General features: G+C 42.4%; 2 protein-coding genes across 7 annotated transcripts; both read right to left on the reverse strand.

Annotated features, from left to right (window-relative positions):
- Positions 1-32139: 32139 nt before the first annotated feature.
- On the reverse strand, positions 32140-37663 carry tmem170a (transmembrane protein 170A). Its single transcript, XM_075470883.1, has 3 exons — positions 37300-37663; positions 34989-35159; positions 32140-33621 (listed from the first exon to the last, which is right to left on the reverse strand). Exons 1-3 carry the CDS (start codon positions 37409-37411, stop codon positions 33491-33493), a joined length of 414 nt encoding a protein of 137 aa, XP_075326998.1. The 5' UTR covers positions 37412-37663; the 3' UTR covers positions 32140-33490.
- Positions 37664-53577: 15914 nt separating this feature from the next.
- On the reverse strand, positions 53578-97375 carry ppp6r3 (protein phosphatase 6, regulatory subunit 3). 6 transcript variants are annotated; one of them, XM_075469284.1, is made up of 26 exons: positions 97168-97375; positions 95069-95193; positions 90118-90351; positions 82038-82224; positions 81729-81866; positions 80905-80970; positions 80490-80602; positions 75478-75591; positions 74510-74636; positions 74223-74375; positions 69661-69810; positions 69254-69318; positions 69052-69167; positions 68742-68827; positions 68401-68487; positions 66878-66924; positions 65278-65332; positions 64863-64993; positions 61233-61348; positions 60752-60959; positions 60528-60625; positions 59771-59966; positions 58191-58208; positions 55944-56042; positions 55246-55317; positions 53578-55099 (listed from the first exon to the last, which is right to left on the reverse strand). In XM_075469284.1, the coding sequence occupies exons 3-26, from the start codon at positions 90342-90344 to the stop codon at positions 55048-55050; spliced, it is 2721 nt and encodes a 906-aa protein (XP_075325399.1). In that variant the 5' UTR covers positions 90345-90351; positions 95069-95193; positions 97168-97375; the 3' UTR covers positions 53578-55047. The 6 variants fall into 6 exon arrangements, with proteins under 6 accessions (XP_075325399.1, XP_075325396.1, XP_075325397.1 ...); XM_075469281.1 differs by having other exon boundaries at positions 66878-66975; XM_075469282.1 differs by lacking the exon at positions 95069-95193 and having other exon boundaries at positions 66878-66975.
- Between the last annotated feature and the right edge of the window lie 46804 nt (positions 97376-144179).

Genomic DNA, 144179 nt, shown 5'->3' on the forward strand with positions numbered 1-144179 from the left:
CCCCTCAGCTGTACTCCATCACCTGTGTTTCTCCCCTCAGCTATACTCCATCACCTGTGTTTCTCCCCTCAGCTGCACTCCATCACCTGTGTTTCTCCCCTCAGCTGTTCACATCACCTGTGTTTCTCCCCTCAGCTGTACTCCATCACCTGTGTTTCTCCCCTCAGCTGTACTCCATCACCTGTGTTTCTCCCCTCAGCTGTACTCCATCACCTGTGTTTCTCCCCTCAGCTGTACTCCATCACCTGTGTTTCTCCCCTCAGCTGTACTCCATCACCTGTGTTTCTCCTCTCAGCTGTACTCCATCACCTGTGTTTCTCCTCTCAGCTGCACTCCATCACCTGTGTTTCTCCCCTCAGCTGTACTCCATCACCTGTGTTTCTCCCCTCGGCTGTACTCCATCACCTGTGTTTCTCCTCTCAGCTGTACTCCATCACCTGTGTTTCTCCCCTCAGCTGTACTCCATCACCTGTGTTTCTCCTCTCAGCTGTACTCCATCACCTGTGTTTCTCCCCTCAGCTGTACTCCATCACCTGTGTTTCTCCCCTCGGCTGTACTCCATCACCTGTGTTTCTCCCCTCGGCTGTACTCCATCACCTGTGTTTCTCCTCTCAGCTGTACTCCATCACCTGTGTTTCTCCCCTCAGCTGTTCACATCACCTGTGTTTCTCCCCTCAGCTGCACTCCATCACCTGTGTTTCTCCCCTCAGCTATACTCCATCACCTGTGTTTCTCCTCTCAGCTGTACTCCATCACCTGTGTTTCTCCCCTCAGCTGTACTCCATCACCTGTGTTTCTCCTCTCAGCTGTACTCCATCACCTGTGTTTCTCCCCTCAGCTGTACTCCATCACCTGTGTTTCTCCTCTCAGCTGTACTCCATCACCTGTGTTTCTCCCCTCAGCTGTACTCCATCACCTGTGTTTCTCCTCTCAGCTGTACTCCATCACCTGTGTTTCTCCTCTCAGCTGCACTCCATCACCTGTGTTTCTCCTCTCAGCTGCACTCCATCACCTGTGTTTCTCCTCTCAGCTGTACTCCATCACCTGTGTTTCTCCCCTCAGCTGTACTCCATCACCTGTGTTTCTCCCCTCAGCTGTACTCCATCACCTGTGTTTGTCCTCTCAGCTGTACTCCATCACCTGTGTTTCTCCCCTCAGCTTCACTCACTCAGTTTTTAGTTTCCAGGTTTTCTCATGCCCATTGCCAGATCCTCACCGTCACTGAAGTCACAGCATTCATGTCAAGTCAGGTTTGTCCATGTTTTCAGTTATAGTCAGGTTTTGTTTTGCCAAGTTTTTTCATAGTTTAGGTTTTGTATTCCGGCTCAGCCACGGTTTTTGTTGTACTTTGGAATAAATCAATTGTTTTCTTGGAAATATCTGCATTCGGGTCCTCCTTCCTCACGCCTTGACCACAAGCAGAAGTGACTTTAAGGACCACGTAATCTGATAGACTTCTATTTTCCTTGCAAACTTTTGTGTTCTAAAAGACAAAATAAGGCCAGTTACCAAACGTAAACCCTTATCCTTCATTAAAGCAGTGACAGATTATATTACAGCTGTAAACTTAGCATGGCTTGTAATAAGTATATATTTAACAGTCCTTGTACATTTTATAGTTTATATTTACAAGTACTGCTGTATTGTTTCAAATTTGACTTTGGAGATATAATCATTCCTCCGTTTAAACATGTCATCACAGGGTGGAATACAGAGTAAAGGTTGTTATAGGTACATATGAAGGTCATAGCTGGTCAACATGGTGACACTACAGACCTGTTCAGGAGGCAGCAGACACCAGGAAATGTTCCTATAAGTGGTGTACAAATGTGACCATGTGATCTTAACAATGAGCAAATGTGAAGGTTTGATTTTTTTTTCTTTTTATGTGATTACCATATTTATTTTTGAAAAAGTGTAAAATACTCTAATTGTAAAGTTTGAAAGAAAAAAAAGAAGGCTTTTCTTAACTATCATGACTCTGAGTCATTGAAATGTAGCAAGCTGACCTGAAAGTTGTGTCCGATAAGCCAAATGATAGATGTGCAACATTTCAAGCTATCTTTTGAACTCAGAAAGCATAATTTCGCCACACATTTGGATGTAACTCACCCTTTCATAAAACTGGTCGTAATTTGATCATTATCCCGGCATCACAGAGGTGGCTCTTTACTTTCTGTTCGCTTCACCAGAAACGAAATCATCTGCGCCACATAAATCTCGTTATTATATGAAAGCGGCGCGCGCGCGCTCCAAACCTTCTCAGAACAAACCGTGTCTGCAGCAGCAGCATTTCTTTGCAGTTCTCACCTCACGACATTTGACAGATGGGACTGCGCTTTGGTTGTGCGCGCGCACAACGGGCATTACGGTATTAACGTTTAAGAGCAGCTTTCAACGTAAAAGCTTGATTCCTCTGGATGATATTTCACTTGTATTTTCACATTGAAAATGTTCTAAATAGTAATAAATGAGGAATCAGTACGTTGTATCATTGCCACAGTACCCAATGCATCTGAAAATGGATAAGATGCATGTTATTATACCATATTAGTGTAACATCTGGTATTTGCTTCTTAATAGATTTGCACATTCTGTGCGTTGGAAACGTGCAGGATGTACCTCAGGGATGCCCAAAACCCAGTCTCGAGGTCCTGCAGGTTTTAGATGTTTCCGGAGGAGAGGGAAACGCGCCGGTGCGCTTGTGCGTCGCCAGCGCGGATTATGCACAGTCGCACACCGCTACCAGGAATATTCCTCTCTGTGCGTTCACTGTCCAACAAACTGGATGAAACAACTGCTGTTGGGAAAAAAAACCGGGACTTTTCTTCTGCTGCTGTTTTGTGCTTTACGGAGACGTGGCTGTGTGGATTAATACCGGACTCTGCTCTGCAGCTGGCAGGCTTCCAACTCCACAGAGCGGACAGAGACACAGAACTCTCCGGCAAAGCTACAGGTGGAGGAATCTGTTTTTACACCAACAGTGGTTGGTGCAACGACAGTGATCCAGCAGCACTGTTCTCCTGACCTGGAATCCCTCATCATAACCTGCAAGCCTTTTTATTCACCCCGTGAATTTGCTTCAATCATTCTGGTCGGTGTTCACATCCCGCCGCATGCCAACGTGCAGGACGCACGGTGCATGCTCACCGACCAGTTACTGTGTGTGGAGCGGACCAACCCGGACTCTTTAGTTGTTAGCCGCTTTCGGACAGACCGTTCTAAGAAAGTAGTTATCAGAACTACCCTCCTCGAATTTCGTTCTGATAACTATCCTTCCCCAGCGGAACTGTTTCAGTCTGCATTCGCACATGAGTCGGGACCTGATAGGGACTGATGCGCCGCGCGCAGCCATCTGCTTCAGTGACGTGTTAGCCGTTTAGCGCTACATTCAAACACAAAACAAAACGGTAAAAGTAAGGAGAGTAGAAAAAACACCACCAAGAAGTTAATATGGAGAGCGGGGAGGCCACTGTGTTTACGGTCTGCATGATATGTCCGAACACGGGAGAAAACGGCCCCGCGGATTAAAAGGTTATTAGAACTGCCAAAGGTTCCTACAGTCCGAAAGCGGCTATACAGGAACTCGGGGCTTTCTCCCTTAGTTCCTATAACTATTTAGCTCCTTCTCCGAGGTCGGGTCTTTTCATAGTTCTTATAGAACGAATCTAACGGAGGTGTGTGGTGGTCGGTAGCTACGCCCCATGTCATGCTATCACGGCTGAAATGTTTCCTCATACACAGACACAACCGGTGGGTGTTTAACAGTGTTGCCATAGTTACTTTGAAACAGTAATCCGACTACTGACTACTGACTACTTCTTTAAAAAGTAACTTAGTTAAGTTACTGACTACTTGCTTTCAAAAGTAACTAAGTTAGATTACTTTTAGTTACTTTCAGCAGAGGCTGATCCCCCGCCCCTATAACATGAAAATGACTACCAGTTCTGCCAATACTCACTTTATTGACATGCATTTTAACCGGAACATCAAAAATAACACTGGCATTTGCAAACTTTTTCTTGAAATAGGCTTACATGTTTTTTAAATAAAAAAAAAATAAGACAGTCTTTCTTGAATTTACTTAAAATATAAAAAACCTCTTACGAAAAAAAGTAATACATAATACCTATATTGAACATCCCTTGAACCTGTAGTTGTCTAACATTAGAGCAGCAAGAAGTGGTTTTATGAAACAAAAACAGTATAAAAAAAATCAAAATACTCTTTCTTCACTTCATTTAACTGAAATACTTATTACAAATTAAATGCTTTTTTGACTTCATTAAATCTAACTTAAATACTTCTTATAAAAAATAAAGTAGCGTTTCTTGACTCAATTTAACATAAACACTTCTTTAAAAAAAACTAAATACAATAGACATTCTTGCATCTATCCATATGAATTACGGTAACACTTAAGTTACATTGAACATTGTCTTAATCACACCCTTGATCTTGTGCTGACTTATGGCATTGAGAGTGAACAGTTAACAGTGTTCCCTCATAACCCTGTCTTATCTGACCATTTTCTGATAACCTTTGAGTTTACATTACTTGACTATACAGTTTCTGAGAAGAAATTTACGTATAGAAGGTGTCTATCAGAGGATGCTGTAACCAGATTTAAAGAATTAATTCCATCATCCTTTTCTTCACTGCCATGTGCAGATATGACAGAGGACGACTACATAAACTTTACTCCAGCAGCACTTGACTCTCTTGTTGACAGCACTATAGTTTCAATGCGTACAGCACTGGACAATGTTGCCCCTCTGAAAAGGAAGGTAATCAGTCAGAAGAGGTTGGCTCCTTGGTATAATTCACAGCTGCGTGCTTTAAAGCAGACCGCAAGAAAGCTGGAGAGACAGTGGCGTTCCTCTAATTTAGAAGAGTCTCAGTTAGTCTGGAAAGATAGTTTAACAATGTATAAGAAAGCCCTTCGTAAAGCTAGAACTGCTTATTATTCATCATTGATAGAAGAGAATAAGAATAATCCCAGGTTTCTTTTCAGCACTGTAGCCAGTCTGACTAAGAGTCCGAGCTCTGCTGAGCCAGTTATTCCTTTAACTCTCAGCAGTGATGATTTCATGAGCTTCTTTATTAATAAAATTGTTTCTATCAGAGAGAAGATTGATGGAGTCCTTCCCACTATTATCAGTGATGTATCATCAAGTACAGCAGCTTTAGAAGTATCTTTAGAACCTGATTTGTATTTAGACGGCTTCTGCCCAGTTGATCTCTCTGAACTAACAACAGCAATAGTCTCTTCTAAACCATCAACTTGTGTTTTAGACCCAATCCCAACCAGACTGTTCAAGGAGGTTTTCCCATTAATTGACACTTCCATATTGGATTTGATCAATCTGTCTTTGTTGACAGGATATGTACCTCAGACTTTTAAGGTTGCTGTAATTAAACCTTTACTTAAAAAACCTACTCTTGATTCAGAAGTGTTGGCTCATTATAGACCTATATCCAATCTCCCTTTTATGTCTAAAGTTCTTGAAAAAATAGTTGCAGCTCAGCTTTGTGATCATTTACACAGAAATAATTTGTTTGAAGAGTTTCAGTCAGGATTCAGAGTGCATCATAGCACAGAAACAGCACTGCTGAAAGTTACCAATGATCTCCTCTTAGCCTCTGATAGCGGACTTGTGTCTGTGCTTGTCCTGTTGGATCTCAGTGCTGCATTTGATACGGTCGATCACAGTATCTTATTACACAGACTTGAACATGTTATTGGGATTAAAGGAACTGCATTAGGCTGGTTTAAATCATATTTATCTGATAGATTTCAGTTTGTTCTTGTAAACGAAGAATCTTCCTCACACACCAGAGTAAGTCATGGAGTTCCCCAGGGTTCTGTGCTTGGACCGATTCTTTTTACTTTATACATGCTTCCATTAGGTAACATTATTAGACAGCATGGCATAAATTTCCATTGCTATGCTGATGATACTCAGCTGTACTTATCTATAAAACCAGATGAAACCAATAGGTTGGTCAGACTACAAGCATGTCTTAAAGACATAAAGACCTGGATGACTCAGAACTGTCTGCTGCTAAATTCAGACAAAACTGAAGTCGTTATCTTTGGACCTGAGCGTTTCAGGGAGAAATTGTCTAGCTATATAGTTACTCTAGATGGTATTTCCTTGGCTTCTAGTTCTACAGTGAGGAACCTTGGAGTTATTTTTGACCAGAACTTATCATTTGACTCGCATATAAAACAGGTTTCTAGGACTGCCTTCTTTCACCTTCGTAATATTGTTAAAATCAGGAACATCTTGTCTCAGAGTGATGCAGAAAAACTAATTCATGCATTTGTTACTTCAAGATTGGACTACTGTAATTCTTTATTATTGGGCTGTCCTACATATTCTCTGAAAAGCCTTCAGTTGATCCAAAATGCTGCAGCCAGAGTTTTGACGAGAACTAACAGCAGAGATCATATTTCTCCAGTTTTAGCTTCTCTTCATTGGCTCCCTGTTAAATTCAGAATAGAATTTAAGATTCTTCTCCTCACATATAAAGCTCTTAATGACCGAGCTCCATCATATCTTAAAGATCTCATTGTAAGATATTTTCCTAACAGAGCACTTCGTTCCCAAACTGCAGGTTTACTTGAGGTTCCCAGAGTTTCTAAAAGTAGAATGGGAGGCAGAGCCTTCAGTTATCAGGCCCCTCAATTGTGGAATAAGCTGCCAGTAAATGTCCGGGAAGCAGACACCCTTTCCACTTTTAAGACCAGGCTTAAAACTTTCCTTTTTGATAAAGCTTATAGTTAGGGATGGCTCAGGTGATCCTGAAACATCCCATAGTTAAGCTGCTATAGGCCTAGACTGCTGGGGGGCCTCATCTGACACACCTTTCCTCACTTTACTCTCTTTATGTATATGTGATATTATTGTGGTCATTAACTCGTGTTTCCCTGTTCCAACAGATATCCTTTGAATGGTGTTACAGTGCCGCCGTCGCGGTGGCCCCCTGCCCCCCTCCCCCCCCCTTTTTCTGTCTTCTCAAACCCCAGCTGGTCGAGGCGGATGGCCACCCTTCCTGAGTCTGGTTCTGCCAGAGGTTTCTTCCTGTTAAAAGGGAGTCGTTTCTCTCCACAGTCGCCTCAGGCACGCCGCTCAGGCCGGGAGATTGGACCGAAAAACAAAAAGTTTTCAGTGCAATCTGTTGGTTTTCTTAGCTAGGAAATTGTTTTTGAATTGGCTCTATATGAACGAATTGGATTATTTTATGAATTATGATTATTATTAATTAATTGAATTCCAATTGGCTTGAATTGGACTTACTATCTAAGTGCCTTGAGATGACATTTGTTGTATTTGGCGCTATATAAATAAAATTGAATTGAATTGAACATATTAATGAACCTGTAGTTGTCCCGCATCAGAGCAGCAAGGAGTGGTTTTACAAAACATCAGTCATTCACTCGCAGCGATGCAGACAAACGGACGGTCATAACACGTAACCTGCTGATAATTATGGGCCCAAGCCAGTATGACAGTCAAGTTTTTGACCGAAAAATGTCACGTTTATCTTGCTGTATCCACTCGTTGACCAATAAAAGTTTAAACAAACCTGATTGATCGTCAGACCCATCGCTTTGCAGAAATGTTTGTATGCTTGTCGCCAACAACTGCAGCTGTTACTGGATTACCCAAAGCTACAACTGACGAAGTATACATATAGATAAACATCCGTACACTCATTCAGATATCGTAGAAGATGTAATACAGTACAAAGACGTTAACAAGTCATCTTTGAGTCATCAATTGCGACCAGGTAAGATAAACAGCTAGCTAGCCCTCTCCATAGCACTGCCTGAAACGTAGGCTATATGTTATAAAGTTAGCACGAATAGCTAAACCTATCAACTAGCGTCTGTGACAGGCACTGATGAAAACTGTGGTTTAGATTGGTGTATTTATTTAAAATGATTAGGGAAAGTGAGTAAAATGTAACAAATGATATCGCTGGTGTTTAACATTTTAGTGGGACAGATCATGTAAAATAACGAGTGACTTCAGACGAACCCCGCTCCCGTCGCGGACACTGATATAACTCATAAGAAAACAAAATTATCCCAAATTATTTCAATACAAATGTATGGTTGTAATAATCGTGAATATATGTTGACAAAAGTCAAATATATGTTCCCCTGAAATGCAGAAATAGTAACGCACGATGTTTTAGATAAGTAACTTCAATCTGACTACTAGTTTTGAAATAGTAGTTGCGTTAGACTACTCGTTACTGAAAAAAGTAGTCCGACTACAGTAACGCGTTACTAATTAACGCGTTACCGGCATCACTGGTGTTTAATAAGTTAAACTTACACTGGTCTCATTTGTCTGCGGCGCTCTGCTCTCCTTTCTTCCTTCATGAAATGGAAAAAGTATCTCCTGACTCTCTCTGTGAGCTTTTCCAGCCTCGATATTAGACGCCTGATGTGATCGTCCATGATTAATATCACCATCATGCAGACCGTAAACACAGTGGCCTCCCCGCTCTCCATATTAGCTTCTTGGTGGTGTTTTTTCTACTCTCCTTACTTTTACCGTTTTGTTTTGTGTTTGAATGTAGCGCTAAATGGCTAACACGTCACTGAAGCAGACGTCTGCGCGCGGCGCATCAGTCCCTATCAGGTCCCGACTCATGTGCGAATGCAGACTGAAACAGTTCCGCTGGGGAAGGATAGTTATCAGAACGAAATTCGAGGAGGGTAGTTCTGATAACTACTTTCTTAGAACGGTCTGTCCGAAAGCGGCTATAGACTTTTATGTCACCACAACTTTCTTTAGCACACCGAGAAACAACAGAAAAATAGCCTCAGAGCAGCTAAAAAGACAAGTTTCTCACCGTTGCTCACTGTATTTCAAAGTACGCCGATATCGGAGCTTGCAGCGGCGAACATTCCACCTTCTCTTCTGTTTTTGCCGCAGCCGCTTAGCTCTGAGATACATATACAGTTCTACACCCAGAGTAAATTCATTCCGCATCAGATGTGCCAGCCTCTGCTGACGTGACACCACAGGTGGCATTGTGTATGCTTTCTTCGTATGCTTTCTTCGTCCGGTTCTTCAGCTTGTTTCCTCAACAGTGACGCCCGCTGGTCTGGAGAGAACTGCAAATGTGACGCATACTCGGCGCAAACTGCGCTTATGAGCTGAAGGAACTGTGAAGGGGCTGGCGCTTTCGATGACGTCATTAATGGTTCTCGAGCCAGAACAGTTGCGCGGTTGCGCCGAGTAAGAATCAGGCTTTAACAAGCCTTTATTTTGATAACTGACTCATCTTACCGACGTACTTGTCTCCGGACTTCCAATCGGTATGTGCTTTGACTTTCTTTCAGTGTAACTCGGGATTTTTCTCCTTTTTCTGTCCTTTTCACAAGTAGCTGCGCTTTACTTCTCTGGTTAAGGTCAGAAAATAACGTAAAAATCGCTCGCCTGTAGTTCACCTCCGAGCTGAGAGGCTGAACGTGGCCTGCGTAGCCCCTGATTGGCTGTTGAGGCACTCCCCACGTGGGGTCATAAGAACTGTGCGGTGCATTCAAATGCAACAGGAACATTAAACTTTACCGATGCAAACATAAAATAAATACTCTCCCGCTTCTTTTATTGGTCTCTATGTCAGTCCAGAGAGATTCGGGGCTGAACCCCGGAGATCCGGGGCTGAAGCCCCGAATGACCAGGTCTCTAGACGCCCCTGCTCACGAACTTCCTAAATATAGAAAATAATAGAAAAATACTTTATTTATCCCCCACTAGGGGAAATTCAAAATATATAAATATAGGCAGTTTATTAAATGCCCGACTAGACAGGAGAATATTCTGGATCACTGTTACACCACAGCTTATCACACCATCCCCCGTGCTGTACTGGTCCACCTGATTCCTGCTTACAGACAGAAATCACCATGGAGACGGCGCCGCGGATGGCTGCCTCGGTACTTCGCTCTCTCGTGTTTTTTTACGTTTTTGTGCATTTGTCGTGTTTTCTGTGCTCCTTCTCTGGTCACTTACTCCAGAGAAGAACTCCTAAACATTGGTATAACCACCAGCAAAGTTTTTTCTTCGGTTCTCATCGATCCGGAAAACTTAACAGAACTACTCATTGGAGGAGCAGCAGCTCTCTGTGGTCTCCGCTGGAGACGCCGGACACATCGGGGGAAGCGAGCCGGCGCACTTGTCAGATTGCGGCAGCGGGGGTTTCGCACTGCGCTCCCGTCTATTCACCTGGCCAACGTCCGCTCTCTGGCGAACAAGGTGGACGAACTGCAGCTCCTCAATACAACCAACACGGACTTCAACAGATCTGCTGCCTTGTGCTTCACCGAAACCTGGCTCGGTGAGCACATCCCGGACACTGCTCTCTACCTGCCTGGATTTCACCTGCACCGAGCGGACCGGATAACGGAGCTTACGGGAAAAACGAGGGGAGGCGGAATCTGCTTTTACATTAACGAAGGTTGGTGTACTGATGTCACGGTCCTAAACAAATCATGCAGTCCTCAACTAGAAACACTCTTCATCAACTGTAAACCGTTCTATTCGCCGCGGGAGTTTTCCTCGTTTGTTCTGGTCGGAGTCTACATCCCTCCTCAGGCCTGTGTTACTGAGGCGTTACAACACCTGGCCGACCAGATTAATAACGTGGAGAAAAAACACCCGGACTCTCTGCTCATTGTTTTGGGGGACTTTAACAGAGCAAACCTCAGCCACGAACTGCCAAAATATAAACAGCATATTAAGTGTCCCACCAGGGACACAAACACTCTGGACCACTGTTACACTGTTTTTAAGAACTCATATAACTCTGTCCCCCGTGCAGCCCTGGGACTCTCTGACCACTGCATGGTTCATCTTATCCCGACCTACAGGCAGAAGCTGAAATCTGCTAAGCCTGTGGTCAAGACGGTGAGGAGATGGACCAACAACGCCAAAGTGGAATTACAAGCCTGCTTTGACTGCACTGATTGGAGTGTTTTTGAGACTGCAGCCTCAGACCTGCATGAACTGACTGATACCGTGACATCTTACATCAGCTTTTGTGAGGACATGTGTGTGCCCACCAAAACCTTCCGCACATACAGCAACAACAAACCCTGGTTCACTGCAAAACTCAGGCAACTTCGTCAGCCAAGGAGGAGGCCTACAGAAGTGGGGACAGAGTCCTGTACAACCAGGCCAGAAACACGCTGACAATGGAGGTGAAAGCAGCCAAGAGGAGCTACGCTGAAAAGATTAAAAACAGCCTTTCAGCCAACGATCCAGCGTCAGTGTGGAGAGGCCTGCAGTCCATCACCAACTACAGGAGACCATCCCCAAACACTGCAGCGAATCATCAACTGGCTGACGAGCTGAATGTGTTCTACTGCAGGTTTGACACATTCACACCTCTCCACCTCCCCCCCCCCATTGACATCACCTGCCACTCTGCCACCTCTCCCCTCTGACCCCCCACCAGCACTCACGATCTGTGAAGAGGATGTTCTGTCAGTCTTTCACAGACAAAAGATCAGGAAGGCACCCGGCCCAGACGGTGTGTCACCTTCCTGCCTGAAGGTCTGCGCTGACCAACTGGCCCCCATCTTCACCCGGATCTTCAACAGATCCCTGGAGCTGTGCGAAGTCCCCTCATGCTTCAAACTCTCCACAATAATCCCGGTCCCCAAGAAACCCACCATCACAGGACTGAACGACTACAGGCCTGTTGCCCTCACATCTGTAGTCATGAAGTCCTTCGAGAGACTGGTGTTGGGGTACCTGAAGGACATTACAGACCCCCTGCTGGACCCCCTGCAGTTCGCCTACCGAGCGAACAGGTCAGCGGATGATGCCGTTAACATGGGACTGCACTACATCCTGCAACACCTCGACTCTGCAGGGACGTACGCCAGGATCCTGTTTGTCGACTTCAGTTCGGCGTTCAACACCATCGTCCCAGCCATCCTCCCCAACAAACTCACCCAGCTCACTGTGCCCTCCTCCACCTGTCAGTGGATTACAAACTTCCTGACTGACAGGAAGCAGCAGGTGAGGCTGAGGAGCATCACATCCAGCACCCAGACCATCAGCACAGGTGCCCCCCAGGGGTGTGTACTCTCCCCACTGCTCTTCTCCCTTTACACCAACGACTGCACCTCAAGAGACCCGTCTGTTAAACTCCTGAAGTTTGCAGATGACACAACAGTCATCGGCCTCATCCGGGACGGTGATGAGTCTGCATACAGACGGGAGGTTGAACGGCTGGTCTGCTGGTGTGGTCAGAACAATCTGGAGCTGAACACGCTAAAAACAGTGGAGATGACAGTGGACTTTAGGAGAAGCCCCCCCACTCTGCCACCCATCACCATCACCAACAACGCAGTGTCTGCTGTGGAATCCTTCAGGTTTCTGGGCCCCACAATCTCTCAGGACCTGAAGTGGGAGACCAACACAGTCACTACCATCAAAAAGGCCCAGCAGAGGTTGTACTTCCTGCGGCAGCTCAGGAAGCTCAACCTACCTAAGGAGCTGCTGATCCAGTTTTACACCGCCATTGTTCAGTCTGTTCTCTGTTCATCCATCACCGTTTGGTTCGGATCAACCACCAAACAGGAAAAAAACAGACTGCAACGGACAATAAGGTCTGCAGAGAAGATTATTGGTGTCAGCCTGCCCTCCATCCAGGATCTGTACCTGTCCAGAGTCAGGAAACGGGCAGGTTACATCTCTGCAGACCCATCACACCCTGAACACAAACTGTTTAAACTCCTCCCTTCTGCAAGGCGCTACAGAACTCTGTACGCCAAAACAACAAGACACAGGAACAGTTTCTTCCCTCAGGCTGTCTCTGTGTTAAACAGCTAAAACCGGACTTCAGTGTTTCATCCTTGCACCATGCACCAATTTGCACTTCTGATTTAATCTTGTTCTATGTCTATTTTTTTGTAATTGTTGCACTAAAGAGAGTGAGGTGTAACCGGAGTCAAATTCCTCGTGTGTGTCCACATACCTGGCAATAAAAAGCGATTCTGATTCTGATTCTGATTCTGAAACTAATGCCCCTTTTCCACCGCCAAGCTAGCCCTACTCTATTCGGTTCGATATAGCCCAACACTACACCATGTAACACCGCATTATGTAATAACGCCGCATTATGTAATAACGCCGCATTATGTAATAATGTAATAAATTTGCACGCCATTATGTAATAACTGCCGCATTTTGTAATAATCTGCCGCATTATGTAATAAACTTCTTGAACGCAATATGTAATACATTTTGCCGCATTATGTAATAAGTTATTACATATTGTGGTTGTTACTACATAATGCGGGTGTTGCGATTGTTTTCTTTAGCAAAATGTAACAATTGGTGCATTATGTAATAACCAACCGAAATTGACATTTTCATTGATTAAAAACAGCACGATAATGTGTGTTTTACTCAAAAATAATAATTAAGAGGACAGTATGTCAACTATTGCTCAGCTTACATTGTAGCAATCCACCTTTTAACTTTGGTTGTGCTCATTTAAACATACAAGGGGTTAATTCATATTTGCAGTTAGATTAGTCATGAGATCAAGTTTGGAGGTAAGTGCTTCTGATAGTTAACCAATTTAGAAAATTGTCAACTAAATCTCTGTCTATGCTCAAGCAGCAGTAAAGAAAAGACATACAACACCAAATAATTAAACATGGGCTGTGCACAACAACACCATGTAGTCTAGCCTATTCAATAAAGGTCATGTTCCATGTAACCTAAACCTTCCTTCATAATGCATATTTCCAATAACACCTACAGTAATAGTACCTGCATTAATGTAGCACTGGCAGTGTCACAAAATTATACTAAGTATTATTCTGACACAAAAATGTAGGATAGCCTATATCATGCAAACCCAGAGTAAGAGACAAAAAATAGTTGCAGAACAAATGACTGATGTCGAACAGTTAATTATTTCAAATTATTTATTCTCTAAAGCCCAATACTATACCATCCTGTAGAGGTACAGATGTCATGGATGAGCAATGTGTTATGAACAGCAAATATTATGGCAATCTTTGATAATAGGCCTAATATCTCAATCAACTAAATGAAAAACAATCCAGCCACAGCATAGAGCCTAACACACACACAATGGAACTGTAGTGGATAATAAAGTGGAAACGTAAAATTTAACAATGTTCTAGACCTATTACAGGCCATGGCACACATATAACCACACAACCAACCCATCTAAAAATCTACATTTGAACTCGGGAGACTCAAGAAAATCTACCTACAATGCAAAACAAAATATAGCCCTAAGGTTTCCAAAAAATGTCCTTGATTTTAAGAGGACCATGGCCAATGTGCTTTATCAGAAGCCAGGCCATCATCCACCTGCTATTTTGGCTGAATAGCTCCCTCAGTCTAATAGCAAGACCACTACTGTGTCCAGCGGATTTATAGAGCCTCATTATGCTTATGGAATTGTCATGATCATAATCAGCTAAAGTTTCTCTGATGTAGATTTGCGGATGGAACGGATCTGCAAGATCTCGAAAAAGTTTAGAAACTCTATTAAATGCCCAGAGCATTGAGGAGTCTGCATTAAGGGTCAACTGGATGATAAATGACAGCAATTCTGTAGGCAAGATGGGTGTGCCATGCATTCTGTTTTCTGCATCATTATCTGGAGGTCCACACAACTGGACATCATCTTGGTCTCGTTGAGCATCATCGTTGGACTGATCATCTAGATGGACATCATTTTGGGGTTCATCTAGTTGGGAATCATTGTGAGGTTCATTCAGTGTGGCATCATTGTGTGGTCCATCAGTAAAAGTTTCATTGTCTGTGTTGTCGTTTGGTGTGAGTTCTTCATTATCACTCTCTTGGTCTGATTCATTTTTATATTGAATTATCCTTTCTCTCTCTGCTTCTAAGATGTTTTCAATAAATGAAGAGACTGATCCTTCCAGACTTAAAGGTAGGGTAGGAGATCCTGGATTTTGAGTCCAGCGAAGCTGCATTTTGAAAATACTCAGGAAAAAGTCCCAACCCTTTTCTTCACTTTCCCCCCGAAGGCACGCCTCTAGAGTACATGAACGCGCACGAGCACGAAGGTGCATGAGCGCTGTTCTGACAGCACGCATCGATCGTTGCCGTATTTAGTATTTAGTATATGCTAACTATACGTTTAATAATGTTAGGTGCTAGCCAAGCTGGCTCTAGTTTAGCTTCCTGCCAAGCTTCTGGACGCGTAATTCGTTCACGGAGCAGGGTACGCGCACAGGGGGAAGGGGGGGGAGGGAGGAGCAGATTGCAGTTTGATAGACGGCATCAGTATTCAATCATTGTGAATGGTCCGTGTTTTTCCTAGATTGTACGTTCTAGAGGCCACTAAAACTTTTCATATTTGTGTCAAAACTTTTAATTAATTGGTTGCAATGGGGGTGTGAAGAGTATTTCATACAATATGTAAAAAAATGTTCCAGAAAAAGATCCCCTACCCAACCTTTAAGTAATGTTCTCCATGTCCCTCAGCAATGTGTCCAAGGGCTAACAAAGGACAACTGTCACAATATCTATTAGACTGAGATATAATGGAAGATGCATCAACACCTAGTGAGGAGACAACGAGAAACTGAACATTGAAAATCTCAGCAGCCCTTTGTAGAGTTATGTGGTCGCCATAGGTCCCACATTGTGACATACTAGGATCATTCATTTTGAGTAAAATACACATTATTTTGCTGTTTTAATGTCAATTTCAGGTTGGTTCTTACATAATGCACCAATTGTTACATTTTGCTAAAGAAAAAAATCGCAACACCCGCATTATGTAGTAACAACCGCAATGTGTAATAACTTTTTACATAATGCGGCAAAATGTATTACATATTGCGTTCAAGAAGTTTATTACATAATGCGGCAAATTATTACAAAATGCGGCAGTTATTACATAATGGCGTGCAAATTTATTACATTATTACATAATGCGGCGTTATTACATAATGCGGTGTTACACACCACACGACACGGCACCAGTAACATTTCCTTTTCCACCCAAACTGTGGCCTGGAAGTGGGCGGAGTCGGCCCGTTCACCACTAACGTGACGTCGGTTTCAGGTGACTACAAAGTGTTAGTCAAAAGTAAACACAACGATGGAGTGTAATGTGTTATGCAGTTGACAGTTCATATTGTTTAGTTAAACCAAGCTCTTTATTAAAAAAGACAGTACAAAAGTAAACAGCAGCTGTTGCCTCAGCTGCAGATTGCGATGCCAGTGTCGGTTCTGAAGCCTGCAGGATTGGAAGATCTTCGCTGACCTCAGCAACCGAACACTCATCGGTTGAACAAACCGAGTCTTGAGGGAAAAAAAATAAAAAGTGTGAACATACGAAACGCATACACGTAACCGCATAGGTGAGACACTGTGCTAGCCTACAAAAACAGCGTTGTTTGCTAGCTCACTCAGAACAACTTACATGAGACACCTGTGTAACTTTTTACACAAGTTAAAGACTGAACATGTATTTATTACGATATAAAACATGCATTTGTTAAGATATAAGCGATATAAGGGGATAAGAACAACACTTACCATTTTCCATCGCCTCCAACAAAGACGTCGCCGAATGGTCTTCCATCTTCGCAATTCTGTTTATTCTCTGTTGCTCTCGCAGGTGTGTTTTCATACGGCGGGTGATTATTAAGCTCCCTGAGCTTCGTTGCGTGTATGACGTAATTTCACCTGACCAATCAGTGGACAGCACTGATCACGTGACGTTTTAGCACCGACAAGTACCGACTAGGCCCACCTCTGAAGCAGGTACTAGTCGGGGCTAAAAATTGTAACGGGTCCCACCTTCAACCCGCGGTGGAAAAGCTCCCAATCAGGGTAGAGTGGGACCGTGTAGAGCTGTGTTGGTACAAAAATGTTCGGTGGAAAAGGGGCATAAAGCTCTGCAAACCTGTAGTGAGGACATCAAGGAAGTGGGGCTGTGGGGCTGTGGAGGATCTCCAGGCGTGTCTGGACTCTACAGTCTGGATGAGTACACAGAGGCTGTGACATCATACATCAGCTTCTGTGAGCAAGGTGGTGGAAGAGGCTAAATGACTACTCTGAGAGGCTCCAACACCAGTTCTCAACGACTCTGCGTCTGTCTGGAAACAGCTCAGCCAGATCACCAACTACAAGCCAAAAGCCCCCCCACTCCATAAAACACCAACGTTTAGCCAACGACCTGAACGAGTACTACTGTCGCTTCATCAGACAAAGGGACAGTCCTGAAACAATCCCCCACGACGCCTCTCAACAGCTCCAGCTTCAGTGTATCCCCTCCACCTCCCCCACCTCAGCAGGGGCCGGGGCCCCCTCCACCCTTCCACCCACCTCACTGACGACTCTTTCCATCCATGAGAGAGATGTCAAAAAACTCTTCAGGAGACAGAATCCCCGGATAGCTGCTGGACCAGATTCTGTCTCTCCATCCACCTTGAAGCACTGCGCTGATCAGCTGTCTCCAGTGTTCAGACATCTTCAACACCTCACTGGAGACATGTCATGTGCCAGCCTGCTTCAAGACCTCCACTATCATTCCTGTTCCTAAGAAGCCATGGTCCACAGGACTTAATAGCCCCTTTCACACTGACGAATAACCCGCGTTTAATCCGCGAATTTAGCGTGTCCGCTGTTGCGTTCACACTGCCGACCCAGGCTGCCGCGTCAACTCGACTCGCCTTTCGACCCGCGTCGGACCCTAGTCTTTTTGCCGAGCCGAGTTTGGTGTGAACGCAATCGACGCGGGTCGGACGTGGGCGTGGCGTGACGTGAGGAGTTTAAAAGACAGAATGGACAGCTGATTCAGAACAACAGCGACAGGTGAGGACAAGTTTCACTCTGTTTTAGCCTACATCAAGTTTGAGACATTTTTTAATATGGCCAACTGGGGAGACAAGGCGGTCCGCGAGCTCCTCAGCCTCCGAGCAGAGGACGTTATTTACCGCCACATGTCAGGGACGGTGAAAGATGGACCTCTGCTGGAAGGGCTAGCGAGAAAGATGGGTGAGCGCGGTTTCCCACGCAGCAAGACGCAGGTGACCAACAAACTAAAGGCCATGAGGAAAAAGTTCCATGCGGTTAATGACCACAACGGCAGGAGTGGCAAAGGGCGATTGGACTGGCCATATTTTGACATGTGCCACGCCATCTGGGGAGGAAGCCACTCTGTATTTAACCCTACCTCCGACGCATGGCTTGTGCCTACGTCATTGTACACGCCCAGCATTTTATGTGTTTCGTGTGACGCTCTGCCACTAGGCAACGCCCCCTGAACTCGGCTTCAGGCGACACGGGTCACCTAAAGGCGCTAGCATGGTTGACGCGTCTGTCACGGCGGTGGCAGACCGTGACGTCAAAATGACGTATCAGGCCTGGCGCTTCCCTTGAAAAGACGGCGCAGCGCGTTGTCGTGCACCAGTCGATTTTTGTAACTTGGCGGCGCCACCAACGAAAAACCGGATGGACCCATGTGAGACCAGGCTCAGTCAGGAGGTGCGTTTGTACAGGCAGCTGTACGAAACTGCAGTGAAACAGCACAGGGAGCACGTAAACTCCCAAAACTGGTGCACAGAGATGGGCAGAACTTTGGGGAAAAAGGGAGAGTTCTGTAAGAATGTGTGGAAGAAGCTACGGGACAGTTACGTAAAGGCAAAGAAGAGGGCAGAGACTCAAAAAGTGGTGATGCCGGGGGCTTCAGACCATCACCTCTTTTAAAGGAGAATTCCGGCATTTTTACAAACATATCCCATCTGTTGGAGACCCAGGGAAGTTGGCCAAAGGGAAAAACGCGAGAAATTTTCATGCCCGCTGCACAAAGTTATCCGATTGCGCTGATTTCCATGAAAGCGGGCTCTATCAGGCAAGCGTTTAACCTTTCCTGAGGCTCTTAACGTGTATCAAAATACTTTTTACCGAATTGGCCGTGGTGTCAGTAGCAATACAATTCAACCCAGGGGCTAACCATACCATTAGCTAGCACAGACATGATACATTTTGAGATTTCAAAAACAGCGCACTTACCTTTCTCAGCTTCCGTGTTCCACAGGCGTGCGCACAAATTAATCGCCGAAGTCATACACTATAGTATTCCAAAGTACTGTCTTCCTCTGTGGTCAGTGCAATACAATGTCCACATCTGCACCACCATGTCTCCCCAATGCGTGACCTAGCAGCAGCTCCCGTTTCTGGATCATCAGTTTGAGCCATCCTCGCTGCATCTTGTGCCAACAACTCTTCATCAGTGTATTCTGGTTCAAAAAGATAACCCCGACCATCAAACTCGTCAAGCTCTTCCATTCCAACATCAGAATCTGACGAACTATCCATCTCGAAATTGCTTCCAATAAAATCCCGAGGGTTCTTATCTCCCGCAGCTGAATAATGGGCGAAGGTGCGCTCTTTCAAGCAGTCATGTGACACGTCATGACATCACAGCGAAAATGAGTGTTGAAACGAGTCAGCTGTTCGATAGGAAACAATAACAAACATGGCAATGTGTAGTTCGGTTCTCGAGGGTCGTTTTTGGTGGACAAAAAGACAATTTTGGAATACTAGTGTATGACTTCGGCGATCGATTAATTTGTGCGCACGCCTGTGGAACACGGAAGCTGAGGTTGAATTGTATTGCTACTGACACCACGGCCAATTCGGTAAAAAGTATTTTGATACACGTTAAGAGCCTCGGGAAAGGTTAAAAGCTTGCCCGATAGAGCCTGCTTTCATGGAAATCAGCGCAATTGGACAACTTTGCGCAGCGGGCATGAAAATTTCTCGCGTTTTTCCCTTTGGCAAACTTTCCATGGTCTCCAACAGATGGGATATGTTTGTAAAAATGCCGGAATTCTCCTTTAACTGAATTAAAAAATTAAATTTATCCAAATACTGCAGCAGTATCATTAATGACAGTATTCCTGCTCTTCATTGTTTTCTTCTCCACTTTCGTGGTTGTAGAGTAGCGGTAACCTTCACGTAGCAGCGCCACCTCTGTGACGGAGAAAATTGCAACTACTGGCGCAACGACTTGCGCCACTATATATGGCGGGCACGAACTCGTGACGTCATCAACACCGCTCGCGCGAGCAGACGCAGCAACCATGCTAGAGCCTTAACACGCCAAGCGTTCACATTGCTCGACGCGGGTCGAAGGTGCAATTTGGACCCGCTAAGGTAGCGGGTCGCAGTGTGAAAGGGGCTAGTGACTTACGACCTGTCGCCCTGACCTCTGTGGTTATGAAGTCCTCTGAGTGCCTTGAGCTCTCACCTGAAAGAGATCACGGACCCCCTCCTGGACCCCCTACAGTTTGCCTACAGAGCCAACAGGTCTGTAGACGATGCAGTCAACGTGGCCCTCCACTACGTCCTCCAGCACCTGGACTCCGCAGGTACCTACGCCAGGATCCTGTTTGTGGATTTCAGCTCTGCTTTTACCACAATCATCCCGGCTCTGCTTCAGGAGCAGCTCTCCCAGCTGAGTGTGCCTGACTCCCCCTGCAGGTGGATCACAGACTTCCTGTCTGACAGGAAGCAGCATGTGAAGCTGGGAAAACACATCTCCGACTCACAGCTCATCAGCACTGGTTCCCCTCAGGGCTGTGTTCCTTCTCCTCTGCCCTGCTCCCTGTACACCAACAGCTGCCCCTCCACTCACCAGGAACACCACTCTCATCGGACTCGTCTCTGATGGCGACGAGTCCGCCTTCAAGTGGGAGGCTGACCATCTGGCCACCTGGTGCAGGGAGAACAACCTGGAGCTCAACGCTCTAAAGACAGTGGAGATGGTTGTAGACTTCAGGAGGAACTCAGCCTCACCTACCCCCATCACCCTCTGTGACTCCACAATTGACACTGTGGAGTCTTTCTGCTTCCTGGGAACCATCATCTCCCAGGACCTCAAGGTGGAGCTGAACATCAGCTTGTCTGCAACCTTCCGTCTCTCCAGGACCTGTACGCCTCCAGAACTCTGAGGCAGGGAAGATTGTGGCTGATCCCTCGCACCCCGGTCACAAACTCTTTGAGACACTCCCCTCTGGCAGGAGGCTGCGGTCCATCAGGACCAAAACCTCACGCCACAAGAACACTTTCTTCCCATCCGCTACTAGCCTTATCAACAAGGCCCGGAGCCCCCCCCCCCCAGCCACTGACAACCTCCACAAGGAGGTTAAGCCACAAAAGGTCATTGCTTAAGAAGCTGCTTGTTCACAGAGTGCTGTATCCAAGCATATTCATAGGAAGTGGAGTGGAAAGAAAAGGTGTGGTAGGAAAAGGTGCACCAGCAACAGGGATAACTGTGGCCATGTGAGGACTTCACAAGGACGGACAGAGGCAGGAGTCAGTGAGCCACGGCACACAGAAGTATCCTGGACATGGGTTACAACTGTCGCATTCCTCGTGTCAAGCCACTCCTGAACCAGAGACCATGTCAGAGGCGTCTTACCTGGGCTAAGGAGAAAAAGAACTGGGGCCTCATGTACAAAGCGTGTGTACGCACAAAATAGTTGCGTTTTCACTCACCTTTTCAGAGAGGGGAATCGCAGGTGCAGGGCTCATTTAAATATGATTTGCAAATTTAAGTAGGGGCATGGACAGGGAGGAGTTGGGTGCTCCGACATGTGCGCTCAATTCCACGTTGATTGGGATGTACAAACGAAATGTGCTTGGATTGATGCGTGCGCACAGATTCGTACATCCGACGTTGGAGGTAATTTGGGTTTGAGCGTACGCCATGTTTCAGTAGGAAATCCACGCAAGTCTTTGTACATGAGGCCCCAGGTCTGTTGCTCAGTGGTTCAAAGACCTCTTTTCAGATGAAAGTAAATTTTGCATATTGTTTGGAAATCAAGGTCCCAGAGTGGAAGAAGAGTAGCCTGGGTGCCAGCCGAACTTAGCCCCGCCCATAAAATGTTTGGTCGGGAAGTTCGGTCTGGCTCTGCTCAGTTGGGCAATCTCTATGCTCGACATCAAAACAGTCGACCCAATCAGATTGCCAAGGCGGGCTTTATACGATGATGGACAGATGATCAACAGGGACATTATCGACTACGTCACTAAAGTGCGCTTGGTTTGAATTCGTTTGAAACAAACATGGCTGCCGCTGGAGAGCTAGGGTGTGTAGATTCTGCCATCGAGTCTGTTCTACAGGATCTCCACATTGCATTAATTTTGAAAGATGAACAGAGGAACGCGATAAAGGCTTTTATCGATAGAAAAGATGTTTTTGCCGTCCTTCCTACAACAAGTGTGTGTTGCTTAATCTACGTCACATACTACGTTGCTCTGATTGGTTGTAGGTCTATCCAATTGAGCGAAGAGGCATTTTTTCTCTTTGTTCGGTTGAAACACGCCCCATACATGGGGTTACCATGGAGACGGCGCCGCGGATGGCTGCCTCGGTACTTCGCTCTCTCGTGTTTTTTATGTTTTTGTGCATTTGTCGTGTTTTCTGTGCTCCTTCTCTGGTCACTTACTCCAGAGAAGAACTCCTAAACATTGGTATAACCACCAGCAAAGTTTTTTCTTTGGTTCTCATCGATCCGGAAAACTTAACAGAACTACTCATTGGAGGAGCAGCAGCTCTCTGTGGTCAGACACATCGGGGGAAGCGAGCCGGCGCACTTGTCAGATTGCGGCAGCGGGGGTTTCGCACTGCGCTCCCGTCTATTCACCTGGCCAACGTCCGCTCTCTGGCGAACAAGGTGGACGAACTGCAGCTCCTCAATACAACCAACACGGACTTCAACAGATCTGCTGCCTTGTGCTTCACCGAAACCTGGCTCGGTGAGCACATCCCGGACACTGCTCTCTACCTGCCTGGATTTCACCTGCACCGAGCGGACCGGATAACGGAGCTTACGGGGAAAACGAGGGGAGGCGGAATCTGCTTTTACATTAACGAAGGTTGGTGTACTGATGTCACGGTCCTAAACAAATCATGCAGACCTCAACTAGAAACACTCTTCATCAACTGTAAACCGTTCTATTCGCCGCGGGAGTTTTCCTCGTTTGTTCTGGTCGGAGTCTACATCCCTCCTCAGGCCTGTGTTACTGAGGCGTTACAACACCTGGCCGACCAGATTAATAACGTGGAGAAAAAACACCCGGACTCTCTGCTCATTGTTTTGGGGGACTTTAACAGAGCAAACCTCAGCCACGAACTGCCAAAATATAAACAGCATATTAAGTGTCCCACCAGGGACACAAACACTCTGGACCACTGTTACACTGTTTTTAAGAACTCATATAACTCTGTCCCCCGTGCAGCCCTGGGACTCTCTGACCACTGCATGGTTCATCTTATCCCGACCTACAGGCAGAAGCTGAAATCTGCTAAGCCTGTGGTCAAGACGGTGAGGAGATGGACCAACAACGCCAAAGTGGAATTACAAGCCTGCTTTGACTGCACTGATTGGAGTGTTTTTGAGACTGCAGCCTCAGACCTGCATGAACTGACTGATACCGTGACATCTTACATCAGTTTTCGTGAGGACATGTGTGTGCCCACCAAAACCTTCCGCACATACAGCAACAACAAACCCTGGTTCACTGCAAAACTCAGGCAACTTCGTCAGGCCAAGGAGGAGGCCTACAGAAGTGGGGACAGAGTCCTGTACAACCAGGCCAGAAACACGCTGACAATGGAGGTGAAAGCAGCCAAGAGGAGCTACGCTGAAAAGATTAAAAACAGCCTTTCAGCCAACGATCCAGCGTCAGTGTGGAGAGGCCTGCAGTCCATCACCAACTACAGGAGACCATCCCCAAACACTGCAGCGAATCATCAACTGGCTGACGAGCTGAATGTGTTCTACTGCAGGTTTGACACATTCACACCTCTCCACCTCCCCCCCCATTGACATCACCTGCCACTCTGCCACCTCTCCCCTCTGACCCCCCACCAGCACTCACGATCTGTGAAGAGGATGTTCTGTCAGTCTTTCACAGACAAAAGATCAGGAAGGCACCCGGCCCAGACGGTGTGTCACCTTCCTGCCTGAAGGTCTGCGCTGACCAACTGGCCCCCATCTTCACCCGGATCTTCAACAGATCCCTGGAGCTGTGCGAAGTCCCCTCATGCTTCAAACTCTCCACAATAATCCCGGTCCCCAAGAAACCCACCATCACAGGACTGAACGACTACAGGGCTGTTGCCCTCACATCTGTAGTCATGAAGTCCTTCGAGAGACTGGTGTTGGGGTACCTGAAGGACATTACAGACCCCCTGCTGGACCCCCTGCAGTTCGCCTACCGAGCGAACAGGTCAGCGGATGATGCCGTTAACATGGGACTGCACTACATCCTGCAACACCTCGACTCTGCAGGGACGTACGCCAGGATCCTGTTTGTCGACTTCAGTTCGGCGTTCAACACCATCGTCCCAGCCATCCTCCGCAACAAACTCACCCAGCTCACTGTGCCCTCCTCCACCTGTCAGTGGATTACAAACTTCCTGACTGACAGGAAGCAGCAGGTGAGGCTGAGGAGCATCACATCCAGCACCCAGACCATCAGCACAGGTGCCCCCCAGGGGTGTGTACTCTCCCCACTGCTCTTCTCCCTTTACACCAACGACTGCACCTCAAGAGACCCGTCTGTTAAACTCCTGAAGTTTGCAGATGACACAACAGTCATCGGCCTCATCCGGGAAGGTGATGAGTCTGCATACAGACGGGAGGTTGAACGGCTGGTCTGCTGGTGTGGTCAGAACAATCTGGAGCTGAACACGCTAAAAACAGTGGAGATGACAGTGGACTTTAGGAGAAGCCCCCCCACTCTGCCACCCATCACCATCACCAACAACGCAGTGTCTGCTGTGGATCCTTCAGGTTTCTGGGCCCCACAATCTCTCAGGACCTGAAGTGGGAGACCAACACAGTCACTACCATCAAAAAGGCCCAGCAGAGGTTATACTTTCTGCGGCAGCTCAGGAAGCTCAACCTACCTAAGGAGCTGCTGATCCAGTTTTACACCGCCATTGTTCAGTCTGTTCTCTGTTCATCCATCACCGTTTGGTTCGGATCAACCACCAAACAGGAAAAAAACAGACTGCAACGGACAATAAGGTCTGCAGAGAAGATTATTGGTGTCAGCCTGCCCTCCATCCAGGATCTGTACCTGTCCAGAGTCAGGAAACGGGCAGGTTACATCTCTGCAGACCCATCACACCCTGAACACAAACTGTTTAAACTCCTCCCTTCTGCAAGGCGCTACAGAACTCTGTACGCCAAAACAACAAGACACAGGAACAGTTTCTTCCCTCAGGCTGTCTCTGTGTTAAACAGCTAAAACCGGACTTCAGTGTTTCATCCTTGCACCATGTACCAATTTGCACTTCTGATTTAATCTTGTTCTATGTCTATTTTTTTGTAATTGTTGCACTAAAGAGAGTGAGGTGTAACCGGAGTCAAATTCCTCGTGTGTGTCCACATACCTGGCAATAAAAAGCGATTCTGATTCTGATTCTGATTCTGATACTCAAAACTCTATGGAGCGGTATCAGACTCACATTCTGACTAGAATCGTGAGTATGACGTAGTCAGGCTAGAAGAAGAGTGGAGAGGCAGAGAATCCACGTTGCTGAGGTCCAGTGGGAAGGTTTCACAGTCAGTGATGATTTGGGGAACCAAGCAATCTGCTGGTGTTGGTCCACTGTGTGTTATCAAGTCCAAAGTCAGTTCAGCCGTCTATCAGGAACATTTGGAGCACTTCATGCTTCCTCCTGCTGACAAGTTTTATGGAGATGATGATTTCAAAGGGAGTCGTTTCTCTCCACTGTCGCCTCAGGCACGCTCAGGACGGGAGATTGGACGGAAGACAAGTTTCGGTGCAATCGGTTGGTTTCCTTTAGCTAGGAAAGTGTTTTTGAATTGGCTTATTTTGAAATTAATTAACTGGATTTGATTTGATTATGATTACAATGAATTGAACTCCAATTGGCTTGAATTGGGCTATATTATTATTTAAGTGCCCTGAGATGACATTTGTTGTAATTTGGTGCTCTATAAATAAAACTGAATTGAATCTTCCAGCAGGACTTGGTACCTGCCTACACTGACAAGGTACCCATACATGGTTCAATGACCATGGTATCACTGCTTGATTGGCCAGCAAACTCACCTGACCTGAAGCCCAAAGATAAGCTGTGGGGTAAGATCCAACAATGCTGAGGTCCGTTTCACGTAGCAGGTTTAGTGAAAACTCTGAGTAGGTTAACCCTGAAATGAGGGAAACCCTGAGTTTTCCGTTTCACAAAGGGAGGTAACTCAACCCCAAGAAAGAGGGGTAACTCTAGCTTGTTTCACAAAGAGAGGTAACTTAACCTCACGGTCAGTTACCGGAGAAACAGACTCTCTGAACCTAACCTGGTCGGGACCAGGTTTTATTCAAGAAACCTTGAGTTTCTTTCTGTCTCCGCCCTCTTTCAGCCACACACGCCATTTGATTTCCTCATTCATTCAGTCAGCAGAGCGAGTTCTTCTACTTCTATAAGTCCATCTGGCACAGTAGGAGGCGACTTTTTTCACGAACATGGCATGTCCTTTTGACAACGATCCCGTGGATGAAGGTGCAGCATTATTGCGCAGAGAAATAAATATTCGTCGGAGATGGTTATCAGACCGCGCATAGATTTTTGCTTTTACAGACAATTATCTTTTTGAGCGGCACCATCAGAATGTGTTGGGACAAAAGAAAAAAAAAGACATAAAAGACAAATAAATATTTGTATGAATAGGCTTAAAAAAGACATATATAGGCCTATTATATTTTATAAAGGCACTCGTGTCTTGGGGGTGGATTCCCTCAGCCACTGCCCTCCCGTTAGAGGTGGTGGCCACCACCCGTTTTACGGGCATCTGCCTTCTTTCTGTTGGCTCAGTAGAAGTCTGTGTTAGTTTAAATAGGCTTAATTATTTAACAGAACATGATATAGATGATGACTCTAAATTGTCCTTCGGAGTGACTGTGAGTGTGCATGGTTATTTGTCTCGTTTGTCTCTATGTGGCCCTGTGATGGACTGGCGGCCTGTCCAGGGTGTACCCCGCCTCTTGCCCATTGACCGCTGGGATAGGCTCCAGCCCCCCCGCGACCCAACTGACGGATTCAGCGGTATATAGATAATGGATGGATGGATGGTATAGATGAGAAGACATAGTTTATGTGTGTGAAAACAGCATTATGTTGGGAATAAAATAACTGCACAGTCAAATAGCCACTTAATATTTATTTTACAGTGTAAAACATGATCAAAATGAGGTACCTCCATGCCGAGGTCTCACCTGTTTGAACAATGTTTTTATATTTCATCTTAAACTGCTGCCAAGAGCGCTTCTCCTCCGCGGGATTGCACCTAAATGAAATAAATGAATGGGCTACCATTCAAGCAGCTTCCCCCTGTAATATTATTGTGATTGCAAAGGACTACATTTAAACTTACACTTTTGCTGCTGCAGCGGTGTTGCACTTATTTCTAAAAACATGTTGAAACTCGCCGTATGAGCGCATTAAGATTTCCAATTCGAGGATGGTGAAAAACGTAGCCCCTCCTCTTCCCCGTTGCCAAGGTGACTCGTCGAATCGGGGCTCCATTGATGCTGGCTTTTTAAAGTTGTGGTGCCTGCGCTAAACTCAAGGTGAACTTACTCAGAGTTGATTAACCTCACTCAAATCAGCGTTTCTGGAACCGAAAACTCAGGGTTTTCTACCCCAGAGTAGATCAACTCAGAGATCAGGAATAGACTCAGAGTTGGTTGAACCTGCTACGTGAAACGGACCCCTGGTGAGATGAAGCATGCTGGGCTTCCATCACACCTCAGCAGGCTGATCGCCTCCATGCTTCGCTGCATTGATGCAGTAACTGATGCAAAAGGAGTCTCAACCAAGTACATGGACATACTTTTCAGTAGACCAACATTTCTGGATTAACCCTTTAGGCGCCAAGATTTTTTTTTGAAAATACTGGATTTTGACATTAATATTTCAAAAGCTGGTGGCTGAAAGGGGGTTAAAGATAGATGCCTACTGTACATTAGAAAAATGTTGCCCATGGTCCATAGTTTATGTGGGGTATGAAATTATTGATCTAATTTGCATATTATGACGTCATCAGGTGGCAGCCATTTTGAATCTCATTATGTTCAGGAAATATTGGAATTGAGTGATTGTGAACTTGTTTTTTTAAAACTTTTTTTTTCTTTTTGTCTATTTATCATCATCTATAATGATTAGGGAACAGGAAAGCAACAATAAAACAGAATAATGTAGTAAAATATTACTATATCATCATTACCATATAGTAGGAAAACGCATGCGAAAAGTTGCCTATATTTTTTCAGGAAATGGTGGATATTGACTTGATATTTGAACTTATTTTCATTTTTCTGTCTTTTACCATCATTCATAAGGAGGAAACCAACAATAAAACAGGAGAAAGTGGTAAAATACTGTCATCATTAGGCTACCATAGGGTAGGAAAACACATGCAAGAAGTGGAAGACATTGAATTGATTTTTTTTTTTTAACCTGTTCAACCTTATTCATAATGATCAGGAATGAGGAATACAATAATAAAACAAGTGGTAAAATGTAAGGATCATTGCGCTGGCGGATAGGCGCGCCGCGGCACCGGGGGCTGGATGGAGAGAGCGCATGCTAAAGATACCAGACCCACTTCTCCCACCCCCGATTCCTCGACCAACACGGACACTGCGACCGCGTTCCCCACTACCACCCACTCCATTGAGGTTGGATAACGACACCGAATGAGTTGGAGTGTGTGTGTGTGCTTGGAGAACAGCCTCGCTTCGCATGCCGGCACCATTGCCTTCGGAAGTTTCACGGTGGGAAGCATGAGCGCTCGTCCGATCCTCCTCCTCACGAGGTAAAAACTCTCCTTCGGAGTCGGAATCGGCAAATAGCATGCTCAATACTTCCGCACGGTTCAACTTCTTACAAGCCATGGTGATAAAAACTCACTAATAGTTCGCTGAAAATAAAAATTCGACTCGCACGTCTCAACAGAACAGCTCTGAATAACTGCTTCCGTCTGAGCTCGCGCGGCTTTTTTGCACTGCCTTATAAAAACACTGTGAACTACAAAATGACTACAAAATGACTTGAGCTTGGTCTTGTTTGAAAGGGTAACATGTTTGCCAACTAGTGGTAGGAGGACTGAACACCTTAAAGCCCGTTTAGTTTATCTACAGACTGTTTTGTTTATGCTGACGTCATGTCGCAATTCTGCGACTTTGGCGGTTAGAGGGTTAAAAATATTTTTCTTTATTGGTCTTTTGAAATATTCTTATTTCCTGAGATACTGAATTGGGTTGTTTTTTTTGGCTGCAAGTCGTAATCATCTGAATGAAAGGAAATAAATGTTGAAATATGTCACTTGTGTTTAATGAATCTATATCATATGTAAGTTTCACTTTCTGACTTGCATTACAAAAATAAATTAACTTTTCAATGATATTCTATGTTTTTAGGTTCTATGTTTAAGGTATTTCTGGGATATTATAGATCAGGAATAAAAGCATGATGTGTAAATCATAAGGTCAGTGTACACCTTTCCAGTGATCATCATGAATGCCTGACATATGAAATGTAACAGTTTATTTACACAGAATGCACTGAGTAACAGTATGAATGAACTATCCATCCATCCATTTTCTATACCTGGGGTCATGGAGGGGCTGGAGCCAAACGCAGCCATCATTGGGGGAGAGGCGGGGTGATGGACTGGTGACACGTGGACAGGTCACCAGTCCATCAGTCCATCACAGGGCCACACAGAGAAGACAAACAACCATCCATGCTCACTCCTAGGGACAATTTAGAGTCACCAGTTAACCTGACATGCATGTTTTTTGGGTGACGGGAGGAAGCTGGAGTACCCGGATACACAGGGAGAACCCGCCCGGGATTTGAACCGGGAACCCTCTGCTGTGGGGTGACGGTGCTAACCACCACCGTGCAGTTCCATTAATGAACTAATATCTGGAAATGTGAATAAAAACAGAAGAAAAGCAGCCTGCACTGCACTGCAGTCGCTCCACCTTCCAAACCAATCCAGCAGTAACTCACTTCCTCTGTAATGCACATCGGAAATCAAGCGCTGTTTGTCTGAGAGAACATTGCAATCTGTATAAAGGCACGGGTGTCACGGTCTTCAGCTCGCCTCCTGTGCCGACCTTATTTGGTTCATCTCCCCTCAGTCTGAGCTTCCCTTGCCTCCCTTCTGGTAATCAATGCTGATGATGCTCACCTGTCCTCTCCCCTTCTTATGCAGGCCTACAGCTCGTGCCTCTTGCCAGATTGGGCCAACTTCATGGAAGTGCACTCTCCAGCCCTTCCCTGTTTTCTTGTCTACCCAGCGTTATCAGACCCTGGGCCGGTGTTTGGCCCTGATCGGTTCTGTAAGTTTTTGACCGGTCTGCCCTGTCTTGACCTTTTGCCTGCTTCCTGGATTTTTGTCTTTGGATTAAAACTTTTGGATTGGAACCCTTGGACCGGACCTGGATTTGATCTTGCTCACTCCCTGAACTTGTTTTGAACACTTTTCTCTACAGTGTGGATATGGACACCTGTGTCCCCTGCCAGGCTTTCTGAATACCGTCAATTCCGGACTATAGAGCGCACCTGAATATAAGCAGCACCCTTTAATTTTATAGGCCGCACCGGATTATAAGCCGCGGGTGGCCACATAGTAATATGAGATATTTACACGGAAAGATGTTACACGTGAGAATTTTTAAACTTTTAATTAAATGCATATGGTAACAGAAACAAATAGAAACTGCAAATGCTTTTTTTTTTTCGAACAGTGCCTGTAACACCGATGGTTTTAACTTAAATACCAATCGGTAACGCACAAATGCTTTTTTTTTTTTTTTTTTTTTTCCTAACAGTGCCTGTAACACGGCTGTTTTTTTAAAAAAAAAAAAAGCCTACCAGGAAAAGTCATTGATCGCCTTCAGTTTAAAAGCTGCATCATACGCATTTCTTCATTTGTTTTCCATGTTGAGAGCGTGTACAAATGACCGATTTACAATATTTAGTAGTGTAAGTGTTTTTGATTTATCATACAATTTCATTGGATCACTGAACTACTCCTTAATTGTATTGGTCCAATGTTACGGTGCAAATAAGGTTTTGGTGGCATGAAAACAAAAGAAAAAAGCATATATTAGCCGCACCGTATTATAAGCTGCGGTGCTCAAAGCCCAGGAAAAAGTAGCGGCTTATAATCTGGAATTTACGGTAATCTGTTTGGATAAGGAACTTTGGCTCCCAGAACTCAGACCCCCTCGCCTGCCACCTCCACCGCATCCATCCCACTCCTGTGTCTCCCTGGGGAGGACTGACGGGGTCAGCAGTCTGGTATCCCTCCAGAGCATTGATAAACCTTAACTCACCACCTCTGTCAGTAATTTGTGAGCCCAGTCACCACTCAACCATTACAATGAGTACAAGGTCCCATGACTGTATTAGTAAGAGTTTTATGTAGCTGTTTTCATCTGTTTTGTAATCCTGTTTCAGTGTTGTGGCTTAACATTTCTGCCAATTTGATCCTTAGGAGCTCCAACATTTGCACATGGACATTAAGCTCCTGCAGGTGTCTGAATAAAAGAGACTGTGGCACTTTCTGAAAGCCGAGTCTGCAGACGGTGTCTGGAGCTCCCAGCTAGTACAGAGACGAGTCGGCAGGGCACGATAACGATGAGCTTTGAATTTGGATTTCTAAGAAATGCTATAACGATAAAGGTTGTAGAAAATGCAATACAAAACTGGTTTCAGGCACTGGAAAGGATTTTAGACCCAAAATGGCCACCTGACAGGAACTTTATTTAGAGGGTGCAGCTGTAGAATCATCCTTTCTCAGACATACAGAGTACATATTAAGCATAAACTTATTGAAGGGTGTAGGAGCCACAGTCCCTGCCCTGTTTGGGCCCTCCTGCTCGTTTTTTCAGCCTCAGATGATGTTCAAAGTGAAGTGCTCACAGATTATCACACATTTAATTAAAAACCAAAAGGTCTTCACACCTGACAAAACAAACACAGTAGTTCTGAAAACCCTGAAATGGGTTGATGTTGCTTCACAAAATACATTTATTGAACAAGTTCACAAACAGCTTTGAGCTAGCAAAAGCAAAGTAAAAGCAGCCACTGAAGATCCATATAAGACAGGAAAATCACACCAAACAGCAATTCATTGGTCAGAATTCTACAAAGCTTCAAAAATAATTCTGAATATATACAAATCAGTTTCAGTTCCCAAAACCTGCTAAATATACCATTAATCAAATAAATTAAACCTCAAAAACGTCTGCATTAAAAGCAGAGAGAATCATTCTTGGAGCTGTAACCGCCGGCCGAGCCATCATCAGGACCCTGTTCCTGTGGAAAATGACCCGGAAACAAGTCGGACCCTCCAACTGCTGTAAGCAACAGACACTGACGGGCAGTCACACTGCAGGAACCGGAATGAAAGCACGAGGAAGACAAGCAGCCGTGTGCGGGACAGCCCCATCCAGCCGGAAAGCTGAGACTGGATCATCTCTCCAGAACCGGGGTTGGATTCGTCCCGTCTGAGTTACTGTGGAAACTTTGGGGGTCTGTCCAAACACTGAATGGAAACACATGGGTTCTTGTTGCTAAGTGACACTGCAGCGGGCTTACAGACCCCCGGGATGCTACACTCTGCACGCAAACACGTCCCTGAAGGTAAACGCAGCTTTGGAAGTTGGGAAATAGAAATTAAGGCCTCAGGAGATAAAGCACGAGTCTTGCATATAACGCTCATTTTCTGTTTAACAGTAATGCAGCCCGTCAGTCTGTCTGCTTCTCTTCATCACACACACACACTCATACACACACCCTGAGAGAGGTTAGTGTCATGCTGCTACCAAGCTGTAACCCCCGGCAACAGAGCAGCACCCTGCTGCCTTCACGCCCTGCACAGCTAACCACCAATGTCTTAAATAATCCTTCATAGCGTTATTCCCCCGTGGAATAAGCTGGGCACACGCTGCAGGGCACACGCTGCAGGGCACACGCTGCAGGGCACACGCTGCAGGGCACACGCTGCAGGGCACACGCTGCAGGGCACACGCTGCAGGGCACACGCTGCAGGGCACACGCTGCAGGGCACACGCTGCAGGGCACACGCTGCAGGGCACACGCTGCAGGGGGCACGGCTCACCCTGGGATGTGCACGCAGCATGAGGCTGTCCGAAATAATACTAACTTCTGGCTCCGCAGCCAATCACACGCCTCCAGAGTGGAGTAAAAGCTGATCTCGTGTATCACTACAAAATGACATCACGTGTTGGACTGCAGTGGTTTTGGTCCTTTGATTCACCAGGGATACCATGTTAACCTCCGGTTCTGTCCAGAGAGCGACCCAGCAGCATCAGGTCCAGCAAAGGTGGCCTCAGCACTGCTAAAGAGTGGCAAGTATCCTAAGGAAGGAGATGATGAGGACACAAAACGACTGTCCGACCCCAAAAACCAGAGCTTCCAGAGAGATCATCGTCTTCCCTGCTGCCTTGTACACTCCTGCTATGGCTGCACCTGAAGAGAGAAACAACACAAACATTTTACAGCTTTCATTAGTCTGCATGATGGAAGCTACTTTCACCACTTCAACCTAAACATTCCCCTTTCAAATGTTTTGGAGTTCATTATTAATTCACAGTAGTACAAGGAAAACAAGACATTTTACTGCTTTCTGCTAATTCTGATACGATAAAACTGCTCCATGCATTTGTTACTTCAGGATTGGACTACTGTAATTCTTTATTATTGGGCTGTCCCACATATTCTCTGAAAAGCCTTCAGTTGATCCAAAATGCTGCAGCCAGAGTTTTGATGAGAACTAACAGGAGAGATCATATTTCTCCAGTTTTAGCTTCTCTTCATTGGCTCCCTGTTAAATTCAGAATAGAATTTAAGATTCTTCTCCTTACATATAAAGCTCTTAATGACCGAGCTCCATCATATCTTAAAGATCTCAAGACTGCAGGTTTTCCCAGAGTTTCTAAAAGTAGAATGGGAGGCAGAGCCTTCAGTTATCAGGCCCCTCTCTGTGGAACCAGCTGCCAGTTTGGCTTCAGGAAGCAGACACCCTCTCTACCTTTAAGACCAGGCTTAAAACTTTCCTTTTTGATAAAGCTTATAGTTAGGGATGGCTCAGGTGATCCTGAAACATCCCATAGTTAAGCTGCTATAGGCCCAGACTGCTGGGGGAGCTCCCATGATGCACCTCTCCTCCCTCTGCTCTCTTTACTCTCCATGTACATGTGACATCATTGTCATCATTAACTTGTGTTTCTCTCAGGTATCCCTGGCCTGGTGTTATGGTGTTTATTGTCCCCTCTTTTCTTTCCTCTCAGCCCCCAGCTGGTCGCAGCACATGGCCGCCCTTCCTGTTTTTTTCACACAGAGAAGGTTCTGTTCCATCTCTGAACATTTGTAAATGGGCTTAGTGTCTGAATCTCTAAGAACTTCAGAGTCTGCAGAAACGTTCAGGTAGGTGTCAAAGTGAGTGCCAGGATGCAAAACAGAATACTGCACTGGATCAAGATGAGAAGTGTTGTCAGTGGTTTTAATGTTATGGCTGTGCAGATGCACATTTAGAATTCATAGCAATGTATGGCCTCCATTGTTTCAAGCCGATTTATTGAACCAGTCCAAAGTCTGCACACACCTACTCAGAGAAAATGAACGAGTAAGTGGGTCCAACTTTTCTGCTGGAGCCAAATCATGACCCAAATCAAGTCAGAGTAATGTAAGACATAATGATAAGACCTCCTAATGATACAAAGACAACGCATGTGGTGACAGGCGGGAAGAAAAACTCCGTTCTGACCAGACTGAGATCAGGATGTGAGACGACACACTGGACTGTGACACTCCTACTACAAGAAATGTATCCTTACTGGTGAGGACTCCCCCACAAAGTGGTCCCACGATGCCCATGAGGAGGATGGCTATGGGCATGAAGCGGGCCATCTTGTGCTGGCGCAGTGTGGCGAGTGAGAGCAAGGCAGCAGGGAGGTGGAAGATCAGAGAGGAGACGGCTGCCCACAGAAACACCCCATACCACATCTCTGGAAAACACACAAGATGCAGTTATACTTCTCATGATGACAGTCCCAGTTCCACTCACATACAGCTCAGCAGCACACTGCAGAGACCCAGGCACAGGAGGTGATTAGTGGGGCTGTACTGTCTCCCTGTAGCTCCTCTTAGCAGAGATCCCTTTCAGCTACAGTGATTGCTAAATGAGAAGCTTAAAAAATAAATCAATTAACAAAATAGTGTACGTACAAAAATAATTCATTTGTTTCCACACATGTGGCAAGGCTTCCATGTACAAGTGTGAAGTGGAGTGAGCCATATGCCGTGGTTTCATTTCTACAGATCTCCACCCAGCTGATCCTTGTGGAAACAGAGGGAGTTATGTGTTAAGTCAAAGTCAGGTTTATTTGTAGCACATTTCATGTACAAACCATTCAAAGTGCTTCACATAAAATAAAAGCATTGCAGCAGGGAGTGGAAGAGGCATTGAAAATACATAAAAGAATAGAAAGAGAAACAAATAAAATAATTTAAATGATTAAAAACAAGCAACAGTCTGGATAAGTTCAAAGATAGCGTGCAGATTTCATGCATAGACACATGAGAACAGAAATGTTTTTAACCTGGATTTAAAAATGTCTACATTTGGTGAAAGTTTAATCTCCACTGGCAGTTTGTTCCACTTGTTTGCAGCAGAACAGCTAAATGCTGCTTCTCCATGTTTAATCTGGACTCTGGACTGGACCAGCTGACCTGAGTCCTTGGATCTAAGAGCTCTGCTAGCTTTATATTCTCTGAACATATCACAGATGTATTTTGGGCCGAAACCGTTCTGGGATTTGTAAACCATCAGCAGGCTTTTAAAATCTATTCTGTGACTGACTGGAAGCCAGTGTAAAGATTTTAAAACTGGTGTGATGTGTTCAGTTCTCTTCGGGTTAAAACTCCACTACCATCAGGAACAACTGAGGCACACACACGGGGAGAATGCAGAGGCAGGTGGTGAAACAGCTGTCCCAGACGACAGATGAAAAACTTGTGAGGATATGTAAAACAGTAGTCCTCATTTCTGACAGAAACAGAAAGTTAGGATGATCACTGACCTATGCCTACTAACCAACCAGCAGGAATGCAACATGAGGTGGCACTGCAGGGGGCACTGTGTAAAAACCATGAAGAAGGAAGCCAAAGAAGCTAAACACAACTTGTGAAAGTCAAAGAGAGAAAATGTGGTTGAGCTGCAGCAAATTCTGCTCCAAGAAACTGTTTGAAAGATGGAAAGAAACAGGAAGTGCAACATGGTGGTTAGCACCATCACCTCACAGGAAAAGCGTTCCTGGTTGGAGTCCCAGCCCGTGACCCGAAACTGACCCTAGGAGTGGCCCTATGATGGACTGGTGACCCGGCCAGGTGTACCCCACCTCTAGCGCAATGGCAGCTGATATAAGCCTAGTCATTCATCTTTACTAAATACAGTATAAATGGAATTGAATGTCCTCACTTTGCCTGTGATACTCAGCTATTCATTCAGTGAAGTGTTCATCCAAATAAGCCAGGTTCACCGCGGGTACTCCTACATCCGCTGCCGGATGTGGAAGGCCAACTCCAAGGTGGTGTCAGAGCAGGTGGAGGCGTTAAGAGACTGACGGAATGTGAGCTCTCTGGGCAGAGGAAAGCAGTCTGTGGCCCGTCAGACTCCCACATACAGCCAAGTGTTCGTCCTCAGAGCACTCCGACCACAACTCAAGACTGCGGTGATCAACTTTACAAGAACCGAAATGAGCCCAGTCAACTTCAGCAGTCACACACCACAGAAGTAACATCTCAATAGCCCACAATAACGTACTGTTAGGATCTTCAATCATATGAATCTATATGAATCGTTCAGGATTGTAAACAAGCACCACAACCACAACTGTCAAACACCAAACCGCATAAAAGCCGCGTAGAAGAAGCAAAAAGTCAGCTAGCTTGATTAAAGTAGGCTACCCAAACAATGCTAGCGTCCTACATATAACAATCAACGATGGGCGCGAAGTTTAACGTTTACCTCGCTAGTTAAAATGAAAACACTTCACCTGTTTGTCCTGTGACCTGAATGGCACCCAAGTCAATTATTTTAACACTTATTTGTGTGTAAAGCCAACGAGCTACCACACATGAGCCTACCTGAGAAGTCGCTGAGAGACGTGTCGTTGCCTCTCATGGTGGCATTTTTTCTCGGTACTAAATTCAAACCGAGGATTTGCTGGACAAAACCTATCTCGTACTTGTCTTGCATGTCTCACGGAGATATCAGAAACTGATCAATAGACGTATAACCTTAAGAGTCCATGTAGACCTCACTCGGTCGGCGTTGACGTCACTGAAACGCCCCATCCCCGGCGCCGTGAAAGCTGACGTCAAAATAAAAGCAAACTTCCCGTTAAACTTATTCACACTCCTTAAATTTCAAAATAACTAATGAACAAAATTAAAAATATTTATATATAAAGGGAGTAACGGGGTTATCCCGTTGTTCGTTATCCTAGCAACACAAAGCCGTGAAAATTCTGAGTGGATGACAGCTGACGTACTTTATCAGAACTTCACATCCCAGCACAATCTCAACGGACCAGTTCAACGTTTTTTTTTCTACAAAATAAAAAAAACAGTATATTATATATGATATAATAATTCTACAATGGAGAATGTAAAAAATGTATATTTTTAGACTTGATTATTAATATGTTACAATATATATTTCTCTATATCTCACTTTAATTTCATCTAAATGGCTCCGGTGTAGTCTGGGGCCATCAATACAAATCACTGGAGTTCCAGCACCAGGCAGCTGTAGTAGTGCTTTTATTTTACTGCTCCAAGCCTAATTTTAGTCATGATTTAAAATGAGCTATTTTTAATTAAGGGAAGCAGGGGTATGTTGTCACTGATAACTTCTGCTCAACAGGTGGTATTTCAAATATCCAAATAGTTATTTTATGCGAAAACATATTCTAATTCAATTCAATTCAATTCAGTTTAGCGCCAAATTATATGTGACCTGATCCACTTAGGTGAAGTTAGTTTTACGTTGGATATTCGACAGACATTCGCAAGCAAGCCACTCCAACATTTCAAGTGCACCCGTATTGCAGACTTTACAGTAAACACACGGAGAGGACGACTGCAGCGTGTTCCAACTTCCTGTTTTCAAAATAAAATAAAAATGAAAAAAATGTGATATTTAAAGCAGAGATGAGCGACTGTGTATAAAATTATTGAAAAATATGAACAGATCTAAAATGTAAAAATAAAAGGCGTATCTCATGTAGCAGGTGTAGTTATATGATCCCGCACTGATTTGGAGTCAATTGATCACATGACCTGGAAGCTATTGAGCAAAAAGACTAATATTTAAATATAAAAATTCATTAAAAATATGAACAGATCTAAAATGTAAAAATAAAAGGCGTATCTCATGTAGCAAGTGTAGTTATATGATCCCGCACTGATTTGGAGTCAATTGATCACATGACCTGGAAGCTATTGAGCAAAAAGACTAATATTTACATATAAATATTAATAAAAAATATGAACAGATCTAAAATGTAAAAATAAAAGGCGTATCTCGTGTAGCAGGTGTAGTTACATGATCCCATACTGATTTGGAGTCAACTGATCACATGACCTGGAAGCTATTGAGCAAAAAGACTAATATTTACATATAAAAATTCATTAAAAATATGAACAGATCTAAAATGTAAAAATAAAAGGCGTATCTCGTGCAGCCAGTGTAGCTACATGACCCCAAACTCGTAGGCCTTTGAATGATTTAATTGTAACACACACTAATTCAGACAGACTTTAACATCAGTTTTTTTTTATTAGAACCAGCATTTTAGCTGTATTCTGTGTACTCGAGAGGAGGATGTGTTACTAAGTTTACATCGTCGGCTTAACCGTTTTTTGTTTTTTTTCCTATTTGCACAAGGGACATTTCCAGGTTTTGTCCTTGGCATCTTCTATGTCAATGCACAGACATGAACCATGGAACCACCGGTCACAGTCATCACATTGGATCTGTTTAATTTAAAACATATTTTTTTAAATGTATTATTATTTGACACCTAAATCATTTTGTTTTCATAGCTATATAACAATTCAACATGTCTTTAACTGTTTTTCAAGTACTCACCCATTGTACAATGGCAGTTCCTGGTCCTGCTGGCTTGAAGGTAGCACACATAGCACAGCAGTTTTGATCATCAAAGACTAAAAAGAAAAACATTTATTAAATTATATATACCTCCTTTCTATATTGTTTTTGATTTGTATGCTTAATTAACCTTTACCTGATGCCTCCAGGATGTGAAGAGCCAGATCTCTCCTCTCCTTCTCCATTCCTTTTTTAGATGTGCTGAAGTTCATGTCAGGGATGTTTGGGAAAGCCTTTAACAGGGCTTTTGCCATCTAAACAACATCAAATGTAGGTACTTACAATAATAATGGGGGGCATATAATGAATTACATACACTCATGATCACTATCCAAAAAATTGTTATCTCTATTCACACTATAATTTGTACATTTGCAGATATTGGTTCACATCAATTCATCTGTCCCAAGAAAAATTCCTACCTCACATATAATGAAAAGAAATAGTTTTCGGCTTACCTTTACAACAATGACACCACAGCTGCTTCCATCTTGTTGGAATGAATGGGACATAACCCCCCCTTTCCACTTGACATCCACCCATTCTGTCTTTCCATGACAAGTGCGCCTCATCATGAAGTACTCCCTGAATAAAGTTTATATTCATCATTCTCTGTAAATTCTAGTCCCTCGTGTCTAGACATTATCACACACATTTGCAACAACTCAATGAATAACCAATGATTTCATTAATTACACATACTTATTCATTATCACCATTTTCAGATCAACCCCCAAGATGGAGATACACTATTCAATTGTATGAACTGTTTTCAAATCTAAATTAAATTAAAATGAACTTGTTAAGGATGCAGAGCAACATCCTTCCAATGTTTGCATCCTGCATGGATTTAAACTAGTCACACTAACGGAAACAGGAAGACACAGATAGTTATGTTAACACCTAGCAAAATAGAAAAGGTTTCCTCTGTTAGCTCTGACTACAAAACATGTATTTATGCTTCAATTGATAACATTTTTAACTGACATTGCTGCAGATGTAAAACATGTACCGTGGGTCATTTTTATAATCTATTTTACAAGTGAAGTCATAGCTTTTAGGTCTGATCATTGAATGCAATTGTATAAATCACTGGCTTTAGATCTTTGATCAAGATTTTGACCCATATCATGTCATATTTACCTCTGCCAAGGAGGTTATGTTTTCTCCAGGGTTTGTTTGTTTGTTTGATTCTTTATCATTGGGAGATAGGGCTGTTTTCAGCATATGTGCATGTAGCTCCCCAATAAATGGCCAGGGTGCTTAGTAAAAAAAATACATAATAAGTTCCAAAAAGGTTCTACAACATATCAAAAATTGATCCGGATCCTGCCAAAATTCAAGATACTGGGATCCAGAACAAGAAAAAATAGGGGACCTTTTGAATTTTGATCACTGCAAGGGAACAAATTATTTTATATGTTGCCAAAATATCAATGCTAAAGGAAGTCTTTGCTCTTCGAGTGCTTTTCTAGTTTCCCTTTCAGAATTATATAATCCCAGCTATTGATCATTAAAAGAGCCTTGGCATGTGACCCATTGAATGAAAACAGGTACACTTTATGTGATAACATTTGTAACATAAACTGAAAGTAGCTTCAAATTCATCTACCGGATTCTTTTAGCGGCAGCTTGTGAGGCTTTCAGCTCCAATCTCTTTTGTGCTGGATCCACCAGGTACACTGTGCTGGTTTCTGCATGCATGTACTGTGAAAAAACAAAAACTAAACGATGTCAAACTACAAAATTTGTGGCCCAAAATGTTGAGTGCCACATTGTGATGGAAATATGTGTGATATTCATATTGTGAATTTAGGCAGCAGCATGGCTCCTAATCAGTACTGTCAGTTGCTTTCTGCCTGTCTGCCCCTGTGTCTCTCTTTGTCTGTTTCACTGTGCTATGCACTCATCTTTGTGGTTATTTCACAGTCAATGTACCTTACTACATGGCTCATGGCAATATCAATATTTTTGTGTAATTACTTGGGAGATGATATGCATTTAAGGACAAAAATCATGAGATCAAGATCCAAAATTTACAAACCAGCAAGTTCCAGTGGTTATTGTTGACCAGCACAAATGATAGGACAGCTCCAAATTGAGTGAAGTTCACCTACAATTGGAGTAATTACATATTAATTATAATAATCACTGAATCAAAATAAAAATTCTGAGACAAACTAATATTTCACTTGTGACAACGGTATTTCTGTCTCATACCAGTTTTGGTGTTATATTTAAGAATTTCTTCATTATTTTTTATGCTCAGGAATGAGTCAATAGTCAAAATAATTCATAGGGTGATTATGCAATCGTGCTAGGTCTTACTCATCATGGACAAACACACACACACACGCACACACACACACACACACACACACACACACACACACACGCACACACACGCACGCACACACACACACACACACACACACACACACACACAAACACATCTTTACCTTTCGAAGACTTTGTTGAGGCAACTTTTCCCTGTCACCAAACAGAATACATCCTGCTGTATAATGGCTCATTAAATAAATGGTGTCCATCATATTTAATGTGTGGGCAAAAACATGAAGCAGGCCCTCAATAACCTGATGGAAACAGCAAATTGATTGTCCAATCAATAACTGTAAACAGTCTCAAATGGGATGACATATGACTTACTTTACAGGCTTTACAGTTTAATTATCAAAATAATTCATAATGCTTAAGCTCAAAACATCAATGACAGTTTAAATAGAACATTTGCACAATTCATACATACCTCCCCTGTCAACCACTGGTGTGGTCTAAGTATGCACAGCTCTGAGTGGTGGATAAGGAGGTTCTGCCCCTTCATCTGTGAGGGAATCACAGCAACAACCACCTCGTTGTCCCTTTTTCGTCACAGTGCGGTTAACTGCAAATCAGGAAAAAATAAAAGTGTAGGTTCTAAATGTGTTTGGATTGGGGGTTGTACAAAGATGTATTTATAAGCCTATGTTAATTAGGGCCTGTCACCTGGCGGTGTGAAGCCCTATGGTGTCTGATAGGATTATTAGTATGGCCCTATAATAATAATGACTAATTAATTTTCACATATAACAATACATTTACAAAACCTCACCTGTTTGTCTTTGTCTCTGTGATCCTGTTTGAGTTTTACTGTCTTGATCTTGCTCTTGGGTTTAGTTATTGTTTTTGGTGGATTGAAGTACTTGGATTTTGACCGTCCAGCAGAGCTATTGCGCCTGCTCCAGTTCTCAGTGGGGTCATCATCTGACTTGCCTGAAGTTGTATTGAGTTTGTCCAAAATCTGCTCTGGAAGATTTTGTTGAATGATGTGCTCAATATATCTTCCCTGTATTGAGGCACACATTTTGGACACAAACTCTGCTGGTCGCAAGTACCTCTTGTTTTGCAGGATGGAATGCTTAACTAAACTAAACCACAGCTCAACGTGGCAGTTTGTATCTCTTGTTTTATGATTTCCAGGACTTATTTTAATTTTTGTCTTCATGTGCCCTGACAGATCGCCAAGAAGCAAACCACTCCATAAAGGAAAGATCCCCATGTAGTTTTTAAGGAGCACATTGATAATACCAGGACAGTGGTACTGGTTTTTTGTGCCAACAGCATTCTCAGAAAGGACATCACATTCTGCTTGGTCCCTTTGGAGTTGAAAAACTTGTGTGAAAGGTGACTTTCCAATAATGGTGTTTCCAGTTTTGTCAAAAATTAGCTTCTCACCTTCCATCATTTGGTCACTTCCTTCCACCTTAAGGCCCTTGTTTTCCAAAACACACACATCGAGATACCTTTTGCTCTGGTTCACCACTTCCTTGTCCTCCTCTGAGTCAAAAAGCACGCACATTTGATAAAAAACCTCCACAGCCGTCTTCATGCTTGTGCAGTTGAGAAGGTAAGCAAAGGTGTATAGGGCATATTCCTTTATGCCTTTGTCTGTGGTTTTCTTCACCAATGCTTGTAATAATGCCTTCAAAATGTGGGCAGAGCAAAGATGAAGCACTGTAAAGGTTGGAATTTCTTTGGTTTGTCCCATTCCAATTTCGTATGCTCTGTCAAGGTAGACAGAAACATTTTCTTTGTTGAATGCCAGAAGCACACTGTTAATCATAGCCCAGCTGTGATCTGTCTCAACCTGTGCTATTTGTTTTTTAGTTTTGTTTGATATTTTTCTTTTAAATTCCATAAGCCAGTGTGATATAGCAGGAACTGAATGGCTGTTTGACACAAGTTCTGTGACAGGTAGGGGAGGGCTGTCCTTGCCCATGCCAGGCAAAACTAGAGCATAATACAGAACTTTCTTGTTTTGCTCTGGTATTTTCTGGACAACACTGCCTGTAGCATCAAGGTAGAGGGTGACATGTGATGTTTTTTTTAGGTGTTCAGTCAGAATGTTAAGTCCACCCTCTGTGTACAAATGTAGAGCAAATGGATCAATTTGTAGGTGCTGAAGATAACCTTTAAATGATGCATGACTGCTGCTCTCCCGGATTAATTTTTGAGTGAGCATTAGTTCCAGCAATACATCGTTGTGAAGCCTTGAACTCTTCTTCACTTCAGAGGATATTTTCTTTAAAACATCCTTGGTCATGCTGCGAGTTATGTTGCCAGCTGTTATTTCGTCAACCGGTGTATTTTTCAGCATGCTGTAATGGAAATTGCTGACACCTTTGGTTATAGCTTTTGCTATTTTTCCTCTTCGCAGGTACTTTGCTGGTCGAAATCTCCTTTGGTTTTTTCTGTGTGTAACAGTTCCATTGCGAATCACTTGAAAACTTATTTTTGTATCTGTTGATTTTGGCTTGTTTCTTTTAGAGAAAAGGTAGACAGCAGCACACTCATCAAAAGTGCATTTTGCTTTTGCACTGAAATAGTGGCATTTCTTTTTGTGGCTAAGACTTTTTTTAACATGCTGGTATTTAAACACAAGTGTGCAACATGGGTTCTCTTTCAAAAACTCATGATATAATGTGTCTGTCCATGGAGATCTGAGTTTATTCATGTCATGTTTTGGTTTTATTTTGTCCCATTTTTTTTTGTTATAGAAATTTTGAATTTTTTTCTTCCTGGTTTGCAATGTCTGTAATCAATCTCTTCATCCTGTGCACCTTCATCATCCACTGAACTGTTACCTCCTTCTGCTGCTGTGTCTCCAGAGTAACTCTCCTCCTCTTTGTCTTTCTTACCGTCTGTCTTTCCCTTTCCATGGCTTTTCTTTGCCTGTTCTTTTGTGTCATCTACAATGAAAACAATTGTTTTGCTTATGATGAAACAAGTTTAAAGTTACAATATTTTTTTCTTTCTTAAGTTTCAAGTTATAACATCATAAGTTGGTTTTAGGTTATAACGTAATAAGTTAGCATCTTCTGATAACGCCAACTAAGGCATGGTAGCAATACGCTTCCGTACAACACAATTATTGAGTAAAAAGAAAATTCATTTCCTCCGTAAAATGTGTCCGCGAGCTGTGAGTTGGTAGCTGTTGTTGCCGTTTCCAAATTATAAGTGGAAGCAATATGACATTATGTAGTATTTCAGAAAAAAAACCTTTATATCTACAAAGATTAAGTAACCTTGTAAAGTAAAAGAAGTTTGGCATTGTCAATAGTAAACAATGTGTCCTTATAACAATAGGCAATGTGCGCAAAATTACTGTATCGATGTGCTTTATGTAAGCCTGTACTACTGTATCGATGTACTGTATGTACCATGTAGATGTATGATATGTATATACAGTATGTATACAGTATGTTTAGTATGCATGACATTTCCTCCCATTCCCTTACATCATAAAATAAAATAAAAAAATATCATAAAAAATTCTAAAATAGAAAACTAATATCACATATCAGTATTATCGTTAAAATACTTTTTTTTAAATAGTTTTTCACCATCCCCCATGTCTGTCAGTCGTGCGCGCATGCGCACACATGCACACGACCGCAAGACCAGGTCATGCTGGACACACCTGCACGATCACACCTATGACATATCCTCCCATTCACTTACATTGTAAACACTTGAATAAAAAAAGAATATCGTAAAAAAATCTAAAATAGAAAATTAATATCACATATCAATGTTTGAGTTCCATACACACATACCTGCAAGAAGCACTGCTGTCTGGACTCCTCGTCTGTCCTCCCTCCAGATGATTTTCAGCCAATTTGTGTACTCTTTTTTGGTGGTTTGAAACACATCAAGTGTGACTGATGTCCAAATATCTGATGGGATATTTATCTCACAAACATGATAATGCATAAAAGACCGGACATGGCTTCTCTCCCCCCAGCTTTTTCCCACATGTCTGTGGTCCTCTGTCTCTGCCCTTTTTTGAAGCGCCCCATATTCAAGCCCACAGTTAACAAATTGTTACAGAAGACTGTATTACTTCATCCGTCAGCCTCTAGTCTCCTAAAAGTCACCCCCGGGGCCGTAACAAGACACCGTCTTTTTTTATTACCGTAACTCTTGAACCATTATCGCAGTCAAAACAATTAAAACTGTTTCCGAAAGCAGATACTCTGCGCTTTTCAGTGATATACGGCCCGTTACGGTAATCCCAGACGAAGCGTCAAAGCAGCTCCGAGAAAGCCGAAGTTTTCGTGTTTTTTACATGTCTTTCATCATGTTTTATCCATGTGTCTTTTAATGTGTTATTTTCCGAGGGTTTCACTTTTTATTTAATTTCTGTTATTTCTACATTTTTACATTTTAGATCTGTTCATGTAAATATTACGTATTATTTACATGAACAGATAAATATTAGTCTTTTTTACACCAACGACTGCACCTCAAGAGACCCGTCTGTTAAACTCCTGAAGTTTGCAGATGACACAACAGTCATCGGCCTCATCCGGGACGGTGATGAGTCTGCATACAGACGGGAGGTTGAACGGCTGGTCTGCTGGTGTGGTCAGAACAATCTGGAGCTGAACACGCTAAAAACAGTGGAGATGACAGTGGACTTTAGGAGAAGCCCCCCCACTCTGCCACCCATCACCATCACCAACAACGCAGTGTCTGCTGTGGAATCCTTCAGGTTTCTGGGCCCCACAATCTCTCAGGACCTGAAGTGGGAGACCAACACAGTCACTACCATCAAAAAGGCACAGCAGAGGTTGTACTTCCTGCGGCAGCTCAGGAAGCTCAACCTACCTAAGGAGCTGCTGATCCAGTTTTACACCGCCATTGTTCAGTCTGTTCTCTGTTCATCCATCACCGTTTGGTTCGGATCAACCACCAAACAGGAAAAAAACAGACTGCAACGGACAATAAGGTCTGCAGAGAAGATTATTGGTGTCAGCCTGCCCTCCATCCAGGATCTGTACCTGTCCAGAGTCAGGAAACGGGCAGGTTACATCTCTGCAGACCCATCACACCCTGGACACAAACTGTTTAAACTCCTCCCTTCTGCAAGGCGCTACAGAACTCTGTACGCCAAAACAACAAGACACAGGAACAGTTTCTTCCCTCAGGCTGTCTCTGTGTTAAACAGCTAAAACCGGACTTCAGTGTTTCATCCTTGCACCATGCACCAATTTGCACTTCTGATTTAATCTTGTTCTATGTCTATTTTTTTGTCTATTTTTTTGTAATTGTTGCACTAAAGAGAGTGAGGTGTAACCGGAGTCAAATTCCTCGTGTGTGTCCACATACCTGGCAATAAAAAGCGATTCTGATTCTGATTCTGATTTTTGCTCAATAGCTTCCAGGTCATGTGATCAATTGACTCCAAATCAGTATGGGATCATGTAACTACACTTGCTACATGAGATACGCCTTTTATTTTTACATTTTAGATCTGTTCATATTTTTTATTAATATTTATATGTAAATATTAGTCTTTTTGCTCAATAGCTTCCAGGTCATGTGATCAATTGACTCCAAATCAGTGCGGGATCATGTAACTACACCTGCTACATGAGATACGCCTTTTATTTTTACATTTTAGATCTGTTCATATTTTTAATGAATTTTTATATGTAAATATTAGTCTTTTTGCTCAATAGCTTCCAGGTAATGTGATCAATTGACTCCAAATCAGTGTGGGGTCATGTAACTACACCTGCTACATGAGATACGCCTTTTATTTTTACATTTTAGATCTGTTCATATTTTTCAATAACTTTATACAGTCGCTCATCTCTGCTTTAAATATCACATTTTTTTCATTTTTATTTTATTTTGAAAACAGGAAGTTGGAACACGCTGCAGTCGTCCTCTCCGTGTGTTTACTGTAAAGTCTGCAATACGGGTGCACTTGAAATGTTGGAGTGGCTTGCTTGCGAATGTCTGTCGAATATCCAACGTAAAACTAACTTCACCTAAGTACCTGACTCAGCAAAATGAGTCACAGTGACCCAAATGTCAAAATTGAGATTTTGGTATCAAAAGAAAGGAATGGAAATAAGCTTTAAAATGATACCATAGTCAAAGTCATACGTTGGATGGTTTTCAAAATATGGCCATTTGATTTATGATCTTCCACCCTTTTTTTACGATTGAAAATCGCGTTTAAAGTTTTTTGCCCGTTTTTTTGTAGATAGCTTTCAAAATCCTGTGAATTTAAGGGCATAAACTCTTTATCTTAAAGCTTAATTTTACCAAAGGCATTTGTACACATATAAAATGGTATTAAACCAGACTGAAGCCCAAATGATTAGAAAATATTTATTTTATTTCTACGATTAGTTTAGGCTACACCAACACAGATAGCTAGTTTGACAGAGTGATGGCTGGACCAATCGCGTGCACCAGTCACTCGAAACGTGACTTCCCGCCTATTGTGGGCCTTTGTGTCACTGTGTGTTTACATTTTTAAGCATTTTGATTGGTTTTATGAAGTGAGCAGAGATAGAGACGTTTCAGAGGTAAAGGGAAATCCTCAGAGGTAATAGGAACGGTAGACGTTAACGGGAGAGGAGTCGATGAATTTTTTCAACCTGTTAAATTTTAATGCATTTAATACAACTTGCAAGTCAACTTGAATTGTCATTTACGTGCCTTTCCTCAATTATATGGACTATACAACTTTGGGAGATTGTTTTTTAATGTCTATTCTTTGAAATTAGCTTTAAAAAAAAATGTTTTTTTTAATCCATTGTTTTTTCACGTTATCTGCCCGTACCTCAAAATAGAACGTTGCGACTTCCGACTCGTTTCGCCAGAGCGGGTCACATGTCATCTCAAGGCACTTAAATAACAAAGTCCAATTCAAGCCAACTGGAGTTCAATTTATTGTAATCAGAATTAATTTCAAAATAATCCAATTCATTCATATAGAGCCAATTCAAAAACAATTTCCTAGCTAAGGAAACCAACAGATTGCACCAAAACTTGTCTTGTCCGATCTCCCGTCCTGAGCGTGCCTGAGGCGACTGTGGAGAGGAACGACTCCCTTTTAACAGGAAGAAACCTCTGGCAGAACCAGACTCAGGAAGGGTGGCCATCCGCCTCGACCAGCTGGGGTTTGAGAAGACAGAAAAGGGGGGACAACAAACACTGCAACACCATTCAAAGGATACCTGTTGGAACAGGGAAACACGAGTTAATGACCACAATAATGTCACATGTACATAATGTCATTTGAGAAATTGAACAGGGGAAAAAGAGAGTAAAGTGAGGAAAGGTGTGACAGATGAGGCCCCCCAGCAGTCTGGGCCTATAGCAGCTTAACTATGGGATGTTTCAGGATCACCTGAGCCATCCCTAACTATAAGCTTTATAAAAAAGGAAAGTTTTAAGCCTGGTCTTAAAAGTGGAAAGGGTGTCTGCTTCCCGGACATTTACTGGCAGCTTATTCCACAAGAGAGGGGCCTGATAACTGAAGGCTCTGCCTCCCATTCTACTTTTAGAAACTCTGGGAACCTCAAGTAAACCTGCAGTTTGGGAACGAAGTGCTCTGTTAGGAAAATATCTTACAATGAGATCTTTAAGATATGATGGAGCTCGGTCATGAAGAGCTTTATATGTAAGGAGAAGAATCTTAAATTCTATTCTGAATTTAACAGGGAGCCAATGAAGAGAAGCTAAAACTGGAGAAATATGATCTCTCCTGTTAGTTCTCATCAAAACTCTGGCTGCAGCATTTTGGATCAACTGAAGGCTTTTCAGAGAATATGTGGGACAGCCCAATAATAAAGAATTACAGTAGTCCAATCTTGAAGTAACAAATGCATGAATTAGTTTTTCTGCATCACTCTGAGACAGGATGTTCCTGATTTTAACAATATTACGAAGATGAAAGAAGGCAGTCCTAGAAACCTGTTTTATATGCGAGTCAAATGATAAATTCTGGTCAAAAATAACTCCAAGGTTCCTCACACGAGAAGCCAAGGAAATACCATCTAGAGTAACTATATCGCTAGATAATTTCTCCCTGAAACGCTCAGGTCCAAAGATAACGACTTCAGTTTTGTCTGAATTTGGAAGCAGACAGTTCTGAGTCATCCAGGTCTTTATGTCTTTAAGACATGCTTGTAGTCTGACCAACCTATTGGGTTCATCTGGTTTTATAGATAAGTACAACTGGGTATCATCAGCATAGCAATGGAAATTTATGCCATGCTGTCTAATAATGTTACCTAATGGAAGCATGTATAAAGTGAAAAGAATCGGTCCGAGCACAGAACCCTGAGGAACTCCATGACTTACTCTGGTGTGTGAGGAAGATTCTTCATTTACAAGAACAAACTGAAATCTATCAGATAAATATGACTTAAACCAGCCTAATGCAGTTCCTTTAATCCCAATAACATGTTCAAATCTGTGTAATAAGATACTGTGATCGACCGTATCAAATGCAGCACTGAGATCCAACAGGACAAGCACAGACACAAGTCCGCTATCAGAGGCTAAGAGGAGATCATTGGTAACTTTCAGCAGTGCAGTTTTTGTGCTATGATGCACTCTGAATCCTGACTGAAACTCTTCAAACAGATTATTTCTGTGTAAATGATCACAAAGCTGAGCTGCAACTATTTTTTCAAGAACTTTAGACATAAAAGGGAGATTGGATGTAGGTCGATAATTAGCTAACACTTCTGAATCAAGAGTAGGTTTTTTAAGTAAAGGTTTAATTACAGCAACCTTAAAAGGCTGAGGTACATATCCTGTCAACAAAGACAGATTGATCAAATCCAATATGGAAGTGTCAATTAATGGGAAAATCTCCTTGAACAGTCTGGTTGGGATTCTGTGGTCAGCTTCCTGATCTCACATGGTCAGTCACTCTATTCAAAAGTTAAAAAAAAAAAAAAAAACAGTAATCTTATATATATATATATATATATCTATATATATCTTTGTTTGCTAAATTATTTGGCATTTCCTCTCAGCAGAGGAACATCACATTTATGCTTCCGTGGCAGTTCTCTGATAACCAAATTGTGGCATCTAGCTCACATTGGCACATATATACCAAACCGTCACACCTTACAACTAGATGTAGAGATATAAATCATGCTCTAAACCTGGAAAACTATATATACATTTGGCAAAGGTCTGTTCCTCAAGGGACAAGTGTAAAAGCCTTGATGTTTATAATTTTTCAAAAAAAGATTGTTGCAGATGAAACAAATGGATCCAAGATACTTTCACATCTGCCATTCGTGTTAGAACTGGATGTACAAACCAGGTTTGGTGCAATCGGTTAGAGGACCATTCAAAATGTTACAAAAAAAAAATCCCACAGGATTCACAATTAACACTTTGTTCTTGTTGATAATCAAATGTGAGCACTGAGCCACTGATGGGGTCAGTTGTCAACAGCTCGCACTGTATCTGACTGCAGCTCTGAAATGAGAAGACACCAAAGCCATGTTTCTATCATTTGGATCCATCTAAATATGAGAACATACCCCACTTCCTCCTCCTTAAAACACAGAACCACGAAGAGGTGGAGAAACTGCATGTTCATTTGAGTCAAAGCAACACAGCAGGTAATCTGACATGTAAAACAAGGTTTTACTCAGAAGCTAGATTTCCTAACCACAAAAGATCCCAAACTGCATAAAACTGTTTATGCAGAAGATCCTTACCTTTCAATGCAGCTGAATTCTTGAGATCTGCGAGATCACGAGCCAGGTCCGATTCTGCGCATCAAGTTAGAAGATGTCCACACCTTCATGGAAAAGTACCACATGTAGTTTCAAATTCTCATTACTCAAAGTGAATCATTTTGTGTCCAACTCTGCTCTGCTCCATCAGACACAGGAGATAGGTTCAAAGTTTACACGTCCCAGCCCGTGGCACTGGTAGGACACATCCACTTTAAGACTTCAGCTTCCAACGAGCCTGAGAACAGCAGAGGACACCACAAATACAGGCAAGGACTCTGCAGGCAGGTCCACCACTGCACACTTGTGCTACAAATCAGATGTTGGCATTTTAAACCGCGATTCTTCCGTTTACATTTACTTCATTGCACAGCCCGAACCCCAAGAGTTTTCATGTCTTGTCTCATCAACCTCACTTCAAATCATTGAAGTGTTTAAAAACAATGCTCCTCAGAGAAAGACTGGGAGGGATCTGCATATTTCTCCCTCTACAGAACAGAATATCATTAAAGCATTGAAGGAATCTGGAGGAGTTTCAGTGTAAAGGACAAGAGAGCAAGTCTGAGCTGGACCCCCGTGATCTCTGACCCCTCAGACGGCGCTACATCAAGAACTCTCATTCTTCAACAGCTGATAGAAGCACACGGACAAGGGATTACTGTGGGAAACCTTTGTCCAGCCTGATGTTAACCTGGTCCAGACTCAGAGTCGGCGTCCGCTTCTCTGGGCTCGGAGGCGTCTGGGATGGAGCGTCACATGGTGGAAACGTGTGCTGTGGTCAGAGCCATCAGTGTTCCAGATCTTTGTTGGAAGAAATGGAGCAAAGAGCCAAAGGAGCATCCAGCCTGCTATCAGCAAGCAGTCTCTGCAGCCAGACTCTGGGATGGGATGGGCTTGGATCAGGGCCCGAATGAGCAAAGCTCATTTCCACTTCTGTGATGGCCGCATTAATGCAGAAAAGTTCACTGAGATTTTACAGCAACATGTGCTGCCTTCAAGACCACATCTGTTCCAGGGACGTCCGTGCATTGTTCAAGCAGACCATGGAAAAGCTCATTCTGCACACGTTCCAAAGGCACGGCTGAGGAAGAAGAGGGGACGGGTGCTGGACTGGCCTGCCTGCAGTCCTGACCTGTCCCCAAACTCTGAAACAACCCCCCCCCCCCCCCCCCCGTCAGAACGTCTAAGTGTTGGGAGAAGGAAATGTTACAAAGTGGGGAAAGACTCACTCTCCTGACTTTTATGGGACGTGTTGCAGGTCTGAAATACAAAATAGCTGTCTATTAAATGAAGTAGATCACACAAAGCATGACATTTCTTGTGTTTATACTATCTGCAATGAATTAAAAGTCAAAGCAAACAATCCCTTTCTTTTTTTTACTTCAGTTTCCATACGTTCCCAGCCTTTTCTGATTGGGGGTTATATCTTTTCACCAGTCCCACCCCACACATTACTGGGATTGGTTCTAAGGTTTATAACGTATGAATGTCTGACCGACTTAAACCACGATTGAGACTGCCACTAAATGAAAGCAACTTTTGCCGACTTTATGCTTAATGAAAGCTGGTGATTTAAGTGGTGCAAGTATAAAGGAAACAGTCAACTTGGCCACAGTTTACTAATGAGAGAAAGTTCACAGCTGCAGCTGATCTGGTGGGATCAATGGCAAGATCATCACTTAAAACTTTCTTCGGATTACAATCAAATCACATCTCCAGGAGGGTGAATGAAAAGTCAGTCCAACGGATAACAATCTGACCCTCAGTCATTCCTTGTTCTCCAGTGACAGCAGAGGAACTGTTGAATGCTTTCCTGCTGGAGATCTTTAACTGCACTGTGCGATGTCTATATGCTGAAACGGAGCTGTGAAAAATACAAACTGGATATATCTTTCTCTTTTTGGTAGAGAACCACACAAGACTGATCTGAGGAGAAAAAAAATGGAGAACATGCCGTCTTTGTTGTTCCCATGTGGAGAGCAGAGCAGCCACCTCACTCCTGCAAGGGTTTAATGTGATCCGACATAAAAAAAATGTATCGTCAGACAACACTTCCAACCATCATGCGTTACGTTAAACATACCCACTTTAGCTGCAATGTGGAAATGCTCAGCCATGGCCCTGAGTGCTTTTTTACTCATGTCCTCAGATATAGAAATCAAACACCATGAGGAAGTGAACAAAGTTGAAACTTGTTTTTTTTAAAAAGGAAAGGGAAGAAAAAACCCAAGAAGTAGCAGAAATGCTGTAAGATCAAGTGTGTTACTCTCGTTGAGCTTGTAAGTCTGTGCTGTCTGGTGGTGGCATTTTGGTTACAGCAGAGAATTCAGATACAACACTGGGAAACGGCAAAAATACATTCAAATCAGACAAAAACCTGATGAGGAAATTCTTACACTAACCAAGTGATTTGACCTTCAAATTTGCAGATGAACAAGAAAATCTCAGGAACTTTTGCTCTTAGGGACTTGATTGACCAATGTAGCGCACTGTTGGAGTCTGAAAAGCATTCTGGCTGAATTCCCTGCAGGAACGCAGCCGTAGCGATCATCACCAATTTCCTTCAAACTCAACTTTATCAAAGTAGCGAGCTGGGTGAGAACAGGGACGATCTGGGCCATCGGAGGGTAACATCTACCTCAAGTTCCTGCATGTATTTTTGTCCAAATACGTCTTTAATTTCTTTAAAAAAAAAAAAAGAAAACATGACTCTGCACAAAGTGAAGCTGTTGTCTCAAATTAGTTGTATGTGAACTCAAATCAAAGGGAAAGTCTAAAAACTGGTCTGTAAAGCACTTAAGATCTGGGTAAAAAACAACAACAAGAGAACTATGGTTCTAAATGAGTTTAGCTGGCCCTAAAAACCACAAGATAATTCTTTAGCTCACTAGCTGCAAGACAGAAACCCTGTTAGCGTGAATGCAGGCAGCCTGAAAAAGCTGTGTTGGTATGATTCTTTAGTAACAACACATTAGCATCATCTTAGCTTTATAATAAATAAAAAAAAAAAAAAAGAAAGTGAAAAAGCTCGCCAAATCTTACTCAGCGCAGGAGAATACAAGAGAAAGAACATTTACAAAAATTTGCAGAAAAATAAAACCAAGTGTGGTTTTTAAAATATGTTTCAGGTGGGAGCAGTATGGCTCAGACTCAGGCCAACACTGACAGCTGTGACTCTGCTGTGACTGCTATGAAGGGTCAGCATGTTGCTCAGGACAACCAGCTCCATGCCTGGTCGGGTCACTCACATCTCCCCGTTTCTCTGCCAATTCATCTTATTCTCCTGTATACATGCGTCTTTTTACAAAATATTTTATTCATACAATCATTTCTTTTACTATAGCAATATTACTATTTAATTTTGAATGTCAAGATATCGTTCGCACATCACCTCATTGGAACAACAGCATATAAACAAATGCAGAAAAAACTTATTCTGTATGCATTTGAGTGAGTCTGTCTCTTATTTTGCGTCCCAGTTCATCCTGTGTCTGTACACCTTGTCTGTCTGTGATGAGCCAATGGAAGTATTGCTGGTCCTGGAGGGGCATGTTATTGGTACAGCTTTGAGCATGGGGCCTCTGCTGGGTGGCCAGGAACAGAGCCCTGCATGGCAGAACAAGCTGGCCGCTGGTGGGCAATATGAGACCCTCATGCCGGCCCATTTATTGCTTGCTCTGAGGAAACGGAACTCCTGTCCAGCCTAGAAGAGAGGGGAGACACAGAAGAAGATTTCTTTTAATGTGCATTAAAGTTATACATTTTGAGGAGTTTTCTTTGCAGGGAAGTCTCAAAAATAAATTCAAATAAGACCAAAATGGCACCGTTCACAGAATCAAGAAGACTTACTTGGCCTCCTCTATAGTGGACGTTTCCTTTATAGGACCATTAGGAAGCTCTGCCGTGGGCCGACACTTCTCACTGTTTACCAGGACAAGAGAGAAATCAGTAGCATGTTAGAGCCAAACAGTGGAAGCTCATGTCAACAGGTTTAAAAAGACTGACAGCTGAAAGACTTGCAGTGTTTTAATGCCTTTAAGCAGGCTTTCATTTATAAAATGAAATAAACTCTCACTAAAACATGCAGATTAGGTCTTCTCCATTGCTGCCAGCAGCACACACAGAATGCAACCCTACTGTAAAAGAAAATCAGTGTAACAGAACCACCGTCTAAGCTCTGACTGGACAGCACTCATGTGGCCAGATAAGTGATCGGTGTGAGCTTCAGTAACAGATGTCACTAACTTTCATTACAAACCTTCATTCTGCCTGAAGGAGGTTCGGAGAGTGTCCCTCTAATGTATTTGACGAGGCAATAAAAGCATTTGTACTGAAATAAAAGGCCATCCAGTTTCTGATGCAGTAAGAATTTGGGATGACTGTACAAACGGTATTTGATAATAACAAAATAGCTTAATAGTAAAATTCCACACATTTTCAGTTGATCAGTGCTGTATGACAGGGAGCCTGGACAGGCACACTTGCCCTCTTTACAGGAAAGACAAGTGGCATGCGTGTGTGACCATGTGAGAGGACTTGTGTCTGACCCTGTTTTGGGACAGCAGGCAGCAGCCGAGCTGTTGACGTCTGAATCCACACACTCCAACACTAAGTATTTCTCTGAGGAGGCAAGCTTGTCTTCATCACTGGAACAGACAGGTATACACATACACATTAATAAGAGATGCACACTCTCACCACAGAAACACACAACACAGTGAGAGGGGACAGTGGCTGCATGCTGAGTCGACAGAACACGGTAAAACAAAGGATGGTTGTGTGGAAATGAAAGGACTCTGGGAACTCTATGTAGGAAAAATCATCTAAATGTACAGCAAATGGAGAAAGTCAACTGTTTTGAATGTTTAGCTACGTTACTTTTTTCAAATATCAAATAAAGTGAACAAAGTAGGCAGGCCAGGAAACTGAGTCCGATTAGACCAAAATTGATTGTACCAGCCGTCAGTCTTGCTTTGTCTCAGAGAACCACCAATAATCTTGATGAGGACTCAATCAAAGCAAAACACCTGCAAACATCAGAATATAATGCAACGTCTGAGCTGATGAGCTGAACTATTACAGAGTTGATTCTGGAAGGACTGGAAGTGTCAGTGAGACCACTTTTGTTGTGAACTGGTCATCATGCTTGGTTAAGAGTCTCTGAATGCTTTTATCCATCTAAAAAGATATACATGTATACAGTAGGGATGTCCCGATCCGATCACGTGGTTTCTGACTCGATTGGTATCGGCCGTTCCATCCCGATCAGCGATCGGATATGTAGCCTATCTATATATGTATATTTATTTATTTTAAATCAGAACTATGATATTTCAAAACAAATGGGAAAAAAATAACAGATTAGTATTTACTGTTATGTGGTGGTACAGAGTCAGGCCGTCTCAACCATAGACATAATATGCGTAGACGCCTCATAGACCGATGCTGCCTATTGGAGCTGACGTATCAGCGCGGCCGCCATCTTGGATGGGTCTCCAATGCCTCCATATTGCATTTATTTCGACTGAGGAAGGTGTATATCCCCAACTACAATAATCATAACTCACCGAATCTTTATGTCTATGGTCTCAACTCCACACAGAAACATGCGGCATGACGTCACTTTGCTGCCGTAAAGCGAAGCAGAACACGGCAGCAGCTTGAAGCTGGGGCCGAATGTCCGCGGTGTGGGGGTATTTTTAAGGGGATGACAAAAACGTTGCGATTGCAAACTGTGAGATATGCAAACTTGGGATTTCAAGAGGTGGCGAGGACATGGCTAACATCCTTGATGAGAACAGGAACAGGCTCAAACCTGACAAGGTAGAGATGTTGGTTTTCATCAAGAAAAACGTACATTTCCTTCTGTGAAGCCAGAGGAGGAGAGGAAGAATTAGGAGTGCAGTTCCCAAAAGCACATTACTGGCCTTACTTTATAACACTGTGGCACTTTTATTTGCTTATTTGTTTCCATGCCTGCCAGGTATTTCAAGTCGAGCTGCTGCTTGTTTTTACATTAGACATTGTTGCACTAAACTACAATGTGAAGAATTTGTTTATTACTTGATTACTTTTTTTGTTCAAGCTACCTCACAGAAGTGCTCTGTTTTTAAGTGTTAAATGATAAAACAAGTGAATAAAAAAAATAAATAAATAAAAATAAAAATCAGGGACATCCTGGATCTGTTTCTTCGCCGTTCTTCATTTTTCTAATGTACTGTAGAAGTATCGGATTGGGATTCGGTATCAGCAGACACTCAAAATCAGATGACTCGGGGCAAAATAACCTGATCGGGACATCCCTAGTATACACATTACATCTTTGTACACTCACATATTGTCTGCACAGACTTTTATACACTACATCCTTTAATGTACATTTTCACCTTTAAAAGTGAAAGTGCTAAAACCAAACGAAGGCATATATGAGAACATATCAATTCAATTCAATTATTCATTCATTAAGTCGTAACAAAGCATTAAAAATCCAGTTGTTGAGAGGTTGAAAGCACTTCGGAAACGTGCCACTTGTGGCCATTGTCACATAATGGTTTGCTCCTGGAGGCGTGGACTGTTACAGAAAAGTCGACTGAATAAAGTTGAGTCAAAACTGAAGAAACAAAAAGTGCACTTGAACAATAGCTTTGGTAGAAACACATGCAGAATGGAATAAAATGAAATAAACAGACAAGAGCTGAAACCAAAGATATAAATTGGGAAAGAAAAGTTGGTGGTTGACGTGACAACAAGACTACATCACGGCTGCAGGCTCATCTCTGATTGGCTGTACATACCGATAAGATTTCAACACTCTGAAGAAGACCACACCCACAACGCACAGCAAGAGAGAGAGGGGAAGCTCAGACTGTGAGTGTCATTCATTTCAATACACTGTTATTTACTCAGACACAAACACACACACACACACTTTATAATGCAGCATCAACAAGAGGACGGTGGGACAGAGGACAAGCAACTTCAACAAGATGGCCACTGGCAGGCAGAGGCTTTGTTTCAACCAGGATGTTTGGCTACTGAACGTGTAGGACTGAAGGATGATGAACTGATGTTTGTGGTTTTCAGAAGTTGTTCTTCTTTCAATGTCATTTACTTCAGTTACTAGAGGTTTCCAAGGAGGAAAAAATACTTCTTAAAGTAGACCTGCAACATAAGCACCTTTTTGGTTATTAGTAAGTGTGTGAGGGGTCTGTGCTATACACATTGGTTTAGATTTTTGAGGACTGCGGAGGTTGTGTCTTTAAATGTAAATACACAATAAGTGACTGGTCCTTGGGAAGCTATATCTGTCAAAGCAAGGTACATAAAATCATTAAAAAGTATAAGCCTGTCCAAAGATGAACCTTTTCCAGCAGTGCAATGACCTGCTCAGGCTAAAGTGCAGAAATCCTTGATCTGTTCCAGGAGTCTTATGCACCAACCCAACAAGCAGCTGTCGGGGGGCATCTGTAGTGTTTGTGAACGTCTCTGCGATCATTCACAACCGATTCAACTTGCAGTTTATAGCATTGTGGCTGTTGGTGATAGAGCTTACTCTGATCAGCACAGCTAATGAGTGCATTTGACAGGAAGGTAGCGGTAACGACAGAGAGCTAAAAGCTAAGTTTAGTTTGTCACTCGCAATCTCTTCCCGTTTGTCATCTTTATTTTTCCAAAAACCATGAGAATTGAAGAAACTGAAGACCGACATGATTACCACTAAGTACATGCTGCTATGGTTACCTTTTTTGGGTTTCCCTTATTGCAGCACTTGCGTACGACAGCTTTCCTTTGCACTGCTCACTTGTGTGTTCTTGCTCAGGCACAGATGAAACATCCTGAGCTGCAGTTGGAAATGGTCTCTGTGATGTTTTCATGCCGTTTTGTTTGTTCAGACACTGCCGATGCAACGAGAACCAGTGCTGCTCCTTCATATTGTTTTTATGTAGGAGAGAGACTGAAGGTAGCATGTGTGATTGCACTCGTGTCATTACATGTGAAAACTAAGCCTGTGCAGTTTCAATATATCACAGTCGATCAATGTATTTAGAAAGCCAGATATATATATAAGCCATGATTTTCAATGATGATATATCTTGTATAAAGGTGATGGATTGTAAAGCACAACATGTTGCATGTCAGTGGTTTGGACAGGTTTACAGCAAGCAAACAATTGAGAAGAAAAAGATCTAATCCGAAACAAACCAAACCAAACCAAACCAAAAGAGAAAACTACTGAGACATATTAGGACTGACTGGTTAATACACCAGAATCAAAGAAAGTGTTCTGTTGCGGGTTTTGAAAATGCTGTTCATGACATTTAGTCAGTTATCACAGGTGGCTAATGGTATTTTTGTGTGGATGTGCTTGGCGAACCTTTTGAAAACAGCAGTCTCTGTCTTGGCATCGACAGTGAGACTGACAGTTTCTTTCATGGAGCCGTTGATGACCGTCTCAGTGATGCTTCGCTGCTCAGAGCAGACCGTTTCCTCCTCTGCCTTTGATGTCCCACAGTCTTTAGGTGAGATGGATGAGGGAGAAGCCACACTGGCGCCCAACCAGCCATCGCACTCTGAAGGTTTGAGGAAAGATAAGAGGAAGTCGCGCACATTGGCAAGTGTCAAATTTCATATCCAAGTAAATCAAGGATGTCACAGTTGCCTGGTTTCCTTTGATGTTCTTGATTTTCATTTGGAACATGTGAATATGAAATGATGAAAGGAGAAAAAAGCCTCAAGTGCATTTCCCCCCCCCCCCAGTTCTTACAACTTGATGCACGTTATGGCAGAGCAGAAACAATCTGACCTGCAAAGATTAATATGACAGCGTCTTCCTTTCATCCCTGGGATATGATCCCATGATGATCAGGGAACTCCTGAAAAGAGCTCTCTGTGCTCTTCTTGTAGATGCCCACTTTAAGGTTTGTTTTATATCAGGAAAACTACTTTTTCCACTAAAAAACAAACAGTACCAACATATTACAACTTTTTAGTATATTTTGTTTCACTAGTGAACAGAAACCCGGCAACTGGGACAACCGCAGGGATTTAAACGTGTGTCTTCCTCATGAGTTCACATGAGTGTACAGAAAGCCTCCTCTGTCAACATGGATATGCATGTGTACAAAACTAACCCTCAGGTGCCATTGGTGCATTGACCCCCAGAGGGTCAATTGTCTCTATGCTGGTTTCCATAGCGACGGGAGAGTTGCACCTCAGAGGGTCTTTGGGACTGAAAGAGATCAGATTCTACGTAAACAGACGTCTTTAAATCGTAAGGACAATCAGTAAAAATTGAACATTGTAGTTTTGTTTTTGTGTTGCAGCCTCTTATCGAACAAACCGTCAGGGTACCTACCTGACAGGTGAGAAGTTAGAGAAATCAGCCCAGCCAGTTTCAGTGTTGGATGTAGCAGGAGGGGGGGAGCTCCATGCTACCTCAGGAAGGACTTTTGCTGAGGAGGATGAAGGAGACGGTGCAGCAGGGTTGTTGGGGCTGGCGGCTGAAGCTGTGGATGTACCTGTGTCCATGGGGACGTCATCAAAGCTGGCTGTCCACACTGGTCCTTCAGGCATTCACAAAGCATTGGTCAGAAAATGGAAAGCCTCTGAATCACATCTGCTCATGTAGGTACCATTTTCAATGTTACTTGCTACTCCAGAGAACTAATATACTTATATCTATGTTTCACAAATGAAACTTCAATGATAGTTCTCACTCAAGACCAACTTCAAGAAAAACTTCTTGAGACAAGAATATTTAGAAAAAATTTTATGAACTCATACTGCAGGGAACAATGAAAATAAAGCATTCTTCCATCTGTGACTGCTTCGCCAACCTGTGTCAACTTCCATTCTGTCATCTGTGCTGGGGTTGGAAACTTCAAATGGATCTCTCTTACTGTCCTCTTCTTCTGAGTCTGTGCTCTCCTCACTGTCTGTGCTGCCTGAACTCCTGAGATGGACACACAAAGCAAGTGTTATTTCAAATTAGGGAGGTCATCCTGCTCAAGATGTGGAGTGCAATAACGATAGGCCTCATGCAACAACCGTTCGCACGCACAGATTTGTTCTTAAGTCCTGCGTACGAGTGATTTAAGAGAATTTGCGCATTCACCAATCACCAAACTGCTCTATAGCCCAGAGAAGGCATGCCAGATTTGTACAATATTGCCATGAACGAGAGTCTCCTACTACCTGAACCAGCCCAGGCAGACCAGAAGGTGTGGTGCCAGATCACCCCCCTCATGGTTAGGGTTAGGGGTAGGGATTAGGGTTAGGGATTAGGGTTAGGGTTCAAAGTGCCATCATGATGAGGCAACAACTGATTGCACGGCTTTAGTTACAGTCATCGAGCGCCTGGCCATGGCGAGATGTTTTTTTTTTAAAAGCCATTTTCATATCAAACCATTTCTTCTTTATTTCGGTGACATTACGAACTACAGGTGACACGGAATTAACAGCACTCCTAATTGCTTCCCATTTCTTCGCTTTAGCAGGTCCCGTAAATCCACTGCTGACACTGCTAAAAATGACAGATTTTCCTTTTTGGATCTCTGAAAGCAGAACTTCAGTCTCAGAGCCAGTAAAGTTGTTCTTTTTGCGCCTTGATGCCATTCTCATGACTCAACACTTCCTGACACAGCAGAGAGGAAGCACAGCCTTAAATGGTATTATTTTGGGCGTGGAGTATGCAAATCTACTATCCTCGTGCACGTGCACTTCAATACGCACGGGTGGCATTCATCTTTTACGCAGGTCGTTTACACACTTTGTCCGAAGTTAAGAACGTTTGTTGAATCTGACGTGGCGTGTTCGTACGAGACCTACAAAAATGTTCTTGCATGAGGCCCAATGTGTAGCCACACAGCTTAATTATCAAGGCATTAAGACCAAAGATTTCATTTACAGGAGCCTTCCAAAACCTGAGGATTTTCTGGAAGCTTTTCATTTCTCAGCCTCTGAAGTTATTTCCGAGGGGTTAAACCTTTAGCTTTTACTGTAAATTGTGGACTCTGCCTTCGAGTTTATTAAGACTTTTAAAAATTTTTTAATGGCTTACAAGGAGTATCTATAGTTGTGAAAGTATCTCATGCTAACTGATTAACAAATCAAAGGGTGAGGGCTTTTGAAACTTTGTCTGGTTCGTAACACTATCACTAAAAAGGAAATTTTAGTTTAAAAAAACTGTTTGATGAATGCATTTAGTTAAACCAATAATCACAATCATCAACCTCTGTTGCCTCCATCCGCACATTGAAATAAATAGAAAAAAAGCTACATCGTGTGCTTATGTCCATGTTTACCAACCTTTTAGCGTCAAATATTATAACCAGCTGCACCAATGTGATGCAACTGGTGCGCTTGGTTGTAAAAGACATGATGTTTCTTTTATCTGATGTAACGCGATCGCAATGTTGACGCAGAATTGGAACAACATCATCATTATTTCCACGTGTCCGGTCAGCACGCAGCCTAATTTCACTCTCTTTGCTCGGACCATCCAGACCCTTCTGTAACATGACCGTCCCAAATATCTGATGAGGATTAGAAGTGAAATCTTAGTTCGATGTTAGTTTAAAAGAGGAAAAGACACCGTTTTTACGTTAAAGATCTCAAAAAGACAGGTATACTGCATTTTATGTACAAAGTTTGGTGTGCCAACATTGGTTGAAAAACTAGTTTGCTTTAAACCCCCCCCGTCCTATGAAGATAAGCGTGTCCCTTTGTTAAAATGTCCTTAAGATCTTTTTATGGGTTACAGACATGTAACCTGCTTTGAATCTGTGGAGCACCACTTACAGTCTCAGAAAGGAGAGGTCAGACAGACTTCACATTCCATGTAGATGATGTGGAGGAACCAATCCTGACTACTTGTTGGGTGGAGCAAATTTTTATGCACTGTGAGGAGGAGGTGATAAACTGAAAAGCTGTCCAGCTCCCATCAGCAATTCCTGAACTCAAGCCGTGGGGGCAGCAAGCCCTCTGGCCAGCCACAAGCAGCCTTGCCACCAAGCAGCCCCGGCCCCCAATCTGCAAAGAGTGAGAGGCCAGAAGAGTGTGGAGGAGCCGATTCCAGGGCACACCAATAAGGCTCTAGCATGGTTGACGCGTCTGCTAGCGCGAGCGGTGTTGATGACGTCATGATTTCGTGCCGGCTATATACGGTGGCACAAGTCGATGCGCCAGTAGTTGCAATTTTCTCCGTCACAGAGGTGTCGCTGTTTCACTGCAGTTTCGTAAAGGTTCTTGTACAAACAGACCTCCTGACTGAGCCTGGTCTCACATGGGTCCATCCGGTTTGTCGTTCTCAGCGCAGCCAAGTTACAACACGCTGCGCCGTCTTTTCAAGGCAAGCGCCAGGCCTGAAACGTCATTTTGATCACGGGCCACCAGCGCCGTGAGTGACGCGTCAACTGTAAATCCGCCTATAGACGCAGGGCAACTCTGCTGGTGAAAACAAGCAGGTGCTGCTGTGAAAAGCCCACGATCATTGCATTGAGTGAGTGAGAGTAAGTGTTATTTCATTGCCGTTTGGTCTTCACAACATAAACGTTCCAGGGTGACTTTTTCAGTCGGAGGAGACTTTGTAGAACTGCAGATTCGGGTGGGGCCACATTAGCATATTCATAGGTTAGATATGCGGAATGTTTATTTCTGACGACGTCCACAACTGACACACCAAACAAACGCAGGATACTCTAGGCAGCCATGATAGACACTTATGCGTAGTTGACAGCAAGTACATTTCCAGCCTTAATCTAGCCAGCATGCCCTTCTTTGAGGAGGCAGTCTGAGGACCTGGAGGAAAAGCAAAGGTTGGCTAAACAGTTAAAAAGGTAATGAATACAATTTGCCCCATGATGCTAAAGGATCTGGACACTGTTGTACAGTCTTGGCTGACTAGGCATGGGCCGTTTACCGGTTTACCAAGGTATACCACGGTATTAAAAAGTCAAGGTTTCAAAACCACACAAATTTTTCTGTCATACTGTCCCTGCTGTAGGAGAGTTACTTCTATTTTTTTTTTTTTTATGTGGCGTCTCATCAAAGAGAAAGTGGAGGTCCCTCACGCCGTGTGCAGCGTAGTGCCCCTCCCCCGCGCACCTCCGCTTGCTGCGAGTGACAAGCAGGCAGCGCTGCAGGCTGTATGATGGCTGAAAGAGGCGAGCCCCCCGAACTAATCAGAATCAAAGTTTTTTTTCCCCACAGATGGTTGGGGTGATGCTTTGTGGTAAATTTATCAAGGTAATGGCATAATCAATCATTTCTCCATCTTTTTGAGAAGATACAAATATAGACATGTAAAAATGTAACTTCAATGTTCTGGTAGAGCAGACCATGATTACAAACATGCGATATAATCAGCAATGCAGTTGAAATAAAAAAAACTTCGGTTTGAGGCACCAGTGCTGCTGGCTGAAAAAGTCCGTCTGTAGCCACATGTCTAATGTGTTTGCTCAGCTGACCTTGGCCGTCTCTGCGCCTCTGGAGCGAAGGTGACATCTTTTTCATCCCAGATATCCTCCTCATCTGAACCAGCATCTTCAAATTGCTGAATTTTCTCCTTACAGCGAGCCTCAAACAAAGCTATATTTGCCTGAGAAAACATACAGACATACACCACATAGTCAGAAAAACACTGTCCTGCTGGAGCACTTACAGTTACAAATTAAGGCCGAAAACTATTGAGGAGTGAGGAACGCATTAGCATGTTGTACAGGACATCTGCTTCTGAATTACAGCGACTTAAACTGTGACATCAGGACAAACCCCTTTAACTAGAAATTAAAAAGACATTTCTATGTTTTCCATGAGAAGTTTGCTTTCCCCGCTCACTCCTGGCCTACATACAAATTTAAGATCAACATTCAGAGTACTTACACTTTCATTTGTATTCAGTGAAAAATTGATGTCTGATATTCTATCAAAGGGAATACTGCAAGGTTAAAAAGAACAGAGTTTAGTTTAGTTAGGGTCGTTAGGCATCCACATACACAACACAGTACAGTGCAGAGCAGAGCAGAGCACAACAACACTGTCAGGAGAACTAAAACTCTCAACTTGCTTTTTGGCAGCTCAGAATAATAAAACAGGGAATTAGCTTTTTTGCCAGCTACACAAAGCTCTGTCAAAGGTGAAATGTAATGGCTGTCATACACACTAAGGTTGTATAGAAATTAGAGGAAATAACTAATGGTGGAAAATGCAATGAATTCATAATCAAAGTAGTTGTTGATAAAGACTTTTGGCAGATTATTGGAGATTACAGGGTAAGACTAATATCTAAAATCCTTTCCTGGGATCTTAGTGTTTCACACAATAAGTCAAACCTTCACCATTTTCAGACAAGCTTTGAGTTCATATCCAGTAATCTGTGATTACCCATTTACACATTCAGTCTTGTTAAGCATAGAGAAATCATGACAACTAAATACCGAACACTTAAATTCTACGATAGCAGCCCAATTCATGCCTCCTTGTGTGAGTCATATTCTACATTTTAGCCCAAATGCAGGTGATGTGAAGAGACAAAGCAGGAGGCTTCTTGGTGTCTGGGTGAGATTTTAATTTAGTAGCCTTACCCAGTCATATGAACCAGTTAGTTCATTAGATAGACTGTTGCACCACGGTAACAAACTTACAGCTGGAGGTGGGTTACCATGGCTCTTGGTAATCAGACTCAGGAACTGATGGAATAATAACCCATACCCTTTAATCACTCAAAAGTATGTTGAACAATGGTTCACATTTCCAACAGACATTAGAAATTCCCACCTTAAAAGCAGAAATACAATTTTAATATACAGGAGATCTGCTGTCTGAGGCTCAACTTTTTACAACAAAAAGACCAGAAATAAATTCTGATTCTGACATTTGTTCTTCTTTGCTGCTTATTTCACACATATTACTTTTTTTCTTTAACTAGTCTAGTTTGGACCCAAGTCCAAAATTTAAGGGAAAAGGTGGAAAGGAAAAGGCTTTAAACTTTATCATTTTGAAGTGATTCCCCCGACCTAAAACACTGATCAACTGCCTGCTATTACCAAAAGCCCACAGCTGCAGAGGATTAAATAGGACCCAAACCAGCTCACCCTGATCAAGGCAGAAACAGACAGTGAAAGACAGCACAAACGGTGGATAAGGATTCCTTTGCTCAAGGCCAATCTTAAATACTGTGGGCCACATTAGATATTAAAGCAGGCAATAGCCATTTTATTATCACTGCAACTGATATTTTCCTCTAGCAATACAGAAATATAGTATATGGAGGAACGGTAAAGTTTTTTTTTTTTTTTTCCAATATAAAACTTTGATTAGCTACATGAAAATGTTTAATTAAAGATAAAGTAATTTGCAAATAAGTCATTATTCAATCAAGAAATGAACACACCTTAGCCACCAGCTTTGCAATGTCTTAAGTGTCATGTCGGCTCAGTGTTACACAGTAATTAAGGAACAGTCATGCAGGATGAGTACTCACTCCACAACATCGTCCTGATCAGCAAACTCTTCGTCATTGAAGCCGAACTGCTCAATAAAATTGGACGTCATTTGTTGCATCTGATAATCAGAAAAGGCCTGGCAAGACCCAGGGCCAACGATAATAATAAAGTCTTGGCTCTACAAAAAGCTGGTCATTACTTACAGTACAAAAAGTAGCAAATGCATATATACATACATACATACTGTTGTCACTACAAAGAGTGTATAACACAAGCTCGTTTCCAAAAAGGTGGTGTACTGTGTGAAATGTCTTTTAAAATAGTATGTAGTGATTTGCATTTCAATCCAATTTTGAACTGAAACTTCAAATGAAATTGAAATTTCATACAGCTTCACCAAAAGACAAATGAAGTGTAACAGCTTAAAGAAAATGGATTAAAAAAAAAAAATATATATATATATAAACTTGATGGACATCTCGCAGCTCATTGGAATGACTGATCAGTAACATCATCGGGCCTAAAAGAACCTGCTGAAGCAGTGGTCCCAACCTTTTCTTCCTGAGAGCCCCCAGTGACCCCGTAGCTTTTTATTACCATGTTGCAAGTCAAAATGTACACACATTTTGATTAAAAAAAAGGAGGAAAAAAAAAAAAAAAAAAAAAAGGTCAGACTTGAAGCACGAAGTAACTAAGCACTGAGCCATGTTGTGTCTGTGCTGCACATTCACCACTGAGTTTGAAAGATTTGCAAATAATCACATTCTATTTTCATTTCAATTTCACACAGTGTGCCAGCCAGGGGTGGACGAGAGATGATGCGATTATACATCATCAGTGTTGACACAGGGCTTTAAATGAGAGCTACAGTAGAGGATAGAAAAGAAAAGGGGATCATTGTAGCTGCCGGAAGTTAATGGGAAGTTAGATCTGAAGTGAATACACACAGTTAAAACGAGCATCTGTTTAGCAGACAGCTGGTGTGGAAGCTGTATCGTTGCCAGTTAGACAGACATCATCCAACCCTGACTCAACCTTTTTAGAAAACATGGCTGTATATTAGCAATGTTCATTAAAAAAAAACTAACATGCGTTTCATTTGTTAATTCTTATAAGGAGAAGCTGAGGCTATCCCATTAACCGTAGCTCGGGTTTCTTAAATATAATTAGTAGTTCTGTACATCATTTGTAACAATGGTGGAAAGATGTTTTGGTGGTGGATTGTTACTGTGCAGGATCCGAAGCTACAAATGTTTTCATCCAAGGCCCGTCGCATTAATTGAACTGACACACAATACTGGGGAATTAGGTAGAAAATAAACAAAACTAATTCTGACATCATACTTCTGGGGGGGGGGGGGGGGGGGGGGCTGTAACTTAACTATGGAAGATATGTGCTGCATGGGCCATCTTAAAGCAAACAATGACTACATCTGTGTTCCAATGAATACTCTAACAACAATAAGCTTGCTTTACAGCATCTGTTTAACATTATTATTAAAAGCAAATTTGTGCTTATGGGTCTGCTCTGGGAGCGCATTTTTGTGTGTTTAGGCCTTACCTGTTGAAGTGAAGAGTCCTGGTGAAAACCACTGTCTTTAAAGTCCACCTCATCATCACTGGAAGAATGGATGTGATGAGTATTCACCTGAGGAAATATTCAGAATCAATTTAATTATTGTCTTTGCACAACAGTTCAATGAAATTGTGAGTCCACTGTGGCTAGAACACAAAATACAGAAAATATCAAATACAGCAGCAAACTCTCTACCTAAAATGCCAGAAAAAAAGAATTTCATTCATCGTTTTAGTTCAAATCCACTTACAGGAGCCATGTAAGAAAAAATGTCTCATGGTCTCAGAAATATTTATAGAATTAGTTCTGATTATACAGTTACTCACCAAGTCGACAGTGTTTCTTTTGTTTGTGTCAGCAAGCTGCCCAGAAATAAATGTCTCCCATTTCTCCTGGTCCTCTGTGGGCAACTCTGTCACACACACACACGACATAAATTCAATGTCACATCTTTGCTTCGAGTTTTTTTTGGTAAAATAACTACACCAACAAGTCATCCTGAATAGCAGTATGTTACTACACAACAAGCACCACTTCATACTTATATAGCTGTCTGAAATATAAAGAAGACAATAAAGCCAACTCAAAAAAGGACATGACAACAAGTGAGCCGAGCACTTGGAGATGAGTCCTTACCAGAGATGAGCTGCTGGATCTGCGGTCCATTGGGGCCTTTGTCGCTGTTATGAACTATAGAGTTGGCTATTCTAGTGAGGTGACCCATGTAGCCTCGTCGTCGGCCACCTTCCACCCTGTAACGCACAAAGATCAACACAATGAGGAGTTTTAAGGTATTAGAGTAACCGCTACAACCAGGCGCTTGAACATGAATACTTACTGTTCTTTTTCATTGGAGCTCCAGGCATCAATGATTTTTTGTATAAACTGGCACTTTTGAAAGAGCTGGTGGAGAAACACAAAATCTTCAGATAGCCTGCCATAAAACACATGGCACATAAGATCCTACGCTACACGATTCAGAGGCCTTACTCACTGCTGCTGTACAATATTTTTTTGGCTGAACATTTGATTAATTTTTATAGGGAAATCCTTTACAGTGTTTGTACTGAACTGTATTATCCACATATTACTTCCATCCTACACAACAACTATTTAAGTTTGAAGTTTTGCTAGTTCTCCCCAAAGACCAAAGCTTGTGTACAAAATATGGATCTCTTTAAACAGAACAATGACTTCATCTAATGTTCTATTTAGCATTTTTACTTTGAAATACTTTAAGCTCACATGTTTGATGAGGACACTCTCCCTGACATGTCCCTGCTCTGCCTCTGGCTGGATGTCCGTTGGAGCAGGGGGCATAGCCAGAATCATTGCTGTGCAGATTTCCACCTGAATATGGAGGAAGTTGTTCCAGATGTATTTAAAATACATATCCTGTTGAGGAAAGCAAAAATCATCAGACAAGCAGCTTTACAACAGTACACAAATGTACTCATCAAACTCAGATATGGTACTTGTTCTACTAGCTGTAATATTTAAATGACAAATGCACAATGTTTCTGGAATACCAGTGACAGCTTTAACATTCTAAATGAACATGTGAGATTCAGAATTCAGAAAACCTCAAGCATTTGGCTTTTTTGTTTTTCTCTGTAGAACTTTATTCCAAAACATTTCCTCTGCACATGTGTGCATTCTGTTTCACATTTTGGTGGAAGGGTTAACATGCTCAAATGATATCAGGAGCTACTTTCTGTCCCTGCTCGGATCTCGTGAGGCAGTTTAGGTTTTTTTTGGCGTTTGTGTTTTGTTTTGCTTTGGTTTGTTAAGCGGGCACTGATAGTTTCATCAAGCAACTTCCCTGACAGAGGGAAGTTCTCAGAACTTTAGTACAGTCCAGTAGCTGATATTCATTTGGAGCTATTGAGGCTTCATATTCAGGTCAGACCACACGTGACTACATCATAAAAACTTGTCACCACAAGCAGCAGGCAGATGTTGACTGTAAAGCAACACTGACCACAGATGGGTTCATGTTTGTATGTAGTGTGCGCTGTGGAATAAGATTGATCTGTAAATCTATATTTGCTGTTAATAATCATAAGTCATGAACACAGTACGGATGTTTCTTTTCTTTCCTACACCAAGGTAATGACCCTGGCTAATCAGCAGTCTGCTGTATTTCCAAGGCAACCCACAGCATTGTGTTGCTTGCCCTTTGGCAGTGCCAGAGAAAAAAAAAAATGGTGGTGAGAAAGCTTGAAATACAATTTATAAACACTCATGGGGCTGTTCTAATGACACTTCCAAAGAATTTAGCCAAAGTTTGTCCAACATATTAGAGGTTAATTGATCTTTTTAAATAAATGAATACGTTTGGGAAATTGAGGTGAAGCAGTGAGAATCAATTTGTTGCTGGCAACAGAGGGGGAAGGCTTGCTGGGCCTGCACTCCCCATTAAATCAAGCCTACTACAGTTGTGTAAGCGTGGTGGTAACAATCAGAACTGTCTGAATGACACACTGTGACCCGAGCACTATAGAGATGTGTGGATTTAATGAGGCATCAAAACAAATCATTCGCATTGAGGATGTTTAATAAGAGAGTTACTCAAGTTACTCAATGAGAGTTTCAGCCCTAGCTGACCAGGAGAAAAGTTTGGACCCTCTTTGCTCTGTGGAGAGATGCATCATCATCATCATCATCATCATCATCATCCTCCTCTTCCTGAAAACGAATGAATGCGTGCACCTGTGCATCTCCTGCAGAGGTAATGGCTGCCATCTCCCCTGGTCCTTTCCCTCACATCAGCCCCAAATGTGAAGGTTTCCTTCAGCCAGTCATCTTTCTACGTTTCATTGGAGCAAGCTAAAGTTGCAGCATCGTCTCCATGGTGATTCATCTCTGAGTCTCACTTCCATCCAACCATCCACAGTCCATGGCTGCTTCTCTTCAGCCGCTGTGACCTGCTTTTCTTCTCTTTAGGAGTTACTGATGCTTCACTTTGGCTTCTCTGGATGGAAATCCCATTTCCTTCAGCTGCTTTCTTACACTTCTCTCACAAACATCGACTCCTGTTTCTGTCCATTTGTTTTACATTTCTTTTGTTGGACATTTTCTATTTTCAGACATTTTGCTTTGAGTTTTCTGTCCCGACTCTTTGACGCCTTCCTTGGTCGACCTGTATGTTTCCCTTTTACAACCTTCCCATTTTGTTCTGACAGCTGACTGGGAACATCCAACATCTCTTGCCACACTCCACCCTTCCACCGACAGCTCACTAGTTGAGGTCACATTTCCTGCCTTAGAGGCAGTTCTCTCTTTTAAAGGAAAACGTCGGAAAATTTCAATTTTCCTATTTTCCCTGACACCTGTCCCCCAAAATCGATTTCTCACACTGTTTTACATTATTCAACCCATAACCTTGCGCTCCCAGATTTTTTCACTTCTGGCCATGTTCAGCCACATCCGGGCATATTTTACATAGGGCTGGGCGATTTTGAGAAAAACAATCTCGATTAGTGTTTGCTGTATCTCGATATACGATATATATCTCGATATCTATGCAGGAAAAAATAATATTAAAAAAATAAATAAAATAAAAAAAAAAAAAAAAAAAAAAAAAAAAAAAAATCGCACCAAATTCAGCAACGTTTTTTTTTATTGAAGTGCAAACAGGTAGGCAGCCAAGTGCCTAGAGGTAGGTACTAGTAACAAAGTGCTTGTGCACCATTTTTAACATTATCAAACCAAGGAAGAAATATATTGCCTTATTGTAATTATAAACATAAAATCTGAGGGTAGACAGTTATATAGTGGAGCGCAGTGTTTCCCACAGATGTGAAGGCAATGTGTGGTGGATTGAAGCAGCAAACATTCAGTGTAAGAGTGTTAAAAAACTACTTTATTTGATTCACAGCTGCTAGTGTTTTGACCTCGACAACCCAACTACATTATTTATTTATTTATTTTTACGACAAACTTGCGACTAGTTAACTTTATAAAGAAGGCGTAATCGCGTGTTTGCTATGGAACGGGACGGGACGGGACAACATTGTATTCAAAATATAAAATATTTTTATAGGACTTTTTAATGTGTGATTCTATAAAGGTGCACGTGATACCAACCTTTCGTGAATTTCTCTAGCCGTCTTTCGGTTGAGCCAGAGCTATAGAGCTAATCTAACGCGACGCTGAGCTAGCAAGCTTCCAGGGAAGCACGGAGGGGAGGGGCTGTGTGTGTGTGTAGGCTATGCGAGAGAGACGCGAGGGACAGAGAGACTGAATGAGAGCAGGGAAAGGAAATGCATGGAGCTTAACGAATACGAGTATTTTTTTTAAATACCGTTAAAAAAATAATAATAACGAAACGCCATATGTGGCAGCCGGTGTTGAATCTGTGGCGCACCGCCACGAATTAGTCTATGTGTGGGAAACACTGGGAGCGGACAGCTCCACAGCACAGAAGGAAAATCAGAGTGGCAAAATCTTGTTCATTTAGGTTCTACAGCATTAACTCGAGAAATTCGATATGTCAAAATCTTTCTCGATTTCATAAAACATCTCGAGAAATCGTAAAACTCGATTAATCGCCCAGTCCTAATTGTACGTCAGAAATGCAATTCTACTTGTGCAGCGGAAATAAAATTCTACTTGTGTGGTGGGAGTGTGCTCTAACAAAGTGTAGAGTGTAACTTGGAAATACACAATGATTGAATACTACCTGTATATAGTAGAATTAGAAATTATTTTTATTTCAACATGTATGTTCACATATATCTGTAGTGATAGTCTACAACTGCCTCGTCGGCGTGAAGGAAACCCTTGTAGGTCCCGTCCTGCGACTCATATTTATCCCTGATCGCCCACACCGCACAGGAGTGAATCACTCTTCGGAAGCGCTTCCCAAGTCTCCCATGGAGAAAGTAGGTCACCTGCCGGTAGGCCTGGAAACGGTACACAAGGTTGGGCATGGGGTCCGGAAACGCCTCACGGCTCGTGGATACAACCGGTGAGTCGTTAGCATTTGGGGGCGGTGCCGCGGCTGCTGCGACAGCCACTTGTCCATCCTTATTTTTAGCCTTATCCGACCATCTCGGCTGATGGCTATAAGCTAACATAACTTGGATCGAGAGGCTGATCATGATCTGACTCGGACTCAGGCGAAACTTCGCATTCTATCTCCGGGTCCGAGTCAGACCAAGACAGTTCGTAAGTGTCTTCCATTGCTGTAGAAAAAATGTTTGCATTTCTGACGTCATGTTGAGTGAACATGGCGGCGCTAGGGAGGGAGAACCAGAGCGGTATAACTTGAATTTCAAACATTCGCGAATGTTACTCTCTCGGGCTGACAAATGTAAACAAGGTGAGAAATCGATTTTGGGTAGTAGTGTATTTGAAACTTTCCGGCGTTTTCCTTTAACTGCACACTCATTAGCACACTAAAACTTGGACAGTATTATTTGTTTTAGAAATGTAAATTACAATGGGATTCCCACATTTTTTCTCAACTTGATCATGCAATAAAGACTGTCATTTAAAAAAAGTAAAATGCATCTATATTTTTTGCTTGTTTATTTTTTCAAAGCCAGAATGCTCAGATGATGTCTGTATTTCTTACCACACACAGCCGAGTTAAACGCCTGTAAGAGTGGTGATGTCAGATTTATTTTTCTTTCTTGCCTGCACTCGTCATGCATGTGGCACAGAGTTCAAATTGAACATGGAGCCCAGTTCTTATAATAATAATCACACACACGTAACTGTTCAAAATAAAAAAAAATAAAAAAAAGGGGGAGAAACAAAAATTTAGAAAAAGAAAGCAAAAAGTAATGGATAGTACTCACTAGTATGACTCCCAGTGTGTCGAGGTTTATGAGCTCTGTGTTGATGCTGTGAGTGTTGCACTGCAACAGACTGGCAACCAGTCTGACCACATTGAGCCTCGTGTTGCCAACTGGTGGATCCAGCACCCCCCAAGTTGTCTTCATCACATTCTTCTGATGATGGAGAACAAACACTGCTCAGCATATACAAAACTTACCATAACAATACAATTCACTCAATCCTTCAGACTCAGCTCTAAATAGGGACAAAGACATTTTTAGCAAAAGTTTACAGCTGGAGGTTTTACCTTTGGGGGTTCAAGGAGCAGCTGGTGAAAGTCTTTGAGTCGGGGTCTCACAGCCTCCAGGATGCTGTGGTTGACTGAGAATGAAGGGTGGGACATCCCAGGAGGGCACTCCATATGACCTTCAAATCTAAAATATACAAAGTTGATGGATTAGAGAACCAAACATAATGTAGAAGTGCTAGGCATTTTAGATAAAGGTGCTTTCACACCAGAGCTGTTTGGTCCGCTTTAAATGGACCAGAGATCGTTTCCCTGGACAGTCCACGTCATCTGGGCACGTGTGAAAGCTCATCTGAAATCTGGTGTGAACCAAATAAGCCTGAATAGATGGGTCTCGGTTCGCTTACAGTTGGAAATGCAAACCGACTTTCCGGCGAACCAAAGAGAGGAAGTAGGACAGCTCGCTGCCGCCTCGCCTGCTGCTCAAAGTGGGCAGCTTCTTGTGAAAAATAAACTCGGTTTGAACACCAAGGTAAAAACAGAAACTGCAGAAATTTGGTGTTGCTCCACTGTTTGTTTTTGTTGTGAACAAGCCAGCTGAAGGGGATGGATTTCTGTTTACAGTCCAGGCCATTCGATGAGCCGGGTTTTCTTCTCCCTCATGCTTCTTTCCTTCCTGGTCAGTGCTAGGTACCTCCTCAAACGAGCAGCTAATGTAACTGCGTGACGTTGTCCAGATGGTTTGGTCCGCTTTCAAAAGTGCAATGTGAAAATGAACCAAACCAAATGAATCTATCCTGGTGTGTTTTCAGTCACAAACTGTGAAAGAAGCATCACATGTTCCTGGTGGCACCTTCCTTCTTGTGACTGATATTTACAATGAGTTGGGTCATAATTTAAGCTGTTTTAATTGAAAACTTCAAATAACTATTGTACGCAGAAAAAATTCAAATGATCTCTCCTAAATAATGTCATCTTACTGGATATCAATGTCAACTCGAACATATCAAGAACAGAACATCACATACGCGGGTCTCCTGGTCTCAAACAGGGTGAGCAGGATCTGGATCACGCTGACAATTGCAGACTCATTCTTCTCCTTCTCAAAGATATTAGATAGGAGCTGCTCGACTGTCTCCTGCCTGAGGAAGAGCAAGAAGGAAATGAAGATGAAAAGGAAAGTTTCAACATGGTAAGTGTCTGATACATCAGGATGAACCAAAGAAAATATTAAACAGTGAGCAGATCAAAGCTTGTCATCTAATTGACTGATCAAAATCAAAATCAGGGTTAACATATCAAGAATCTGATAATTTCTTAATAACTCAACACCTTAGGCCCGATGTCCACATAGAGCTTTTTCATATCTTTTAATTAATGTTAACAATCCATAGGAAGCGCATGTAAGAGAATACTAGGAACCCTTTATCTCAATCAGAGCACTCCACTTCTGTTGTGCAATGGTGTTGCCACGTTGGCAGCTTTTTTGTCCTCCCAGGCAACCGATTATATGGGAAGAAAATGTTACCCTGGTAACCAGGAAATGGCAAAAACGTATGACATGACATGTTGGGCAGAAGCAATCAGAAAAGTGCATTTGTTGGGGCAATCTGATGAACACTAAATGTAGGTTATAATAATATCAATTATGTGATGGCGACAAAGCCAAAGGAAAAAAAAAATAAATAAATCATCCATCCCTTATTCTAATCCAAGGTCAAGTTGTGGAGGAAACAGGTCAAGGAGGGAAACCCAGACATCCCTCTCCCCAGCAACCTTCTCCAGCTCCTCCTGGGGGATCCCGAGGAGTTCCCAGGCCAGATGGGATATATAATCCCTCCCCGTCCTAAATCTGCCTCAGAGTCTCCTCCCAGTTGGACTTGCCTGAAAAACCTCCAAAGCGAGGCGACCGAAGTCTTTACCAGAGCGTTTAAGCTGCAGATCTGATGATGCACCTACAAAAATGATCATCGACCTTTAGCCCTGGTACCAAGTCCACCTATAAATCCCTTATGCACAAACATAGTGTCTGTAATTAAAATGATGCACGACTAGCACAAAAGTCCAAAAACAAGACACAGATTTAGCAGATTACACAGGAGCTCTGCTCATCTCCCTGAACCCTCTTTTAGAAAAAATGGTCCCATCTTTAACCTTAAACAGGCCTGGAACGGGGCTCTTTCTAACATCGTCACTTACATATTTCTTGTGCATGTTTATTCTGACACACTGCATCATACACCGTTTGTATCACTCCCTGCACTACCCGTCAGACTGACAAGCAACAGGCTACACAGTTGTTAATATGAACGCTAAGCTTTCTCCTTTTGGTGCACATGGTAGAAAAACATATGTTAAACTAATAGAAGTAAACCTGCTTTATCATAAATAACTGGTAAAGTAGACATGTGCTGTATAGATATTGGCAGAGTGATTTCTTGAATAAACAAGCAGGCAGCACTTCCCAGGCCCTGTTCAGCCAGAGAAGGGTGCTATGTGCATACAGGCCCTTTGCTGAGGCTGTACACTTCATCAGCTTATCCAAACAACACAGTAGCAACCCCACTGGGCACCACAGAACTGTCTCTGCATTACCAAAGTTTATGAATCGTATGGTCTTCCATTGTTAAGCCACCATTTCCATCAGGAGGCAGGGCTCTAGAGTGCGACCAATTTGGTCGCACATGCGACCTATTTTCTCAATGGTGCGCCTAAAAAAAAATCTGAGGTTGCACCAGTGCAACCACCCGTTCGAGAAAAAAAAAAAAAAAAAAGTCTATGCGACTCTGAAAGTCTCCCTGTGGTTCAACAACAGACACACATTAGACCCATATCGTGGTCTAAACCAATCAGAGACAGTGAAGGGCGGGACCCCCTTCTGATTGGCCCGTGTACGTGTGTATGTTTGAACACGTGCTTGCTAGTCAGACAGAGTTGATGAACCTCGGCCCGTCAGATAAACAGTGGATGTAGCCGCGGGTGATAAGATGAAAAGAACAATTAACAACTTTTTGGTTAAGTTAAGGCCTGATTCGTCCGAAAAATAAATCACAACCAATTAGGGCCGGCACGGTATATGTATTCGTACCGAACAGTCACGGTACGGGGGTCACGGTTCGGTACGCGCATTTCCACGCAGAATACACACGGTACGGATGTTTTCTGAACGCGGAACTGTTATTTTGCAAGAGTTTCCTTCAGGACCTATTTAAACACTGCCACATGCAAGCTCTGATTGGTCCGTAGAGATGTACGCTTTCGGACAGAGTAGTTATAAGAACGCAGTTATCAGAACTGTCCTACTCGAATTTCGTTCTGATAACTGTCCTTCCCCAGCGGAACTGTTTCAGTCTGCATTCGCACATGAGTCGGGACTGATGCGCCGCGCGCAGCCGTCCGCGTCAGTGACGTGTTAGCCGTTAGCCGTTTAGCGCTACATTCAAAAACAAAACAAAACAGAAAGTAATTAGAGAAGAAAAAACACCACCAAGAAGCTAATATGGAGAGCGGGGAGGCCACCGTGTTCATGGTCTACATGATGGTGATATTAATCATGGACATCACATCGGGTGTCTAATATCGAGGCTGGAAGAACTCACAGAGAGAGTCAGGATCAAGCGCAGGCGATACTTCTTCGTTTCATGAAGGAAGAAAGGAGAGCAGCGCGCCTCAGACAAAGGAGACAACGTGTAAGTTTAAGTTATTAAACACGCGCCGGTTCTGTCTGTGTGGTATGATGAAACATTTCAGCCGTGATAGCATGACATGGGGCGTAGCTACCGACCACCACACACCTCCGTCAGATGTGTATGTGTTCTATAGAACCATGAAAAGACCCGACCAATTACGTCTCCCAAATGTATTACAACAACCCCTGGATACAAATACATGCAGAGCAAAAAAAATTACCAAAGCAATTGGAATTTACATCGCATCTGCTATGCGCCCATATTCCACTGTAGAAGAGGCAGGATTCAGATATCTATTACATGTGCCCAAACCTCGCTACACGCCTCCTTCGGCACTGTACCAAAAATGTACCGAACCGTAGGGTCCGTACCGAGGTACGTACCGAACCGTGAGTTTTTTGTACCGTTCCACCCCTACAACCAATGCTCTGACACGGAGCCATCAACCTCCCACGTTTTGTCATGCCCTGGTCCGGAGCTAGCATCAGATAATGAGCCACATACGATCGACTCCGAGCCAGAACCAACTGAAATTAAAAGGGATAAAGTGTATACATTTCTAAGAGAGTGGCTTGACCAGTTTACCTGGCTAAAATACAGTAAAGCCGATAATATAATGCACTGCATTTACTGTAAAGTGTGGCAATAGTGCATTTGTGACTGGTTCTAATACATTTCGAATTGAAAAACTGAAAAAGCACAACGCATCTATGAAACACATTACCTGCTCAGTGTCCCCTCTCCCCGCTGCCTTTCAGCGGCAGGCAGCAGCAAACACACCATCGGACTAGGCCGAGATGATAATAAAGTTTAACGTTGCCTACCATATTGCAAAAGTTCCCTTCACTAAGTTCAAGTCCGAAATAATTATTCAGAAGAAAAATGGCTTGAACATAAACCCGACGTACAGCAATGATGTCGCGTGCGCGCAATTTATAGGAGTTATCGCAGATACATTGAAAAAAAAAAAATAAATGACGTCTGTGCTAATTGAACAGTGAGTACATGGCATTCCTGATCGTTCAGGAATGCGTCATTCTGTACGGCCGTATCTTGAGGAGAGGAAGACGGGTTAAATATATATATATATATATATATATATATATCAATGTATTCACCAAACTACAGGAGTTGGCCATCCGAGGGGCATGTGACTGCAATGGAGGATAGTCCATAAGACATTGAGATGTTCAGTTTGAAGCCCTTAAAACATTTCAAGATAAATTAAATTAAAAAGAAAATCTAAATTAAAATTGCAAGTGTTTTAAGTTTAAATTTCAGGCCAGTGAAGCACTTTAAGCACCAAAACTTTTTCAGTAAGTAGTTAGTAAGTTAAGTTCAGTAAGTTTGTAGAATTGTGCTTCAAATAAAGAACTTTATTTTGACCAGATTGCTAGTTAATAGACATATATGGACAGCGATTTTAAAATAAATAAATAAATAAAGTGAACCTGTAAAACTGCAGTGTTAAATGCAATGCGTTTTGGGTGCACCTAACTTTTGTGCTGGTGCACCTAAGAAAAAAAGTTGGGCACACCAGTGCAACCAGTGTAAAAAGTTAGTCTAGAGCCCTGGGAGGGCAAAACGAATAGCATTTTCTTCATGTGGAGGCAGAGGAGTCAGAAGGTCTTCTCTACTTCCTCTTTCACAGCAGACAGCACCCCGATGATGTGGATGGGATCAGCTTCTTATCTCAGTGCCATGGGAAGTTTCAGGGACAGTCTTGACACTAAAATAGTGCTCACTTTACCATGCACGTGTACCATGGGTATGTCATCTGTGTGCAAAGATGGGATATCCATGTCTAATGTTTTGGAATGCATGCACACAGATTGACAAACTGTGCAAATGCTAGTGTCTTCATTGAAACTGTGCTGTCAGTTCATGTGGTAGCTTGCTCTTTAGTAGCCATTCAGCACCTGAGTGTACATTGTAGTGTACAGAGAAACAAGAATATGAATGGACCAAACTATCACACGTCTATAGTCTCTGTAAGACTGTCACTACCAGTATTTGCTTGGTTTTTCCATTGTTATAGCTCATCTCAATTAATATTGTTTTGTCACATGCACGTACACAAAGGGGCACCTCACCTGATAGCTTAAAAGTGCCAACACCTTGTCAACCAACTCAGTAGCATGTGTAGTCCAACCTGGACAGCACATGAAACTTAACTGGTGGTAGTGCTGAAGTGTTGGACAAAGCTCAGCATGTACCCAGACTGCATAGTAAAGGCCAGTTGGTGGTCTTTTGTGATTAAGCTTTTTAATCGTACAACCTTTTAAAATAAAGTTTAGGTCAGCTTAAGCAAAGCAAACAACAGAAGTTCTTATAAATACACAAATGCATACTTTTCAAGTGTGGCCAGAAGTGGGTCAGGCTCTGAGCATCCCTGCACCTGAAACATCTGGTCTCGGCTCAGTCTGATGATTTCACACAGGGACTGCGAGGCGTTGGAGTGTCTCTATCACAAACAGTCAGAGAGAGTACAACAATCCATAACTTTGTGCTATTAAATCTGACTCTCTTTAAATCTAGCACATTCATACTTTCAGTCTTGAACAAACTGTACTTATTTATGTAGATTAAAGTGTTTAGAAAAAATAAAATCCTCCTTATTTCTTAAAAAATAAATAAAAAATATCAGGTAAACTGGTACAAGAAACCAACCATAATCCACTAACAGTTACTTTTTATAGATGCTACCGTCTTCAGAGGTTTAGTAAAATAAAATCAATTCTTGGAGTCAGCATGTTTTAAACTCACATCTTCATCTTGAGAAGACTGTACCATGTCCACCAGCCTCTGAATCACCTTCTCCTCATTCAGCCACTAAAAGAGGACATGACATTTACATTTAAATATCTGAATGATCAGCAGAAAACACAAATTAATATTGTTACCACATAGGAAGCAATTACAGATTTAAATCCAGCTGTACTCCTAAAAGAGAGCACTGAGCTACCTTAGAATAATAGAAGAATACATTTTAAATTGATGAAATCTAAATATATTGTATGAGGAGACATGTCTGATGATCCATCTTTCTGCTAATTGTGCCCATCGCTGCTATTACAAATTTCTTTTTCTTTATTTTTCTTACTGAAAACATTATTTGACAAATTTTGCTAGTCTAGATCCGAGAGCAGTTTCTATAACCGTTAGCCCACTTTGCCTTTCAATTTGTTTTGATTTTTTTTTTACAAACTAAACCAAACTGCGTCAGCAAATTAACAGCAGCTGATCTATTGGACAACAAACTCTACATAGTTTTCACTATTTCAGATCTGAGTCATATGGCTACATGTCCTATTCAGACCTGGTGCAGCATACGTCTGCTTTTAAATTTAAAGTCCGATGGGACATGCATAATTTTTCATTTTCCAGACACACAAACCATCATTTCCACAGACAGTGATGGATGTGATAGTGAAGTCAATAAAATACTATAAAAGCCAATTCATTCATTTTAGTGCATGGTCATTCTGAAAAGCCGTTATTCAAATGCTGAAGTTTAAGAATGTAAGAATGGGGTTAACTCAGAGATCATTGTTTAAAGCTCAGCCCAGAGCGCACTGAGCTGTACCCACATTGAGAACGTCTTGCCGTAGCTGCTGTGGTTCGATGCATGTGAGCATTCTCAGAAGCAGGTCCATGATGGCAGATGTTCCGATGTGTCTGATCATCAAATCTACAAAGTCATCTCTCTTCCTCAGAAAATTTACTATCTATTAACACAGAGAAACAATACACACCTTAAAAATCAGTGTAACAGAGCTAACATTCAGTTTAACAGAGAAAGACAAACATTCAGGGAATTTGACCTGACTAACGGGATGGTTAGATGTTTGTGTTGCATCTGGAAAAATCATATCCTCCAATTCTTCTTGCAGACTTACCTGCTCTGGTTTGCGTCCTATTAGAATAGACAGAACTTTGGAAAAGAAGCTGGCCAGGAGCGGGTTGAGAGGTGGCTCATTCTTGAGGAAACTATACAGTTTCATCAGCAGCTTTTCATCTTCTCCCAGTCTATCATTGATCTGGCTCACATCTGATGTAAGCAGCTCACATGAGATGTTGGGATACCTGCAAGAGAAAAAGATGCTGCCCTTTAGACTTAAACGTTCAAATATTGTGGCAAGAAGCGTGACTCTACACCCATTCATTCATTCATTCACACTTAGAATGTGGGAAAAGGGTTTTACTGACAACACAGTCAAGTCAGAAAACAAAATCTTTGCACAAAATAAGAAAATCCCACAGCAACATTAAACGCAGGCTGGGCGATATTATTTCATATTGATCAACCTTCATCCCGATATAGTTTGTTAATGGTGCCCAGAACATAAAACAACTTTATTAACCAAAGTTAAGTGACACCATATAAACACTTGTACTAAATAACTCAATAAAAACTATGAATGTAAAACCAAAGACGTTAACGGCAATCACGAATTCCAAATCAGACTACTGTACATTTAAATCAAGTCTTTTGCACTACTGGGGGGGGGGGGGGGGGGCTTTTCTGTTTGACACACATTTTCTTGCTTTCTGTGCAGTCGCAGGTGTGATACCTTTCCAGGTTTTGGCGTTCACCGACCAACAACAAAGTGTGCACCTTGTATTAGTGGTAAATGGACTGTACGTATATAGTGCTCTTCTAGTCCATCTGACCACTCACCTTCACCACTGATAAACGCATCGGTAGGCGATTACTCTTCCTCCTGAGCTACAGCCACCCCAACATTAATCTGTTCTAGGGCTGTCCACGACCAAGGATTTTGTTGGTCGACCAGTGGTCGTCATTTACTCCGATTAATCGACCCCCCCCCCAAAAAAAAAAAAAAAAAAATTCCTTTAATGCCCGGCTGCCGCATTTACCACTAAGGCCGGGAGTAAGCTTGTGTGACTAACAAAATGTTTCCTGGTTCATCTAAACAATAGGCCTATAGCCTACACAAAAATCAATTGACTGCTCAGTTCTTCTCTCAGTCGGAGAATGAGAAAAAACCCGACGTTAGTGACCATTGGCTGACAAGCAGAATTTTACCAGCGCACAAGCCGGGTGCTTCAAGTCTGCCCTCTCTTTACACGGGCAAATTATTTCAGATTTTGACATTCTGAATGTGTCACAAAAATAATCAGAAAGACAGACGGACTTTGAACATTTTGACCGCGATTTGGATCTCACCACGGTCCAATGGAGGATAACAGAAGACATAGTGTCGGTGCTGAAGCCGATGGTCACACTTACCGAGTTGCTTTCACAAGATGTTAATGCATCTCTCTCTGCCACGCTGCTAGAGTTTAGATTATCTGCCCGCACCTGAGCCCGAACTTGATCCGACCCGACCCGCGGGCCGGACCGGGCCGGTCCGATATTTCACGCCACTATCCTCGGGTCGGACCGGACCGGGCATGATCAAGCTTTTTTTTTTTTTTTTTTTTTTTTTAAAAATCACTATTAGCTTAATTAGTACGGGCAAAATTATGTAATAATTAGAAGAAATATTCTATATAGACAATATTCTTAATGTATACAAAGTTGCACAAGTCAGTCTACGAAATTGCAAAAGTAGCTATGTGTCATGCGCAGTTTTCGTCCACTGGCAAGCGTAACACCGAGCCTGCCCTGCTGTGCTGAATTGGCTGGCGTGCAACATGGAGCCTGAAGAAGTAAAGAAAAAATAAAAACGGGAGAATTAAAAGTGAGCAAGTTTGAAGGAAAGTCGGAGGTATGGACATATTTTAAACAAGTCGTGGGTGACAATGTATGTGTCGGCTTTGTGGAATTGTAGTTGACAACGTCAGCTATAACGGCCCACATATTAAGAAATGGTCGGGTTTAAAGCGGTCTCGGGCTCATAATTACAGTTAATGTGCCGGGCCGGGCTCGGACACAATGTGCACGGGCTCGGAAAGGGTCGGGTTTGATTTTTTAGGCCCGATCTAAGCTCTACACGCTGCCCATGCTCATAAACATGAAAAGACACCTGTTGCTGCGCGAGGGTGACAGCGCGGCCGTGATCTGTGTGTGGAAACGGGGTCGGAAAGTACAGCGGTGACCGGCCACCTCTGTTCCAGAAGGCGCTCCAACATGCAGTGAAGTTCCATCTCGTGGAGACATCCTGGATGAGTTTCATCCAGGATGTCTCCACGAGATGGAGCTTCACGTGTTCAACAACGTTCTGTTGTATTTGTTTTTCAGTGAGAACCGCTGTAGCCTTGGCACTTTTCCAACAAGACGTCTGGCAGCTGCTATGACACGGCAAATGGGATCTTTTTTAAGAGCCGGATCGATGCACAGCTGCAAAGTGTGCCCTGCGCAACGACCTCCTTGGACATTACCCCAGGACGGGTTACGGGCTAACTGATCGTTCTGTCCTTGTGACACGAATTTACCGTTTTGATTTGTTTGACGTCTTCCTTTGTCAAGCCCTTCAAATTAAAAGTCCCGGGAGCCCTTTGACGAGACGCGGCTTTTTTTTTTTTTCTGCGACCAATCAACCAATGGAATTTAGTCGACTGGTAATTTTTTTGGTCGACCAACGACCAATCGATTATTTACCGTCAGCCCTAATCTGTTCCACATTATTTTTTATTGAATCCAAACCCCTTCTATATCACTGCCATAGTGGGACCTTTTTGGTCAGTTGCTCCGACAGCCCAGCTCATCTCTCAGGCTCATAGCTTTTGTTGCTCTCTTCTTCTACACTCATTGGGCCTCGTGCGAGAACATTTTCGTATTTTTAAATTCTAAATTTCTCTCATTTTTTTCGTACTAAGGTCTCGTACGAACACGCCACGCCAGATTCAACAAAAGCTCTTAACTTCGGAAAAAGTGTGTAAACAACCTGCGTAAATGATGAATGCCACCCGTGCGTATTTAAAGGGGATAGAGAATCAAAATTGTCTTTTTCACGTTTTTGGTGTTAGTTCTGAGTCTCCCCGCTGTGGGGAGTACACACGAAGTGCCAGCAAGTGTCAGAACCTCTGTTTCAAGTAATCCCCTTTTTTGAATATCCCCCAGAAAAAGTGCCAAACCGTTCTTGTGAAAAAGTGATGTTACTTTTTCAGCAATCGCACCATCGCACCCCCCCCCCCCCTTCTCTAATTGCACCAAACGTTTTTTCCCCTTGCAGTTGGACTTATGAACACTTCATAATCACCTCATAACCTGCCCCAGTCACTTTACCATCATTAAAATTGCACTAATGAAGCTGCACTGTTGTTGCTCTGTATATTGGATACTGTGTATTGTTGTACACACCTTGTACATTTTATATTCATATATTTTTATTCTTTATTATTATATCCTATGTTACATGTTTGCACCTTACGCCGCAGCAAATTCCTAGTTAGTGAACACTGTTCACTGTTCTAAACCCAGCATAGTAACATAGCTGTTTCAGAGAGCCTTTTAGGGAGGTTCTGAGCCATTACAGACCCAACCAATTTTTTTTGGGCTACATATCACATCACAGAACAAGGATTAATGCCCCATTCAACCATTCTCTATCACCTTTAAGTGCATGTGCACGAGGATAGTAGATTTGCATGCTCCACGCAAGGATATCTACACGGTCTGAGCCTGACGCACTAAGGCACCTAAAATTATAAAGTCAGCCGCTGGTTACGCTTCCCATTGACCTTGTAATATACAGAGTCAAATTAACCTTCAATTAGTGCATAATTTAAGTCAAACAGAATAATGTCAGCATCATTATGGGGTATAATGTATATATTTATTTATGTTTGCTTCAAAGTAATTAAATATACAATCCATTAGTTACGCAAACTTGATTGGAATAACAGCGGACTATTTTAGGAAACTCCTACGACATGTCTGGATCACTCATAAATTCTGTTCGTACCTGAAAGAAAACGTAAAATATGAAAAGATTGGTGAATGCGCAAATTCTCTTAAATCCCTCGTACGCACGACTTAAGAACAAATCTGTGCGTACAAACGGTTGTTGCATGAGGCCCAATGTCTCCTACGTTTATGCTGTTTCCTTCCTCAGTCTGCTGGTAGGTAGGGCTGGGCGATATGACGATATATATCGTGAGGACGATAGAAACATGTCTATCGTGACCGTTCTCCTCTATTTTTTCTATCGTGATAAACTTTTTTTTTTTTTCATCATTACACCTAATATACATTATAATATAATTTCACATGTTAATATAACATTTTGCGTTTTTGCTATGCAAACTCTAAGTTTATAAAACTGTAAAAAAAGAGAATAAAATTATATATTTAGAGAACGTGGTTTTGCGACACTACACCGCTTTACGTCACGCGGCTTTGCTCTTAGTTAAGTTGCTAGGAGCCAAGCCGTGAGCCATCGCTGGACTGCAGTCTGAAAAGCAACGCCGAAATGCACGATTTAAAGACCTTTCTGTATAATTACTATGGTATTAAACAGATCGAATTGACAACATATTGGATAGGCGTATTGATGAACGGATATAGAGAGGCTCACGGACTTTTGGAAGTTTGAAGGAAGGGTACCGGTAAGTCAGTCATGTTTACTTAATAATAGCACTGCCGAGTGCATGGTGTTCAATGATTCTACACTGCTTTGGTACTGATAACAAATCAAGTTGTTTACTGTCGCGGGTATTTTAGCACACATGTGCTGGTTGTGAGTCGTGGCCGATGGACTGAAGCTAGCCTAGCCTTCTAGTAGCCGTGCAGAGTAGAACTACCAGGGAGGTTCTAGTGCTATGGCTATTTGCAGACTGGCTTTTAGAGTACCAAGAACTACTGTTTCCTCTGTTAGTTGTACTGACAGCGCAACCTTTCCTGACTGTCATCGCAAAAAACAGTAGGGTAAAGCCTGATCTGTTGGATAAATCTCTGCACGGGTCTTTGTTTTTTTTAAGTGCTTGTGGTGACCAAAGCGCTGAACACTGAGCAGACGCACGTCAGTGTGAGAGAGAGAGATCTGCAGTTTTTGTTAAAGCAATGCAACGAGACACAGCAGACGCAGCAAAATGGACTCCATCCTCAAAGTTGTGAATGTCGAGCAGTGAATGTCGAGTAAAAGAGCATGTATTCACAAAGCTGTTTGTTTACTCTTATGGCCCAGAGTTGCGCTGTGTTGTTCCCGGTTCGGGGTTGCGACTCCCACATTGGAAAACGAGATGACTGGTTAAAATAGGCGATGGCGGATTTTTTTCGACCCTGTCCGTCAAAATAACGGACTATGAAAAAGTCTAATGCAACCTCTGTTGTGGTATATCGTGATATGTATCGCTATCGGGATATAAAGTAATCCATATCGTGATATACTTTTTTTCCCCCATATCGCCCAGCCCTACTGGTAGGTGTATTTTTCTTTCCTTTGGGCTGTCTTGGAGGTTAGCAACCAGCCTAGCGGTGCATTAGCGCCAACTAGTGGACTGTAGTGTTATGAGGGATGAATATCTGGCTCTGTAGATAGAGCACTGAAAATGTCATAATGTAATCACCAAGATTGACATGAATTTAACAGCGATCTAATTTAGCAATCTTTTTAAATCACCCAACCCTACTTTAAACAATCAGTAAAATAATAGTATCAAATCAAAATGATTTGACTGACGTGAATCAATAAAACAAATAGCTAGATTCTCCACAAGCCATGATGCTAATTTTGAAAAGATATGCTAAGAGTAATAATATCATGTAATTTGCCTGGACCTGCCACACATTTGGGTTCATCAGTTACAGTACAATTACATCACATTGTTATCATGGATAAATAATGCAGCATTTAATCTGTTATAGAGGTTGACTGATGAATCGACTGGACGATTCATTTGGCAGATAATCAGCATTGGCCATTTATTAGCACACTAAGCGAAAGTAAACTACAATCTTGCTCATCGAATTGATAATTTTTACTGGCTCTTGAGGCGTGCTGGACTCGCTGCAGTCTTCATTAAAAGAAAATGATTTAAGTTACAATACGAGAGAAGCAGCTGAAGAAGTCCTACAGAAGTAAGCAGACCAACACTAATTCAAGCAGGCACATGTGTTTTGCATGTCCATGCTGCTCAATGAATGTTGACTTAAGTTAACAGATGATAATCAAAATGACTTATTACTAAACTGTTACATTTTATTGGCCCAAAATAATCTGCATCACACATCGTCCTGATTTCTAAAGCCCAATTTCCACCGGGGATGCAACAGCTGCGTAACGTCTGTGCCGCGGTCACCGTTGCTGATCGCTGCCACTCAAGTCAATGAGAGTGCGCCGCGTAACGTCTCAGCAGCGTCTCTCGCTATCATTCCGTTGCACTTCTATTTTTGACGGAGCCATTGCTCAAAACGCGTCAAGCTCAACATAGCATATTGCACCAGCACAGGAAATCCGACACAGAATCAACAAAATAAACTCCCGCCCCCTTAAAAAAAATAAAACTACAATTAGACAAATTTAGAAACTGACTAGCACACTTATGATAGAAGCAGAAAAGTAGAGGATACATGGGCAAAGTAAGCTGTTTGTTGTGGTTTCTTTTGCACACAGTTTAATGCGGTTTCCAAATTATCGTGGGATCTTGCGATCCTGCTGCCGTTACGCACCCGGTGTGAATTGACGCCGGCGCAAAACCGTGGCGCAGTCGTTACGCGGCGCTTACGTCCCCGGTGGAATCCTCACATCAGTCGACCTCTGATGTCTCATTTCTGCTCAACATTGAATATACAGACGGAGGCTTCATTTTGTTCATACTTTGGTATGTTTTGAGACCTTGCGGATGCTACAGAACACCACAACTAACTCTGGAGTGTAAGGAAAATTTTTCTTTCTGCATTAATATAACTGATTTTCAAACATACTAAACATGTATTAAGAGAACTCAATTAAAAAGTAGATCTTATTCATTAAGAAAATGAAGGAGCAGCAAAAGGTGTGAGAGCTTTTGTTTTTGGTATCTGGTGTACTCCCCTAGCATATCAGTAACTGTAACTACTTTGATTAATCATGGACATCAGCTTAGATGATCTGTAGCCTTTTCCTCATCAGTACACATCAGACTCAACGCTGACATATTGGTGGGTTTTCCTTGCATGAACTGTGAGCTCGACTTATAGGCCTCGGTATGCTTCTCTGTCGTTATCCGTCAATCCGACTCCGTGGTCACTAAACCTTTCAAAGTTCTCCGTCAGGATGTCGGATACGCAAGGCAGTTCACCTCCCGATCAGTAGGCGACGCTACGTTAAACGACCCAATCTCGCAACGTCTATCATGAAAGTCGTTGATCGATTGTTTACCTTACAGCTCCGTTCCACTCCTCACGGTGAACGATGGCGACCGAGAGAGAAAGACTGTTGTTGGACTTGGAGCTTACTGATATTGAAATGCAAATAATTTTGACCAAATGTTGACCGGCACACAGTAAACTCTTTCAAAAATGGCGGCGTTAATGTTCTGAGAGGAAGGAGCTAAAGCGGAAAAGTGATTCCGGAAATGATGTCGTTAGCCGACCAATCACAACCCTTGCGGTCTCCGCGAGTCTCCGTCGCCTCGACAGATAGATAGGAATGTTGGCCGACGCACGCAAGCGACGGAGAGCGTCTCCGGGAGGGGTCTCCGTCGACGGAGAGGGATCTCCGTGTCTCTCCGTAGGCGACCATAAATCAGGCTTTAGACTTGATCCTTCTGAAAATGTAAACTTTTTTTTCTTTTAGCACTTCCAGTGAAACTTTTCCTTTACAAACTACAGGACACGTGTGAAACATGCAGTAAACGTCACGGCTGAACATTTCCACCTGGAGGCTGTTTAATTATTCCTAAGAAATCAAAGAAAACAATCCTGACAAGCTGCAGGATGTAACAAACTTTCCAGAGCTGGGAATAAATGTTTCATAGCCAAACACACGCAACATAGTTCAGTGGCAGGCTCTTATCTTATGAGATCAGACTGCGCAGTACAATGGTGTTTTTATTTATGGTGATTCAACATACATATTTTTCACTTACTTGTATTTAACCTTCTCCTCAACATCTGCGTTGGGTTCCTGTGTGATGAAGGTGACCAGGCTCTCCATGCACTGTGGTCTCAGCAGGAAGTCGACCAGCTTGTGGTTCTGAGCCTTGCACTCCTGCAGGACGTCATCCTCATCCATGACCTCTGTGAGTGTCACATCCTCCTTCTCCAGGAGCGTGTCAATGTGGGATGTGGTGTGGAGGTCAAATTTCCAAAACATGGTTGTTCTACCAGAAACGAATGAAACACAACACTTAAGAACAGCTAGGAACCATCAGAAGAGTCGCATCAATAAAATACACAATCTTATACACCATTAACACATGGGCAGTCCACGGTCCCACAGAAGTGTGCAGTGATCTGTAAGACAGCTTTTTCCTCTTACAGTAAATACAAAGGAACCTTTTGAACAATCTTTGATTCCTGCTCCTTTCTGCGTCAAGCATACAGAGAGGGATGCATATTTGTGCATTACTGTAATGATCATAAAAATCAAAAAACTAAATAAATAAAAATATAGAGATGATTCTACCAAGCACAAAAGTGAGAGCAGCAGCCAGGCAGCTGATAAGGATATAAAACAGGAATGTGAAGGCACTGTTTGTAATTTAAACATGAATACTGTCAACAATACATACATTTAAAAAACAAAAAAAACAAAACAGTATGTCATAACACACAAACATTGGCCACATAATATATCATTATCAAGAAGGAGATTTCTGTAATTTCACCCAGCCCCTGCAGTTAAAGGATAAGACCGGTTTTTTGACATTGGGCCCTTGATTTCACATTATAACATGATGTTCTACTCACCCCTGCTTGTTGTTGGTCATTTGGAGCTGTTCCGAAGATATTCGAGAGGCGTCTGGCTGCTCTCTTGAGATATTCGGCCATGAAACGGTTTCCTATGGGCAAGTTTATACAGGCACAAACTATGCTGTTTATAATTTATTAATTACTCTACACTAGCACTGATAACGTGGAGGTGCGTCGCTTACTTAAAAAAATCCGGGTTACTGTAATTTTGAATTTTTGTCGTAAAGTGGGTGTTACTGACGTCATCGTCGTGCTACTGCCACAGACAGCCCACAGACCTGCTGCCTATTTATTCATTCGGCTAAAATTCAAAATTAGTAACCCGGATTTTTTTAAGTAAGCGACGCACCTCCACGTTATCAGTGCTAGTGTACAGTAATTAATAAATTATAAACAGCGTAGTTTGTGCCTGTATAACGTTGCCCATAGGAAACCGTTTCATGGCCGAATATCTCAAGAGAGCAGCCAGACGCCTCGCGAATATCTTCGGAACAGCTCCAAATGACCAACAACAAGCAGGGGTGAGTAGAACATCATGTTATAATGTGAAATCAAGGGCCCAATGTCAAAAAACCGGTCTTATCCTTTAAGCCTTTTAAGAGATCTCCATGTAACCAAACCAACACATCTGGCTTGTCTTAACGTGGAGGAGCAGCAGAGCTACACCGAACCTCGCCTCGATTTCTTAATCTCTCACCATATTTCAGAGTAAACCCAGCCACCCTGTAGAGAAAACATATTTTGGCTACTTGTTTTTCTCACGCTTTTCAGTTACAACCACAGGCCAAAGTTACATGGCATCTGGGATATAGACCAACTGATAAATCAAGAGCTGTCACTTTGCTTTAATTGTGACAATGCTGTAAAGCTAAAACTTTTTATGAATGAGCAGCCAGCAGAGTGAGCACTGATAACATTCATTTTTCCAAACAAATTCCTCCAACTATCATACAGTTTAACTTACAGAAACAAATGTTACCTTAAATGTAGGAAAATTTGTCCTCTTTCAGCCAATGTAACTAGTAAAGAGCTCACATTTACAGAATTTCAGCTATGAGCCTTGGAGCGAGAGCACTTTCAAATTCTCTCACCAACTCCAATGTAAAGTTTGGTAGGACACAGCAGACAGCTTTAAGTGTGTTCAACCTGCTGCCGTTTAAAAATCTTTCACTCCATTGAAATAAAAACTACATTACCGCGTTCCTCTAACACTTCTGGTGCTGACAGCCTTCAAACTATTTTCCTCGTTCTTATAGCTTTCTCACAGGAGGTCACAGTATCCCTTCAGCCATTTCTGCTCCTCCTTGTCCAGTTCTGCTGTAGGTGAGCTCGTTAAGCCGCAGCCGTTTACAAACATTCCTATCACTGTGAGGACATCTCTCTTCCACGCCTTTGCTACATATTACACTGCAGACATTTTAACCATTACTCACTTGACCTTTGACCTTCTTTATAGAATATTGTGTTATTTAAGAATTCGCATCAAATGTATTACTCCTTTAAACGCATATTGTTTTGAGAAGCAAAACGCTTTATTTTTGTGGCCCCAGCCAACTAGCCGGACTACCTTCGTCAACACCAAAACGAGGCTGGAACTCTGCTCACAGGACGCAGCAGGGGGTAAGAAGATGTTCATAAATGATATTGCTAGTATGGGATGTCATACAGCTTCATGTCAAAAGAGGTGAACTATCCCTTGAATAAAGGGTTAATACAATACTAACAATAATAAATTATATAGTTAGAGCTGCTGTTGGATGCTTGTATAGGTCCATATAGTCCTATTTAAAAAAGTTTCCAAATATGGATTTAATGGGTATAATACATTTTCTTGTATCAATGATCTCAACCAAAAGCCCAAAAGTCTGTACTTCAGATTAGGTGTGTGCATATTGTCGGCATTTGTTAACTACAAGTATAAGATGATATTTTTTGTGGCTGAGCACTATGTAAATAAAACTGAACAGAACTGAAAATATATGAAATGTTGAGTGAACAAGTTAACAAAAGCTCAATTTTATAAAGAGTAACGCGAGGTTCTGCCATACATGTGAAATCATAAGCATCGCCTTCTCTGGTAGCCGTCTTCTTCTCAAGCATGTGCATATTGGATAAAACTTCTCCTCAAAAGCTTTCTAAGTTTCCCCAAGAAAAAAATTCCAAACAGCCAACTTGATCTTTTTTTCCCAGCTGGGGTTAAATACAGTTGTCGTATACAGCTGACCAACAGCGTCCACTGTCCATATAGGGGGAGTGTCACTGTACGCTCCACACAACTTGGACCCCTGCACGTTCCGTCTTTGAGCCAGCTCATACAGCAGGACACAACGATAGGAATGTTTATAGCTTTGAAACGTTGACTTTTTAAAAACGACACTAATCCCTGAAATCAGCCCATGCCCAACATGGAGAAGACATGGAGAAGATGCTTGGGCCATGGGACCCATTTCCAAGCCACACGGACAAACCTCACCCTCCAATTAGTAGTGATCATCTCAGAACACTAAAAACAACTTTATGTCAGTTTTGTTCAGACCCAACTCCTTTTCTATATGTTGCATCAGCTGGAAAAAAAAAAAAAAAAAAAAAAAAGAGAACCTTTTGAAAGCTTGCTGTGTGAGGTCAGGAACATACTTGCTCATGTGATTATCATATTCATATAAGCAACTTGCTTTGTATGTTACACAAGGATTCACTTGGGGGGCACGCTAATGAGTCAGACTGGAAAAAACATGCCGTTGATGCTGTCCCCACTCCCGTCCCGTGTCTCCACCATTTGCTCTGTGCACCAAGGTTTTTTTTTAACAAACACGAGTGTCACTGTGCAGGGGCAAAGACACACTGTAAAGTTACGGGTCATTGTGAACTTTCTCTTTAAGGTTGTCTTCTAAACTTCCTGCAAATCCTGTGACCCTACATCCGGTCAAAGTTGGCCCTACACTGCCCCTGCTGGTCACCTACATATTGCAGCTTGTGAACATGTAATGTTCATTTCCGAGGATGTGCACAAACAACACTCCAAACATGGAATACGCGAGGCAACCATGATGAACAAGTATCCATAATTACAATCAAGTATATTCTATTCCCATATTTAGGTGCAGCATCAGTAGTGAGAGATCATAACCTTTTCCCCCAAGTGCTCTCCAGGATGGAGTCACTCATCTGGCATCTCTTTGCCATCTCCCTGAGTTCTGCATCTCTGCCTGCGTCGGCTGAATATTACTAAATGATGTGGATTCAAATTTTTGAGGGAATGTGCCACATATGTGTGGGAATTTGAAGGATTCTGTGAAATTATGCACAATACTCACATTTCTGTCCTGAATTTAAAGCTCTGATATAACAAGAACAGAGACACTAACAGAGACATAGAGCTTGTGAATGCATCAGATTATACATAAGCTGTTTTCACACATGAACAGATGAAATCTAGTTTTTGTTTTTGTTTTACTGTTCTCTCGTGCACTTCACTGTGGGAGATTCGGTGCTGGAGATGCAAAGAAGGAGTATCTGGATATGGCGCTCAAGACATATCCAGACCCCTGGAAATTCCCCTGGCTGGAAATTCTCTGAAATAAAAATCAAGTGGTATGTCTGCTTTGCCAAGAAATAAATTCTGTAAAATTTCAGGGCTGCAGTGCATAATATATGCAAGTGCAAGGTGTGGAAACTGCTATGCACATGCTCATATTCATACATAAACAGTACTTTAAAATGAATAGGAATGACTGATGAGGTCCTAGATAATATGCGATTGCAGAACACTGTATTTTGGTTTTCTTTTCTAGAAATGGGACTGTAAGTGTTTGTTAGAGTGGTAATGATTAACTAAAGCAGGGATGTCCAAAGACGGTCCTCGAGGGCCGCTATCCTGCAGGTTCTAGATGTTGCCCTGTTTCAACACACCTGATTCAGATTAGATGAATCTCTTCAACAGATTGCTAAGTTCTGCACAAGCCTGTTAATGATGTCTTGATCTGAATCAGGTGTGTTGAAGCAGGGCAACATCTAAAACCTGCAGGACAGCGGCCCTCAAGGACCGACTTTGGACATCCCTGAACTAAAAAAATCAAAATCAAAATCAAAATCAAACAAATCGCTCTGTACAACTGTTGTGCCTACCTGTGAATATGCTGGAGTCCAAACAGTGGAGCTCAGGTTAAAAAAAGATGTGCTCTAGTCTTTGGGAGTTGTGGCCCATTCCAGGGTAGCCAGATGGCCAGGCAGGCAGACAGGTGATGGACAGACTGACAAAAAGCACAGATACAGCAGTTCAGAGAACACACCTGTCCAGCAGAGACAAGGAGCAAACTGGAAACACGTATTTTAAAGAAATGTTGCACAGCTTTTCATTTTGCAAACACGGCATACACAATCCTCAAAATTCTAAAGAGGTATGTCCATGTAAGTGCTTAACAAAGCCCACAATTTCATGGTAACGTAACAGTCAATTAGCACAGCACAAGTGCCAAAACAGGGAGGCTTTGCAAAACAATGCATGATCACTGATCAAAAAGCTCAACCAAAGTAAGAACATCACAATGACCAAAAAGCGCTTCAGCTGGATTACACTGCAACATAAAAACAGTGCAACTGTTAACCTTGTATTTATTGGAACAAAGGATACAACCAGTGCTGCCGGAATAACTGCACGACTTTGGCTTGTGGTTGGAACTGAAAAGGTTTTAGCATCAGAGCTCCCTGAAGTTTAGTTTACTGCTGGGTGCAAAAACAAGTACATTTCTATAAATTTGAACTAATCCTCCATACTAGCATTCGATATCAAATTGACATCATTACACAAATGACTTCAGTCTATGGCAGAGGAAGACATTAACAAAGCCTTTTGCTTTAACCTGCTACATACAAGACAAGCCATCAAATACATACAGTTATCTTCACTGATCTTCTATAGAAATAGTGCTTACATCTGAATATTAGTGTAAGCACTAAACAGCCAACTTGATCTTTTTTTCCCAGCTGGGGTAAAATACAGTCGTCGTATACATACCGTAACATACCGGCCACATATCAAGTTTCAAACTAAATCTTTCCTGGCCATGTTCTAGCAAAACAGATGTGTCAATAACTTATTTTCTGATGTAAATGTTAACTACCTGACTTACTGTAGACAGCATTAGAAGCACATTCACATGCATGATAGGTAATGAAAGAACAAAACACTGTAGATGTTACAAACTATAACTTAACTAAAATAACGTTGAGCATTCAGGCTGTGGACAGTCAAAAGCATACCAACAGAGCAAAAACCTTCCATTGTAGGTAAATGCAACTTAACTTGCCCCAAAATTTAGTGAGATAAACAAGAGACGAAAAGAAATACAGTGGTAAAAGTTAGAGGACAGTGGCCCAGTGGATGCCACAGTAAACAACCACGGTCAGGACGGCCAATTAAAAGCCGATCTAGAAACAAACTGGGGTGAAACTGATTATGACCAATTTCTCAATTTGTCATGTAGAACATCACAGCTGAAAAATACTTGTACATTTCACTTAGATATGTGCAATACGTCATTTTTGCCTATACTATAAAACAAACTTTCACTTGTCAATCAAGAGTCAGACTAATCAGCCGCATGAAGAAACTTATAGGTCTATGAATACAGTAGCAGCCTCAAGTTAAACCCATTAGTTAGCCTAACTATCAATCACACGTCAAGTCAAAATTTCAGAAAAAGTCCGTTTGATGCATTAAGTTGGACTGAGCTATTTATTCTCCAATATGTTGATGGACACGACAACCATTTTAAAATGCAAGCCATTACCTGTCTTACATAAGATCTGACTAACTAGCATGGAGTAACAGCAGTCCATTTAGCAGGTATAAAGAAGACAGCATTAAGATGGAACATACCGGTTCATGCTAACTTGAATGCTAACGGCACTGACAACGGTTAGCTAATCTGGTCTGTAAATTAATGTTAGTACGTACGTCCAGTTAAACTATACAAGTAAGCTATGAGAGTTACATTGTCTGAATTATTACGTAAAAAGTCAGGCCATCAATGTCCCCATGTATTCATATCATAAACCAACATGATATGGTGGCGTTACCACTGTATTAGCTAGAGGTACGCTAATACTGTCTAACAACGTAGAATTATAAGATGGCTAACTATGTTCCTTGCTAGCCGGCTATCTGAACACTCCTGGCTAGTCGTCTCTTCAGCACCAAGTGCTCGGCTAGCAAGTGTACCTACCGACTGACAGCAGTAAAAGGCGAGTCTTGAGCATGTAGCTTATCCCGCCATTAGCCCTATGCCTTGACAAAAAGAAAACAGAGATAACACGAAACTCCAGTGAGGAAAATAAAACGTTTTAAACTGATAGTGACAGGCGCGAAAAAGAAGATCATCGGGGGGCACTTTTCAAGATGGCGGTGTCGTCAACTTCAACGACCCCTTCCCCCACTACAGTTGCAACATTTGTCACTCAAACTATCACTGCAAGTCTATTGGTTCCAATCCCATCGCTCAAACAAAGGCTCGAGATTTTATTGGATACAGAGCTTGTTGCGTCAAGGTTTCGTCACATAGGAGCGAATACACTCAGTGGTTCGGAAAACCGGAGTTTGTACTGTTATGCCATTTTTGAAAAAAGCACGAGTCATATAGTAATAGATTAAGTTAAATTATACATCAGCAGTACGTTATTGATTAATTTGTTATATTTTTATGATAACCCTGCTGATAAAAATTTTAGACCCGCCCGTGCGTTTGCTTTGTAGATAGAATCAAACATACCTGAACCGTACAGGCACGCCCTTGGCTTGTTGAGAAACTCCCAATGTAACGAAGCAAGTGGTATCAAGAGAGAACTCTTTTAGATCATTTCCCCTACGGTTTTCTTATGTCTTAGAGTCACCTTAAATGACACTGATAAACTTACATGAGACCTTGTGCTTCCCTCTGACTGCCCCTTTCTCACTGAGCCAAGCTCTTAACTCTTTGATGTCTCCTGATAACACTATTATGAAGCATTTTCATCAGAACTTCTTTGTCAACAAGACATATTTTAAAACGTTCCAATTCGTTTTTTTGTGTTGATGAATGGGATAGGTCAAGAATGGTCTAAGCTTCATCAACAAATATTGTCGGCTCTGTCTTTGTTGTAGAAAGCCTCAGAAGCATTGCCTTTTCTGATTTCATGTAGAAGAAAATAAGAACAGAAAAGGTGAATTGACATTGGAGAAATCAAAAGAAATAAAAACAATGACTAATCATACATTTGCTTGGGATGGTTGTTGCCTGTTTTGACAAGGACTATAGTCCAAGAGCATTAGCTCAAAATTAGGTCAAACCCGGAACAAATTAATAACAAGCTGCATTTCTCAGAATATGTTCAGAATACCTTTAGGAACAACATACTAAAAGTCCCCGGGAATCCACCTTGGGCTTTCTGAGAAATTCAAGATGGCGTCCAAATTATGATATTATTGTGTTAATGCAATAACTTCTGAACGGGTGAATGGATATTCACCAAATTTTGTGTACTGACATTTTATAAATAATAAGTGAACTGATTTAATTTTGGAGGCCATCGCTTTCAAGATGGCCGACTTTCAAGATAGCCGACATTTTGTTTCTGCCATAATTTCCGAACGGTTGAACGGATTTCCACCAAATGTCGTGTGCTAACACTCTATAGTAGGTACATGATCTGCTAAAAATTTGGAGGTCAACGCCTTCAAGATGGCCGACTTACAAGATGGCCAGCATTTTGTTTCAGCCATGATTTCCAAATGGTTGAGCAGATTTGCACAAAATCGAACAGGCCAACACTGTCAGGATGGCCAACTTTCATGACGTCACATTGTCACACTGATCTCTGGAAAATGTGTCTACATTCATAATGCAAAAGGGCCGTGCTAGTGAGTTTTTAGAGATCTGAGCTAATCTGCAGTGCTGCCAGTGTTGAAAAAACACTTCTCTTCTGAAGTCATTTGCCCCCGCACAACCCAACATCCCAAACAACTGCCAGTTTGTTCTAGATGGGGGTCATCTGTTGCAGTCCGTGATGTGGCCACAACCATCTACTTATGGAGGTGTATGCAATTGTTATATTGCACACACACTAAAACACTATGGGGCTGGTACTGTTATTGTGTTTGATGGCTATAGCATGATCTCCACCAAGGCAGCAGAGCAATTGCGTAGGGCAAAGAAGTCCACATCCAGTGACATCTTATTTGACCAGAACATGCAAACCACAACTACTCAGGCAGCATTCCTGGCAAATGGCAACAACAAGGAGCGTCTGATAGAGATGCTCAGGGACTTGCTGAATGAGGCAGGTGTTCATGTGAAGCAGGCACAAGCTGATGCAGATGCATTAATTGTCTCTACTGCTCGGTCTTTGGCAGAATCAGGCAAACCAGTTGTTGTTGTCGGAACTGACACTGACTTGCTGGTAATGCTGGTGGCTCAAGCAACCACAAACATGGATCTTTACATGTTGTGCTGCAGGAACCCCCTAACTGTGTATAGGGTTCATGACATTCAAAAGAGCATTGGATCCACCAGTAAACATTTGATGGCGTTGCATGCTATAACTGGGTGCGACACTGTGTCTGCTCTATACCGCCAAGGGAAGCGAAAGGCATTTAATCTGGTGCATAACAAGAAAGACTATGGTCTACTTCACACATTCAGCAATGCTGCTAGTTCCCAGCAGCAAGTGCAAAAAGCAGGTGAAACTTTCCTCCTGAAGCTGTATGGAGCATCCAGTTGTGAGTCACTTGATCAATTTCGATACATTGCTTACACGAAGGCAATAAAAAAAACTCCACTTTCATCAACCTTCCAGTTGGCCACTTTGCCTCCAACAAGTGCCGCAGCAAAGCAACATTCATTTAGAACATTTCTTACTGTTCAACAATAGATGGGAAGGCCCTTGCAGCCAACAGCTTGGGGATGGAAACTGGATGACATTTTGGCTCCAGTTGAAACTGACCGCCCCATTGCTCCAGACACTCTGCTCAACATGATCTCTTGCGGCTGCAGAGCAGATGGTTGCGGAGTGTCATGGGGCTGCAGGAAGATGGGGGTACACTGCTCTGCCCTGTGTACAAAGTGCAGTGGTCAATCATGCAACAATGCAGCGCCAATGCCATCTTTGCTAAATAAATGAGGGAGAAACTGAAGAACCAGATTTTGTAGAATCTGATGACAATGAGGATGATGACTGCACTGATTGATAGATAGATTGATTCATTGATTGGTTGATTGTCTATTTGTTTGATAAATTGAGTTATGGTACATTTATTGATGAAAGGGCCTAGTTGATTTATTTGATTTCATTTTATGTTGAAGTTGCAACGTGTTGAAAAATTGCCGATTTTATTCTTGTAAATACATTCATTATTTGAGGAAACAGCTCAGTCACTGTGCTTGAGTAGGATTGGTTTCTTTTATCATTTCAAAGATATATTGTTAGTTTTTACAGTGGTTTTAAGAACAGTTTTTGGAGTTCATGATGTTTTTGGTTCAAGGTAAAGTCCCAGTGACAAAAAAATGACAAAGTGTTTTACACATAATACATGTAGATATTGTTATAATAAGTTGTTACCTTTTAATATAAGCATTTAATCAAAACCTAATGTTGACATTGACTCTACATCTACCATCACAACATACATTTTCACCTTTAAAGTGCATTTAAATTACATTTCAAGCCTTAGATATGGACAAATCTCCAAAAGGCGGCCATTTTGGACGCCATCTTGAATTTCTCAGAGAGCCCAAGGGAGATTCCTGGGGACTTTTAGTATGTGATTCCTAAAGGTATTCTAAACATATCCTGAAATTTCCAGCTTGTTATGAATTTGTTCCGGGTGAAACCCTAATGCTACTGGACTACTAGTGCACTAGGAGGAATGTAAACAACTTGCAAATCCCGCCTGCCATGGAAAAGGTTTAATGATGTGAGTCACTAGCTGATTCTGGTATGAGCCAGCATGCAGTTAACTAATGTAACTAATGGGCATTTCTAGATATGTATCATATAGAATAGAATAGATATTCCAAGAAATTAAAGTAATTCCTGAAGAAGAGCTCTTTTTTTTGTTTTCCTCTTATGGATGTTGACCAAAGTTCATTTTCGTTTTAACCAAAAAAAACCTTACCAGTTACCTTTTTAACTGGTAAGGACAAATTCTTCTTCGACCATGTTACAACCACCTGCATTGTAGCCTATATCACAAAACACAACCTAATTATGGTGACTTTTCAGAAGAATGCTTCACTATTGCTTTACTAAAAAATGGAATCCTGGTAAGTGTTGCATCTCCAGTCTAGTTTGTTGTCCAGATGAACACCCACGAATCTGTGGTCCTCAACCTCCATCTCCGTCTCTTAAAATCCATAAATGCAATTGTTCCCACACCATGCCACAAAGTGATTGACCAGTTCCTTGTATTCAGCCTTTTGTCCATCACTGATATATCCAACAACTGCAGAATCATCTTAGTCTTTCTGAAAATGACAGGACTCTGAGTGGTACTAGAAGGTTGAGGTGTACAGAGTGAAGAGAAATAGTGAGAGTTCAGCTCACTCTGGTGCTCCTATGCTGCTGACCTCCTTCACAGGTACACAACCTTTTAGTCTCACAAACTGTGGTCAGGTAATCAACAATCCACCTGTATTTTCTGGAGCTTCTTACACAACAGTGTGGGCTGAATTGTACAAGTGGGCTCACTGAAGCAAGTGGTTTTAATCGTTTTGGGAAGAACATTGGTCTTCCACTAATTGGAAGAATGGTGGTTCGATCCCTGGCTTCTATAGACCCCATGTTGAAGTGTCCTTTGGTAAGACACTGAACCCCACATTGGATACACTTCTTTCACTGGCGTCCGTCCGTCCGTCCGTTATCTTCTGCTTATCTGAGGTCAGGTCACGAAAGCAGCAGGTCCAGGAGGAAAACCTCATCCCTCCCCCAGAAAGATTCTCCAGCTCCTCTTGGAGGGTCCAGAGGCATTCCCAGTCCAGAAGGGATACATAATCCCTCCCACTCTGGGGCCTCCTCCCAGTTGGATGTGCCTGAAAAACCTCCAAAAGCAGGAGACCAGGAGGAATCCTAACCAGATACCTGAATCTGGTCATTTGTATGTGGAGGAACAGCAGCTCTACTTCGAGTTCCCTCCGGATGGTGGAGCTCCTCCCCCTATCTCTAAGGCTGAGCCCAGCCCCCCTCTGAAGGAAACCCATTTCAGCCGCTTGTATCCACGACCTCATTCTTTGGGTCACTACTAAAATCTGTGACCATAGTAGAGGGTTGGAACAAAGATGGAGCAGTAAACTGAAAGCATTGCCTTTCAGCTCAGCTCCCTCTTCACCACAACGGATCGGAGCAGGGCGGCATCCTCATAACTGAATGCATATGAAATAGAAAAAACAATACTGAGTCTAAATATAATATAAGCGCTTTAAGTGGTCAACTAGACTAGAAAAGCAAAATATAGCCCATTTGAGTCCATTTACCATGTTATCATTTAACACCAACACCAGGACGAGAAACAAACTGTATATTTACTGAAACTGTACATGAAATCAGGAACGTCTTCCACAACACTGGAATTTTCTCCTGACTCAGGCTGAGGTTGAAAATGTGCTGTAAAATCCCACACAGCTGTGCCACATAGACTTTCAGGACCCTGGGACTGAAACTATCTGAACCTCCAAACTTTTCCTGGTTATCTCCAGCTGCCTCCTCACCTGAGCTCTGGAGAAAGATAAACTGTAGATTAGATTAGATTAGATTAGATTGGATTAGATTAGATTTTATTGTCAAAGAGCAAGTACAGGTACAAGCCAGTGAAATGCAGTTAGCATCCAACCAGAAGTGCAAAGGTGTGCTTTTATATATACAGAATAAATCATATGTACATAATATACACAGAATATATACAGACTAAATATATACACTATATATACTATGTAAATAAGTAACGGAAGATTAATAACTTAAATAATTAAATATAAATAGAGCATAGACAGAGTGAAATGAAAAAGAACAGTGCAAACCAGAACTAGTGCAAACCAGAAGTTGTGCAAATGGCAGTGGAGTGCAAGATGGTGCTAATGGGTGGGAGGAGAAGAGTGGGTGGTTGGAGTAGAGTGGGTGCGTGGAGTAGGATGGAGGGCTGGAGTAAAGCAAGGCAAGGCAAGTTTATTTGTATATCACAATTCAACAACAAGGTGATTCAAAGTGCTTTACAGATACATTAAAACAGTAAAAATAAAAAGCATGATTTAAATTTTAAACAAAAAGGAAAGAAATATGAACAATATAAAATCAGTAGTTAAAATGTGATTAAGTTTTGAAACTCAAGCTTCAGATTTGGAGCTTTATCCAAATGCAGCTGAAAATAGGTGTGTCTTCAGCCTGGACTTAAATACACTGAGTGTTCCAGCTGATCTGAGGCTTTCTGGGAGTTTGTTCCAGACATGTGGAGCATAGAAGCTGAATGCAGCTTCTCCATGTCTGGTTCTGACACTGGGAACTGATAAAAGACCGGATCCAAGGCAAGGCAAGGCAAGGCATCTTTATTTATATAGCGCATTTCATACCATAGGCAACTCAATGTGCTTTACATAAAGACAAGGCATTTAAAAGAACAGCATAAAGCAGCATAAAAACAAGCAATTTAAAGAGAAAAAAAAATAGAATAAAAATTAAAGCAATCAAAGAAGAGGGGAAAAAGAAAAATATAAACTCAACCATAAGCACACCGAAAGAGAAATGTTTTTAACCTGGATTTAAAAGTGCTTACAGTTGTGGCTGATTTCAGTTCTGCTGGTAGTTTTTTCCAGTTGTGTGCAGCATAACAGCTAAAAGCTGCTTCACCGTGTCTAAATCAAATCAAATCAAATCAAATTTATTTGTATAGCACATTTCATGTACAAACAGTTCAAAGTGCTTTACATAAAATAAAAGCATTGCAGCAGGGAGTGCAAGAAGCATTAAAAATACATAAAATAATATAAAGAGAAACAAATAAAATCATTTAAATGAATTTAAAATCAGGCAACAGTCTAGATAAGTTAAAAGATATTTCATGCATAGACACATGAGAACAGAAATGTCTTTAACCTGGATTTAAAAATGTCTCCATTTGGTGAAAGTTTAATCTCCACTGGCAGTTTGTTCCACTTATTTGCAGCATAACAGCTAAATGCTGCTTCTCCATGTTTAGTCTGGACTCTGGACTGGACCAGCTGGCCTGAGTCCTTGGATCTAAGAGCTCTGCTGGGTTTATATTCTCTGAACATATCACAGATGTATTTTGGGCCTAAACCGTTCTGGGATTTGTAAACCATCAGCAGGCTTTTAAAATCTATTCTGTGACTGACTGGAAGCCAGTGTAAAGATTTTAAAACTGGTGTGATGTGTTCAGATCTCTTAGTCCGGGTTAAAACTCTAGCAGCAGCGTTCTGGATGAGCTGCAGATGTTTAATGCTCTTTTTGGGAAGTCCAGTTAAAAGAGCGTTATAGTAATCGAGTCTACTGGAGATGAATGCATGGATGAGTTTCTCCTGGTCTTTTTGGGAGAGGAAACCTTTAATTCTGTTGATGTTTCTGAGGTGGTAAAAAGCTGCCTTGGTGACAGCTTTGATGTGGCTGCTGAAAGTCAGATCTGAGTCTATCAACACTCCGAGGTTACGAACTTGGTCAGTGATTGTAAGGTCCCGAGTCTCAAGATATTTACCAACGCTGACCCTCTTCTCTTTTCTACCAAACAGAATGATCTCAGTTTTGTCTTCATTTAATTGTAGAAAATTCTCTCTCATCCAGGTGTTTACTTCCTCCAGACACTGACACAGTACGTCAGCTGGGCTGCAGTCGTCCGGTGACAGAGACGCATAAAGTTGTGTATCGTCTGCATAACTGTGATAATTGATGTTAAAATTCTGCAATATCTGACCCAAAGGGAGCATATACAAGTTAAACAGAAGAGGTCCAAGAATTGACCCCTGGGGGACTCCACAAGTCATGGCCACTCGCTCAGATTCATAGCTGCCAATTGTAACAAAATAACTCCGGCCTTCTAAGTAGGACCTGAACCAGTTAAGGACCGCTCCAGAAAGTCCAACCCAGTTTTCCAGCCTGTGCAACAGGATTCTGTGATCTACAGTATCAAACGCAGCGCTGAGGTCCAACAGAACCAGGACTGAAACATTACCAATTCGAGTTTGAACTCTGGGCTCCACTATCTGACCTGAGTCAGTAGATCTCAGAGCTCTGCTGGGTTTATACTCTGCTAGCATGTCATTCATGTATTCTGGACCTAAACCATTCCGTGATTTGTAGACGAGTAGCAGGACTTTAAAATCTATTCTGTATCTGACCGGGAGCCGATGTAAAGACTTGAGAACTGGGGTGATGTGATGTGATCTCTTTGTTCTGGTTAAAACTCGGGCTGCAGCGTTTTGAATGAGCTATAGCTGTTTGAGACTCTTTTGGGGGAGTCCAGTCAGAAGACCATTACAGTAGTCAAGTCTGTTGGAGATGAAAGCATGAATCAGCTTCTCCTGATCTGTTTGGGACATGAAACCCTTAATTCTGGATATGTTCTTAAATTGATAAAAAGCTGATTTGGTGACTGATTTGATATGATTGTTGAAGGTCAGGTCTGAGTCTATCAGCACGCCGAGGTTCCGGACTTGGTGTTTAGTTTCTAGAGACAGTGACTCAAGATGTTTACTGACAGCAAACCTCTTCTCTTTGTTGCCAAACACAATGACCTCAGTTTTTTCTTGATTTAACTGAAGGAAATTTTGGTTCATCCACTTTTTGACTTGCTCTAAGCAGTCACACAATTACTCTATAGGACTGCAGTCATCTGGAGACAGTGCGAGATATATCTATGTGTCATCTGCATAGCTGTGGTAGTTGACTTTAGAGTTCTTCAGAATTTGACCCAGAGGAAGCATGTATAGAGTGAACAGAAGGGGTCCAAGAACTGACCCCTGAGGAACTCCACATGTCAGCCACTCGATCAGATTGATTACTTCCAATAGTCACAAAATAACTCCGCTCCTCCAAGTAGGACCTGAACCATTCTAGGACTGTCCCGCTGAGTCCTGCCCAGGTTTCCAACCTGTTCAGCAGTATACTGTGATCCACAGTGTCAAATGCAGCACTGAGATCCAACAATACCAGAACTGACACCTTGCCTGAGTCAGTGTTCAACCTTATGTCATTTAACACTTTAATAAGAGCCGTTTTTGTACTGTGGTGAGGTCGGAAGCCTGACTGAAATTTGTCAAGGAGTCCACTGGAGTTCAAGAAGTTACTGAGTTGATTAAAAACCACTTTCTCAACAATCTTGGCTATAAAAGGAAGATTTGAGATGGGTCTGTAGTTGGTTAAAATGGAAGCATCCAATGTTGTCTTTTTTAGGAGTGGCTTGATGGCAAATACTTTTAAGGGTTTAGGAAACGTGCCTGATTGAAGTGAGCAGTTTATTATTTGCTGTAAATCTGTTTGGACAGAGCTTACAATAGTTTTAAAGAAGTCAGATGGCATTGTGTCAAGACAGGATGTCGATGGTTTAAGATGCTGGACTGTTTCTTCTATGGGTTTTTGGTCAACTGTATTGAATTCTGACATCATAGTTGATTGATTCCTAGGTGGTTTTAAGGTTTGCGTCATTTTATTATTTTGCTGATTTATGTTGATATTTAGCCTTATAGATTTGATTTTTTCATTGAAAAAACAAGCAAATTCATTGCATTTTTCTGTGGAACAGAGTTCTGAAACTATCTGTTTTGGGGGGGTTGTCAGCTTATTAACCATAGCAAACAGAGCACGAGTGTTGTTGATGTTCTTATTAATCATTTCAGATAAGTGTTGCTGTCTAGCGTGGAGTAACCCGTGGTTAAAATGACAAAGACTTTCCAGATGACCTGAGGGGTCTGGGAGGTTCATACTGGGTTGGGAGGTCACTGATGTATTTTGGTCCTAGACCATTCAGAGCTTTATAGACCAGCATCAGAACTTTAAAGTCTATCCTCTGATGGACAGGCAGCCAGTGTAAAGACCTCAGAGCTGGACTGATGTGGTCCACTTTTTTGGTCTTAGTGAGGACTCGAGCAGCAGAGTTCTGAATAAGCTGCAGTTGTCTAACTGACTTTTTAGGTTGACCTGTAAAGATGCTGTTACAGTAATTAAGCCTACTGAAGATGAATGCATGGACTAGTTTTTCCAGGTCCTGCTGAAACATCAGATCTTTTAACCTTGATATATTCTTAAGGTGATAGTCGACTTGCTTTGTTATTGCATTAATGTGTTTTTCCAAATTTAGGTTTCAGTCCATCACTACACCCAGATTTCTGGCCTGGTTGGTAGTTTCTAGGTGTTTAGATTGAAGCTCTGTGGTGACCTGTAATCATTTCTCTTTGGCTCCAAAAACAATTACCTCAATTTTGTTTTTGTTTAGCTGGAGAAAGTTGTGGCACATCCAGTCATTAATCTCCTCAATGCATTTACCAAGAGCCTGTACAGGGCCTCGGTCTCCTGGTGACATTTTAATGTATATCTGCGTGTCATCTGCATAGCTATGGTAGTGAAGGGTGAATCTACTCCAAACCATCACTTTAATATAGGCTTAATTATTTAACTGAACATGATGAGAAGACATTTATGTGTGTGAAAACAGCATTATGTTGGGGATAAAACAGCTGCACAGTGAAATAACCACTTAATATTTACTTTACAGTGTAAAACATGATCAAAATGAGGTCTCACCTGTTTGAACAATGTTTTTATATTTTCATCTTAAACTGCTGCCAAATGCGCTTCTCCCCCAGGGGATTGCATCTAAATGAAATAAATTAATTGGGTTACCATTCAAGCAGTTTTCCCCTGTTACATTATTGTGATAGCAAAGGACTACATTTAAACTTACGCTTTTGCAACCGCAACGAACTTATTTCTAAAAACGTGTTGAAACTTGCCGTATGAGCGCATTAAGATTTCCAATTCGAGGTTGGTGAAAAACATAGCCCCTCCTCATCCCTGTTGCCATGGTTACTCGTCGAATCTGGGCTCCATTGATGCTGGCTTTTTAAAGTTGTGGGGCACACGCAAAACTCAAGGTGAAACTACTCAGAGTTGATTAAACTCACTCAAATCGGTTTCTGGAACCGAAAACTCAGAGTTTTCTATTCAGAGTAGATCAACTCAGAGTTCAGGAATAGACTCAGAGTTTGTTGAACCTGCTTTGTGAAACGGACCCTTGGTCTTTTTGGGAGAGGAAACCTTTAATTCTGTTGATGTTTCTGAGATGGTAAAAAGCTGCCTTGGTGACAGCTTTGATGTGGCTGCTGAAAGTCAGATCTGAGTCTATCAACACCCAAAGGTTACGAACTTGGTCAGTGATTGTAAGGCCCCGAGTCTTAAGATATTTACCAATGCTGACCCTCTTCTCTTTGCTACCAAACAAAATGATCTCAGTTTTGTCTTCATCTAATTGTAGAAAATTCTCTCTCATCCGGGTGTTTATTTCCTCCAGACACTGACACAGTACGTCTGCTGGGCTGCAGTCGTCTGGTGACAGAGACACATAAAGTTGTGTATCGTCTGCATAACTGTGATAATTGATGTTAAAGTTCTGTAATATCTGACCCAAAGGGAGCATATACAAGTTAAACAGAAGAGGTCCAAGAATTGACCCCTGTGTTAGATGCGGACATTTGAAGAGTCAAGGTTTGCAAGAAAAAAAAAATTGATAGTTTATTTTCTATACAAAATCCTATATAAAATCAGGGGAATGGGTAGGGGGTAAAGCTTCTCTGGTGACGAGGGTGGCGTTTCTCTGTGTGGCCAGGATCGGCCTGGTGAACGCCAGATCACTGGCAAACAAAACGTTTATCCTGAGGGATTTCTTCAACTCTCGTGGCTTGGATTTTCTCTGCGTGACAGAGACTTGGATTGTTGCCGATGAGTGCAGCCCTCTGGTCGAACTTTTACCGGCTGGCTGTTCTTATTTTAACTCCCCGTGGACGTCGGGCCATGGAGGAGGAACGGAAACTGTTTTTAAAAATGTTTTTAAATGCAGGCAGCACACCGTCTCATCCTCCTCTTCCAGTTTTGAGGTAAATTTTTGTCCTCTCTCATGGTTTGTCTATGTCCAACCTGGAAATCTGTGACAATGTGTTTTCCGACCATTTGCCTGTGCTGTTTGAAGCTGCCTTTTCTTGCGCTGCAGTTAAATCTGGCGCTCCTGCTTGGAGCTGTTGGATTTTTAACCCTGTCACTGCCGGTCTGTTCTCGTCTGCTTTTAACCAGCTGTGTGTCCCGTCTGGCTCAAAATCTGCAAACACGGAGGAGCTCAGTTCTCGGTTTTACTCCTCCTGTCGAACCATACTGGACTCTCTGGCGCCATTAAAAACTATACAGCCCAAAGCTAAACCTGAGCCCTGGCTTAATGCGAGAACTCGCGCAGCTCGACAGGAGTGCCAAAAAGCTGAACGCAGATGGAAGAAGGACAAGCTGCAGGTTTCCCACCAAATCCTAAAAGACTGTTGGCGCTGCTACCAGAGCACTGTCAAAGAGGCCAGAAGAGAATACCTGTCTAACCTTATCGACTCTAATCGTCACAACCCCCGTGTGTTATTTAAAACAATTGAATCTGTTCTTAACCCCCCCCCCCCAGCCTGGGTGCACAGAGGTATCCCCCGAAATGTGCAATAGCTTCCTACACTTTTTCATTGACAAGGTTACTACTGCAAGGGCTCTCATCTCTATTCCTGCATCTGACCCCTCTGACCCTGTTCCTTGCTTGGCTGTGTTTGACTTGTTTGAGCCTGTGTCTCTGAAGGCCTTAGAGGATGTGGTTGGCCAGATTAAGCCATCAGGTTCTCCCTGTGACACTGTCCCGCCTCACTTTTTTTAAAGAGGTCTTCCCTAGTATCGGGCAGTCGGTTCTGGACATTATCAACAGCAGTCTGTCTTCTGGTGTTGTCCCCCAAAGTTTTAAACATGCTGTGGTGCAACCCCTGCTTAAGAAACCCAGTCTTGATCCTGGTGTGCTTGACAATTTTAGCCCCATCTCCAAGCTTCCTTTTATTTCAAACTTTTTGGAAAAAGTTGTTTACACTCAATTAAAATCATTCCTGGATGAGCATGATGTCCAGGAGGTCTTCCAGTCCGGTTTTAAAACACTACATAGCAAAGAGTCAGCTTTATTAAGAGTTTTTAATGACATCCTCCTGGCGAATGACTCTGGAGACTATGTGACTCTTGTCCTCCTGGACTTAACAGCATCTTTCGATACTGTGGACCACAACATTTTAGTGCTTCGGTTGCAGCACCTAGTGGGCATCTCTGGTATCGCCCTGGACTGGTTCAAGTCCTACCTGGCAGACAGAACCATGTGTGTAAGCCTTGGTGCTTCTGAGTCCCGCTCTGATCCGCTGTCATATGGGGTTCCACAGGGTTCAATTTTAGGGCCCCTGCTTTTTTCACTGTACTTGCTGCCCCTGGGTTCCATCCTGAGAAAGCACGGTATCTCTTTCCATTGTTATGCTGATGACAGCCAAATCTATGTGCCACTAAGGAAGAAGGATGCTTTCTCTATTAAACCACTTCTGCTTCGTCTTGAAGACAATAAAGTCTGGATGTCCTTAATCTTTTTAAAATTCAATGAGAAGAAGACAGAATCGATGGTGTTTGATCCCAGTGGCTCTTGCAAATCCCCTCCTGTTGACTTTGGCCCCTTGGTGCAATACAGGAAGCCAAAAGTCACAAACTTGGGTTTTAACCTGGACAGTGATTTTAAATTGGACCGGCAAATTTGTGCAGTAGGGAAGTCCAGCTTTTTTTATCTTAAGGCCGGCGCACACCTTTACGATTCGTGTATGATTTTGTCGGCCCAATGACTTTGCATGGGAATCGTAAAGGTGTGCGGTAGCAGCCGACAAACGATTTTGTCGTTTGTCGTTTCATCGGATCAAATCAAACATGTTTGATATTTCCGTACGTATTTTCCTTGTGCCGAATACAATCATATGTGTGTGAGGTCTCTGTTCCGATGTCATCACGCAGGATTATTTAAACAGCCAATGGGAATAGCGCACTTAGTCACGTTGGACGACTACGACATTTTCAGTTTGAAAGTCACGTGATTTGTGGCTTCCTATTTCGGTCATGTGATAACATTCGGTCAAAAATATCGTAGGTTCGCAAGTGTGTGCGGTGGACGTGCGAGCGTGTCAAATACGGTCCGAATTGTTATGCCGATCACCCGACAAACGATGCAACGATGACATCGTAAAGGTGTGCGCCGGCCTTTAGGCAGCTGGCAAAGGTGAAGCCCTTCTTGCACATACGCACTTTGAAACAGTAATCCATGCCTTCATTACATCTCGGCTGGATTACTGCAATGCGCTTTATCTTGGAGTCAGCCAGTCCTCCCTCGCACGTCTCCAGTTAGTCCAAAACGCTGCCGCTCGCCTCCTAACTGGAACACGTAAGAGGGAGCACATTACTCCCATTTTAGCCTCCCTCCAATGGCTGCCTGTGCATTTTAGAGTGTATTTTAAGATTCTTTTATTTGTTTTTAAATCTTTTTTTTTTAAAGTATTTTTTGGGGCTTTTTTTTATGCCTTTAATGATAGGACAGTGTGAGAGAGACAGGAAGCAGGGGGCAGAGAGATGGCGAAGACACGCAGCAAAGGGCCGCTCGGTGCGGGAGTCGAACCGGGGCCCGCTGCATCGAGGACTAAAGCCTGATTCTTACTCGGCGCAACCTCGCTTTGACCCATTCTTACTAGCTGGTCGCAAATGGCGCAAACGGTCACGTGACCCAAAATTCCGCCACGCCCCCCGTCGCAAGCTAAAAAATCCTCGCGCGTCGCAAGGGCGCGCACACAACTTTTTTTCTGACTTCACGCGAGCTCAACCAGAAACAGCTGACCAAGAGAAAGAAAAAATGAACACTGCAGAGACCGCGGTGACCGAGAGGGTGCGCCTCTACAAACATCTGTACGACACGTCTATGAAGTTACACTGGGACAACGTTGTCCCAAAGGACAACGTTTGACAGAGTTCGTCTTGTTGCAAAGGATGAACATTCCACCTTCTCTTCTGTTTTTGCCGCAGCCGCTTAGCTCTGAGATACATATACAGTTCTACACCCAGAGTAAATTCATTCCGCATCCGCATCAGATGTGCCAGCCTCTGCTGACGTGACACCACAGGTGGCATTGTGTATGCTTTCTTCGTATGCTTTTCTTCGTCCGGTTCTTCAGCTTGTTTCCTCAACAGTGACGCCCGCTGGTCTGGAGAGAACTGCAAATGTGACGCATACTCGGTGCAAACTGCGCTTATGAGCTGAAGGAACTGTGAAGGGGCTGGCGCTTTCGATGACGTCATTAATGGTTCTCGAGCCAGAACAGTTGCGCGGTTGCGCCGAGTAAGAATCAGGCTTAAGCCTCTGTACATGGGGCGGCTGCTTAACCCACTACGCCACCGACCGCCCCTGTTTTTAAATCTTTAAATGGACTCGCCCCGCCTTACCTCTCTGTGCAGCTCCATCCTTATGCTCCTGCCCGGTACCTCAGGTCAGCTGATCAGCTGCTCCTGGAGGTACCGAGGGCTAAACGGAAGCTCTGGACCTAAAATGTGGAACGACCTCCCATTTCACATAAGACAAGCCCCTTCACTGTCCATTTTTAAAACCCGTTTTAAAACCCATTTTTATTCCCTGGCTTTTAACCCAGCATGTGACTCTGTTTCTGTTATTGTTTTATTGTTTTTATTGTTTTAATATTGTTATTGTTTATTATTGTTTTTACATTGTTCTTATGTTTTATGCCTTATATTTCGTGTTGTTATTCATGTACACCACTTTGTTTCAGCCACGGCTGTTTTAAAGGGCTTTATAAATAAAGTTGAGTTGAGTTGAGTTGAGTTGAGTTAATGAACCCTCAGCTGCCTCCGTGGCTCCTCTGTCCATGGTGCTGAAGGTAACAACTTATTAACACTCAAACCGCAACAAACTCCGGGCCGATGGACGATTACCACGTTCATCACTCCACTTCCAGATGATAAAGCGGTTGAATAGGTCTTCTTAGAATAAGGTTAAAAAGCAAATGAATAGAACATGATCTTACTTTGCCATCACGGCCTTGAAACACTTCCTCCACTCGACCCATCCTCCACATGTGAAGTGGCAACCTTTCACCATGAACAACAACAAAATCTCCAACCTTGATTTAAGTTGATTTTACCCTTTTGGTACAGTCAGCGGAATGCAACTCCATCAGATATTCTGTTTTCCACCTGTTCCAAAACTCACCCACCAGTTTGTGGCTATAGTTCCAGCGCTTCGTCAGCTGTTCGCCATCCACCTTCGTGTTGACTGTGACCTGAACAGGCTGAGAGGGTAAAGTGGTCTCCTCGCTGTTTTTCTGTGTTGTGCAAATTGTGCACAAATCTCTTCACTTATTTAAACTGCTGTAATTTTCCAGCTTTAGAATGGGCTCAGTTACAGAACAAACATCCTCTCCATCTTCTGTTATCTGATTTTGAGCGATATACTAACCAGTCAGTAGAGGCGTGTTTGTTTCCTCCGCAGATGTCACGTCGGCTGTGCGTTACCAACTCGGACCGTTCCACCATAGTGTGTCAACTGCAAGTGTCTCTGATTTAAGTCCCCGAGTTCCATGATCAGCAGGATTTACTTTTCACTTGCAGTGTCTCCAGTTTTCCGGCAGCGTAAGACTCTGGATTTCCGCTACTCTGTTAGCCAGGAACGGCTTGCATTGCCTTGCTGTACTTTTAATCCAATAAACGGTAATCATCGAGTCAGTCCAGAAATGACATTTAACATTGTTCAGACTCAAAATGTTACTCAAATAATGACCAAGTCTGGCACCGATGAGGGCTCCCAGCAGTTCCAGTGGGGGCAGAGTTACTCGTTTCAATGGAGACACTTTAGTTTTGGCAGAGATTAAACTTACAGTGTACGGCACAGTAGGCTCGTTCACTAGCTTCACAAAACACGTGAATTTCTTGCATTTCTTGGGAGTTTTTGTTCTGATTTAACTGTTTGTTAACTGAAACTTTACTTTACTCACATCTTGCAGTTCCTCGCACCATTCATTCCAGCATGAGGCCAAATCCGTCGGCAGTTCTTTATCCCAATCCAAGCCTCTTTCCCAAATTTCTTGAAACATGATTTGAGTTCTAATAATAAATGGAGACAAGAAGCCAATGGGACCGAATATTCTTGACGCTGTTTGGAGCACTGCTCTTTTTGTGAGTTTTTTATCCTTGACATAATTCATCACCTCCGCCATTTCAAAGATGAATTCATCCATTTCACTTTTCCAGACGAAGCCCAGAACCTTTAGTGAAGTGGAATCCTTCCCTTGTCCTTGTTGTTCCTGTGACCATGTTCGTTGAAGCTCAGGACTTTTTGTTTTCCACTTACAAAGATCCATTCCCGCACTTGCCATTATTTCTCTGGCCTTTACGCACAGCTCTTCCGCTGTGTCACTGTTGTCACAGGGATTCCTTTCTTCATGCTGTTTCAGATGGTGTTGTACAGTAGCTGCTAACAGAAAAGGACTCGATGACACTCCAAACGGGACTCTTTTCATCCTAAGTGTTTTTACCGTTAGCTCCCTTAGCAACATTGGCTTGCCATTTGTCCAGAGGAATCACAGACTTAATATCTGTCATTACAGCTACTGGATATTGTCTGAATTTGATTAGAATGTTCAAAAGGTCAGGATTTAAATTAGGACCTATAAGCAGACACTCATTTAATGAGCAACTAAATTTCTCATGAGAGGCCGCATGAATACAACTCTTAATTTTGTCGTAGCTCTGTCTTCCTTGACTGGATGATGTGGTAAATAATACACTGGCTCATTTGTCACATTATCATTGACCATTTCCACTATATCTTCTTTTAAATAGTTTTGAATAACCGCATCATATTTATCAAAAAGAGTTGGATTCATTTTAAGCCTTCTCATTAGATTATCAAATCTGTTTTTTGCTGTAACATAATTTGAAGACATAGTTACATGCTCATTTTTCCAGGGCAGTCGAACTTCGTATTTACCATCAACAAAATTCACAGTTTCTTCAAATCTTTTTATCCGTCTCGGAATGTAACTCTTCCTTACCTATTCCGAGTGATTCCAGTTCCCAAAACCAGCGCAATTGGTTGCAGAGTGCTTGATCTTGCTCAACACAGACATGCAGTAATTCAACATGAACAGCTTGGGTGACAATATTCACTGTGGTGACCTCTCCTTGCACAAGCCATCCAAACACACTTTCCAACGCAACTAGTCCGTCTTCCAGTTTTTCCATTTTGCCAGGGACAATTCTCCAGTACTGATCTCCTCCAATTAGGACTCCCAGTTCTTCTCCATTCCTCTCCGCCAGAGGCATTCTTTTTGACTCCAAATCATTTCTTATCGTTTCACTTGCCATTTTATATGTCATCTCGAATAAAACTACGTGAGCTACCTCCATCTAAAAGACTTCTAGCCACCTGACTTTGAGTGGGTGCATCTATCCAAACGGTAGCTGTTTGGAGTAAAACTGTACTACTTATAGAACTACTGGGAGATGTACTTGCTATCACTTGCTATCATCTTCTGAGAGATTTCGGGCAGCTTGCTGTGTGCTTCCTTGTCTCTCTGTGTGTGTTTTTTGTTGATTGGCTAATTGAGGGCAGGCTACTTTGTGGTGTCTTCGTCCACATTCTTCACAGGTGATTCCCTGCGTCTTACGATTACGCACTACATGTCTGCTGCCTAAACACACAAAACACTTCTTTTCTTAATTTTTCTCTCCTCAGTTCAAGAGTCAGTTCTGTACAGTTCTTAGATCTATGATTATTTCCTCCACAGAATATACACTTAATTGGCTCATCTCTAACGCTGACAGTGTGAAACGAGGCTGTAGAGGCCGTGTAAGATCTCCTTTTTTCCGGTATTTTTTCTCCGCATAAGACTTTTCCCATTGTTTCTCTTTATCTGGTTGTTGCACATTCTGGGTGAGATTGGCTGTTCTTTCACGACTTTCAACCTCCTTTTGGAAGAACGTCATCAGGCCTTTGACACTGAACGTGTTGTCATTATTTGCATCATCTCGTTCACTACCGTTTTGACGGGTGAACTGCAAAGCCATTTCTTCTGGTATCATCCTCATGAGAATAGGGCAGAGCAAGTTGCCATAACTGTCAGACACTACTCCCATTGGGCCTCATGCAAGAACATTTTCGTATTTTTTTTCTAAATTTCTCTTACTTTTTTCGTAAGAAGGTCTCGTACGAACACGCCACGTCAGATTCAACAAGCGCTCTTAACTTCGGAAAAAGTGTGTAAACGACCTGCGTAAATGATGAATCCCACCTGTGCGTATATAATTGCACGTGCACGAGGATAGTAAATTTGCATTCTCCACGCCCAAAATAATACCATATAAGGCTGTGCTTCCTGTCTCCTGTGCCAGGAATCAATCAATCAATCAATCAATCAATTATACTTTATTAATCCCCGAGGGGAAATTCCAGTTTCGGTCCAGACAGACAACACAGAAAACAAACAGGGAGAGAGAGTGTGACCAGGCATCGCAGCCCACTGTGCAGGCGCCGCCAGATAAGAAGGAAGGGGAACAACATTGGGTGAGGGGAGGGAAAAAAATCATACTTCACACTGTACCCTTATTAGGATACGGTCTGAGATCTCAAAAAACCTCAGCACAGAAAAAAAGCAACATAAACACAAAACAACACCTTAAGCAATGGGACAGTGAAGAGGTGAGGAATTGCATGTGTTATAAATGAGCATGTATGTGTATGCATGAGTGTTTGTTCAATAAGTCTGCACAGAATGTTGGATCAGGCAATTGTCCTTGACAAGTTGGAATATGTCAGCCAGTTCCACAACAAATCTCACAGGAGTGCAGGAAGGGAGGGGGAGCACATGGGAGTGAGCCTCATGTTATCATAACAAACGTGGACAATGATTATGCAGCTGGCTACAAGGCCAGTATGGGGCACCAGATTGGAATAACAATTAATTTAATTTAGGTCAGACAGACAACTGATTGCGCTCTCTGTCTTTCTGTCCATTGCTGGTATCTCATGGCGAAGTCCCGAATTCAGCCGAATTGTGGGATGTGGACCCTTTCCGCCCGGTCCAAGCGATCAATCAACCATTCTCCCAGGTCAATCCACTTCTCTTCTGAGTCCAGGAATCTCAGCCAGCCTGCGAACCTGCGCAAGGATCACATCCAGTTTCCGATTCTGCTCCCGTAGCATCTCAGTCTGAGCGTTGATTGCCCTCAGACTGAGATGCTAGTGTTGAGTCATGAGAATACGGGCTCTGAGATTGAAGTTCTGCTTTCAGAGATCCAAAAAGGAAAATCTGTATTTTTTAGTAGAGTCAACAGTGGAATTAAGGGACCTGCTAAAGCGAAGAAATGGGAAGCAATTACGAGTGCTGTTAATTCCGTGTCACCTGTAGTTCGTAATGTCACCTAAATAGAAAATAAATGGTTTGATATGAAAATGGCTTAAAAAAAACGTCTCACCATGGCCAGGCGCTCGATGACTATAACTAAAGCCGTGCAATCAGTTGTTGCCTCATCATGATGGCACTTTGATGGGGCGGTCCATGAGGGGGGTCTCCTGGCACCACACCTTCTGGTCTGCCTGGGCTGGTTCAGGTTGTAGGAGACCCTCGTTCATGGCACTATTGTGCAAATCTGGCATGCCTTCTCTGGGCTATAGAGCAGTTTTTCCCCCCCGCTGTATCGAGACACACCCACCTGACCTTCAGCTCAGTGCGCTCCACAACAGCTCCACGTCAGGGGCACGGGTGTTTTGATGCGTATATGTGTGCAGTCTATTGCTCCGATTATGATTGGCAGTCCAGCCACGGCATGAAAGTCCCTCTTAATTTGTACTTGTTGGACAGCGGTGTATGGGAATCTGATGTACCATGGGTGATAAACTGATGAGAGCTTTGATGACTAAGGGGAGCGCACGACTCACAGAGGACTGGAACACCCCCGATCTGTCTTCAATCTCCCTCTGAAAGGTTCCAGTGGCCAAAAATCCAAGGGTGGTGAGGACCTGGACGTGTGGTGAAATTGGGTTTGATCCGCGTGGTTCTCTGGAGTTGTAGCTCTTGCAAGCTGCATATTTGCAGCAGCACAGTTCTTGGCAATCTAAATCGCAATGTGCCATTCGTCTGTCTCCGCAGGATATCTACACGGTCTCTAGCCTAAGGCATCCGAAAGTAGAAAATCAGCTGCTGGTTACACTTCCCATTGACCTTGTTATATACAGATTCAAATTAACCTTCGATTAGTGCATATTTTAAGTCAAACAGAATAATTTCAGCATAATTATGGGGTATAATATATATATTTATTTATGTTTGCTTCAAAGTAATTAAATATACAATCCATTAGTCAAGCAAACTTGATTGGAATAACAGCGGACTATTTTACGAAACTCCTACGACATGTCTGGATCACTCGTAAATTCTGTTCGTACCTGAAGGAAAACGTAAAATACGAAAAGATTGGTGAATGCGCAAATTCTCTTAAATCACTCGTACGCACGACTTAAGAACAAATCTGTGCGTACGAACAGTTGTTGCATGAGGTCCAATGAGTCTAAAGTGCGCACTTGAATCTCGATGTCATCGTACAGCCTGCGTAAAGCTGCGACATCCCAGGCCTTTTTAACTGGAGACAGATTTAACAGCTTATTCATATGTGCATTTATGATGAGATCTTTACGCCCAAAACGGCTGATAAGCATTTTCTTTGCATTGTCATAATTTTCGTTTGATAAAGAAAGTCCCATAACTACATTAGCTGCTGTGCCATATAAGAACGATTTCAAATATGTAAATTTATCAGACTTGGTTAGACTTGCATTATTGTCAACAGCTGTCTCAAACTGGCTCAAAAAACTTTGCCATTTGCTGACATTGAAAACTTCTCAATGACCAATTTTGGCAACCTGACTGCTTGTCTTCTCACCTCACTGTTTGAGTGTTGGGAAGTCACTGAAGCTGCGTTTTCATTGTCCTCCGCGTTTGTCAAGACGCGTTTTATCCTGGTCTTTCTTGACGTTATTCGATCCATGTATTCAAAGGCTGAATTAACCTAATTTTTCAAATCATCCACTGCTGTCTCTGATTCAATATCACGGTCATTTTCCAATAAAGCTGCTTCTCTCGCCATCAGTTGTTCCAAGTATTCTTCCAACACATCTGTGCTGGGATTGATTTTGTTCCAGAGTCGGGTCATAGCGGCCCGCACCGCTCCCCTTACTTTCTTTTGTCTTTGCAGGTTCAACATTGTTGCTTTGTCCTGTTATCCGCGTCTTCAGCTTTTGTTCTTTCTTCCCAGGTTTCAGCACTGTAGCGTGCTCACAGAGGAGAAGAAGAATGTTTACATAAAGACCCCCCCCCCCTTTTCCAAATGTCTTCACCAAAAGACATTTCACTGTTTACGACCCTTTTAACGGAATACCTAAACAACATAAGAACGCCAGATGTGAGTTGACCAACTGGGGTTTCTTTGTTGAGACACTCTCCCCCACACTATCCATGCATAATACATTATGCATGCTGACACCTTCTGATAAAGAAACAGACCAGGCTTGCTCCTTTGGCCTGGCCTGTTACGAAAGGACTGTTCAAATCGCCATTTCCCAGAAAGTGAAAGTTTCACCATAACCCTCGGTTTTCTTGGACCAAAAGTGTGAAAATCGTTACTGGACAAATCCACAGGTCATTTCAAGACTTTTTCCATTTTTCTACATATAACATTCAAGGAATTATAAGAAGATATGATTTTATAGGAATTCTCCGGTGGAGCCACAGCGCCACCCAGAGGACATGAATAACAGACACTCTTCACTATATCAGCCAGAAATTAGAAAAAGAATTACTATGTGTGTTTTAATGTTTTCATTATTGCAATGCCTAATCCAATGAGTTGAAGTCTACAGGGATTCATCACCACTGTTGCATTTGTTCCTATTTAACAGTAACCAAAAGTTGTCACACCATTTTTATCCTGATAATATGAAGTATTGTATGCTGATAACCGTTCCATGCTCATACTTGTGTTTATGCTGATCTCATGCAAACATTATCAACTGCTATGAATCGTGTATCTTCTAAAATCAATGCAATATGAGTTAAATGCGTATGTAAGGAAAAAGCAGTGATTCTCCCCCTTTTTGTCTCATGAATTCAGCTCGGTTAACCCCCCCCTTTTTACCTTTGGGTCAAAAGCCAGCTGAACGCTGATTGGACGAAAGCTGACACGTGACCTCAAGCCTAAATGCAGGCACGCTCATGAACTCACGCTCTCTTGTCTTCAAACCCGCAGCTCCCAACTATCTCTCTATTTTACTCCATAACTATTAATTCCCATTTTTTTAGACTTTCTTTTTTTTTCTAAGTCTGGTTCCGATACATACGAGTGTTGGCTAAACTTATACAACGACGGCCCGAGCTCAGACACTCTCCATCCAGGAAGAAAGCAAAAGAAGCAGTCGACTCAACGTCACTTCGCTGGTCACCAAGGAAACATGGCCTTCTCAACGACGCTCAGCCGAGCAGTATCACGTGATCTCTTCTCTACCACAAAGTAAGGTGCTAAATTTGAGATCGTTTGAAGCCGTGGATATGATGAATACTTCCTCTGAAAGTGACGAATGAGCAGGCATCCGCCGGCAGAAGAGAGTTGGCACAATATCCGTGTTACGAACCAGATTTAGCCACATGTTGCTAGTTAATCCTGTTAGTTAAACTGCTTTTTCCTCCCAGCCGTATGCCCGTCTAAAGACTGCAAATTATTCATAATTCTGTCTCTTATCAACTGCTCATACAATTATACTTGTGGAATGTTAAATAAATATGTGTAAGTAATTCATCAGAGCGTCACGGACAGTTATTAAGCCGGTTGTCACTTCAATCATAGAACTTATTTTCAGTGAGATTGCTCAATTTATTGTCTTAACAGATTTCCTCTTTGGACTGTGACTTAAAACAAGTTAAAACGACATAAGAGGTGGTGCCCCGTATTAATTCATAAGTACATAACGCTACAGCACCAAATGTTAGATGCGGACATATGAGGAGTTAAGGTTTGCAAGAAAAAAAAAATGGATAGTTTATTTTCTATACAAAATCCTATATAAAAACAGGATTCTGTGATCTACAGTATCAACAGAACCAGGACTGAAACATTACCAGAATCAGTATTCAACCTGATGTCGTTTAACACTTTGACCAGAGCTGTTTCAGTGCTGTGATGATGTCGGAAGCCTGAAAGAAAGTTATCAAGACTTCCACTTTCATTCAGAAAGTCGTTGAGCTGGTTAAAGACAACTTTCTCAATAATCTTAGATATAACAGAGAGGTTCCTAGCTAAGGAAACCAACAGATTGCACTGAAATTTCTCTTTGGTTCAATCTCCCGTCCTGAGCGTGCCTGAGGCGACTGTGGAAAGGAACGACTCCCTTTTAACAGGAAGAAACCTCCATCAGAACCAGAACCAGGATGGGTGGCCATCCGCCTCGACCAGCTGGGGTTTGAGAGGACAGAAAAGAGGGGACAACAAACACCATTCAAAACAGACTGTCCTCGAAAAAACGACCACATAGGTCGTTTGTACGAGCAGCGTATTACGACCGCCTGTTACGTTTTAGTTAACCGGCCTCTGGCGGTTGAGTAAATATCGATATGGGTATCTCACATGACCCGTCACCATATATGAATTTAAGCAGGAGGAGTTTCATCGAAACTCATGGTCTCAGATTTGGAGGTGCTGATTCTCATCCCAGCCGCTTCACACTCGGCTGCGAACCGCTCCAGTGAGAGCTGAAGGTCACGGCCCGACGACGCCAACAGAACCGCATCGTCCGCAAAAAGCAGAGACCCGATTCTGAGGTCGCCAAAACGGACCCCCTCAACGCCCTGGCTGCGCCTAGAAATTCTGTCCATAAAAATTATGAACAGAATCGGTGACAAAGGGCAGCCCTGACGGAGTCCAACCCTCACAGGAAACATGTCCGACTTACTGCCGGCAATACGGACCAAACTCTGACACCGGTCATACAGAGACCGAACAGCCCATATCAAGGATATCATTGCAATATCTGAAACCTGGATGAATAGTGGGGACGTGGAGGACTTTGAAATGGATGGTTATGAACTTGTATGTGTAAACAGGAAAAACAAGGCTGGTGGAGGAGTATCAATCTATGTGGACAATGGCCAGAAATTTAAATTGTGATCTGAGAAATCCATTAATTTATTTAAAGAGGATTTGTTAAAACAGACCTGGGAAATAATATATGAAAATGATGATGTTAACAGAATTCCAAAAGAAATGGGCAATTTGAGAAACATTTCAAATAGCCAAGAATAACTTGAAAACTAATGACAAGTGTTCATTGTAAGTTTCTTTCAATTTAAAGATTGGAAATGGCTCTTTCAAATGATATGTGATCCATTAGGAATTATTCATTCATGTATTCCATAGACGACCATTGAACTGTATCAAAAAGGATATTTTGAGACTGAACAAATATTCACTCCTCTTTTTAACTTGAAATGGATAGTTATAGTACTGTAGGCATATTTAAGTATTATTTTGCATAACGTATCAACATCTCAGGTGATTGAGGTGTTTGTTTTGGATTCAAATTTGTTCAGTTTGCAACCCACGGCATATGATAGGCCTACAGAGGTTAGACACTTTGACTTGTGCCATCAGTCATTCAATCACAGCGATGCGGACAATTTCCCCCCTCACCCCCTGCCATACACACACACACATACATACACATTTACAGACATGCCTACATGTAATGTAAAGCAACCTTGGGTATCTTGAAAAGTGCTATATAAAACGAAGTTATTATTGTTGTTATTATTATTATAGACGATAGGCTATAATGCAGAGAAATAGGGGCAGCTATTTGGTAACCTTCCTCAGAGAAAAAAAGTTTGGGCCCACTTCAGAACTTCACTACAGTACCATGACAAGACTACCACAAACAATTTTCCACAAAATGTATTAAGTATTTCAAATACGTTTGCACAATTACATTTATAAATTCGAGTTGATCATAGTCTAACTCTGGCAACCTAAATGCTGGGGCTATCACTTGGTGGACGAATGATGGTGACAGGTCCGGTTTGAAATTCTCGCATTATAATCAGGCACGACATCACTTGAAATGTTTGTTGATAGGCGCCTTACATAAACCGGGAAATATGTGTAGGCTACTTATACCAGGCAGGTAGTTAGATTACCAGTAGCAAACAAGGAGTTAGACTTTAAAAAAAATCTACAATTTCGTTCGACATTTCCTCTCCGGAGTTCAGCGTTTCGAGTTGCTCTTGCTAGCACTGTCACTGGATTACATCACTACAATAAGGAATGACTTGGATTTGGAAATTACTACTACTATTACTACTATTTCGGGATCTTCAATGGTAACCAACAGATAAGGTAATGATCAGCATCATCTTTGCTTTATTATCTCTTAGTTTAGGTGTAGTCTGGTGTAGGTGTAGTCTGTAGTATGCTCTGTTGAAGGACACTGACCGGAAAGCTCGCCAATAACTAACGATAAATCAGCTGGAGTTAGCATGGCTAATCAAAACGGCTGTAGGTGACAAGGTTGGCCACTACGTCTCAAATTTAGGTTGTATATCTATCTAAATCACATTTACAACTTACGTTAGTATCACTGAAATCCGAGTCGGACAATTGCGAACCGGTGCAAATTGCCAGGTAAACATCCGCGGTCTTTTCGGAGTTGTCATTTTCTTGATCTTGATTTTCTTGAATTGAGTGGCTGAGGTAATCGAGTGATAATGAACGAAGCTGGTAGCTACAAAGTAATACTTGGCACACTGCGAACCAATATCAAACATAACTACAGTAGATAGCACAATTAGCCGGCTAGTGAAGCTGCGCCCAAACGCAGAACCTCCGCTTTCATATCAGTCTCAACTGCGGCCAAGAGACATCCCTCAAAAACATGACAATATCTCGAAATAAGTGAATACAAACATATATATTTTAATACAACAATCTGTTCATTAAGCTGTTGTGAACTAGTGAAGTGTGTAGTTACAGTTCAACAACATCATTTTCCTGTAGTAAGACGTGTATTTTCATGCCGGCCGGCTTTGGGAGAATAAAGAATGGCCAGCAACGGCCGCTATGGGGTTTAGAGGGTTAAAGAATGGAAAATTGTAAGAAGGCATGAAAACAATGATCCTTGGATTACAAAGGGAATTGTAAATGCGTGTAAAAAGAAAAACAGTCTTTACAAAGAATTTCTTAGAGTAAGAACAAAAGAAGCAGAAAATAAATATAATAACTATAAGAATAAATTAACTCATATTATAGGGGCAAATAAAAAGGACTACTACAAGAAAGTACTCAATGAGAATAAAAATAATGTGAAAGGAATATGGAATAGGCTAAATAATATCTTAAGAAAAGGAAGCTCATCAAGAAATGATCCCCAGCACTTTATTTATGATGACAAGGAGAATTACAATACACAAGATTTTGTCAATGGTTTTAATGACTTTTTTGTTAATGTGGGCCCTGATCTTGCAAGAGAAATCCCAGATCCAGGGGAAAGGGGGAAAAATATGGAAGGACTACTGAAGAGTAATCCTAATTCAATGTTTATAAGTGATGTACAAGAAAGTGAAATATTGGATATAGTTAACAACTGCAAGAGGAAGTTATCCACTGACTTCAATGATATTGATATGACATTGGTGAAAAAGGTTATTTCAGCCCTATCTAAACCACTAACCTACATCTGTAACTTATCATTTCAGACAGGTGTTTTTCCAGATGAAATGAAAATCGCTAAAGTTATACCTTTGTTTAAGACTGGGAGCAAACATTAATTCACAAATTACAGGCCTGTTTCTTTATTGCCACAATTCTCAAAAATACTAGAAAAGGTTTTTAATAAAAGGCTGGATGCATTCCTCGACAAATATCAGTTACTTTCTGAAAGTCAAAATGGGTTTCGATCAAACAGATCAACAACAATGACACTGACAGAAACAATTGAAGAAACCACTAAATCTATCGACAATAAGCAATTTGCAATAGGAATATTCATTGATTTAAAAAAAGCATTTGATACAATAAATCACCAATTACTAACCTGTAAATTGGAAAAGTATGGTATCAGGGGAGTGGTTCTAGATTGGGTTAAAAGCTACTTAGATAGGAGGCGTCAATTTGTCAAACTGGGGGACTGTTGTTCATCGTACTTAGATATTGTGTGTGGGGTCCCACAAGGTTCGGCGTTGGGGCCGAAATTGTTTATTTTGTACATCAATGATATATGCAAAGTGTCTAAGTTATTGAAATTGGTTCTTTTTGCTGATGATACAAACATTTTTAGTTCAGGAGATAATTTAAAGAAGTTACAGGATGATGTTATGACTGAAATGAGTAAATTGAAAGTTTGGTTTGATTATAATAAATTATCCTTAAACTTAGCAAAGACAAAATTCATGTTGTTTGGAAACTGTAAATGGGACACAGAGGCATGTATTTCAATTGAAGGGGTGAACATTGAGAGAGTTTTTGAAATAAAATTTCTTGGAGTCATAATTGATGATAAAATAAGTTGGAAACCACATATCAAATACCTAAAAAGCAAGATATCAAGGAGTATTTCAGTAATAAATAAAGCCAAAATGTTTTTAGATTTTGATTCACTCTATATTCTGTACTGTTCTTTAGTTCTGCCTTATTTAATGTACTGTGTGGAAGTATGGGGCAATAATTACAAAAGTTCATTGAATTCTATAGTTGTTCTTCAAAAAAGAGCAATTCGTGTTATTCATAAGGTAAGATATGTGGACCATACTCATTCACTTTTTTTGCAGTCAAAGATCTTAAAATTTGTTGATATGGTAAAATATCAAACAATGCAATTTATGTATAAGGCAAAAAATAATAAGCTACCTGGTAACATTCAACAATTGTTTAGTCTGGAAGATGTACATTATAATTTAAGAAGGACATTTAATTTCAAAAGAACCAGGAATAGAACGACAATGAGAGGTTTCAGTTTATCAATATGTGGAGTAAGGATGTGGAATACTCTGATGGTGGAGTTAAAAAAATGTCAAAGTATGTATCAATTCAAGAAAATGTATAAACAGACCGTTTTTCAGAGATACATGAGTGAAAACATGCTGTGATTTGTTTTTGTTTTTTTTCCTGTTTTTCTCTCTATCTCACTTTCTTTTGTATTATTTGGATATGCATGTATAACATGTATGGTATATTTTTGATTTTACATGGAGGTGCGTACAAGTAATATGTATTATATTTTGAATGTGTAGGGGTGGGATTCAATAAGCTATGCTTTTTGCCACTCCTTTTCAGGTGTGTTAAGTGGGATTTTACTTATATGATTTTGCTTTGTTGACTTGGAGGCTGTTGATCTCCCTTGAACATCTGAAATTGTGGGAGAAGGATGTCATGACATGCTCATGACTTCTGGCCTAGTTACATCCTGGGCCTTGTTGACTGGTTCATATGAATATTGTTGATAGTTAGAATGAGCGTGTTTATGATAAACTGCGAAAGCTAGGCGCCTCCAGAGAGGGCCACGTACACTTGTTATGATAAAACGGTATAAAAGGGTGTCACAAAATGAGCTCGTCGGACATTTTGTACATTCTGTATGCATATTTGCTGTGACGGTTTGTTCAATAAACTCCCCAATGGACGGCTGACCAACGCGGGATTCGACTCTAATTTCTCCACAACATAATGGTGACCCCGAATTCGTGAGAGTTTGCATCTGGATCCCGGCGGAGCGTGTCCTCTGTGCCCCGACAACCGACATCAGCTGTAACAAGCCGGCAGGTGGGATTTTGTTCCTACCATTACGCAGTTGATCTCTGTTGGTGGAGGACGGCTGACGGCTTCTCCCGGCTTCCCCAAATTTAAAAGAACACAGGAGAGAGACGGATCCTGCATTCGGTAAGCTCTTCCATTGCTTTCCTCTGCGCAGGGGGGCTGCTGAAATTGTTTGGGAAATTTTGGGCCAAGAGGAGCCATATGTGTGAATTGGGATAAAATTGGGTAAACAGCAGCTTATGTGAGTTGTAAAGCAGACAGCTGTGGTCAGTTGGTCTGGCTTGTGTGGTTGTATTGTTTTTTTGTGGTAATTAAGGAAGACTAGTCGCTCATGCTCGGGCAGGGAATAAATCGATGAGTTTAAACTGGAATAGTGGATACGCTTTTAGAGCGGGCAGAGTGGAAATCACTCGTTCATAGTGATGTCATACAGCCAACGGCCGACCTTTTATGCATGGGGGGTTCGGGCTACCGTGGGACTATGGTTCGCATTAGTCATTAATATATGTGAAAATTATTTTCACTAGTCAAGGAGTGGACGAATGCTGGTAATTGATTGACTTGCGAACATAAAAGTTTGAAGGTGGAATCAAAAGAGCAGTTCAAGAAAACTCCGAAAAAGTCAATTCCAGTTCTATACGGGCACATTTTAAGTATATATGTTTATATCATTTTATATATCTGCTTAGAACTCTTTGGAGTTATCCGAGACCTCAGTATAAAGACATTTTGAGAAGAAAATTCAAATTCGGTTATGTATTGACCACAGGAGATTTTTATTAAGAGGTCACAGCGAAGCTGATAAATACACGTCAGCATCTGTTGCTTTGGTCAGAGACCATATCACAAGGCTTGTAGGGAAAACACATTTTGTATTCCATATATTGCCGACACCAACATCTCCTGAAAAATTAAAAGTCTAAATGAAAGAAATTGATAATTTAAAAATGTGAAGATTTGAACGGTGACTGACAAAACTTTGATCGACTGACTTGGTGTGAGTGCGTGGGACCGGTCTCTGTTGTCTGTCAATGTGTGTGAAATCTGATGTTTTATGTGAATCTAAAAAAAAGAAGAAAAGGAAAAAGTTCTGACTCATATCATCCCTTGACTTTTGAGTATTTGTAGTATTTTAAGTTAAACTCAGATTTGCTTCATTGTTATAATTTGCTTCATTGTTATAATTTGCTTCATTGTTATAGTTGCCACATTAATAACTTGGGGAGATAAGGAGTTGTTGCAGTAATGTGCTGTGATTTTTAAACGCTGAGTGTTTATTTCTTTAAGATTCTGTATTTTCGTTGAGTGCATCTTGTTATTATTGAATTATTGAATACTGCTGTGATTGGTGTTAAGTTTCTAAAGTTCTATTCTCAACAGGCGAGTGAAGGTGTTTTGGCTTTCAGGGGGACAGAGGGTGCTGCGCGGGCACGCGGCTGGTGTGAAGGCGCGTGGTTTGTCCTTGACAGTGTTCTGCTGCTGCAAATGTTCGTGTGTGATCACACTTTCTTTCCTTGTGTCTTCCAGGGGCACTTTATGGTTGAACTGTAATAATTATTAGTTTTCTTTAGGTAATGTGCTAATTGCAGAGTTGTTATCAGTCGAGTAAATGTTGGTTTCGCAATTCCTAAGGGAGAGTTTCTGTCCTTAGGCCATTGATTCATCACATCGTTCGACGTGAATGTGACATTCCTGATAAAGAAAGTTTTCGCTTATGCATTGTTTCTGTATCTTTTGATTTGTAGTTTCCCTGTCCACAGCGTGTTAAATTGTATTTCTTTCTCTTTCTTAACAAATGCCATTTTGAGGTGAAGAATAGTGCAACTGTTATTTCTGTGTTGTTTGGTTTGTATTTTTTTCTCTGTCCAGCTGGAAAGTTTGTATTTCTTCCTCTTTCTTAACTTGTAACAAAAAGTGTGACAAACGCCATTTTGAGTTGGGGTGAGGTTCAATTGTTATGTCTGGTTCAATTGTTATGCTTGGGAGGAGTTAATAACAGTCTAGGAAGTAGATGTAATGGTGTGTTCATTTTTGGTTGGTTAGAAATTCACATGGTTCATTGGAGGCGGGCTTAGAGGTGTGTTCATATTTTATTGGTTAGAAGTTACGTGTCTCAGACGTGTTTCATTGGAGATAGATTTAGAGGTGTGTTTAGATTTCATTGGTCAAAAAAAATATATTTTTATTTCATTGGTCAGAATTGACGTAGCTGTGACGTACATTGGATCATCTGGATTGGTGGAGGACATTGTGTGTGGATTGGATCGGAAGCATCCGGATGTGAGCAAAGGTTGGGGCAACGCCGTTAGCCTGAGTCACTTCAAACAGAGTAAGCATTAACTGAGCTTTCGATTAGCAATAAATTAACATTGGGTAGCATTAGTAATACAGGAAGTATTGATTAGCAATCAATAGTATTGATTAGCAATAACTAGCATTGATTAGCAATCACTAGCGTTGAATAGCATAATTAGCATTCAATTAGCATTGGTCAACAAGGAAGCTAGTATTGATTAGCAATAAGTAGCATTGATTAGCAATAGTTAGCATTGGTTAGCATTAGTAGCATTTGTTAGCATTTCGTTAGCCATAATTAGCATTGATCAGAAAGACAATTAGCATTGATTAGCAATAGCAATAAGGCAAATATTGGTTTAAATCTTAATTAGCAATAGGTTAGCATTTATTAGCAACAGCTAGGAAGCTAACAGCAATTGGCATTGGTTAGAAGTCAAAAAGCTAAATTAGCCTAACATTGAATTAACATTGGTTCAATTTAAAAAAAAAAACCCAACCTAGAGCATAAGCTTTCAAAGCTAACATAGGCTAACCTTAACATTAGCATTGACAATATCCAATCCAATAATTAGCTGCATCTAAGCTAAATTTAGCCGAGCATTAAATTAGCATGGATTAGAGTTAAATAATTAGTTAATTTAAATTGACATTCAAAAAAAAAAAAAAAAAAAAAAAAAAAAGGGGGAATACGAATAATAAATAAGGAAAATTTAGAAAATAGATAAGTAAATAAAAAGGAAAAGTCAAAAGTCAATAGAAGGGAACTAACTAGGTGAAACAATGGATGTAACACCAACAATAACCATTAGCGCCAAACATCCTGAACATTCCAAAGATATTAAAAAGATATCTCTAAAATGGGAAAAACGAACAAAAAATAACATCTCACCCTGGCCAAAAGGTGGCACTTTCAATGTAACTACCTGTAAGATTATGGAACAAAGGATTAAAGCTTACAAACCAAAGGACAAAAGCAAAAAGAGACAGGAAAAGAGAGAGCTTGAATTAAAAGTTTTACATTTCTTTGAAAATGCAGAGCTATATCCAACACTGTCAGGAGCAGTAAACATACAAGGAGATTCTGAAATAAAAGATCACAAAATATCTCATGAACGTCCAGAACCACAAATAGCTACATCAAGCAGTCATGGAGCTCCTGAGCCAGAAGCCGTCTGTAATTCAGATCAGGCAAAGGGACAGCTCCCACAATACCAAAAATCACCCGAACTGGCATCTCCAGTTCAAAAGGCATCTTCTGAAGAACATAAGAGTCCAACAGCGTCAGTACCGAGTTTGATAGAAATGACGCAGGGACAGTATGTGCCGTGGCAGACGCTCGACCTAGGGGGGCTGGTTGCTCGATTGCCGGTCATTCACACAGGTGCAAGTAGATGGATAAGAGCTTTTGAACAAGAGACTGTGCATAAACTGTTGTCTGTTGGACACATTAAGGCAGTGTGGGCACTGTGTTTTGGAACTTCTACCATGGAGGGCATTTTGAGACACAGTGAGAATGACTGGATGTTGAGCCACCGAGCTGATGGAACTGACTTTAATGCATATCGAGCTGCACTCTGGAGAGCGTTACGAGCTGAGTTTCCTGTGGGAGTGGACCTCGAAGCATTAAAGGGGGAGCCACTGTCAGGAACAGAGAGTCCGGTTGTGTACATTGCACAACAATTGAAGAAATGGAGACAAGAGTCTGAGGGAGAAATCGAGAAGAGCCCAGCTTGGGTGACATTGTTCAGAGTTTCCATCACAGAGGCTCTGCCTGCCCCAGTTCAGGGGAGGCTGGAGGATGTGGTGGGGTTGAATTCAATGTCACATGGACAATTCCGAGACCATGTGGTGCATGCAGTAAACAAATACAGAAAAGAACTGAAACGGAATGAGCAGGAGAAGGACATGCAAAGGGAACTTGCACGGTTGCAGTTAGAAGAACTGCAAGCGAAGCAAGAAGTACGAAATGAGGCCATAACAGCGGGGGCCGCTGAACAGCCATCACAGGGGCAAGTCCATCGTGGACCCTGTCAAAGGTCAAGAAGAGGTGCACCTGGAGGACGAAGGTCCTCGGGGGCATGTTGGGCCTGTGGCGAGAGGGGACACTTTGTTTACAGCTGTCCGAGAGCACCGAGAAACCCGAGTGTTCGGCAGGACCGTGGCCAGTCCCTGCGGGGCGGAGCAAATGGCCCGGCAGGTCCAAGGCGTTCCTCTGGCAGAGGAATCCCAGTATTGGTTTACATTGACATATAGAGGTAAGAAGTACACTTACATCGGACATACTCAAAAGGGTTTAAAAACCGCCCTCAGGTGTGTCATTATTACGAAACAAAACAAAGTTTTTAAGTTAAATGTGTCACGACTACTAAGTTTCTAAAACTCGAATTTAAATAGGTCACTGTTACTAGGACAGAACAAAACAAAGTTTCTGAATTTAAAATTTAAATGTGCCACTATTACGAAGTTCTAAAATTTGAACGGAACAAGTTTCTAATTTAAATTTTAGCATTGATAGCCTGAATTAGAGTATCTATTTAGCCCATAGGGAATTACTGATATCTCTCCATCCCACTTGGAGGGAGTAAGAAAAGCGCCATGTCCAAAATAAATAAATAAATAACAAATGAATAAATAAGTAAAATTAAAATAAAACAAGTATGATCTTCTTTTGGGAGGATCATGCAATAAAATGCACTTCCTCTGGAAGGAATCATGAAAAATCCAAAGATCAAAGGTTGAAAGCACAACTGGAGAGGACAACCGAGGCTAAGTTAGCCTTTGAAAATTTGAAACGAAATTAGCAAAAGTCATCCAAAACGGCCAACACTAGTCTATGAGAAGCCATTTTTCTTATATGTCTCCAATAAAAACCATAAGATTTCAGAACTAATAAATCAGAGTAGGTATGTTGTGACTCGGACAGGATGTTTGCAGGTTGTGCATCTTTTGACACGTCCAGATGTGAGAATACAGAAGTGTACTACATCGGGATCTGCGGATGTCATTCCACGTGAGTTTGAAGGAGAACCACATGAGCGTGTGTCAGAAGCTGTGAGATACATTAAACTGAGACCTGACTTAGGAGCAACTCCACTTGTTCAGGCTGATGTCACTTACGTTGTGTATGGTTCATGTTGTGAGATCATTTGGGTGATCATGAGGTTTTGCAGTTATGAAACAGGAAGGTGGAGAACTTTGTGACGGTGAAAGCTGAGAAGTGTGAACGGCCATGTTCGGCAGAGTTGGCTGAACTGAAGGCACTAACGGAAGCATGTTGACTGGTGAAAGGTAAGGTTACGAATGTATACACAGATTCTGCATAGACTCATGATATTTGCTATTTGTTTGAAGCAGTTTGGAAGCAGAGAGGGTTCAGGAGGTCAGACGGAGGTCAGACGGAAGTCCAGTGCGACAGGAGGTCCAAATGAAGGAGCGGATTGCAGTCATGAAAATTGAAAATTGGCAGTGATACAGTGTCAAATAATCGTAGAGGTAACAAAATGGTTGGTAAAGGTAATATCGCGGCTGATGAAGCAGCGAAAGTAGCATCAAAGTGCCAGCTTGCTGTTTTGGCACCAATGGTGTTACTGGAGCCAGAGGTTGCGCCATCACAAGGATATTGGTCATACATATTGGATAAATAGTCGTAAATTTTTTTTGGTAAGAGAATTGATTCATCTGTTTGTCATTCCATCAGAGATTATCTCAAATAATGGTTAAGTGTTTGTTTAGAAAAGTGCAAGAGGCATTCTGCAGCAGCTGCGAATCAAGCAGCGCTGTGGGGCCGTTTATCATCCACAGAGTCAAGGGATGGTTGAGAGGATCAATGGAACCTGGAAAGTGAAATTGAATTGAATCTGTGCTTCAACTAAACTAACTAGATGCTTTGCCGCTTGCACTAATGAGATGTCCTATGCAGACTCATAGAGTCACGCACTAACACCGCATAGAATGCTAACGGGTCGACCCATGCTGGCACCTCAGTTCCCACTTGAGCAGGTGCAAACAGAGTGGACAGCTTACATGAGGCAGCTGACTGCAATCCACAGAACAATCTATCTACAGGAGGAGTTCAGAGACTTGAGTCTCGAACAGCCGGTTGAGAGACCAGTGGTGCCAGGCGACCAGGTGCACATCGAAGTGTTCCGGAGGAAGTGGCTTGAGCCAAGACGGAAAGGACCGTACACAGTGGTGCGAGCAACGCCGACGGCAGTTCAAGTGGAAGGTAGCAACACATGGTACCATTTGAATCACTGCACTAAGGTTCGGACTAAAGACACAGACGGAGTTAAGTCCGAGGGAAAGGATGAACAAAAGGAAGAGGTTAAGATTTCTGACACTGTGAGCATCCAGGTGTGGGTGTTGGCCGACAGCATGGGCTCAGGAGAACGAAGCCTGGAGATGTTGGACGGGATCCCGCAAACAGGAGAGACTGGAAGGGTCCCGTGATGAAGCCACCCCGCAGGGAAGTAGCCAGCCTGGGTCAGATGAGTATGATGCAACAATACACACCCACTCAGACCATGCCACGCCACGAACTTTGCCAGCAATACACACTAGAGCTAGTCGTGAAGAGGTATCTGCTGCTTGAATTTAAGTACGTGGGAATAAAGGGTGAGGAAGTGTGAGGAAGGATAAGTAGGGGTAAGTGTGAGGAAGTGTGGATCATGGGTCCGGAGGAGGAGACGACCAAATCACCGCCTCTGGACGCCACAACAAAGGGGCAATCTGGTAAGATCATGTCAGATCGGGTCAGAAGTAGTTGTTCACAATGGTTGTAAGAATAGAAAGATTTTTCGGGAAAGGCTAGGGGGATTTGATACCATTAGCACTACAGGACAGAATAATCATGTTAATCCAAGAACAGACGGAGTGTACATGCACAGGTGGAGTCGGGAAAACAGTGTAACTGTGGAAAATGGGTTAAGGCAGCACAGGATATGTGGTATAGTTGGGCATGGTACACTACGAGGGAACTGACAGCGACGGAGTGTCTCATATGCGCAGACGCTCCAGGAGCATTGCCTGTTGTTGTTCCAGAGCCACACACCTTCAGAGACGGTGCAGTGGTCCAGCAACAGGAGTGCAGAGAAGGTAGGTTCACATCGGAAGAGGATAAATGGTTATTTTTTCCTATGTGTGGTATTAAGTGCGGATTGATGTTTGGGCCAAATAAAGTACATAGTTATTTTCAAAATAAGGGAGGGCCACAAATTGGAGTCTTCTTGGGCTGAATTTAATCTGAGTACATCACAGGATGGGCCTCCCACTGATTATAGAGTAGATTACGATGGTGAGTTTGTATGCTTTTGGAACTCGCGTAGGTAATACTACTGTTAAATGAAAACAATATTTATTAGGATTTATTTATTTGGATCAATAATGTGAAAATATAGGAATGATCGTTTTAACTCTATATCTTTTTGGGGATCAGACACACCCAGTAGCTGAGAGTTACTGGATGTGTGGAGATGATGTTTTGTTAAATGTGCTACCCAACAGGGAGATAGGTCTTTGGGCACTGGTGAGGAGGAACACATCAGTTGTGGTAGTGTATGACAAGGTAAACGAGATGCGAGGTTTGGATGTGGAAAAAGGGAGAGTTAAAACATATAGTGGTAACTACATCATGGATAAGCACGTTTACCTGGATGCAATATGGCAGCCGAGAGGGGTTCCTTTTGAGCTCAAAGCACGCAGGGAGATTGCAGCTGGATTTGAGTCTATTTTGCCGTGGATCATATTTAACAAAATGGGGAATGGACTAATTACATATAATACAACCAACAGGGAATTCTTAACTACACGAGTGAAGGGTTTGCAGGCGTTGGAGAACAACTACATGAGACGAGTATGATGGCTTGGTAGAACAGACAAGTTTTAGAATGGATATTAGAAGGGAAAATGGTGTTTGCCAGATGGTTGGGGAAAATGTTGTACATTTATACCCGGGAACACTGCAGCTGATAGGACGTTTACAACGGCCGTGAAGAAGATCAGAGAACGGAGAGAGGAGCTGACGTGTGATGCTGGTGGAGGTGAATGGTGGTGGACTGGTCTGTTTGGGATTTTGGGAGAAGGGGGAGCGATGACAGTTAAGGCGGGAATAGCAATATTGTTGATAGTGAGGATGGTTTCCCTATTGGGGTGTTGCATTATACCCATTCTGAGAAGGTGGTTGCTGCAAGTGATGTTCAAACGAACAGTGGAAGGAATCAGGAGGCAGATGACCATGCGAGACCAGGTCTGAGGACCAACGCATGGGAGAGCGGGTCAACGAATGAAGGTTACCAACGGACGGTTCACAAGTTTCTTTCCTCGAGGGTGGAACCAAGTATAGTCTGACAGGGAGAAGAGATGCTGAAGATCTCTTTGATTGGGAGTGACGTACTGGCGACCTCTCCTCCCAGAGTTAGCTTAGCAGTTCCAGACCCAGCCGGACGGATGTTCGGCCAGAAGCAGACGACCCCAGAGTACAGGAGATGGGACGGGACTGGAGGAGCTGCATTACATTGCATTTTATTACTATTGTTGTGTGATAATCCATAATTTTATGTATTGTACTTGATACAAAACGGTGATTAACTGATTTGAAGGTGGTGTATTCAGTCTATGTGTATTATCAATCAAAACTGATCACTGATATGTCCATTGCCAATTGTGTCAGTCAACTGTTCGGAGTGCGACCTTGGTAAAGTGGTCGGTCGCCAGTGGGGGGGGCCGTAGGTGACTTTTCCCAAGATAAGAACATGAGTTACGAAAGTAGCAGCCGGTGGGTTTTTCGCACCTATGCACTGCGAACAGTGGACAAGTGTGATGGCAATGTAAAACTTGTAGTGTTGTTGAATTCAATATCGTTTAATTTAATTTAATCATTTAATGTGATTCGAGTACACACATATATATATTCCTTTTCATTTATTCAAAATGGTCCTGTTGATTGATATTGTAGAATTATTAGGATGATTTAGTGTTGATTATGTTAATTAATTCTTAATTAACTATGTGGGATGATTTTCTTTCATTTTAGATTATTTCTTTATTAAATCACTGATAAGTGATTTCAGGGGGGACTATGTGGGAGAAGGATGTCATGACATGCTCATGACATCTGGCCTAGTTACATCCTGGGCCTTGTTGACTGGTTCATATGAATATTGTTGATAGTTAGAATGAGCGTGTTTATGATAAACTGCGAAAGCTAGGCGCCTCCAGAGAGGGCCACGTACACTTGTTATGATAAAACGGTATAAAAGGGTGTCACAAAATGAGCTCGTCGGACATTTTGTACATTCTGTATGCATATTTGCTGTGACGGTTTGTTCAATAAACTCCCCAATGGACGGCTGACCAACGCGGCATTCGACTCTAATTTCTCCACAAAAAAATAAAATCAAAATCAAATCAAAGGAGTCCGGCACTCCATACTCCCGGAGCACCCCCCACAAGAGTCCCCGAGGGACACGGTCGAACGCCTTCTCCAAGTCCACAAAACACATGTAGACCGGATGGGCGAACTCCCATGCACCCTCCAGGATCCTGCCGAGGGTATAGAGCTGGTCCACTGTTCCACGGCCAGGACGAAAACCACACTGCACCTCCTGAATCCGAGATTCGACTATCCGGCGGATCCTCCTCTCCAGTACCCCCGAATAGACCTTGCCAGGGAGGCTGAGGAGTGTGATCCCCCTATAGTTGGAACACACCCTCCGGTCCCCCTTTTTAAAGAGGGGGACCACCACCCCGATCTGCCAGTCCAGAGGCACTGCCCCCGATGTCCACGCGATGCTGCAGAGGCGTGTCAACCAAGACAGCCCTACAACATCCAGAGCCTTGAGGAACTCAGGACGGACCTCACCCACCCCCGGGGCCTTGCCACCGAGGAGTTTTTAAACCACTTCGGCAACCTCAGCCCCAGAAATGGGAAATGGGCCCCACGTCCGAGCTCCCCAACTCTGCTTCCTCATCGGAAGGCGTGTCGGTAGGATTGAGGAGGCCCTCGAAGTACTGCCCCCACCGACTCACGACGTCCCCAGTTGAGGTCAGCAGAGCCCATTCGGGCTCAATGTCCCCCACCTCCCCCGGGACATGGCTGAAGCTCTGCCGGAGGTGGGAGTTGAAACTCCTCCTTACAGGGGATTCCGCCAGCCGTTCCCAACAGACCCTCACAATACGTTTGGGCCTGCCAGGTCTGACCGCCTTCCTCCCCCACCAGCGGAGCCAACTCACCACCAGGTGGTGATCAGTTGACAGCTCCGCGCCTCTCTTCACCCGAGTGTCCAGGACATACGGCCGCAAGTCCGACGATACGACCACAAAGTCGATCATCGAGCTGCGGCCTAGGGTGTCCTGGTGCCAAGTGCACATATGGACACCCTTATGCCTGAACATGGTGTTCGTTATGGACAATCCGTGACGAGCACAGAAGTCCAACAACAAAACACCACTCTGATTCAGATCGGTGGGGCCGTTCCTCCCAATCACGGCCCTCCAGGTCTCACTGTCATTGCCCACGTGAGCATTGAAGTCCCCCAGCAGGACGAGGGAGTCTCCCGGAGGAGCACTCTCCAGTGCCTCCTCCAGGGACTCCAAAAAGGGTGGGTACTCTGAACTACTGTTCGGTGCATAAGCACAAACAACAGTCAGGACCCGTCCCCCCACCCTAAGGCGGAGGGAGGCTACCCTCTCGTCTACCGGGGTAAACCCCAATGTACAGGCGCACAGCCGGGGGGCAATGAGTATGCCCACACCTGCTCTACGCCTCTCACCGCGGGCAACTCCAGAGTGGAAGAGAGTCCAACCCCTCTCGAGGAGGTTGGTTCCGGAGCCCAAGCCATGCGTCGAGGTGAGTCCGACTATATCTAGCCGGAACCGCTCAGCCTCGCGCACCAGCTCAGGCTCCTTCCCCAGCAGAGAGGTGACGTTCCACGTCCCAAGAGCCAGCTTCAGTAGCCGAGGATCAGACCGTCAAGGTCTCTGCCTTCAGCTGTCATGGTTTTTAGTTTCTGTTTAGTTCTTAGTTTTGTCATGCTTTAGTTTTCTGTCACGTCTTAAGTTTATCTCATGCCTCGGTTTTTAGTTTCTTAGTTCTTAGTTTTGCCATGCTTTAGTTTTCTGTCATGTCTTGAGTTTTCAAGCTCGTGTTTAGTTTTTAGTTTTGCCATGTTTTAGTTCTTTCTCATGCCTTAGTTTTCTAGTCCAGGCCATGTTTTTCCCATTGTTTCTGTTGCTCTGTCATCACCTTCATTCACGCCACCTGTGTTTTTCCCCTCAGCTGCACTCACTCACCAATCACTCCTTCAGTATTTAGTTTTAAGGTTTCCCCATTCACTTTGCCAGATCCTACCCGTCACCATCGCTCATGGTATCACAGCAAGTCAAGTCAAGTCAAGTCAAGTCAAGTCAAGTCAAGTCAAGTCAAGTCTTTCTGCCTGTTGGATCTATAGCTAATTGAATTCAGTCTCACTTAGAGATACAAACAATGTACAACAACAAAGTGTATTAAAGTCCGAATGTTAAGATTTCATAATCCAATAATATATTCATATTTGAACCCAAAAAATATAAAATCTTGAAAGCAACACATATTACTCTTGCATGGAAACATTTCCTAATCTCTTATTTATGGCACCAACAAATTTAAGAAAAAAGGCTGAACAGGAAAATTAAGAAGAACCAAAACGAATCCGCTGGAGTAACATCTTTCAAATAATACATTTTATTGGCCTCAGGTCAGTCACATTGGGTATAAAAAGCACCCTTTGGAGTACCAGATTCTCTAAGAAATAAAGATGGGCAGAAATCTGCAAAAACTGCATTTCTAGCCTGTATTCATGTAAAGTTGTTTCTCTTAAAGTTGCAGGGACATTGAATATTCTGTCAAATAAATAAAATAAATAAACTATGACTATGTCATCTACTGTACATAGAAAAATAAAATGATTCCTAGAATCTAGAAATATCTCTGGGTACAAGGAGCACAGCAAAAGTCAGTGTTGAATTCCTGTAATTTTTGGGCAGGCACAACTAGGTCATGGAAATCAATGTATGAGGTCACTCGTGGGAACACATGTCCAGAAAAGCAGCGCACTTTGCCAGCCACAAATGGAGGTCAAAGCTTTATTACAAAGCTATATATGAGCATAATCCAGAAACACTGCCATCTTCTCTTGGCCAAAGGTTTTTAAACTGGACTGAGGTGAAGTGTAATTCTGTTGTGTGGCCTGGAAAGGCAACATCAGTGTTGAAAGATGCAGTATACACAGCGCTGTATGGAGGAGTAAAATTGCCAAAATTAAATAGATAAATCCATCATTGAAATTGGAATAAAATACATAAATCATTAAATAATTATTTAAATGTGTCATTAATTCATTGAAATACCAATTCATTTCATGTAAAAAAAAAAATAAAAATCATAATTATTTCACTATTTCATTAATTATTTCATGGTCCAATTTATTTTTAGGACCGAGATTAACTTTTTCAGGAGTTGGTGAGAGACATTTTAGAACTCGCAGAGGATGTAGAAGCAGGAGCTGCTGACCCAGAGCATGTGGCAAATAAAGCGGAGGAATTTATTGAAGCTGTTGGACTTATTTACGCATTTTCCGACAGAGATATTGACCGCAGAGCAGGGCTCCGACCCGGTTAAAGGAACAAAAACGAAAATCGAAAATGAACGGAATTTTACGAGGAACGGAAACGGAAACGAAAACGAAATGGTCTTCAACTTTTCCGGAACAGAAACGTTATTCTGAAATCCACAAAACCGGTTAATAACGTTTTTTTTCGTTATCTATATATTTTATAAAATTTCACAAAAGCGTAGCCTTTGTCAGGGGAAAAAAAAAGACTACTTCCGGTTGTGCGTTCACTTCGCTGCCCGCTAGGCTCAATGCAGGCAGCTGTCACGAATCACTTCTTTTATCCACTACTTAGTCTAGTTATCCACTAGTTATCCACTAGTTAAAATGATGGTTCGGAGTAGATTCACCCTAGGGTCATTTGAACCGTGACATCCAGCCAAGTAGCCCACCCGAAGTTTTTCCGATCTTGGCCGAACATCAGCCGAGTAAAGGCGGTAGCATGGTTGCCGCGTCTGTCACGGCGGTGTCGCACCGTGACGTCAAAATGACGTTTCAGGCCTGGCGCTTCCCTTGAAAAGACGGCGCAGCGCGTTGTCGTGCACCAGTCGATTTTTGTAACTTGGCGGCGCCGAGCACAACGAACCGGATGGACCGATGTGAGACCAGGCTCAGTGAGGAGGTGCGTTTGTACAGGCAGCTGTACGAAACTGCAGTGAAACAGCACAGGGAGCACGTAAACTCCCCAAACTGGTGCACAGAGATTGGCAGAACTTTGGGGAAAGAGGGAGAGTTCTGTAAGAATGTGTGGAAGAAGCTACGGGACAGATACGTGAAGGCAAAGAAGAGGGCAGAGACTCTGTTGATGCCGGGGGCTTCAAACTTTCACCTCTATTAACTGAATTAAAAAATTAAAATGATCCGAAAACTGCAGCAGTATCATTAATTACAGTGTTCTTGCTCTTGACAGCGGCATTGTTTTCTTCTCCACTTTCGTGGTTGTAGAGTAGAGGTAACCTTCACGTAGCAGCGACACCTCTGTGACGGAGAAAATTGCAACTACTGGCGCGCAACGACTTGCGCCACTATATAGGGTCCTATGGCGGGCACGAACTCGTGACGTCATCAACACCGCTCGCGCGAGCAAACGCGGCAACCATGCTAGAGCCTTTACTGAGTTATCCCGAATAGCTTAGTACAAGCTAGTGATGGGATTTCCGGCTCTATTTTGAGATTCGGCTCTTTCGGCTCTTCTTACTGTGGAGAGCCGGCTCTTTCGGCTCCCAAACGGCTCCCCATACACATTTTTTACGTTATTAATTCATTAATAAATTTAACCTAATTTTACAACATTTTGTTTCATTATTGATATTTTTAAGCACTTATGATGAGTAAAATGCGGCATAACAATGCTTTATGAATAAAAGTTTTATTATAACCAATTAAATTATCACAAAATAGCACCACTTCCACAAAAATAACTTAAAATAAATTAAACAGTTATAAATACAAACACGCTTGACACGAGGACAGCAGAGGAAAGAAAAAAGTGGACAAACTTTTTTTCAGTGTTTCCAGTCACCTTATTAATTGAAAGCTGCTTGTGATTGGTCAGATGTGTGGAGCACACGCTTGACATGAGGGCAGTGGAGACATTAAAGCTGCAGTCTGCAAGATTTGTTGTTGTCATACGTAAAGTCCTACTTTTTGGCATTTTAAGAGTTTACATGATCTATCAGAACCCTTGAAGTTGAAAACGGTGACCTCCGTAGTCGCAAAATGCAAGAAATGCTTATTTTTTAACCGAAAAATAAAAAGTTATTCAACTTCCTGTCCCGCCCCTTCAAAACACATGAGAACTCGTGCACGTCTACGTGCACGCCAGATGCGCTTACACGACTCCTCATTCATCAACTCACCTGTCATTTGCGATCATGGAAGACACAGTAAGTAGACTAGCCCGTAATGAAGTTCAATAGTCCAGATAAATAAGCGTGGGGACAGCCTACCTTGTATCGCGCGTGCACAATCGGTGATTGACAGGCAACAGAGCCCAGCTCGTAACCTGATTGGTTACCTTTTACCGGTCCGGTCTGCAATTTTGTAAACAAACCTGCTGGCTTTGGAGGGACCTAGCGGGACATATAGGGGACCTAGAGAACTCCTTTTTTTTTGTATTGGGGTATTTAATGTACTACTTTCAGAATCCCCGGACAGTTCTAGGCATTATGCTTGAAAAAGAGTTGCAGACTGCAGCTTTAAGGCACCGACTGAGGAAAAAAAACTCCGTCTAGCACTGGCAGAAGCAGAGCAAAACGCGCAAGAAGGGGGAGGGGGAGGGAGAGGGAGAGGGGAGAGACAGCAGGGAGAGACAGCAGGCACCGAAGGACAAAAAAAACGACGTGGAAGAAAAAACTGACGGCTCTGTGGCACTTTCAGAGCACAAGCGCAACGACAGGGAGGAGGAGAGATACTGAAAGAAAAAAAACGGCTCCCAAATAGGATCCCAAAACGGCTCCCATTGTGGAGCCGGTTCCTGTCGTTCACTTCAAAGAGCCGGCTCTTAGAGCTGGATCGTTCGCGAACGACACATCACTAGTACAAGCGCTAATGGACCCTGGCAGCATCTCCATAATTACCACACTAAAATCACATGCCATGACACCAAACTTCTACAGTAGTACAAATATGGTCTGTACTCACAAAACTAGTGATGCTCCGATCGATCGGCTGCCGATCATGATCGGCCGATAATGCCCAAAAATATTCTGATCGGCGATCGGAAAAATATGCCGATCAAAAAACCGATCACGTGACGTAAATTACTAGCTTTTTTTTTTTTTTTACTTAAATTACTAGCGACCACTTTCTAATGTGGTACGTGATGTGTGTACAGAACGGAACAGGCAAAACCTCTACAGTGCATCTCGACAACATGACCTCTCCTGTCTGGAATTTCTTCAAAGTGTGTCAGAAAGATGTGAAACTTACTGCGGTCACGCCATCTGCGCTTCGGAGAGGCACGGTCGCGCTAGCTACACTTGAAAATCTAGTGCCCGTTTACATCGCGTTGTACGGTAAAGCGTGTGAGTGGATTTATGGTGCATTCAAGTGCACCCCGTAAACTCAGAAATCTATATCGAAGTTAATTTTTCATTTGTTGGAATCCATACACCTGTCATTACTTGGTTGTTTTTTTTTACTACATTCTTTTTAATGATTAAAACAAAATGATAGAACAAAATTATTGAAGCATATTCAGAATCAAACTCATTTCTGCATAGTCAGATTTGAAAATTTAGAACCAAATCAAAATGTTCTCTGCCGACTCCACCAGATTCTTGTTCTACATGTCCCCAGCTACCTCTGTGGTGATTTTCAAGTCATTCCACTGCATCATTGATTAATAATCTGATGCTGAAATCATACCCAATGAATGGTGTATATGGGCAGATTAAAATATTAATAGAAAATAAAAAAAACAATTGTTTTCTGCAAACTCCACCAGATTCATGTTCTACATGTCCCCAGCTACCTCTGGCGGTTTAATTTCTATAAATGGTGCACTCTCTGCTAGATGAAAGGCATGGAAATGTCAGATTCCTTCCATGATCGGCAGTGATCGGCAATCGGGCAGATCATGATTTTGGTGATCGGTGATCAGTGATCGGTCCAAGAAATCCTGATCGGAGCATCACTACACAAAACGATGCATTTGGAATTTTGTACATAGTCCAGGAGTTTATTATTATCATCAACACAAGCCTAATAGCTTCTCTGCTGCTAAAGCTGCGTCGACATCACTTCCTTGATCTGGGAGCTTCAAAGTAAGATGAGGGTTGATCTACTACTGTAGACAACAAAGCAAGGCTGCTCAATTTCTCCATTGATAAAATAAATCCACAACTCTACAACATAAAAATTCATAAAAATTCATGTAGAATATAGCATATACTTTGTTGTTTACAGTTAGTAGATCAACCCTCATCTTACATTGAAGCTCCCAGATTAAGGAAGTGACGTCGACGCAGCTTTAGCCCATCTGAATGTTTTTGGATGCTGCCGGTGATTTATTATTTTTGGGCATAGAGCTACGGTGTAAATCAAGGGCAAATACTAATGAGTACGTCTATTCTAAGGTAAAGTCCACACACGCAGACTTGATAGGCCCGCCAAACACTGCCGGAACGATAAGAACGAACGATAATTTACGTTCCGAACCGGTTCAGGAACGATATGTTGGTGGCGGAACGCAAGAACGAAAACGTTAAACATGCCTGAAACGTTCGGAACGGAACGATTGAAAAATAATTTCGTTTTCAAGCCCTGCCGCAGAGTGACTGTAAATTTAGGAGAAGTACTCCACCGCTTCTACCAGAGCGCAACAGGCACAA

The sequence above is a fragment of the Odontesthes bonariensis genome, chromosome 7 (assembly GCF_027942865.1).
Source record: "Odontesthes bonariensis isolate fOdoBon6 chromosome 7, fOdoBon6.hap1, whole genome shotgun sequence".
Taxonomy (NCBI): domain Eukaryota; kingdom Metazoa; phylum Chordata; class Actinopteri; order Atheriniformes; family Atherinopsidae; genus Odontesthes; species Odontesthes bonariensis.

Bases quoted from the DNA above. Each gene is read 5' to 3' on its own strand.
- tmem170a (XM_075470883.1), bottom strand. From the start codon at position 37,411: ATGCAAGACAAGTACGAGATAGGTTTTGTCCAGCAAATCCTCGGTTTG. The intron at 35,160-37,299 runs GTAGGCTCATGT...TGTGTTTTCCAG, and splicing joins GTCTCTCAGCGACTTCTCAG to AGATGTGGTATGGGGTGTTT. The intron at 33,622-34,988 runs GTAAGGATACAT...TTCTCTCTTCAG, and splicing joins TTGTGGGGGAGTCCTCACCA to GTGCAGCCATAGCAGGAGTG.
- ppp6r3 (XM_075469282.1), bottom strand. From the start codon at position 90,344: ATGTTTTGGAAATTTGACCTCCACACCACATCCCACATTGACACGCTC. The intron at 69,319-69,660 runs GTGAGCTTAAAG...TTTCTCCACCAG, and splicing joins AGAGTGTCCTCATCAAACAT to CTCTTTCAAAAGTGCCAGTT. The intron at 55,100-55,245 runs GTAAGTCTTCTT...CCTCTCTTCTAG, and splicing joins TCCACTATAGAGGAGGCCAA to GCTGGACAGGAGTTCCGTTT.